Source organism: Mustelus asterias, chromosome 3, assembly GCF_964213995.1.
Source record: "Mustelus asterias chromosome 3, sMusAst1.hap1.1, whole genome shotgun sequence".
NCBI classification, from domain to species: Eukaryota; Metazoa; Chordata; class Chondrichthyes; order Carcharhiniformes; family Triakidae; genus Mustelus; species Mustelus asterias.
The window spans coordinates 62,045,682-62,189,860 of NC_135803.1; the positions used below are offsets into that span (position 1 = coordinate 62,045,682).

Genomic DNA, 144,179 nt, shown 5'->3' on the forward strand with positions numbered 1-144,179 from the left:
ATTCTGCTCCTGTGTCTTATGGTCTTAGTAACTAACACAACATTATTTAAGGAAATGAAATATGCAATTGTCTCTGAGCCCAAGTTACAGGGATAAGTTTGAGAATTGACTCCAATAGTTCGTGCATTGAGCAGGAGGGGGCACCAAACGATTTGGAATATACTGATGGGCGAGAATTGGTATTTCTGGTATTCTCTGAGTTTCGCTCAAATTTCCAGCGGCCAATTTCACTTTTCAAATAGTAACGCACACATACTAACATCTCAAAATGTCAGCGATGCAAGTAAGGTCCAAGCAAGTTCTGTGTCACATCTACAGAGAAATATCCAGTGACAAGTCTTTAATCATCATTGTGTGCACGTCTTCCTCTCTGCCCAGCCCCCATATCAATCCGATTAAAGATCTGTCAAATGATCGCTCTGAAACACCGGTTTTAGACTGCTTTCTGTGAGAGTGCACCGTAAATTGGAGTTATATCGCCGGCAGTCTCTGAACCGCATCCACTGCCTTCCCACTGGCTATTCTCTGTCTCTGTCTCTCTCTCTGTGTCGGCCAAGTCTAGTTTCAGATGGGATCTCAGTTCTGTTTCACACTGAGATCTGATAGTGCTGGAGCTTCAGGCTCGCCTGGTGCTGGGGACTGAGTGAGTTGCTGCGGTGCGAGGCTGTTACTCAGTGCTGCACTGAGCAGAACCAGACTCATTTTCTTCAGGCTCGCCTGGTGCTGGGGACTGAGTGAGTTGCTGCGGTGCGAGGCTGTTACTCAGTGCTGCCTCTGTGTTCGTTACCAACTTCGCTTATTTTTAGCGTTTCAGTGAGGCAAGAAGAGCGAACGTTCGCTCAGAAAAAGGGCTGAGTCAGTGGCTGGGAACATCATCACAGACTGTCCCCGTCCCCACCCACTTGGTTCTACTCATCTCTTCTCCCTCTTTCCCCCACCCACCTTTCTGTCTCCTCCACTCCTCCCATGCCTCTACCATTCCCGTTCCTTCATCCTGCCTCCTATCCCCCCTTTCCTCTCTCCCTCCCTTTTCCACACCCTCTTCCTTCCAGCCTCCTCTCCCCCTTTCCCCCTTGCTCCCCCCCTTTCCCACACCCTCCACACCCTCTTCCTTTCCTCTCTTCCCCCCTTTCCCTTGATCAAATTTCCCCCCTTTCCTTCTGAAACCTTGAATCTTTCTTCCCTTATGCTAACTGATCTAAGTGGCTATTCTTCATTCTTCTTGATTCGATGTGGCGAGAATCAATCCCTTGTTTCACCAGAAGAGGCATTATTGTTTAAACTGAATCTCATTCAATCTTATGCACAAATAAACATCTAGCAGCGATCATTGCAAAAAAGATTTGGAAATCACTTTGTCTTTTTTTTAACCGCAGTGACTAAATGTGCCTTCCTTACTATGTCATTGCCTGAGATCACCAATTTTAGTTTTAGGAATGAACAGTGGAGCCTTGTTGGTTTATTTGGTTCAATACTGGCTTATTCAGCTGAGCAATTCTAGGGATCAAGTGACTGAATTTGAGTAATTGTTCTTGCTTTCATTTTTCTAAGTGTACATAAAGTGTACATAATTACAAAGGATGTTCACAAAATATTGTTTCATTATATAATTTCAACCAACGTCTTTGGTATTTATCCTTTACATTAGGTCCATAGAATCAACAACCTACATTTCCTGCATAAAGTTGGAAAACGAACTCTGACACCCAGTGGTGTTTGATTACATTGACATATCCCTTCCTTTTGCATGTTTCATACTGTTCATTTTGAATAATCATTGCTACCATCTTTAAAGTTCTCTAACCACCATTGGTTAACTTTGGAAATTACAATGCAACTAAATAGACTTGTATAAATGCATATTACAGAAGGAGGCCATTAGACCAATCAGACCTCTTAAAGAGGTTTCCCCTTGGTGTCATTTTCTTGCACTTCCCTTTTTGCATATATACGTTTTTCTATTTTAGATATTCATCAGCTTTTCTTTTGAAAGCCTGTTTCTTGTAGGGCATTTCATATACTAACAATTCCCTGCATTAAAACAAAACCTCCCAGCCTGAAATGTTCAGTTGATTTTTCTCCCTTAATTAATATTAAATGTCCAAGGAAACATATTTTAGCTCCTCTCCATTTTTGTACAGTCATTGAATCCCTACAATGTAGAAGGTGACCATTTGGCCCATCAAGTCTGCACCAACAACAATCCTACCCAGGCCCTATCCCCAAAAACCCACATATTTACCCCGCTAATCTCTCTAACATACACATCCCAGGACACAAAGGGTCAATTTACCATGGCCAATCAATCTAATCTTTGGACTGTGGGAGGAAACAGGAGCACCCGGAGGAAACCCACGCAGACACGAGGAGAATGTGCAAACTCCACACAGACAGTGACCAAGCCAGGAATCAAACCCAGGCCCCTGGAGCTGTGAGGCAGCAGTGCTAACCACAGTGCCACCGTGCCGCACAGTCTGAAGTATGATGACACGTAACACTTGGGAGTAAAGGGATTAATTGCCCCCTTTTCTGTTTAATCAGTGACTTCGGTTATATATTCGTTTAATCAGTGACTTCGATGGAGAAATCCAGCACGAGGGGGCATGGCTTTAAATTGAGGGGGGGTAGTTATAGAACCGATGTCAGGGGTAGGTTCTTTACCCAGAGGGTGGTGAGGGATTGGAATGCCCTGCCAGCATCAGTAGTAAATGCGCCTAGTTTGGGGGCGTTTAAGAGATCCGTAGATAGGTTCATGGACGAAAAGAAATTGGTTTAGGTTGGAGGGTCACAGTTTTTTTTTTTAACTGGTCGGTGCAACATCGTGGGCCGAAGGGCCTGTTCTGCGCTGTAATGTTCTATGTTCTATGTTCTATGTTCTATAACTGAATTAAAAATGGAAGGCAATGGATATTTTGATACAATATTAGTTGTCAGTGTAGAAAGAACACCACCCCTTTGCATTTGGATAGATTCTATCTCACAAGAAAAAAGGCCAATGACATAAAATGTTTTTTTATTTTTAATTGTGTAAGAACTACTGGCTAAGTATTAATACATGATTTAGATGTTGTAAATACAAGGGTGATGAAGGACAGAGAAATAAGCCAGCACCTTTGATGCCTTAGTATGTTGCAGAATTATCTGTCAATTTATGATGATCACATTGAAGAATGCTGCATCAGGACCTCAGTAAAAACTGTTGGCACAGACACAAATGAATAGGAAATGTTTTCTTTTATTTACTTACTCGGTTCAATATTTTAGATTCACATCTCTTCAATTTTCTATTATTCAACGGCATACAATACGAATAAAGCCATCACAAATATCTTTCCCCACCAAAGGTTGAGGAGATCTAATTATCTTCTTCAGAGGCTTTTGAACTTATTTGAGAATCATTTTCAATTTCAGTTAGATGATGAGTCTCCTGATCTCTTTGATATTGTTCGTCATACCCTGCACTATAAGGGTTATATACATGATGATACTGATCATAGGATGTTGTCACATCATTAACATCATTTTCATAAGGACACGGAATTTCAAGGTCTGGATCACAGATGATTTCATAACGGCTAGTATCATGGAAGTCAACCTCCCCATCAGTGGCACCAAATCGCTGCATGCGGCATTCAAAATCACAGTCAACATCTGGTTCAAAGAAATCCTCTTTCTCATTGCGACAGTTAGGGTCATAGTATGGGTCGCAATCTTCTCTGTGCATTTGGTCATCATCATGTGATTGGGAAGTCTGGCAGTCTGGATCATGTTCAGAATTACAGTTGCGTTCTGGCTGATAAGAGTCTGTTGCCAATGCACTACAATAGGGGTCATATGGGTCACACACTTTTGTATGCGTTTGTTCACCAGCATGGGAGAGACTGCCATGGCAATCAGGGTCATAGTCAGGGTTACACTCATGCGCCATCTGTTTATGACAGTTTGGATCAGAATTTGGATCGCAATCTTCTGTGTGTCGTCTGTCTTGTGTTTGCTCGTTAATGTAAGATTGAGATCTATCACAATAAGGGTCAACATTTGGATCACAATTTTCTGTAGCTGCACGTTCTTGCTGTCGAGCACGATACTGAGAATAATAACACTCGGGATCAGTGTATGGGTCACAATTTTCTGTAACTGTTTGTTCTTGTTCCCTTGCTTGATGTCGGGAATAACACTCAGGATCTGTATGTTGATCACAATTCTCTGTCGCTGTGTGTTCCTGCTCCCTCGCTCTATATCGGGAATAACATTCAGGATCAGTGTATGGATCACAATTCTCTGTCCCTGTTTGTTCCTGCTCTCTCCCTCGATATCGGGAATAACATTCAGGATCTGTGTGTGGATCACAATTCTCTGTCCCTGTTCGTTCTTGTTCCCTTGCTTGGTATCGGGAATAGCATTCAGGATCTGTGTGTGGATCACAATTCTCTGTCCCTGTTCGTTCCTGCTCCCTCGCTCGATATCGGGAATAGCATTCGGGATCTGTGTATGGATCACAATTCTCTGTCCCTGCTCGTTCCTGCTCCCTCGCTCGATATCGGGAATAGCATTCGGGATCTGTGTATGGATCACAATTCTCTGTCCCTGCTCGTTCCTGCTCCCTCGCTCGATATCGGGAATTACATTCGGGATCAGTATACGGATCACAATTCTCTGTCCCTGTTCGTTCCTGCTCTCTAGCGCGATATTGGGAATAACATTCGGGATCTGTGTATGGATCACAATTCTCTGTCCCTGTTCGTTCTTGTTCCCTTGCTTGATATCGGGAATAGCATTCGGGATCTGTGTGTGGATCACAGTTCTCTGATCCTGTTCGTTCCTGCTCCCTCGCTCTATATCGGGAATTACATTCAGGATCTGTGTGTGGATCACAATTCTCTGTCCCTGTTCGTTCTTGTTCCCTTGCTCGATGTCGGGAATAACATTCGGGATCAGTGTACGGATCACAATTCTCTGTCCCTGTTCGTTCCTGCTCCCTCGCTCGGTGTCGGGAATAACATTCAGGATCAGTGTACGGATCACAATTCTCTGTCCCTGTTCGTTCCTGCTCTCTAGCGCGATATTGGGAATAACATTCGGGATCAGTGTACGGATCACAATTCTCTGCCCCTGTTCGTTCCTGCTCTTGACCTCGATATCGGGAATAACATTCAGGATCAGTGTATGGATCACAATTCTCTGTCCCTGTTCGTTCCTGCTCTCTAGCTCGATATCGGGAATTGCACTCAGGATCAGTGTATGGATCACAATTCTCTGTCGCAGTGTGTTCCTGTGCCCTTGCTTGATATCGGGAATAACATTCAGGATCTGTGTGTGGATCACAATTCTCTGTTCTTGTTCGTTCCTGCTCCCTCGCTCGATATCGGGAATAACATTCGGGATCAGTGTATGGATCACAATTCTCTGTCCCTGTTCGTTCCTGCTCCCTCGCTCGATATCGGGAATAACATTCGGGATCAGTGTATGGATCACAATTCTCTGTCCCTGTTCGTTCCTGCTCTCTAGCGCGATATCGGGAATAACACTCAGGATCAGTGTACGGATCACAATTCTCTCTCCCTGTTCGTTCCTGCTCTCTAGCGCGATATCTGGAATAACATTCAGGATCAGTGTACGGATCACAATTCTCTGTCCCTGTTCGTTCCTGCTCTCTAGCGCGATATCGGGAATAACATTCAGGATCAGTGTAAGGATCACAATTCTCTGATGTTGCTCTTCTATGACAATAAGGATCACGTTCAGGATCACAGTTTCCGTCGTGTTCAGGTACTCTATTATTTTCTTCATTTCTGTGACAGTTGGGGTCATTGGGGTCGCAGTTATCATTTGACTGAGGATCATGAACTGGATAACAGTCTGGGTGATAATAGAGATCGCAATCATAACCTTCCTTTGTTTTACCTTTGTACATGGATTGAGGCCTGCGGCAATTCCGATCATACTCAGGATCACAGTCAGGATCTTGAACACCTTGGTTAATAGATTTTACATTTTGTCGACAGTTGGGGTCACGATAGGGATCACATTCACTTTTACCACCATATACAGAGCTATCAGATCTACAATAAGGGTCATATCTGGGGTCACATTCAGAGTCTGGTGCTGGTTCATCCTTAGGATGATATGCCAATTGACAGTTGCGATCATAGTGTGGGTCACAATCATATGGACTTTTATACGCAGCCACAGCAGAGCGGCAATATGGATCTTTTGCAGTGTCACAGGCAGAGTATGTGGAATGTGCTTCTTTCTTTGCTCTTGGAAAGCAGTTAGGATCTGAGTATGGATCACATATTTGCTTTAAGTAGGCAACTAATGCCAGACAGTGTGGATTCTTTGGATCATATGGATTACAATACTGGTTTACTAACTGAGCGTATTGTGTATACGTGTAAGGTTGCTGGCGACAGTTTGCATCATAGCGTGGATCACATGCAGAATATGATGATGGGGTGTGCTTAGAAAATGAATCAAGGTTGCAGTAAGGATCTTTAGTCGGGTCACATGACACTACCTGGGCTCTGCAGTTGGGGTTTTTGTATGGGTCACATGCTTCTGCTCTGCCATATGGGTCTTTCTGTGGATCAACAGGGTACTTATCAGTTCTGCAGTAAGGATCCTTCTGTGGATCACAATGGTATGCTTCTGCTCTGCAGTATGGGTCTTTCTGTGGGTCACAGGAATATGCTTCTGCTCTGCAATATGGATCCTTCTGTGGATCACAGGGGTACGCTTCTGCTCTGCCATATGGATCTTTCTGTGGGTCAACAGGGTACCTTTCAGTTCTGCAGTATGGATCCTTCTGTGGGTCACAGGAATATGCTTCTGCTCTGCAATATGGATCCTTCTGTGGATCACAGGAATACGCTTCTGCTCTGCAGTATGGATCTTTCTGTGGATCACAAGGGTACGCTTCTCGTCTGCAGTATGGGTCCTTCTGTGGATCACAGGAATACGCTTCTGCTCTGCAGTACGGATCTTTCTGTGGATCACAGGAGTACGCTTCTGCTCTGCAGTATGGGTCCTTCTGTGGATCACAGGGGTACGCTTCTGCTCTGCCATATGGATCTTTCTGTGGATCAACAGGGTACTTATCACTTCTGCAGTATGGGTCCTTCTGTGGATCACAGGGGTACGCTTCTGCTCTGCCATATGGATCTTTCTGTGGATCAACAGGGTACTTATCACTTCTGCAGTATGGATCTTTCTGTGGATCACAGGGGTACGCTTCTGCTCTGCAGTATGGGTCTCTGTGAGGGTCACATTGCTTCTGAGTAGAAGCTACTTGCTTGTGAAGAACAGTTGGCTGACATTCAGGATCTTTTGTTGTGTCGCATTCCTCTTCACGCAGACGCTGCAGATATGCTTGATACGAGTCATGGAACTCATCTCTGTTCTTGGCCTTAAGATATTGCAGATAAACTGAGTCCATTTCATTTACCTGAAATAAAATGGAAGTAGTGGTGGATAATAGGGGGTGTTGCAAAAGTCTGGCACATTTTATAATTACTTTCCACTAACTTGTATCTACTGACAAAATAGTTGATGTTCTTGTTTGATAAACTGCAATTCATAATTTCCTTATTCTCCACTTTATTTTTATGTGATTCACTCAATCCAGAGGTTCACTAAGTCTTTCTAAGCCAGTGATTGTGAGGTAGGTGAGAAAATAACTGTGCAGTTGGTTAACTTGCTACGCATTCTCTCTCTACTGCAAAGTTATCAGTTCATCTTAATTCATCTCTCTGGCAATCCAGTTGAGATTAGAGAGCCACCATTTGATTTTGCAACATTCAACCTGAAGTTTGAACTCCTAATCACTCTAGGCAAGTCATTGAAGAGGGGGAGATTTTGAGGTGACCCAATTGCAATTTGAGAAAAGGAATTAATGGAGTGAATCCAATCAAATTGTTCAATGCGCTAAGTGAAATAATTAGGAAGACACAACCTAAAAATTGAGAACTCTCTGCAGATCAGAGGGGTGCTTATCAGTTCTGCAGTTTGTATCTTTCCCTGTATCACAGGAGTATGTTTCTGTTCTACAGAGCAAGAAGATGGTTGGGCAAGATTTCTCACACCAAAAAATTGTGGAATAAATGAACAGAAAGGACTACAGGAGTGGACAAGTTAATTCTATCCAATTAGATACTTCTATGGAGAGAGAAGGAAAAGAGATGTGTGATGAAAGATGGAAATAAGAGATTTACTCAGCGTCACAGAGTTCAGCAATATTTCTCCATAGCATCATCACTCAGGTTCCACTGAAAACCATTTCTATTACATTATGGGCAAATTCCATGCAAAGATAATTCTGCTTTCTATCTAATTAGTACCTATGAATCATTTCCATGGTTTGGCCTCAGAAAAGGATATCATATAAATGAAGTCCGTAGATTTTAATATGTGCCTTTAGATTAAACAGATACATGTGGTTGAGTGCTTCAGGTAATTTACTGGGCCAGAATTTGCTGTAACAGAGCATCTCATGGCATCTGCCATTAGTTTGACTTATCCTTGTCTCACTCAGCTCAAAAATGTGTTGCCCAAGAGCTTTTGAAAGTGCAAACTAATAATAATACAGAAAGAGATACAGAGAATCTGAGACCTGAGAGCGCAGGATATCCCTTTAATATCTATGAGTTTTAAGGATTGGATAATAAATGCAGGAAGGATGGAGTGGTGGCGACGGAGCATTGGATGTAAGTGGGTGAATTCAATGTTTAATCAGATAAAGCAAGAAATAAATAAAATAAATATTAGATTAAAAGAGAGAATAAAGATGCAGAAATGAGAAGTGCTTAAGAATGCCTGACATTTCTAAAATCCCGAAAAGTTCAAAATCTGAAGGAATGAGACTCCACACTTGTAAATGTTATTTTGTTGGCGCCAGAGAGATTGATTGATAATCATTAACACTTATCACATCATTAAAAAGGTATTTACACATGTAATTACAAGGCTTAACGTTTTGTTGTAAGTTTAATGGACAAATACAGCAAGTTCCTAAAAACGATGGGGAGACTAAGGGCAAGGCATCAGTTTCCGAGTTAATGACAGAATAGCACAACACAGGTAGCAACATTTAGATATTGACATTTAACCATGCGCCTGCTCCTCACCAGAGATTTACCCATAAGTAGGGGGGCACAGTGGTTAGCACAGCTGCTTCACAGTGTCAGGATTTAATTCCAGCCTTGGGTGACAGTCTGTGTGGAGCTTGCATGTTCTCCCTATGTCTGCGTGGGTTTTCCCCAGACACTCTGGTTTCCTCTCACACTCCAAAGATGTGCAGGTTAGGTGGATTGGCCATAGTAAATTGACCCTTAGGGGGTGATTTTACCATCACATTGTACACGTTTTCAGGTACGACGTGGTGGTAAAGTCGGGCATAAAGCACTTAGCACGATTGGCGCCGGTTTTCGCAACCAGCACCATTTTATGAGCGCCAGATTTCTAGCATGGTCAACCTCTTGCCGGAAATGGGTGGGAGGCAGGTTAATATATGGAAATTTATTATAATGCTATTTTACATATGCTTAGCGAGCACTCAATCCGGATCTGTCCCTCCTTTATGACCTCGACAGGAAAGGTTCTCGCCTGCGAGGAATAGACATGTGAATAGGGACCAGTCGACTTGGCCGTGCCGATGGAGCCGCAGGCCATTGAGGCGCCCGGGGAGGCCAAAGGCAAGGAGGCTGCCTCTTGGGCAGTGCCAGACTGGCAATGCCACCCTCGCATGTGGGCAATGCCAGTCTGGCACCTGGGCAATGCCCACATGGCAGTGTTGGGAGGCAGGACCAGTGGGGTGAGGCCAATGGGGGAAGGGCGAATGGGGGAGGGTGCCCGCTGCCAGTCTGTAGGGATTGGTGGTGGGGGAGGGAGGGAGGGGGGGCCCACTGCCAGTTTGCAGTGATCAGTGGGGGGAGGGCAGCGGGTCCATGATCAGTGGGGGGAAGGGTGGCAGGTTCATGGTCAGTGGAGGAGGGGGAGTCCACAATTGGTCTGGGCAGCGGGGGGTGTCGGGCGGGGCTATATCTCGGTTGCGGGGGAGGTAGCTGCTTCAGACTGCCTGCACTAGCAGGGGCCTGACAGCTCTCTCTTTTCTGTCAGATCCCTGCTACTGATAATGCACATGTGCAGCATCAGAGGCCTGTACATGCGCACTATCTCTCTCTGCAGGGTTTTGGGTGCATTAAACCCCACCCACAGGCTTCAGCAACGAGCAACAGGCTTGCTGATATTTTGGTAGGTAGAGTGCGTTTGGGGGGTGGGGGGTGGGGGGTGGGGGGAGGGCGGGGGGGTGGGGTGGGGGGGGGGGGGGGGAGGGCGGGGGGGGGGGCGGTGGGGGGGGGGGAGCGAGGGGGGGGCATTGGAGCCTGAAAACATGACCAAATGATGGATCTGAAACTTTCCAAGTTTCAAGTCTGCCCAGCATTTAGAAATCAAATGGTAAAATAGCGGCCTTAGTGTCCAAAATATGTGTAGGTTAGGGGAATTAGTGGGGTAAATATGTGGGGTTACGGGGATAGGGCCTGGGTATGATGCTGTCTCGAGAGTCGGTGTAGACTCGATGGGTTGAAGGCCATTCTAACTGCAAATGTCATTGGCCTTGCTATTATTCTGACATTGTCCATTGTCTCATAATTCAGGTAACTCTGTCTATTTTGCATACTCAAATCCCTCTTTCACAAGAACAATGGTACTTACTCCTTCATGAAATCCAATATCACTGAAATGATGGTACGCGGCCCAGAAATCTGAGTGCTGTTGATGTTGCTGCTGTTTCGTGTGTCGTTTGGAACGTGTCAGTTTCTGTAAGAAGTTTGTTGCTTCTTTGGGCTCCACAGTAACTTTCTGTTCATCAACTGGGAGAGACAGAAAACATGGAATTGGCTGAGATCAAGGCTATTAGTCTTGCCAAAGTCCACCAAGTCTGGAAAGTCAGATCTATGAAAAATAAATTGGAAACCTTTCCATTTTCATGAGTTTGGCTAAAACAAACTTCCTTGTATTGATAAAAATTAAATGTACAATTTAAAGAGGACTGTAAGCAGAATTTATTTAAAATAAATTTTAATAATTGTACCAGAACTCATTCTGAAGCAAAATATATCAAATATAATAATGGACCTGTTACACTACCATGTCATTCATTATTACATTACTTCATATGTCTCCAGGCAAGATACTTTTAAACACATCCAGAGACTGATTTCCATTTCCAGTGAAGACAATGGAACATAATTGCCATCCCATCTTGAAGACATAGAACATAGAACATAATTAGCCATAATTGCCTAAACGAAACTAGTCTATTCTGGTCTTCTTGAAATATACATAGGAGTTTAAAAGTCAGCTTGCTGCTGGCCTACTGGTGTCTGTCTGTCAATCTGCGTGAGTGTGCTGTGTGAAAAAGCAGCTGGAAGTTTTCCATACTGAAGGTGTGATACAATAACCGAGCAGGGCCCCTGCAAAAATAGCCAGATATTGCAGGAATATCTCAAAACTCTCTCTTTGACTGTGGCAGTGAATCAGTCAGCAGAAGGATCGCGGCATGAAAAAGAAATTAAATCTCCCAATCAAACCACAGATCAACTGAATTGAAGAGTCAACTACCCAGCTACAGAAGTCAACTTTACTAGAACCAATCGGTAATGGCCGCAACACTCATCATCTACTCCTCGCAACTCTAGGACTGTTCTGTATAACTTTTTATTTATATTTACTTACTATTGGACTCAATTCATAGTTCTAATCCATACAAATGTAGATGCATGTGCATTACTCCTTAGCCTTTTAATCGTTAATAAACTTACTCTATCTTAACTAAAGTAAGCCTAGTTGAGTTGGCTCCTTTTTACAGGTAACTGTTGGGTCTGGAACAGGTATCCAAGGGGATGGGCACCTTGTTAGATTAAACCTTTGTGGCTACCAACAGAGGGTGGGTTGAATAAAGGCATGGAATCAGTCAATGTCCCTCACCCGGATTTGTAAGTTTAGGGGTAAACGAGCTGGATGGTGACAGGTCAAGGGGTCTTACCCGGATCAACAATTTTTAGGGATACTTACCTAGGACTGGTCAATGCAAGGGAAAAAGCAATTTGAAGATGGAGAGAAAGAAGGTTTGCTCATCAGATGACTACAGCAATTTATATGTTTAAAGTGCACATAGCAAAACATCCCAAAAGCTCTGGCAAAATTAATAACAAAGAAACACCAAGCCACAGAAGGAGAAATCAGAATAAATGACCAATAATTAGGTCAAATAAGTAGATTTGCAGAAGTATCTTAAAGGAGATGGAGATATAGAGGCAAAAAGATGTAGGGAGATAATTCCGGATCTTAGGGCCGCAGAAGCTGAAAGCATGGCCACCAATGATGAAACAATTAAAACTGGGGATGCTCCAACAGACCAAAATGTGAAGAGCGCAGAATCTACTGATGACCATGAAAGCATTGTTGATTGTTGAAAAAACTCATCTGGTTCACTAATATCCTTTAGGGAAGGAAATCTGCCATCCTTCCCTGGCCTGGCCTACATGTGACTCCAGAGCCACAGCAATGTGGTTGACTCTCAACTATCCTCTGAAGAAGGGCAACTAGGGATGGGCAATAAATGTTGGTCAGCCAGCGATATCCATGTTCCACTTACGAATAAAACAAAAACTATGTAGGCCACAGGTAGGTCAGGGAGGATGAGGAGGAATAGTTTATCATGGGTCACAAAAAATGTAATTTGTGACTTCTACACAGTGGCCATTTGAGTACTATGGCCCGGCAGGAAACCTAATTGGAGGGAATCAAACATGGAATTAAAGGAAAGATGGGTACAAATTTAAAATGATAATGCATTTAGAGAAGAAATGCTTGGAAGTACTTGTGTGTTAACATAATAGAAATCAATGGAAAATCTGTTGTTCGAGTCTTCACACAATTCAATTTAGCAGGAAACTTTTAAAGTTATATTTAACTTTTCTAATGTTAACAAAGAGCTGACTGTCACCAAAAATACAATCAGCACTTGGATACCAGGTAACGGATCACTATTCATGCACAATGTTCCACTTCTCCAAGAACACAGAGGTGTAACTTAATACTGCCAACTCATGCCAGATGAGAAACAGGCACTGGTGTTGAATCATTCGACATAAATTTATACAGGATACTTCCAATATCATTTATAGACAATAAAAAAATTATAGTTATTGAATGCAAATTAAACTACTGAGTTTCCTATAATTTAAGAAATTATTTTAGAAAGATATACGATTTGAATAAATAAGGTGAGTTTCTTAAAGAGATCAGTCAAGAGAGTTGATCAAGCCAGTGACGGGACCATTGATCTAAAAACAAGACATTTTGGAAAAACTCAGCAAGTCTGGCAGCATCTGTGGAGAGAGAAACAGAGTTAATGTTTCAGGTCCATCTGACTCATCTTCAGAGCTGAAAAGAGGTAGAAGTATGATGGGGTTTTCTGCTGTTGAAAAGATGGATTGGAGCAGATGGAGCAAATTAGAAGGTCAGTGATAGAGGCTGAAGCTCAGGACAGATTAGATGACAAAGATGTCATGGACACAAGACAAAGAGCGTGATAATTATAGTGTTAAAGACTAAAGAACATGTCAAGAATTGCATGAAGGTCAGATGGCAGAATGTGTTCATAGCAGAACAAGGGCCAGCACTTTCTGAAAGCAAAACATGAGAACAAGTTACAGACTGGTGATCGGGGATTGCGGGGAGGGGGTTGGGATAGAGTGTGGAGGTTTGTGGAAAAAATACAAAACTGAGGACAGCTGTTGGATTCAATGTTAAGTCCAGACACTATAAAGGGCCGAATGGGAAGATGAGATTTTGTTCCCCTGGTTTGCGTTGAGCTTTACTGGAACATTGTAGCAGGCCAAAGACAGAAATGTGGTCATGAGAACAAGCTGGAGAATTGAAATGGCAACAGCAGGAAGGTCAGAATCAAGCTTATAGACTGAGTGAAGGTGTTCTGCAAAGTGGTTACCCAGTCTGCATTTAGTCTCCATAATGTAGAGGAAACTGCGTTATGATCAGCGAATGAAGTAGACCAAATTGAAAGAAGTGCAAACAAATTGCTGCTTCACCTAGCTGGGAGGAGTGTTTTGGGCATTGAAGTTAAGGTGTTACACTTCCTGCGACTGCATGGGAAGCTGCCATGGGAAGAGGATGAGATGTTCGGGGTGACAGAGGAGTGAACCAGGGTGTCACAGAGGGAACAGTCTGTACAGAATACTGACAGTGGAGGTGAGGGCAAGATGCGTTTAGTGGTGGCATCATACTAGAGTTGGCAGAAATGGCAAAGGATGATGCATTAAATATGGAAACTGGTGGGGTGAAAGGTGAGGACAAAGAGAAACTTATCACAGTTCTGGGAGAGAAAGGAAGAGTGAGGGGAGAAGTTTAAGAGATGGGTCAGACACGATTGAGGGCCCTGTCAGCCACAATGGGGGGCAAACCTCGGCTCAATGAAAAGGAAGACACGTCAGAAGTGCCATTGTGGAAAATAGCATCATTGAAACACATGCAACAGCGGTGGAGGAACTGGGAGAATGGGATGGAGTCCTGGTGTGAGAAGGTGTAGTCGAGGTAGCTATGGGAGTCAGTGGGCTTGAATATTGGCCACTCAGGTGATCTGCCAGATGGTGCCAGATAACAAGGGCCACGCCACAGCAAAGGATAAACCCGTTCAGAAGAGAAAACAAGCTGATTTGGAATATAGAATGCCCAGTTATGTTATGTTATATTATGGCCTATCATTTTACAGCACATGATTTTTAAAGTAAAACATTCAAGTACATTGTCCAATCCACCAGGATCCTCAGGTTTTAACTATGGCTCATTTAATATAGTACTTTACTGATTTACTAATAGTAACTATAACGGTAATTTAAACATAAATCCAAATATATGAATGGAAAAAACACTAGTTAAATACGCCATCGTAAAAGCTAAGTAGCAGACTTACTGATCTTTTTTTAGATTTCCCAATTCCCCTCCCCCCACCCTTCCTTGAAGGCAGTGACTCAAATTGAAGGGATGTTCCTTGGGCGCTGACATCTTTCAGCTACCTCACCCAAGAATGGCTCCTCTTCATATATGAGCTCAGAGATTGCCAGCAAGGTCTTTCACTTTCACCAGGAGGTGAGGTTGGGGGTGGAGGGGATTGGATTTGGTTGGGGGGAGGAACGCAAAGGGAAGAAATACACCAAAATTATCTCCAGCAGGGGTCATTAGATAGTGAACAACTGCTGGAATCCTCTTTGACTGCTCTCTGGCAGGGTGTATGGGGGGGTGTAATTACACCATTCTTCTGTCTGTTCCAGCAGTGGCCTGCTCACCGGTCACAGAGCAAAGATCAAACCTGAGACCCACCTGCTTGATATGGCTTAATAACACACCATGCAGCACAGCTACCAACTGCATCATCTGGGAGACCCCCAGACCTGCTGCTTTTTAACTAGTTTTCGCTAGCAGGAAAGCAAACGGATCGCCCCCTCAGTAATTTTTAGCTGCGCAGATGGTTCCTGCCATGTTTCATTAGCATGCAGCGGGTTACTTACCATTCCTCTTAAAGAGCTGGCGCAGCACGTTAGCCTCCAGCGTGTCTGAAAGAGAACAATAACAAAGCAAACCAGATGTGACAGACTGAAAGAACAAGAGTAAAGTCACTACCTGCTAACTAGGATGTTCTGTGCACACAGCAGGAACCTCATGTTTCAGGGCTACAGGTGGTATTTTAGTGAAGTAACCTTCAAATGCTTTAGGTCTTTAATCCCAGTACTAAATCAGCAGGAGTTAGTTGTTAATGTGACTAAATGGAAAACCAGGCCTAAAACTACAAAGCTAAACCAATCTGCCCAAGGCATTATAGAAATAAAACCTACTACCGCCTCCTGGCCAGGCATTTTGCATATTTATTCCAGATTTATATTTTTAAAAATGTTTGCTCAACAACAAAGAAAATAACAGATTATTTTTAATAATGATTGAAAGCTAATTGACAAGGCAATTCAGATGAACTGTCATCACCGTTTAAGCTTGATTCCTTCTCAACAAATTCAAGGGTAGAATGGTATCTTTAAATTGTATCTTAATTTTGGTTTAATTTAGCTTTAATAACATGCATATTTCCTGTCCCATAACACCTAAAATTTAACATGCTGGAAATTTTCAGTGTTGCAAAGTGGTTAAATGAATCCTGGAACCCCCTACCCAACAGTACTGTCAGAGTACCAGATGTATTGCAGCAATTCAAAAAGGCAAATCTGAAGGGCAACTAGGAATGGGCGATAAATGCTGGCATTGTTAATGATGCCCAAATTCTAAGAATGAATAATATATAAAGATAGTTGTGAGTTTCATTTAAAGCTGGAATTTAGTTACTGGCTTGCCAAGGTCATCCAAACATTGACATTGAATTTATTATTCATTATTCATTCATGGGACATGGGCGTCACTGGCTGGACCAGCATTTATTGCCTGTCCCTAGCTGCCTTTGGAGGGCAGTTGAGAGTCAACCACGTTGCTGTAGATCTGGAGACACATGTAGGCCAGACTGGGTAAGGACGGCAGATTTACTTCCCTGAAGGACATTAGTGACCCAGATGGGTTTTCCTGACAATCAGCAATGGTTTCATGGTCATCAGTGGATTCTTAATTCCAGATTTTTTTTTATTGAATTCAAATTCCACCATCTGCTGTGGCGGGATTCGAACCTGGGTCCCCAGAACATTAGCTGAGTTTCTGGATTGATAGTCCAGCGATAATACTACTAGGCCATCACCTCCCCCAATACAGTACAGTACATCCTTTAACAAATTCCAAGGGATTTGTTTACATTCATATATAATATAGACATATTTATTGTTCCCTCCATCTAAAAATGGCAGCTGCATAGATCAGGCATTGTGACAAGTGACTTGAAGATAGATAACATCACAAAGAGTTAGTTTTGCAATGCTTCATTGCAACAAATTGTCAATTATTAAACTACAAATTAGAATATTTTTATTTCCATTATTTAATGGATAACTTACAAAACTGTATTTTTCAGTCTGGATGTTATGATTATCAAAGGCTTACTTTTACTCACTGGTGAATCAAAATGGAACCAGAGCCAATGACCTTGAGTAATCAGGAATTCATTACTGTGCAACTTGTGTTACCATGTTTTTCCCATTAAAGAAAATAGACATTCAATGAATTTGGTGAACAATGGAACAAAGAACCTTTGTTATATTCCTCTCTAGTTTTTATTTTGTTCCTATCCTGTGATTCCACAGAAACATTGAAAATACTTAATTTCAGGATTCCAGGTGGTGTAAGTGCATTGATCTATCATTGAGTCTGATCGGAACATGGGTTCATTCCCCCAACATGACTTCCCACAGTGACTTCCTACGATGGCTGGGCTAACCTGGAAAAGTACTAAAGAACTGTCTTGGGTACTTTTTAAAGAAAAGAAAGGAGAAAAATATCAGGAGGTAAAGAAACTGATGCTTTTCTTGATAATCTCTTTGTAGCCAACCCATGTTTAAAGTTTATTCATTAGTGTCACAAGTAGGCTTACATTAAATTTGCAATGAAGTTACTGTGAAAATCCCCTAGTTGTCACACTCTGGCGCCTGTTCAGGTACACTGAGGGAGAATTTAGCATCGGCAATGCATCTAACCAGCACGTCTTTCAGACTGTGGGAGGAAACCGGAGCACCCTGAGGAAACACATGCAGACATGGGGAGAACATGCAGGTTCCACACAGACAGTGACCCAAGCCAGGAATCTAACCCTGGTCGCTGGGGCTGTGAGACAGCACTGCTAACCACTGTGCCACCGTGCCTGGGTTACCTTCTGTGGAACTCTAAGAACAAGTCATGTGTCTACACACAACCAAGGACTGGTGCATGACTTGGAGTGGGGGTGTACATAGAAGGGGCAAGTTAATTCATTCAATGAGGAGAGTTCATTTGCAAAAATAAAACTTAAATAAATTGGCTGATTCTGAAAAATGCAACATTTTAGGTTTTGATTTTGATGTGATAGTTCTAACAGTTTTAACAGATGCTGAAAAGAAAAATTGTTTCCTCTGGCTGGAGGGTGGGTTACCTGGAGGACACAGATTTAAGATAATTGTCAAAAAGAACTGGAGAGGAAATGAGTTTTGTTTTTACATCCACTGGGTTGTTATGATCAGGAACCCACTACTTGAAGGGGCAGTGGAAGCAGAGTCATTAGTAAGTTTCAAAATTCAATTTTGGATACATATACGTGAACAGGGAAAACTTGTGGAGAAAAGAAGTGGACAGTGGGACCAATTGGGACCTCATTCAAATAGCCAGTAAAAGACATATGGGCTGAGCTGTATCATTCTATGAAGCAGGAAACTTTATTGATAGCAAATATTAAAAGTGGCACTAGCTGATGATATCCAAGAGCTTTTAAGCTGTTGAACGATTTAGCTAAATGAGTACAATTTTAATAGCCACAATTCCAGTAAGTCTGGTTTAAGCATGAGGACAGGGAACAACCTAAACATAGCTGATATCCGTAAGAGCATTCTTGTGAGGTTAGGATCAAGACTTTAAGACAAAGCTGAGGGAAAGTCCAAAATTGCAGACTTTTCCAGGGCGAACTTATTGCATTAATGCACTTTCAACAAATAGCCAACATTGTACAAAAGTAAACTGACTTGTTGGGAAAATCTGTAATTCATCATAATTTTGCATTAAAGCTACTAATTTAATATATAATGATTTAATATATACTAACATTATGTATCATAATTGGCTTTGAAATTGAAACAATTTGGATATTCAGCCAGATGCAGTGCAGATGTGTAGCATTTAATCACCATAAATGCAGAAAGAAAATAGAAAATCTCTCATCAAATATTGAAAGCGGTTAAAATTAGCCCACTCACCGGGTAAGAACACGACGGTTAGAACCATGGTAGCCAGGATCAAAGAGAGCATGTTCCCCTTTGTGCAGTCCATGTTAACCTATATTTTAACACCTGTGTACACTGTGGAAAAACATAATAAAAGATGTGTTTAATTGCCTCTTGTGATGTAGAGTGCAAATTGATGGCTCATTTCCATGTACAGTCTGGGATTAATAACATCCTATTGACCAACATGGAGGAAAATTATAGATGCAGTATATGATGTGACGATTGTTAGAAACAGGAAAGACTGTAAGCACATTCCTTTTCCATAAACCAGCTCCACTTTCTCCATTCATCTTTCTTCTAAAATTACCTCTTCCCTTCAGTGACCATCCCAGATCACTTATTTTAAAATTCTATCGCATAGGTGTAAATATTCAGTCCAGCTTCCCTTCTTATTGATCAACTTGAACCTTTTCTCCTGTTGCTGTCTTCAACTTAGTGAACTATTTAATTGGTTCCTTTCATAATTTTGAAAACATAAAATAGGTTGAAGAAAACAAGCCTGATCTCTTTGACATTCCTGTGACTGGACATCTTTGTTGAGCCCTGCAGCCCATCAGCAATATTAAGGAAATCACACAGAATATATATATTTTTAAAGAGACATTAAAGAAGCAATAATCCAAACTTACATATATTGCAATATTGTAATACACAGATCTAAGTGGTCTATCACTAAAACATTTTAATATGTTTTTATATTGGATCGAAGAGGTGTAGCATTGTGCACTCGTGATGGGCCAGCCTAGAAAAGCCAGAAACAATACAAAATGAATTGCTACTTGGTTTATTTTCGCTGGGTCAAAATCCTGAAACTTCTCCAACAGCATTGTAAGAGGACCTTCACCACAGATACAGCAGCAGCTCCAATAGAAAGCCTGCTACCACCTTCTCGAGAGCAACCAGGGAGAGGCTATAAACATCAGCCTTGCCAGTGATGCCTAAATAGAGTGAATGATCACGTTGTACTTGATGTGCACTGGATAATTACAGATGTGTTTATTCTCCTCAATGTATTTTTACAAATGCTCTTTCCTTTTCAGTGATAGCATCTACTTCTTGCTGGATGGTATAGTAAACTTTACTTGCCCAAATAGCCATTATTCATGTGTGTTTAGACAGTGACTACCAGTAGCAATTCCACTGCAGGGGAGCACCAGAGTTAGGCTTGATCCTGTCTTCACTGCCATTGGACTTTAACCTGGTGTTGTTAGACTTCTTACTGTGTTTACCCCAGTCCAACGCCGGCATCTCCACATCTTCACTGCCATGGGACAGCATTAGGAATGTTTAGGGCTCTGATGAAGGGTCATTTAGACTTGAAACATTGGCTTTATTCTCTCCCCACAAATGCTGTCAGACCTGCTGAGATTTTCCTGCATTTTCTATTTTTGTATTAGGAATGTCAAACTTCACTGACTTTCTGTTTCAGGATCCCAGGATCAGAGGCTAATTGTGGCAAAGCTACTGCCTGTGTCACTCTGATTGGCTAACTCAGGGATCAAACATGAAAATCTTTCTGGTTTGTCTGCCTGTTCAGCAGATTGACTTGCTCATGAGATTTGGAATTTAATATTATTATTAAATTATATTAAATTAATGCAAGTCCACAATCACTGCATCACAGAGTCATAGAATCATTCAGTCCATCAGAACAAAGCCCTGCAATCCTATCACATCCAGTCTTGAATGGTGGCAATTTAACAACTATCATGAGGAGATGGTTCCAGGAACATTCCCATCCTCAACAGCAGCAGAGCCTAGTATGCAAGTTCAAAATACAAGCATGAAGTGACTGCAACCATCTTCAACTAGATGTGCCCAGTGGATGATCCAGCACAGTCTCCTCCTGAGATCTCCAGAATCAGCCAATCTTCAGCCAATGTGATTCCCTTTACGAGATGTCAAGGATCGGTTGAGCACTCTGGATACAATAAAGGCTCTGGGCTCCGACAACATTGCCCAGGTGTGACAAATAGCACGTAAAATCCACTCAGCTAATTACTGCCCCAGCAGGTTACTCTCAAACATCTGCCACATGATGGAAAATATGTTAACGATGCTAAGGAGCACCTGCTCGCCAAAGTCCAGTTTGCATTCCACCAGGATCACTCAGTTTCAGCTTTGGTCCAAGCATGGACAAAAGAACAGAATTCCAGAGCTGAGGTAAAATGGCTGCCCTTGACATCAGGGCTGCATTTGACTGAAGGTGGCATCAGGAGCCCGAGCAAAATTTGAAGTCAATGGGAATCAAGGAAAACCATGACTGGTTGGAGGCGGATATAGCACAAAGGAAGCTGGTTGTGGTTTCAAAGGCCAATCATCTCAGCCTTAGGACATCGCCGGAGAAGCTCCTCAGGGTAATGTCCTAGGCCTAACCATCTGCAGCAGCTTTGTCAATGATCTTTGTTCCAGCATTAAGTCAGGGGTGGCATGGTGGCACAGTAGTTAGCACTGCTGCCTCACAGCACCAGGGACTCGGGTTCGATTCCAGCCTTGGGTCACTGTCTGTGTGGAGTTTGTACATTCTCCCCGTGTCTGCATGGGTTTCCTCCAGGCACTCTGGTTTCCTCCCACAGTTCAAAAATGTGCAGGTTAGGTGGATTGACCATGCTATGGCATTACCATTGTCAATCCCCCACCATCAACACTCTAGGGGGCATCCTTGACCAGAATCGGAACTGGACCAGCCATATAAATACCGAGCCTACAAGAACAGGCTAGAGGCTGGGATTCTGCAGCCAGAGGGACTCATTTCCTGACCCCAAAAGCCTCTTGACCTTCCACAATGTGCAAGTAAGAAGTATAATGAAATACTCTCCAACAACATTCAGGACAAAGCAGTCCGCTTGATTGTCATCCTATCTGTCACTTTAACATTCACGCCTTCCAAATGACATATTATGACTGTCATGTGTGCTATCTACAACTTGCATTCCAAAACTTCTTTGACAACACCACTCACCTAGAATTGGAGTAGGCACTTGGGAATGCCACCATCTCCAGATTCTCCTCCAAGACACACATTATTCTGACGTGGAAATATATCGCCACTCCTCTATGGTTACTGGGACACAATTCCTTGCCTAACCGCATTTTGGAAGTATCTTCACTGCAGACTGCAGCAGTCCAAAGATCTCACCACCATCCTCTCAAGGGATGGGGGCAACAAATGATAGCCCTGCGAACAGCAGCCGTAAATAAATGATTTTCCGACTCAGTGTATTAAGAAATTTTACGAAAATTATGAAAATCGAAATTACTTCAGCTGAAATGGATGTGACTCGGTGTGAAGTGTAAAGTGAGCCGCAGGGGTTTCTCAAAACAGAACTGGAAATTCTAGAGGAGCTTTGATCATGCTTTTATTCAAGAATATATTGTTTTATAGCGCACTAAAACAGCAAGTTTTCTGGCAATGAACCTGGAGATCACTGGTCAAAATGTGTGCCAAATGAATCTGTAAAATTGCCAGACACAAACCTGCAACAAAGCAAACTGCTTTAATCTGCTTTACTATCTCCTTTTACCAGGAGTCATCTGAATAATTCTGCTGGTAATGAGTTTTCAATTATTGTCAGGGCAGCACAGTGTTCCCCTCTGTACCAACTGGGGCCCTTGAGTTTTCTTTAATCATAGGATGAAAGGAACATATAAACTAGCAGGGAAACTACTGGATGATGTGATAAAATACTAACACTTTAGACTGCTTACCAAAAGCAGCACAAACCATAATGCTATAAATGTTTCTCATTATATAATTGCAGACAGCCCAGTAACTCACTGATTTTCTGCTGAGGTAAACACTTTTTTACAACTGGATCCCATCTATCCTCAGAATTAAGCAGATGTTAATATGGCTGAGGTTTCAAAAATAAAAGTCAGTGAGAATTTTAAATGGTGTTTTATTATTTTAAATGAGGGTATTTTCCGTAGAGAGCAAAAATAATAAAATCTGAGGAAATCTGAGGAAAAATTGAAGCAAAGACATTGGAAATACTGGCAAGGAAAGAGAGGTTTGTTAGCATCTGAAAGAGACCTTGGCAGGGGTGTGGGTGGGGAGGTGAAGGGATGGATTGTCTGGCAGTTGGAGAGCCGGCAACAGACCCATGATGCCTCTTTTCAGGTCCACCAAACCATATACCAATCAGATAGTGGCAACGCCGCTGATGATACTTCCCCGGTACCAAGACTCTGGAGGCAGAAGTTCCACCTAGCGGGAAGCTCTTGCATGCAACAGCACCACTGAGGAGTCACTGCTGCTGGAGAGACCCCCCACCCGCCACCACCCCCCCCCCCCCCCCCACCCCCCGCAACCCCACTCTCTGGAGTCCCAGGATCCCAGAGAAGCTAGGCTACAGATCAGTAACATGGTGCAGGGGTTTCACAGGGTGGGGGGGTCAGCGGCAGAGGGAGTGAGGGGGAGGTGCAGAAACAAGAGCAGGGCTTAGTTCCCAGTGGCAACCCCCACCCCACACTTCTTTATGTCCAGTCCCTCGGTCAGGCATTGATTGCTTTTGTTTGAGGAACACCCCTCCCGGTGGCAAGCAGCCCATACAGGTTCACCTGTCATGGAGTCTTACCCATTTGGAGCTTAGTTAATCACACTGGTAGCAGGATGAAGCCCTTAAGTCGTCATTAATTGGACAATTAAGGGCCCCAATAGAGGTTGACCTTGGGCCTTCCAGCCTAGAACTTAATTCTGCTGGATCCGGAATGGCCCTGGGATTTCAGTATGCCAACATGACGTTCAAGTAAATGCCCTTCCTGCCTCCAAGCTCACCACCAGCGAGAGCAAAAGATTCTGCCCCCTGTTTTAAATACCCAAGACCCATCTCTCTCAAATAATTACCAACTCACGTCTATTCAGCAACCCATGCAGGGAAAGTCTACAAGGTGCCTCACGTTAACATCTCTTTGTCTTTCTGTTGTTGATTTACCCACACCAGCAATTTTACATTGTAGAAAAATGAAAGCTTACAAAGTGAGCAGTTGACCATATTCCATTTTAATCATGACAATGTGCCACGTGTCAAAGTGTTTGGAACTGATTTACACTGTGTCAGCTGTTCAGACACAAACGGGTATAATAGCAATTTAACATTTACTCATAAGGACATTGCTTTGTGAAGAAATCACAGACTCAAGTAATCCCTTTGTGTATTCCCAAACCATGTTAAGTGTCAGTTCTGCATAGGGCATCTGCATGGAAAAGTCTGAAAACTATCGGTCTTCTAACCTTATGCTGCCGTTATGTGTGTAGCTGAGCATCAGTAAAATGTCAGCTGGCAGTGCTGGTATAGTCTCAGGCTTTGCCTATCCCTTAGTATTTGCATTACATGAATATAAACAGATGACAGTGGTGATTCTGAGTCTTTATTACCTGAGCTCTCCAGTGCAAAACTTTTAGAATGGTATAAACCATCTTAGTGGTACTTGCCATGCCACATAATGAATTATTTTAAAATCCCCTCCTCGGCAGTGGTACCACCACATAAAGAAATGGCAGAAAAGATATTTCACTGAAAATCGAGGGACAAGTTTCTATTATTGTATGAAGAATTTTCCTAGTTCTTATGCCACATTTAAGAATTGAATTTGAGCAGAACTCAATAGCCTTCCGCCTTTGCTCCCACTAAACAACTGTTTCGGTGGAAAATTTTTGGATTGGATTGGTTGTGGGGACAAACACTGGCTGAATCTTAAGATGCCAATCTTGCATCATTCCTAGAGTGAGAGTTTACAAAAGCAAACAATCTTTATGTTATAGCAATCTATCTTCAGTAAAACCGTCCCTTTAAAAACAAATTTCCTAATTTTACGCTCCTGCCAAATGCACTGACTTCCTGACGGGTTATAATTGTAAGTTCTACACTCAATGCGTGAGTCGAGACTGCAGGGATTGGTGAGCTTTTCAACTATGGGGGCATCACAGTTAAGCCCAAACCATTTTTTAAAAGTAGAATGGGTGGGATTCTCCCAAAGAAATTCTAAATGCCGGATTTGCGTAAAAACTGGAGTAAATCCCGCTGGTTTTTTCAGCGGGATTTTCAAAATGAATCTCCAACACTCTGAGCACTGCAGAGTGCATAGGTATGAATATCATTTAAAAGCTGTGGGCAGGGCCTATTCCCACTGGAGAGGCCGGGGCATAGCGCTGAGCGGGCTACTGCGCATACACCGATCTGTCAGAGTGGAGATCGATGCATGCGCAGTAGCCCCGCTCTGCTGGTCTTCTGATCACTGGCCAGCTCGATCGCTGGCCAGCCCCACAACCCCCAACTGACCCCCGCACCAACTGACTGCTGGCCTCCCAGACACGTCCAGGCCAGCTTTGACCCCCACCCCAATCCCTTCCCAGCAAGCTGATCCGCCCCTCACCCCGCTGCCCAGCCCCGATCGCTAGCCTCCCTCCCTCTGTCACCAAGCCCGAGTGCAGAGTGGTAGCGGGACCACCCCACCCCCACCGATCGCCATCAGAGGTCCCGCCAGCCCTATTCGGCCCCTTTGGCCACGACCCCTTGGCACTGCCAGAAATTGGCGCAGTGCTGATTAGTACTTTGAAATTTGAATTTCCATATGACTAGCGGGCACAGGACAGTATTCTCCTGGCCTGCTTGTGTCTCCCCCCCACTCCCCAACTACACCCCCCGCCCTCTGCCAGGAGAGGTCCTCATGGTGTTTACAACTGTTCCCCACTAACAGGAAACAGGCGTCCTCACCTTGCTGGTGGGCGCAGAGGACATCGAGGCCCTGGGAGGTCAGGGGCAAGGAGGGGTGCCCCTTGAGCAATGCCAGCCTGGCAGTGCCAGCCTGGCACCCTGGCACTGCCCAAGGGGAAAACTGGCACTGCTCACTGGGCATCTTGGCACTGCCCACCGGGCGGGGAGTGACCCATGGTGGGGGGCACGTGCTGCCGCTCTCCAAGTGGGATTACGGAGGGGTGATCAGGTCTGGCCATGAGGGGGAGGGGGGAGTCGAAGTTGGCCCAGGAGGAGTTCCGGTCAGCCAGCAATTGGGGGAAAGGGGGGGGGTGTTCGGGAATCCAGCGATTGGGGGAGTTCCGGGAAGGCGAACAATCGGAGGGTTCATAGAAGGCCAGTGATCAGGGGGTTCCAGGGGAGGCCAGCAATTGCAATGGCGCGTTCAGCACTGTGCTGTCAGCCTCTCAGGTGGGAACCCGAGCCCACCACTTTCCGGTGGTCTAGGCAGTCAGCCTTGTGGGAGATTCATTCAGGTAAGTACACCCAAAAACGGATAGGAAATTTTCCCATAATCCCGCCCGTTGGTTACTTAGTTTTGTTTTGGGAGAATCCCGGCCAGGGTATACAGAAATCAGAATATTCCTTCACTGACAGGGTATTTTAGAATTCAATTTTTCTAAAATCAGTTTTAATATATTTTGTTAGTAAAGTTTGGATTGCTGCTCAAAACTCAAAATCATTAGCGCTGCTTAATTATATCATCATTTTCAAACTTGAAAAACAGCTGCAGTTCTTTTTGAACCATTAAAAATATTTCTGACTGCTCAGCTGGTTGGAGTTAGAATATGTTATTTTTCCCTGCTGAGAGTCTCCCGCTAAAGTAAATGTGCCCGTGTGTGTGTGTGTTTTTAATATAAATATTACATTTATAAAGGTAGCAGGGAAGCCAGGAGACTATATTGAATTGGTCTTCCTTTGTGCCTCTGAACTGATCTGCTCACGTCGAATGCTGCTCAGTCAACAATGCACTTATTTCACTTGTTAAACTCTCTGTCCTTGCAATTTCTCCAGCACCTTATTTGCTACAATGGAATTTCAGCCAAGCTGTAAATTTCCTTTCGATCAGATCATCAAAACTATCCCACCAGACAGAAGGAGAAAAACATTGTGGTGGGAGCAAAAACATATATTACTCCCATTCCATACCTTTGTGTTTCTCACCTGCCCACTCGGAATAATTTCATTAGAAATTACCATTGACTTTAAGTATTGTTCAAGTGAAAAAAGTACAATAATGAGGTGAAAGTGGCCGATCTAATAGTTAGTTAATAATGTGATGGCATGTGTGGATGTTCTGACTTTTTCGACAACTTCCTTGCTGGAACACTGACACAAAGTTTAAACAAAGAACAAAGAACAATACAGCACAGGAACAGGCCCTTCGGCCCTCCAAGCCCACGCTGCTCCCTGGTCCAAACTAGACCATCCTTTTGTATCCCTCCATTCCCACTCCGTTCATATGGCTATCTAGATAAGTCTTAAACGTTCCCAGTGTGTCCACCTCCACCACCTTGCCCGGCAGCGCATTCCAGCCCCCCACCACCCTCTGCGTAACATACGTCCTTCTGATATCCGTGTTAAACCTCCCCCCCTCACCTTGAACCTATGACCCCTCGTGAACGTCACCACCGACCTGGGAAAAAGCTTCCCAGCATTCACCCTATCTATGCCTTTCATAATTTTATACACCTCTATTAGGTCACCCCTCATCCTCCGTCTTTCCAGTGAGAACAACCCCAGTTTACCCAATCTCTCCTCATAACTAAGCCCCTCCATACCAGGCAACTTCCTGGTAAACCTCCTCTGCACTCTCTCTAACGCCTCCACGTCCTTCCGGTAGTGTGGCGACCAGAACTGGGCGCAGTATTCCAAATGCGGCCGAACCAACATTCTATACAACCGCAACATCAGACCCCAACTTTTATACTCTATGCCCCGTCCTATAAAGACAAGCATGCCATATGCCTTATTCACTACCTTCTCCACCTGTGACGTCACCTTCAAGGATCTGTGGACTTGCACACCCAAGTCCCTCTGCGTATCTACACCCTTTATGGTTCTGCCATTTATCGTATAGCTCCCCCGTACGTTAGTTCTACCAAAATGCATCACTTCACATTTATCTGGATTGAACTCCATCTGCCATTTCTTTGCCCAAATTTCCAGCCTATCTATATCCTTCTGTAGCCTCTGACAATGTTCCTCACTATCTGCAAGTCCAGCCATTTTCGTGTCGTCCGCAAACTTACTGATCACCCCAGTTACACCTTCTTCCAGATCGTTTATATAAATCACAAACAGCAGAGGTCCCAATACAGAGCCCTGCGGAACACCATTAGTCACAGGCATCCAGCCGGAAAAAGACCCTTCCATTACCACCCTCTGTCTTCTGTGACCAAGCCAGTTCTCCACCCATCTAGCCACCTCCCCCTTTATCCCATGAGATCCAACCTTTTGCACCAACCTACCATGAGGGACTTTATCAAACGCCTTACTAAAGTCCATATAGATGACATCCACGGCCCTTCCCTCGTCAACCATTCTAGTCACTTCTTCAAAAAAACTCCACCAGGTTAGTGAGGCATGACCTCCCTCTCACAAAACCATGTTGACTATCGTTAATGAGTTTATTCCTTTCTAAATGCGCATATATCCTATCTCTAAGAATCCTCTCCAACAACTTCCCTACCACGGACGTCAAGCTCACTGGCCTATAATTTCCTGGGTTATCCTTCCTACCCTTCTTAAATAACGGGACCACATTAGCTATCCTCCAACCTTCTGGGACCTCACCTGTGTCCAGTGACGAGACAAAGATTTGCGTCAGAGGCCCAGCGATTTCATCTCTCGTCTCCCTGGGCAGCCTTGGATAGATTCCATCAGGCCCTGGGGATTTGTCAGTCTTTATATTCCCTAAAAAACCTAACACTTCCTCCCTTGTAATGGAGATTTTCTCTAACAGGTCAACACTCCCCTCCGAGACACTCCCAGTCAACACATCCCTCTCCTTTGTGAATACCGACGCAAAGTATTCATTTAGGATCTCCCCTACTTCTCTGGGCTCTAAGGATAATTCCCCACTTTTGTCCCTGAGAGGTCCGATTTTTTCCCTGACAAAAAACTAAGGAGATGCTATTTACAAAAAGCAAGCTTTTGCTGTTGAATCTTAAAGTTGGATGCTCATCGTGGGGAGTAGTTATGGAGTACCTATTCCCTTAATTTAAATGAGGAGGGTATGATCTATATTCAATTGAACACTGTGATAGTAGCACATTGGATATCACTGCTGCCTCACAGTGCCATGGGTTCGATTGGCGGACTATCTGTGTGGAGTTTGTACAAATTCCTTATGCAGGATTTTATGACTTCACTCAGGCAAGGTTTGTAAAATCCCACCCGAGGTCAACGGAGAATTCCGTTCTGCAAGCCTCACTCGCCCTGATTCTGGGATGGGTGAGGCGGTAAAATTCCTGCCCTCGTATCTGCGTGGGTTTCCTCCTGGCACTCCAGTTTCCTCCCACAGTCCAAAGATATATAGGTTAGGTGGATTGGCCATGCTAAATTTCCCCGTGGTTTCCAAAGATGGTAGGTTAGGGGGATTAGCCATGGTAAGTGCATGGGATTACAGGGATAGGGTGGGGTGGGGGATGGGCCTGAGTAGGATGCTTTTTCAGAGAGTCAGTGCAGACACGATGGGCTAAATGGCCTCCTTCTGCACTGTAGGAATTCTATGTTTCTAGTATTGTTATTCCATGCACTTTTTGTGGGTTCCTTTGTATACGCTGTTGAAACCAATGTGGAATGTGACAGATAGACATAATTAGTCGTGGCCATGATAATCCACCTTTGCAATTATGGCCAGAATTCTCTGACCTCGCCCCCGGCTGGGATTCTCCGGTCCCACTGCAGTGAATGGAGATTTAGCTGAGCACCAAATTCTCCATTCTCGCTGGCAGCAGTAGCGGGGTTTGCGAGACTGGAGAATTCCGGCCCATAAGTGTGTAAAGCCTTCTGTAATTAATGACTTCATCATCTACAAAACAAATAAACATTACCAAAAAAGCGGATTTAAAATACTCATAATTCAACAGGACCATGATCAGAAAACAAGGGCACAATCACACGAATTCGCCCCCTTTTCCCACATTAAAAGCCATAATATATAACATATTGATGAGGCTTAGCTAACTGATGCCAATTAAACCTGCTTTGCAGGCAACCTTATGTTGTGAAATTGTGCCCACTGGGAATTCAGTTAGAACTCCTCAAACTGTTTTTATTTGGGTTCACGAGAAACTATCTGAGACAGGAAACCTGATGTCCATCCATATGAACTGTATTAAAAAGTTCCAGCTGCAAAAGGGGCTTTTCTAACAAAGCACAGCTCCTACCTCGAATTTGAGCTCTCTCCTGCTATATTGTTGCACGCTAACTAATTTAAATGTAACCGCATATTCACACAATCAAACAGCACAGTCCGAAAGTTTTTGCAAATTGAACATATCAATATTTTTCGGAAGCAAACTTTATAATATTTTAATGAATAAAACTTGTGAAGTTATTGTTTTCCTCTCTTCACACTCTCCAGGAGAATGGTGCAGAAAAACTTGCAGGCTGATGGGCAATCTGACAGGCTGAGGACATTCATTCCATGGTCATTACTATCTTCACACAGCCAACAGGTTGGTATGCCTTTTATTGCGAAAGGGTTTAATGAGCCCCAGTTTGTGAAATGGAGCATGTATAATGGGTGGCAGAGTGGCACAGTGGTTAGCACTGCTGCCTCACAGCTCCAAGGACCCGGGTTCAATTTCGGCTTTGGGTGGTTGTCTGTATGGAGCTTGCACGTTCTCCTCGTGTCTGCGTGGGTTTCCTCCGGATGCTCTGGTTTTCTCCCACAGTCCAAAGACGTGCAGATTAGATTGATTGGCCATGCTAAATTGCCCCTTAGTGTCAGGAGGATTAGCAGGGTAAATATGTGGGGTTACGGGGATAGGGCCTGGGTGGGATTGTTGTTGATGCAGGCTCAATGGGCTGAATGGCCTCTTTCTGCACTTTAGGGATTCTATGATACTGTGATTCTATAATCTTGGGGTAAGTGACCAATTCCAAAGCAATAAACTTCAAAAATGCTTTCCGAAGATGTATAGTTGCAGCGTAGTTTTATTTTCTTTGCAGTGCTAATGATTTATGGGCAGCATGGTGGCACTGTCGTTAGCACTGCTGCCTCACAATGCCAGAGACCCGGGTTTGTTTCCAGCCTTGGGTGACTGGAGTTTGCACATTCTCTCCATTACTGTGTGGGTTTCCTTTGGGTGCTCTAGTTTCCTCCCACACTTCAAGATGTGCAAGTTAGATAGATGGGCCTTGGTAAATTGCCCCTTGGTGTCCAAAGATGTGTAAATTAGAGGATTAGTGGGGTAAATGCATGGGGTACGGGGATAGGGTGGCAGGGGTGGTCCTGGGTAAGATGCTCTATCTCAGGGTTGCTGGAGACTCGATGGGCCAAATGGCCTCCTTCTGCAATGTATGGATTCTATGATTTATGCAGATACTTTAACAGAGGAGGCAAGTGGGAATTAATTTCTGATGTATTCATTTGCCTGTGCCCAACTTATGTTGCAATATCTTTACAGATAACAACGGTGGCTAATCTGCTTGTCCTAATAGAAGAAATCCCACCTATAACTTTTCAAGCCGGAAATAAGCATTTTCAACTGAACCAGTAGAAATCTGAGTCTTACATTTGAAAATATTTACGAATGGAGAACTCTAATTGGCTATCTAGTAGGCATTCACTCCCAATTTAGTGATTAATAATGGTTCAAACATTTGTACATCCTTATCTCTGAACCATCCACTGATGTCTAGCACTAAACTACACTGCTAAATAACAGCCTAAAGTTGATTCAAACATATGATGTGCGGGTTAGGTTGATTGGCTATGCTAAAAATTGCCCCTTAGAGTCCTGAGATGTGTAGGTTAGAGGGATTAGCGGGTAAATATGTAGGGATATGGGGGTAGGGTCTGGGTGGGATTGTGGTCGGTGCAGACTCGATGGGCCGAATGGCCTCCTTCTGCACTGTAGGGTTTCTATGATTCTATGATATGGCTAGATAGTCCAGCGCACTACCTTTAGGAGTGTATAGGGTGAACACTGACACATCTGCATGACAAACAACCACACCCAGATTAGTTTACCAGACATTGGTCCAGATGACTCTCTCAGCTCCCACTGGTGGCTCCGAGTGCCAGACTCTGGGAACTTGCTTCTGTTGGCATGCTGAACATAGTGAGTAGTCAAGGAGTAATGGTCGAACACTTGGCCAATTTCAGACCTCGTCAACTCCAACATTACTGCTTAGCTGACCAGTCGAAACCAAGATTGGAATCAAACCCGGGTCCCTGGCATTGTGAGGCAGCAGTGCTAATCACTGTGCCGTCGTGCCACCCATAAGTCATTAGCACTGCAGGGAAAATAAAACTACGCTGCAACTATACATCTTTGGAATGCATTTTTGACGTTAATTGCTTTGGAACTAGTCACTTACCCCAAGATTATAGAATCATGGAATCAAAGAATCTCTAAAGTGCAGAAAGTGGCCATTCAGCCCATTGAGAGACTGCACCAACGACAATCCCACCCAGGCCCTATCCCGTAACCCCACGTATTGATGCAAAATTCACCTGATATTCACTCAAAGTACATACAAATGCATGAGCAGAATTGGAAGCAGGATATTGTTTGTAGATTTCATTCTTCTAAAATTTGGTTCTTTTAAGTATTGGCACACCATTTAATTTGTTTGCTATCTGATCTTGCCCCGATCTATATTCAAGCTACTGAACAGAAAAATGAACTGTTTGGTCTGGTCAGGTAAAGCGCCATTACAGACAACAGCAACTGATCCCCTTTTTGGACTGGCAAGCACAAAAATTGTCACAATAAAGATTTGTCTGACAGAACTAGACACTTTGTAGTTTGTACTTCGAGTATTTAACTTATGCCAATATCTGTATTATTTTCCAAACTTGGACAAACAAAGGTTATTCATCATTTTCTCGATTATTCAAAAATATTATTTTTTTCCATTGATAATTTAAAAATTATAATTAACAAGAACAGTTATTTAGAATCATAGAATCCCTACAGTACACAAGGAGGCCATTCGGCCCATCGAGTCTGCACCACAGTCGCACCCAGGCCCATTATCACACACATTTACCCCCTGACACTCGGGTCAATTTAGCATGGCCAATCAGCCTAACCCGCACATCTTTGGACTGTGGGAGGAAACCGGAGCACTGGATAAAACCCACACAGACACAGGGAGAAAGTGCAAAATTCACACAGACAGTGACTCGAGGCCCAAATTGAACCAGGGTCCCTGGCGCTGTGAGGCAGCAGTGATAACCACTGTGCCACCATGCCGCCATGTTTTTAAAATATTCATTTAAAATGGGAGATTAAGCAGGGGTGGAACATATGCCAGACACAGAGGAGGATGTGGGACCACTATCTTGAAATGGAAAGGTACCAAAGTGACTTGGATCCGCATCCTGAAATCTCACTCAAGTAATTCTCCCTCACTAACCCCACAACACATCACTGCGGACAAAAAGTAGTCGATTGGTGCAAGATGCTACCACCTTATTGTGGCATGACAGGAATAATGATCCAATCCAATTAAGATCCTAGAAAAGGGAGCATCATACTTATACCCATTGACCAACTATTCCACCCACAATCTGATCCTGAAGCACATCTCTGTACGAGCATGTTGATAGACTCATTGTATAAAACACTTTTATAAAAATGTTTAACTTCACAAATATGCAAAGAAGTATAATTTAATTTAAAATTTCATAATACTGTATAAAATCAAAAGCAGCTCACCGGTTTTTCATGGGTATCATTACCTAGATTTCTTTCCCCCCCCTCCCAGTATCTCTAATTTGATTTAAGCAAATCTTCAGTAACTTCACAGGGTAATGTTGTCAGCTCTCCCAGGCGACACTGCTGTTGCTGCTGGTCTATTGGAAATCCTGGGGACCACCTTGCGCCTGTGATCCTGCAACCTTTCAGAGCTCTGCTGAGTCTAACAGGACTACAGCTCAAGTAGCACCTTTTTAAATCAGAAACAAATAAGCACCTCACAAGGAAGGAGAATGCAGGAAACTACAAAGTGATTGGTTCCTGATATCTGTCCAATAAACTCCTGTAACCGAACAGCCAATTAGGACACTAAGTACACACGTTCTGGTCTTCCAGGTTGTAACTCGTGTTACAATTTTGCAGACTGCTTTTGAAAAAGTATAAAATTCACTACAGAAAGAAAATGCACAGTATTAAGCAGCAGATATTTAATATATCATTTTAATACACACAGCTAAAATTATAGGAAATATAAAGGGCATTCATACAGAAGTCGTTTTGTTTAAAATACGCCAGATGTCATTTTTCCAATGAAATAGCTTTTAAACAATGAAAAACATGAGAAGGACATTGAAAATGATGGTAACAACTATTTCTGAACTAGTATCTGCCAGCAGGTAAATTCCAGAAGATATAAAGCCACCAAATTTCAGGAAATAACAATTAATAATCCAAATCATTTTGAACTATTTTGAAACATTTTGTAAAATTGAGATTCAAACCTTATAAGAAGTTTGATTTCATTGATTTCTCCCTAAATTTTCATTAATGCCATGTGTGTTTTAATAGGGAACACAATGCAGTCTAAATTCTACCGCCCCCAAGAATGGGTGTGGTGATCACAATGTAGATGAACCCATGCCTGTGACTTCCGATTCAGGCAGCTTGCCAGTCTGTTGCTGTCTGCTAACTTGAATGCAGCTTGAAGCCAGTGGTCACCATGATGTTGAATTGCTAGACATCTAAGCAGGGGAGCCAAAGTTATGAGAGGCTGGCACTACTTAAATCATTTGAACTGATGGCATTTACACTCATTCTGAACATTTTTTTTACTACAGTCATTACCACTCCCTTTGCCTTCTGTTCTATGACATTTTTATGATTTAATCTCTCGCATAGTCTATCCTAATTCCAGACCTTCCCTATTGTTCCTCCCCCAGCCCCTTTTGACATCATACCACCCACCATGTCTGCTCTCCTTCAGTTCTGAAAAGTAATTTTCAACTCGAAAAGCTAATTCAGTTTCTCTCACCACAGATGCTGCCAGACATGCTGCGTATTTCCAGCACGTTCTGTTGATGTTACTTAAAGTAAGAAGTCTCACAACACCAGGTTAAAGTCCAACAGGTTTATTTGGTAGGAAATACCATAAGCTTTCGGAGCAATGCTCCTTCGTCAGATGGAGTGGTCTCTGTTCTCAAACAGGGCACAGACACAGAAATCAAATTACAGAATACTGATTAGAATGCAAATCTCGATGTTACTTAAAGCCAGCCTGCACATCTTCGAGGTGAATTGCACTGTGTTTAGAGCAGCTAGTGGAAGTTGTTTTGGAACACATTTTGATGTGGAAAAGTCCTCATTAATGGAACTATATGTGGGAGAGACACTGTTCCAAGTTTCTCTGATGCTGCACTGGAAATTATGGCTCAGGAGGTGGAAAGAGAGAATAGCGAGGGGCCAAGGAGAGCTTGTGGAGAAACGCTCGAATGATGGTGGGAACAGATAGCCAGGAGTTGAACCCTGAAGTCCTGGATACAGTGCATCAGAAGCTCAGAGAAGTCGAGGACAAATGCCATATCCCACCAACTACCAACAATCTCTACCAATCACAACTCTTGCCCAACATTAAATAAAAACAGGAAATGTGAGGGCAGAGTGGGGAAATCAGGAATGGGCTGCATCTCTCCTCATGAAACCTGAGGGGCCCCACACTCGGAGCAGAATGACTGCAGTGTGATTGGAACCCACACTCAGGTAGCAGTATGAGGACAAAGAGTAGAAGCTGCCCGACAGTCCAAAACCAATTGAAGGTGCTTGCCTAAAGGTAAATCTCAGTGGGTCATGGAAGGCTGCTCAGCTCTGCACCTCTTGTGGCCTAGGTGAAATAGGGTGCCCTCTGGGAATGAGCTAGATATGCTAATTGCTGGCCTCACGATTCAGTGGTGCCTCCTCTGCTACAAGAGGAAGACACTTGGCTGTAAAGTCACCCCAGCCTCCCTTCACTAGTGATTATGCCATTAAATGCTGTACAGCCAATCAGCCGTTTAGTGGAGGCCAACTGTTAACCCTTTGCAAGGCTGCAACGTCACACAGATAACAGTGATGTGTCCCCCTATGCAAAGTGTGATGGTGATGTCTATCATCACGCACCCCAATCGAAGTCATGATGGGAGGGAGACCCCTGTACTCCCCAATCCCAGTCACTGCACTGATCCTAGCTGACGACACAGGGGAGTCCATGGGTCCAGCAGCACGGTGCTGTCGGTGAACACCAGCTGGGCATGGAGAAACTGGTCTCCCCAGCAGAGTGGTGAACAGCGCATCAAGAGCAGTGCAGCACTATGGCAAAAAAGCTTTGCTGCATTCACCTCAAAGTCTCTTGTGAACTGAGGACCACCTTGTGCCCGTCACTCTTTATCAATCGGATTTGATACTGACGTGATTTTCTGTTGATTGGAAGGCCTGATGGGACACCAGGGGTAACTGTTTTAATGAGCATTCATGAGATGCAGATGCATGCAAGTAGTGTCCATGCCACCTGCTAGCAGGAAGACGAACCCAACATTAACCTGCCTTTGAAAGAATTGCAACATCATTTTACATTGACAGGTTTTTGACTTTATGGATAGAACTTTTCTGTCCCGCCAGCCACGGGCATCGTAACGGGTGGGGGCAAACGATGCAAAGGTCCATGGACCTCGGGCAGGCATTTATGGCCTTGGGGTGAGCGCAGCTGGAAAATCCCACCCTATGGTTCCCAGCACAGTTTTCGCACCCGCCCACTACCAAACACATCGTGGGCAGATTGGGAAAAATCCACTCAGAAAATGTGAGGAGACTGACAAAGATTGGTGACTCCTTACTGCAGGACTGTGAAGCAGTAGCATTTGTTGGCACTACTGGGTATTTGAGAGAATGTGTGGAAAGTGAAGCTTGAATGCATAAGGCAATCCAGGGCAGAGGAACGTCAGAAGAAGAGGTTGCAACCCTGGAGGTGGATCCTTGGTGACAACATCCAAGAGAAAATCACCAAGGAGAAGGTTTCAAGGTGCATATTTAAAGCTGAGATTGGAAGACAGATTTCCAGGGAGACCAGTCCACTCATGGTGCGATGAGTGTCTGGGGTTAGCTGATCAGAAATCAATAGGAATTGCCTGGGTGGCACCTGCCACTTGAGTTCAGAGTGTGGTATATCTGGGCACAGTGAGTGTGTATTTACTGCGAACATTAGAGTATAAGATAGATTTGTAACTTGTGTTATAATTACAAATCTGTACAAATCTCCAAAGGTATAGTTGTGGGTGAAGGAATAGTGTATTATAGTTCATCTTTCCTTGTTTACTAAATGTCTTATTATTTTCTTAAAAGTTAATCAGGAGACTCCGATTCTCTTCCATAGATACTGTTGACATCTCTAAAAAAAAAATAAAAGTTGGGATCTATCAAGACTGATTCCACCCTGGGGTCAGACTTGTCCAGCAGTAACATTAGCTGGGTACATAACAATATCAAGAACTGTACTGAACTGTTCAGAAAACTGGCTTATAATTTGTGGTTATTAACTTAATGCCAATGCTGCATTATACGTGTTATTATACCAATTTTACACCTTCTCATTATCGCAAATTTCCTCCTAAATCATTTGGCAGGGGCAACATGTTTTTAGACTTTTCCTCCAAGTTATTGCATTTCCACTGACAAATCAAAGTTATGAGGGGCAGGGTTTGGGCAGCTGTGTGTATGCCTGATTAAACTATAGTCACCAACGTTAAATCATTACTTTTTATTTGAAGTTAGGTTATAAATTGCATTTCCACGCAGTGTGACTCTTGGTATGATGCACTTTAAAAAGGTATTAAACACTTTCATTCGTTATTGTAAATGTGATTCACTTTGGCTCAGGGATATCAATCATTTCTGGGGAACTTTGCCTATCCTTCATCAAAACTGTAAGTAGAGTGTTTCAGCAATGGAGAACTTAAGCTTCAGATATGCTGATAATGGGGAGAGAAATAACAGCTGTAGAGAAATCAATCGCCTGGAATACCATTATCATAGCAACATGACAGCAATTTCGCTCAAGGCTAACAAAGTTAGAGGGATATATTGTAAGCTTTCCAATCCATCTCTGTGCTTCTAATTCTGATATTCAAAATTTGCACCAAATCTCCCTTGTGTTTTGATCTGAAAGGCATCTCAAAAGTAACCAGTTTTCTTTTTCGGGAAAAACATTTTCAAATCTGTTCCAGCTGTCATACAAGTTCCCTATCCCTGTAACCCCAAGTATTTACTGTTCTAATCTCCCTGACACTCAGGGACAATTTAGGATGGCCAATCAACCTAACCCGCACATCTTTGGAAAGTTTTACTGAGAGATATAGTAATCTTTCTGGTGGGACTTTCATTCCTGTCACCATGCAGTGATGCTGCAACTGAATGCAGCATTGCCAGTAAGGAGCGAGAATGATCTCATCAGGGTATCCAACCAGCCTGTCAAAGCATTTTCACATTCCACTCAGTTCCCCAAAATAACACAGGAAAAAGAAAACACCAAAATAAAATCTATTTTTAAAAAGTTAAACAAAAAAGAAAATCAAAGAACAGGTGAAGATAGAAGATAAAATATTCTGAATTATTTTTACATTTCAAAAATTTGGTTTTAAAAAGCTACTCATTAATCAGTTATTAGCACTCTCTGTTTATAACATTGTTTTATTAGAATTAGTTGTTGAGCAAATTTTATTAGTCAAATCACCAGTTAAATCACAATTATACCTGATTGAATAAGGTATAACCTTATAAGAGGTTTCGAATGATGTGGGAGGGATAAAGTTGAAGTTCATATTGAATTTAGTGATTACTGGCTCTGAGTGGATCCACAGTGCAGCCGGCATTGGAGCCCAGAATGACAGAAGCACACGCTTGACATTCTGAAATTGCGGTCAATTTCAGAGGTGTAACTGTCAAAATACCCTCCCCTCCCATACTCCCTCACCTTGCCCACAAAATATCACCCTTTTTCTCTCTGGGCACTGATATACACTGCTGAGTAATTTCAGTATTATCATGGAAAAATCCATAGGCTTCCCAGGTTCCCGCGTAACTCAAAAAGAGTGTGAAACTTGAGCATATTCTGTTGGTTTGCAGAAAATGTGTCCATGCTTCTGAATGTAGGTTACTTTTAGCAAGTGCAAATCAACCACGTTACAAGCTTGATTATCTTAAATTGGTTGTTATTCGCACACTCAGGGTTTTTCAGCAAGTGCTGCCCAATTACAGAATCACATCTAACTGTAGATGTTTGGTTTTTCAAGCATGGACTGTTTGGGTATGGTCTGTACTCTGCTTGTAACAAACATCTGAAGGTATATGCTGTTGAATCAATCAACCATTCATTGTGACACACCTGGCATCGCACTGGCACTGAAATTCATACACAACGTTGCTCAACTGTGTAGCTCAATTTTTTTAAATTACCCAGATACTCGGGGAGTACACAGTTCCCCATCACTTTTTCCACAGCAACACCTTAATCAGGGTTAACTTGCCAACCAACCAGCAGCCTTTTCTCCTGTAGCATAAGTTGATGTGCATTTGGTATTCTTGCTTTTGTCCTGATGAGTGCAAGATGAAAAACTTTGGCAACATTTCTCCCTTTTCAGCAATATTCATACAAAGTTACAGTTTCAAAGTACTGTGTAAGACAGCAGAACAGGCCACTTCAGGATATTAGTTTCATATTCCAATAATGAACACAAATAATTTAAATATTGCATACATGTTTGATAATATAATTCAAGCTGTTTCCAATTATGGGACTGGAACTGAGGAAGAAGTAAAGCTTCAAGTTGCTACTGTTTACCATTAAAACAAATTCGGAACAATTGTTCTTATGTATGTGAGTTGGCTTGTGATTCTGATGGGGAAAATAAATCAAAATAGTTGGACAGTTCTACTACCGTGACAGCTCTGTAGATATTCATGCTCATTTGTAATAAATCAAAGTCAAATAGCTAGTAACATCAATTGTGACCCATTAAAATCAACCACCATTTACTTAAACAACCAAATGTTAATGTCATTCTTAAAAACAAATATGGTTCTTATTTAAACAATTTAATATTTTCCACTGCTCCTGCTGGTTTTCTTTCCATTCTCAGACTGTGGGTGGAAGTGTAAAACATTTTTTACCCATGCTGAAAGATTTCCATAATTCAGAAGCATTTAAAACAAAATTCTTGAGATTGTATTGAATTGAATTCTACATGTAGTGGTTAGTACTGCTGTCTCACAGTGCCAGGGACCCGGGTTCGATTCCCGGCTTGCATCACTGTCTTTGTGGAGTTTGCATGTTCTCCCCGTGTCTGCGTGGGTTTCCTCTGGTTGCTCTGGTTTCCTCCCACATTCTGAAAGACATGCTGGTTAGGTGCATTGACCCGAACAGGCGCCAGACTGTGGCAACTAGGGGAATTTCCCAATAACTTCATTGCAGTGTTAATGTAAGCCTTACTTGTGAGTAATAAATAAACTTTACTTTAAAATGTTTGCATTCTGAAGTGATACTTTGTTAAAGAAACATTTTAGAAGTGTTTAGAAGAACCATGGCTATTATAAAGGCACCATTAAGGTTGCAAGGCTTAAAAGAGATGAGAACAATCACCAAACCTGTCCTTTAAGAGCCTAAACGTTATGCACTGAAAACTACATTTCCAGTCAAGGCAACAAGACTTTGTATCATACATCATCAGGGTTTCCATTTTGAATATATTAGAATCCACAGGCGGAAAGCAAAAGAGATGAAAAAAGCTGGCGATCACACCTTACATTTGACTGTCACTCTGTGTCAGGGTGGGAACATTTAAAATAAAAACATTGGAAATAAAAATATCAGGATGTGGAGAATTAATAATTTGAACTAAAATGACATTTCCTTGCAAACAACTGACCAGAACACACTAAGGGTACCTGTTGTGTGTAGCTCTGCTCCCTGCTTCAGTTATAAAGAAGCATTCTTTATACCAGGAGTTCCTAGAATGGGGTCCGTGGACCCCCAGAGATCAATGAAGGGATATGGCCTCATCAACTCCCATACAATTGCAGGCCACATACCATTTGCCTTCTTTACTGCCTGCTGTACCTGTGTGCTTACTTTCAGCGACTGATGCATGAAGACAACAAGTTTTCACTGAGTATCTACCTCTCTCATTTTACACCCATCTAAATAATAATGTCTTCCTATTATTGCGGATAACCTCACATTTATCCACAATTATACTGCATCTGCCATGCATATGCCCATACACTCAGCCTGTCCAAATCATGCTGAAGCATCTCTGCACAACTCACCCTCCCACCCAACTTTGTATCGTCTGCAAACTTGAAAATAATACATTTAATTCCCTCGCCCAATCATTAATATATAATGTGAGTAATTGGGAACCCAGCACAGATCCCTGTGGTACCCCATTAGTCATGCCCGCCAAGTGGAAAAAAACCCATTTATGCCAACTCTTTGCTTCCTAGCTGCTAACCAGCTTTCTATCCATCTCAAGACACTATCTTTACACTAACTTTATATAGTAGTCTGCTATGTGAGACCTTGTTGAAAGGCTTCTGAAAGTCTAAATAAACCACATCCACCGGTTCTCCTTCGTCAACTTTACTAATTATATCCTCAAAGAATTCCAATAGATTTGTCAAGCATGATTTCCCCTCTGTTGACTTCGTTTGATTATACCACTGCTTTCCAAATGCTGAGCTATGAAATCCTTGATAATGGACTCTAGCAACTTCCCCAGTACTGACATTAGTTGAGAGAGAGTGTGAGGGAGAGAGGTGTGTGTGTGTGAATGCAAGAGAGACATCATTGCTTGTGAATCTGAGAGAGACATGAGTATGTGAACGTGAGAGAAAGATGTGTTTGTGAATGAGAGAGATATGAGTGTTTGTTTGAATTTAAGAGAGAGACATGAGCGTGTGTGAATATGAGAGAGAGCTTGAGTGTTTGTGAGAGAGAGCTGCATGTGTCTGATATCAGAATCAGCCTTCCAGCATCATTCTTTCCATTACAAATGACAAAGGGTAAGACATATATTTTTAATCAGGTTACTTTGTAATTATTACCATATTAACATATGCATATAGCTGGAAAGGATTTGTTAACTTTTGATTTCTGTGTTCACAACTATTTCGTGGCAAAAAAAGGGGTGTCGGTATTATAAGAATGCTTGTCGTTCCCTGATGCACTTGGTAGGTCAAGAGGGATTCCGCAACTTGAAAAGTTTGGAAAGCCTTGATCTACATGACACTTTGGAAATGTTTCTTTAACAAATTGCCACCACTGAATGCAAATGTTTTATATATGTGAAAAATTTGCAGACTGGGGATATTATTCAAAATACATTCAAGTTAATGTAATCCGTACTCTCATGACTTTATACAGCAAAGGTAGTTTGAATATTTCAGTCAATCTGCTATGGCATTACACACTGTGAATAAATTTCCATAAACAAGTCAAAACAGGGTGTAACTGGACCAGTGGAGAATACCAAAAATCGTCCATATTTTGAAGTCATCCTAGCATCCATATTTTATATTACTCTTAGCATAGAACCCCTACAATGCAGAGGCGCATGAGGGAGGAACTGACAAAAATCGACTGGAAGCAGAGCCTAATGGGAAAGACAGTAGAACAGCAATGGCAGGAGTTTCTGGGAGTAATTGAGGACACAGTGCAGAGGTTCATCCCAAACAAAAGAAAGGTTATCAGAGGGGGGATTAGGCAGCCATGGCTGACAAAGGAAGTCAGGGAATGCATCAAGGCAAAAGAGAGAGCCTATAATGTGGCAAAGAGTAGTGGGAAGTCAGAAGATTGGGAAGGCTATAAAAACAAACAGAGGATAACAAAGAGAGAAATAAGGAAGGAGAGGATCAAATATGAAGGTAGGCTAGCCAGTAACATTAGGAATGATAGTAAAAGTTTCTTTAAATACATTAAAAACAAACGGGAGGCAAAAGTAGACATTGGGCCGCTCCAAAATGACGCTGGTAATCTAGTGATGGGAGACAAGGAAATAGCTGAGGAACTTAATAAGTACTTTGCGTCAGTCTTCACAGTAGAAGACATGAGTAATATCCCAACAATTCAGGAAAGTCAGGGGGCAGAGTTGAATATGGTTGCCATCACAAAGGAGAAAGTGCTAGAGAAACTAAAAGGTCTGAAAATTGATAAATCTCCGGGCCCAGATGGGCTACATCCTAGAGTTCTAAAGGAGATAGCTGAAGAAATAGTGGAGGCGTTAGTTATGATCTTTCAAAAGTCACTGGAGTCAGGGAAAGTCCCAGAGGATTGGAAAATCGCTGTTGTAACCCCACTGTTCAAGAAGGGAACAAGAAAAAAGATGGAAAATTATAGGCCAATTAGCCTAACCTCAGTTGTTGGCAAAATTCTAGAATCCATCGTTAAGGATGAGATTTCTAAATTCTTGGAAGTGCAGGGTCGGATTAAGACAAGTCAGCATGGATTTAGTAAGGGGAGGTCGTGCCTGACAAACCTGTTAGAGTTCTTTGAAGAGATAACAAATAGGTTAGACCAAGGAGAGCCAATGGATGTTATCTATCTTGACTTCCAAAAGGCCTTTGACAAGGTGCCTCACGGGAGACTGCTGAGTAAAATAAGGGCCCATGGTATTCGAGGCAAGGTACTAACATGGATTGACGATTGGCTGTCAGACAGAAGGCAGAGAGTTGGGATAAAAGGTTCTTTCTCAGAATGGCAACCGGTGACAAGTGGTGTCCCGCAGGGTTCAGTGTTGGGGCCACAGCTGTTCTCTTTATATATTAACGATCTAGATGACGGGACTGGGAGCATTCTGGCCAAGTTTGCCGATGATACAAAGATAGGTGGAGGGGCAGGTAGTATTGAGGAGGTGGGGAGGCTGCAGAAAGATTTAGACAGTTTAGGAGAGTGGTCCAAGAAGTGGCTGATGAAATTCAACGTGGGCAAGTGCGAGGTCGTACACTTTGGAAAAAAGAATAGAGGCATGGACTATTTTCTAAACGGTGACAAAATTCATAATGCTAAAGTGCAAAGGGACTTGGGAGTCCTAGTCCAGGATTCTCTAAAGGTAAACTTGCAGGTTGAGTCCGTAATTAAGAAAGCAAATGTAATGTTGTCATTTATCTCAAGAGGCTTGGAATACAAAAGCAGGGATGTACTTCTGAGGCTTTATAAAGCACTGGTTAGGCCCCATTTGGAGTACTGTGAGCAATTTTGGGCCCCACACCTCAGGAAGGACATACTGGCACTGGAGCGGGTCCAGCGGAGATTCACACGGATGATCCCAGGAATGGTAGGCCTGACATACGATGAACGTCTGAGGATCGTGGGATTATATTCATTGGAGTTTAGGAGGTTGAGGGGAGATCTGATAGAAACTTACAAGATAATGAACGGCTTAGATAGGATGGACGTAGGGAAGTTGTTTCCATTAACAGGGGAGACTAGGACGCGGGGGCACAGCCTTAGAATAAAAGGGAGTCACTTTAGAACAGAGATGAGGAGAAATTTCTTCAGCCAGAGAGTGGTGGGTCTGTGGAATTCATTGCCACAGAGGGCTGTGGAGGCCGAGACGTTGAGCGTCTTCAAGACAGAAATTGATAAATTCTTGATTTCTCGAGGAATTAAGGGCTATGGGGAGAGAGCGGGTAAATGGAGTTGAAATCAACCATGATTGAATGGTGGAGTGGACTCGATGGGCCGAATGGCCTTACTTCCGCTCCTATGTCTTATGGTCTAAGAAGGCCATTTGACCATGGATAATCCACCTAAACTACACATCTTGGGACACCAATGGGCAATTTAGCATGGCCAACCCACCTAATCTACACATCTTGGGACACCAAGGGGCAAGTTAGCATGGCCAATCCACCTAACCTCCACATCTTGGGACACCAAGGGGCAATTTAGCATGGCCAATCCACATAACTTGCATATCTTTGGACTTACCTTCCCCCCAATTTTATTTCCTCCAATAAACATTGAAATGATTGTAAATGAAGCAGCCAATTTGCAATTATGAGTTTACCACCCAGGCCCAAAGTGAAAACTACCCCAAAATTATTACTCCACCAGTCTGATCTTTGACAGAGAATGTATGCATGTTCGTGTTCAATGGAAACATCTGAAATCATAACAATATTCAAAAGGCAGCATTCTGATTCAGAAATCATTAACTATATTGCAACCATAACTTGGCTCCATCTCAACAGCTACCCTTTTAGCTCTGAGGTACTTCAGTTAGACCAGAAGGATCAAAGACATTAACAAATCTCATAAACACACCATTTGAGAGGAGGCAAAAAGAGATCTGGATTTAGTCTTTTTAGGCAGTCTCTTGTGGATCAAGAATGACTTGCTTCTGCTCTGGTTCAATAGATTCTGAGATGACTGATAAATCCAATGTGTAAACTACAGACCCTACCACAAGCAGGATAAGTGGTGCTTGAAGAGTTGGCTAGATGAGCTGTTGAAGTTTATGTGGTCTGTCCAATAAGACCAGAAGAAATAGGAACAGGAGTAGGCCGTTTGGCCCATTGGGCCTGCTCCACCAAAAGGATCATGGCTGATCCAACATTCCTTTGTGCCATTTCCCCATAATCCTTGATTCCCTTACTGATCAAAAATCTACTTCAGTCTTAAATATGCACAATGACCCTTTCCCCACAGCTTTGTATGCCAAAGACTCAAAACCCTCTGAGAGAAGAAATTCTTCCTCATTTTCGTCTTAAATTGGCACCCCTTTATCCTGATACTACATTGTGGTGATATAAACAGGGCCTAGTTTTAAGGCTGATAAAATTGGATATCCTAAATTAAAGAATTGGGCATATTAAAATCAAACACAGTCAAACCTCGGGCAGGCCAATTGTACAAATATGTCTGGGCCTGATCCATCAACCACCCATCAAAGGTTGTCGCACTCTACTGATACTTAACAGGAGATCATTGCACCTCATTGAAATGCACCGGCCTATTGTTAGAAGCCCAGATCGGGCCAGACTTTCTGTCACCGGAAGCTCCTGCAGTTACATGTAAGCAACAACATGGAGATGGACACCTGGGAGGCAGACCCTGGTGTCCTGTCAGGCAGACATCAAAAAATCCACTGGGTATTGGAACCCCCTCCTGGGACCTCATTGGCCGGAAGCCAGAGAATTTCTGGAAAGGCAAGCAGGCAGGGGGATAAAGGAACACATTTTCAGACACACCAGCAGTGAAGACTCGATGAGGGAGATGACCTTGACCATTCGGAAGACTGACCAGAGGAGGAAGGAAGGAAGAAGCTGCCATCAAGACTCACCTTCGTGACGATGGACCAGAGGGACTCAGAGAATCGAGCCTGCAGTTTAACCAAACCATCTTTGCGGGTAGTATACTTGAATCTGGGGTATCCTCTTGTTTTATGTGGGTAATTTAAGAGTTAATAGTGTTATTATTAATAAACTTGTTGAACCTTTACTTGTGTTTGTCCTTTGTCCATCTTGCAAATAAGGACATCGGGGTAAAACCTAAGCAAACTGGTCAAAAGTATCTGAGAATTAACAGATACAACAACATGCTCTGGTCCAGGGCTCTCCCATGAGGGGGAACATCCTCTCAGCATTTACCATGTCGAGCCCTTTAAGAATCCTATGTTTCAATGAGATTGCTTCTCATTCTTCTAAATTCCAAGGAGCAGAGTCCCAACCTGTTTAACCTTTCCTCATAAGACAATCCCTCCATAATGTGGATCATCCTAGTGAACCTTCTCTGAACTGCCTACAATGAAAAAATATCTTTCCTTAAATTCCACTAGCCTTCCTGATTACCTGCTGCACCTGTGTTGAAGCTTTCTGCAGTTTTTCTCCATTTAAATAATAGCATCCTTTTGTTCTTCCTTCCAAGATGAACTTCACATTTTTGCACATTATACTTAATTTGTCAACATTTGGCCCACTTCCTTAATTTATCAATATTTCTTTATAAACTTTGTATCCCTCTCACAACTTGCCTTTCCACCTATTTTTGTGTTGTCTTCAAATTTGGCTACAGTGCATTCACTTCCTTCCTCCAAGTCATTAATATATAATGTAAATAGTTGGGGTTCCAGCACTGATCTCTTTGAAACCATACTGGTTACAAGTCACCAACCTGAAAAAGAACCCCTTATCCCCACTTGCTATCTCCAGCCCTTTCGTCAATTCTCTATCCAAGCCAATGTACTACCTCCAACACTATGGGCTCTTATCTTGTAACTAAACCTTGTGAGGTACCTTTTCAAACACCTTCTGGAAATTCAAATACAACGCATCTACCCATTATGGGCAGCACGGTAGCACAGTGGTTAGCACTGCTGCTTCACAGCTCCAGGGACCTAGGTTCGGATCCCGGCTCGGGTCGCTGTCTGTGTGGAGTTTGCACATTCTCCCTGTGTCTGCGTGGGTTTCCTCCGGGTGCTCCGGTTTCCTCCCACAGTCCAAAGATGTGCGGGCTAGGCTGATTGGCCAATCTAAATTGCCCCTTAGTGCCCTGGGATGCATAGGTTAGTGGGTAAATACGTAGTGATATGTGGATAGGGCCTGGGTGGGATTGTGGTGTCGGTGCAGACTCGATGGGCCGAATGGCCTCTTTCTGCACTGTAGGATTCTATGATTCCCCTCTATTCACTGATTGAGACTTTCTCAAAAAACTCAAATAAATTAGTCATGGAGCTATGCTGACTCTGCTTGATTAGATTATGGTTTTCCAAATCTGCTGCTATTACTTCCTTAATAATTGATTCCAGCAATAGATGTTGGGCTAATCGGCCTGTAGTTACCTGCTTTTTTCCTCCCTCCTTTTTTAATAGGGATGCCACATTGGCAGTTTTCCAATCCTCCGGTACTTCTCCAGTATCCAAGGATTCTTGGAAAATTACAGCCAATGCATCCACTATCTTGGTAGCTACTTCTTTTAGGATCCTAGGACGCAAGCCACCAGAGCCAGGGGACTTATCTGGCCCTGATTATTTTGACTGTGCCGCTGCATGTTTCCGACAAAGTCTCTTGGCATGGTTGGTGTCCTTCTAATGAACCTTCTACGTTTTGGTTGGCCACAGACTCCCCTAAGTCAGCAGGGATGCTTGATCTCTTCAGAGATGAATTGGGGACATCCCAAAAGTGTTTCTGTTCTCCTGGAAGTCTCATGCCACAACCAAGTTCTGAATACAGCAGTTACTTCAAGATTCTGATGTCGGGCATATGAACAATATGAATGATTCATGCCTCAATGCTGTAGATGTTTGCTTGGAAGACACCAATGTTGGACCACCTTCCTTGCCAGTAGATGTGGAGGTCTGCTGGTAGTTCTTCAGTGCTTTAAAGTTTCAACTATAGGCTGTCCAAGTCACCGAGCTCTAGTACTAGATGCTGGACACGCAATTTGATAATTTAGAGGGTGGAGGTGGTGAGTGGTGTGGTAGTGAAGTAGAACTAAACTAATATTTTGAAACTACTGCACCAGTTTGAAGTTTCAAGCTGTATTGCTCTCTCAGTTCTGGTCACCACAGTACTTGGGAAACAGCCAATTCCTGAAGGGATGCATCAAAGAATTATCCTAGTTATCAAAGGAAAGGAATTAAAACTAAAGGGAACCTTGGACATATATAGAATACTAAAGGGCACAGAGAAAATTCATCATGAGCATCAGTTCAATTTAAAACCCACAGGTGGGTTTTTCCAACTGGTGGGATCTTCAGATCCTGCCGACAACATATCCCTGCTCTGGGTTTCCCGACAGCATGGGAGTGGATTCACTGGGAAATCTCATTGACAGTGGCGGAACCAGAAGATCCCACCACCAGCCAATGGCAGGCAAACTTGTGCTGCCAAGAAACATGCCACGGGTGGGGTAGAGAATCCCACCCCACATATGTGATATTCAAAAGTTATCAACACCAAATCCCCCACCAATGTCCTGGGGTCACCATTGGCTAGAAATTGAACTGGACCAGCCCTATGAATACTGTAGATACAAAAAACAGGTCAGAGGCTGGGAATTCTGCAGCAAGTAACTCCGTTCCTGACTCCCCAATGCCTATCCCCTCCCCCCCTTCAGCGGCACAGTGCTTAGCACTGCTGCCTCACAGCTCCAGGGACCTGGATTCCGGGCTTGGGTCACTGCCTGTGCATTCCTCCCGTGTCTGCGTAGGTTTCCTCCCACGATCCAAAAATGTGTGGGTTAGATTGATTGGCTATGCTAAATTGCCCCTTAGTGTCCCAGGATGCATAGGTTGGAGGGATTAGCAGAGTAAGCATGTAGGGTGACAGGGATAGGGCCTGGGTGGGATTGTTGTTGGTGCAGACTCGATGGGATGAATGGCCTTCTTTTGCACTGTAGAGATTCTATGATTTCTAAAAACTAGAAATTAGGATGGAATGACTTTCCTGGATGACTACAGATCCAACAACACTCAAGGAGCTCAACACCATTCAAGTCCAGGCAGTCTGTTTGATTAACTCCCTGTTCACCACCTTAAACATTCACATCTACAAGATACACTGCAGCAACAAGGCTCCTTCAAAACCTTCCAAATCCGCCGCCTCGGAGAATAAGAACAGCAGGCGCATGGGAACACCAGCATCTGCAAGTTCCATCTTAAGACCTGGGATATCTTGCTGTTCCTGCAGTGTTGCATGGTTTAAATCCTCCAACTTTCTCTCGAACAGCGTTATGGGTTGTACCTGCACCAGTTCAAGAATATGGCCCATCACCATCTTAGAACCACAGAACCCCGACAGTGCAGGCCATTAGGCCCAAAATCTGCAGCAACTCTGAATGAATATTTTACCCAGATCCACAGCCACCCCCCTCCACCCCACCCTATCACTCCATGCATTTACCATGGCCAATCCACTTAACCTACATACTTTAGGACACTAAGGGGCAGTTTAGCATGGCCAACCCACCTAACTTGCACATCTTTGGACTGTGGGAGGAAACCAGAGCACCCGAAGGAAACCCACACAGACATGGGGGAGAATGTGCAAATTGCACAGTCACCCAAGGCCAGAATCGAACTCAGGTCCCTAGCACTGTGATGCAGCACTGCTAATCACTGCTGTGCTTCTCAAAGGCAATCAGGGATGAGCAATAAATGCCAGCTATGCCAGTGATGCCCCATGAATGTATAAGCCAGAATTGTAAAAAGGAAGTTAAAGACTAATCTCAGGAGGCAATTATCCACATACTGATGAATGCTTGGAGTGGTCTTCCAGGTCGGGATAATGGAGGTAAACTGAAATAATTTGGAGGCAGCTAGATATTGAGAGAAGAGCATTGGCCCCTGTGGAAGGGCTGAACCGCTTTCTTCCATCTCATATTTATTTTTGTGGTAATTAGGTACTCAAAGATGTGCATTTAGCACCAGAGTCAAACAAAAGAAAATTGGAAACCTCCACAATGAGTTTAACAGACTTCTCAGCTTTGTAATATTCCCAGCTTGTATTTTTGAACAACACGTACCCTATTCAATCTGTATGCTCACATGCACAGAACATAACGATAATGAAATGATTTGCTGCCAGTACAACTAAGAGTAAGACTTTACTCAAATAATTATAAGCAACCTTTGTACTCAAGCAGGTGTTCTTGCAAAGCTCAGCCCTTCAATTACATTTAAACTGTGATTAGGATCTGAAAAACCTCAACACAAATGCTGTACCCACGACGGAACATCAGGTTTGTTGGGAGATAAGTTGCACCTTACATGTAATATCTATTTTTCAAAACAACACAACATTTTGCTACATTTTACTTTAATAAAATAAATTCATAATTTAAAAAAGACAAAAAATATCAACATGGTGACTGTACACAAGTCTATGCACGTTTGTAAAATGTAGACTCCTTCTCAAGGAAACATCCTGCTTTGTGTATTTGTCCATACAACATCAGCAGCAGTCTTTCCAAGGTGTTGATTATTCTTTTCCCTCCTCCTTGTTTGAAAACGTACGGTGGTTCAGATGGTGAAGTGTGAAGAACAAATCACTGAATATCATCATCATCAAATAGGTCTTCAAAATCTAAAGAGTTTAAACAGGAAGCACAATTAGTATCCTCAAATCAAGCTTTGCTATATCCTCTCTGCTCTCGTTCCCTTCTTTGTTTAATCCCCCCCTTCCCCCTCACCGCCCCCATCCTCAACAGTTACCTCCCCACAATAAAAATGACGAAAACTGTAAGCCTTTTTAATATCTCCATGAATTCAATTATCAATCCCAAGTCCAAGAAGAGAAAATCACACTTGATGATTCCGAAAGGACTTCTCAGCAACGCCCGATCAATTTCCTTCCCTTTGTTAGAAGCAAATGATAACTGACAGAACGCAAGTTTTTAAGAAATTATTAGCGCAGATACCAGTCAAGAGTAGGATTTTAGCGCAGTAGCTGAAGCCAGGTTGTAGGGTTGCCTTTTTTTCCCCCACTCTATTCATTACGACAGATTGAACTCCTCTCAATTCTGGCATCTGTCAAAACACTCTCAGATCAACTATAGCAGAGTTTGTTGCAAAGTGAAACTACTTCTCCTTCGAACCAACCATCAGCATACCACACACCATTGTGACTTCTACTTCCAGCATTAGCTTCGAAATGAAATTTCCAATTAGTGCTCCGTGTAACCACCCTCCAAGATCTGAAAGTTGCTTCAATTCCAGTCACTTGAACATCCCAAATTTTGATCACTTTACCACTGGCAGATGTGTCCTTTGTTACCTCAGTCCTCAGCTCTGCAACCTTCCCTAAACTTCTCAATCCCTGTAATCTTTCTCTCATCCTTTAACATACTTATTAAACCTAACTCTTTGACAATGTCCTTATATTCCGATATCTGGCTCCGTGTCAACATTTTTCAGTCCTGTCAAGCCACTGGGATGTTTTACTAGGTTAAAAGGTTGTGGTTGCTGAATTTGCGACAGTTTTGTGCCACAGGCCCAAATTGATCATTAACAATTTATGACCCTTCAAATTAATTTCATACAAGGCCTTAGGTGGCTGTTGAAAAATCTTCCAGTGTCTCACACACAAACCAATTACCATGAATCAAACTGCTAACCTACAGATTTTCTATCTCTTCACTGAAACCTTTCAATCAATGGATTTTTCAATTGACAAATTTTACATGGTTTTAAGCATTCTTCTTGTCTAGTAAACTGTTTGAAACTAAGCACCTTTAAGCTCAGGCCTCAAACTTAATTCAGAACGCCACTCCAGAAGGCGGTTCAATTCAAACTGCTTATTATGGTCTAAGATTATGAATAACAATAGTTATAAAGAAACACCATTGTATCTGCAATCTCATTCTTAATTGAATTGGAAATTGACAGAGGCCAGCCACATGACCTTTCTACAACACTTTTGATTATTCCCTTCAGAGAACAGAAAAGGATAATAAAAGTCAGGATACGCACTGTGCTGCAAAATATTGCTGCCATATTGAGATTTTATTTCGGAGGAACAGATGTACACTGGGATCTCACCCGAAAATAAATATTTTAAAAAGCTTTCCTGTTTTGCTCATCTGGCTGTTTGTCCAAGTTCATCCATATAATTCTGAATTCACAAGAGCTTTAAGGATGGTTTAGCTTACATCAGCCTACAATTTTGTCCTCAGCCCCATTCCAAACACTCTTGCTACCTTCCCAGTCTGGAAATCTATTGTTCAGAAAAACTAGCAGTCCTGAAATTTTTTCACCAGACCCAGCCTCATTTTAGTACAGTACTTGGGGAGCATAAACATGTAAGATAACAGTTTTTGGATAAGAAAAACAATTATAAAGCAATAATAAAATGATCACATTTTAACGATTCCGATAATTTTTACATCCATCAAGTCTTCCACGTTAGAACGTTACTCTATAATCCAGAAAGTTCCAAAATCCAGAAATGATTTGGACCCAAGTAACTGGAGCGGATCCAGTATATTTAAATGAGATCTCTTCTCCTGCAGCCACCATTCAATAGATTTTTTTAACTTAAAGTTTATTGACATTTAATACATTTTGTTGCTGGAAATCTTGGTGCTTTAATGCCACTCGAAATCTACACAATATAGTCTGATTCAGAGGAAATGCCTCTCTTCATTACACTAACTGCATCAGCATGCATTTCCCAAAATAGCAACTGAAGTCGCCAAGTCAGCTTTTCAAGTTAGTGCCAATCGTGGGCAGATTTGTACAGACGCCAATGTGGGGCTTCATGGGAGCAGTGTGGTAGCAATGCACTGTAAGACTGTGAAAGCAACAACTAATAAGAAACATCTAACCAAGCATATCACCTGCTGACTTCTAAGGAACAGAATGAAACCACCCCCACAATTCGACACCTCCACAACTGGACCCTTGCTTGTCAGGACAAGCCAAATAAGGGATCTTAGCACTGCCTACACATCCCGTTTAGTTCCTAAGCAAGCGAAAGATTTTTCATAGCTAAATATATTGGGTGTGCTTCTACTCTAAGTCAGTTTCCTGACATTGTAAGATACTTAACTTCATAATTTCCAATAATTTATTTGAAATGAATGTGTTAAAATGTTAGGCACATAGTTGGACTTGAGCTTGTGATCCACGTATGGTAAATTTAGCCCAGCTATCACTGGGACTTCACAAATTTCAACCTAATTAATTGTAAATACAATATAGATCAAGAGTTATCCAACTGAGATTTGCAATTATCCCTTGAACAGATCAAATGGTCTTTTGAGCCTTTCACATAACAATTTGGAAAATTGCATAAAAATACTTCACTTATTTTATCGTTGTTTTGCTATACACAGACACGGCAACTGTTACATTGCCATTACTGGGGAGAAAACATCTCCAGGAGCTGTAGGAAGATTAAAAGAAGTGTGGCCCTACATTTGTAAGATGTTGCTCCACAGTTGCAATATTTACAGCACTGCATACTGGAAACCCTTTTTATATACTTTTTTATGCAACTAAAACATAAGTGTAGACAATGTTTATGCCAGTATGATGGAATCCGACAATTTGTAACCATGGACAGTTCGATAAAAAAAGTGTTCCAAAAGGATCTTTAAGAAGAAGGTTGTTTATTGTCATGTTACAGTATTCTAATCTGTCAATAACTCTGTTCAATATTTGAAAACTGCTAACACAGAACAAAGGTTGCAACTTTGAACTTGAAAGAAATTCATATCCACAGGAATCATACTGCCCACCAGGTTTTTCATTGTAAAATTATTTTATAGTGATTCATCATTTTTAATTATGGCCATGTCATTTCCTCTGTAAATCTGACATGCAAACTATGAATAATTGGCAGCATTGATCGTAAGTACCCAAAGTAGATATATAACCACCATTTAAAAATGCTAGTTATGGATAAAGGAAACATGCAATTTGCAATCTTGTAATGTGCGAGTTTGTTTGAATGCATCAATATTTTTTCATATGGTTTCTAGCACTGTCAGGGTACTGAAGGAACATTTAAAAAATGAATTGGTACACAAAATAGATTTTAAAATCAACATAATTCCCCCATTAAATGCAAAATAGTATGTTTCTCAAGGTCACGATTGATCTATGATAAAGTTGCCCCTTTCTACTAACATAGCTGGCCTTCAACATCCAAAGCTTGCCAGAAAACTGGAAGCCATTACTGACCAACAACCAGCTTCTGACAGGTCTCTTGGTTACTTGAAAATCTGAGACTTTTCATGATATATAAATGTTATTAATTTTAGCGCCAGGGACCTGGGTTCAATTCCAGCTTCAGGTCATTGTTTGTGCGGAGTCTGCATGTTCTCCCCATGTCTGCGAGAGTTTCCTCCGGGTACTCCAGTTTCCTCCCACAGTCCAGAGATGTGTTGGTTAGGTGCATTGGCCTCGCTAAATTCTCCCTCAGTGTACCCGAACAATCGCCAGAGTGTGGCGACTAGGGGATTTTCACAGTAACTTTATTGCAGTATGGATGTAAGCCTACTTGTGACTAATAAATAAACTTTATTTTAAGTCACATTTCCATTGTATTTTGAATCACTTATTAATCTAAACTCATATTTCTAAGCCATTCTATGCTATTTGACAATTGGAGTTACTTCGGATGTTAGCATTACTGAAGAGAGAGAGAAATGCTGTCCAAGTTTTTCATCTTACCCTCATCGCTTAGTTCCTTTGAAATTAGCATTCTTGCATCTGTTCTGATACAAGCAAAAGATTTATTTTGACAAATGTCTCTCTTTTAAGCAATACCCCTTTTCTACCAAGCAACTATTATTTATTTATTCTTGAGCAATAACTGCCCATCGCCAACTGTCCTCCATAAGGCGGTGGTGAGCCACCTTTAATGGCTGAAGTCTGTGTGGTGCAAGTACACCTGAACTAGCTGGGCCAGAGGACAATACCACTTGGCTGGATTAGCATGTAGGCCGGACCAGAGAGCAGATTTCCTTCCCTAAAAGAAATAAGAGACAATCGGCAATAGTTTTGTGATCATTAGATTTTTTAATTGATTATTGAATTCAAGTTTCACCATCTGATGTGGTGGGATTCGAACTTGGGTCAAACCCGAGTCTCTGGAATACTAGTCAAGTAACAACACCACTATACCACCACCTCCCTGTGTATCTTTCCAATAGGTCAGGTGTCTGGATTACTAGCCCAGTGATATTATCACTTACTACCATCTCCTGTATTGAGGTTTACTGAAGTCTAGACATTTTAGTCCGCTTTAATATTTCTCTGGAGTAAGCCTTGGGTTCAGTGGTAGAATTCCCTCCTGTGCGTCAGACTTCCCACCAAATAGAGATGGGTGGCACGGTAGCACAGTGGTTAGCACTGCTGCTTCACAGCTCCAAGGACCTGGTTCGATTCCCGGCTTGGGTCACTGTCTGCGTGGAGTTTGCACATTCTCCTCGTGTCTGCACGGGTTTCCTCCAGGTGCTCCGGTTTCCTCCCACAGTCCAAAGATGTGCGGGTTAGGTTGATTGGCCATACTAAAAAGAAAATTGCCCCTTAGTGTCCTGAGATGCATAAGTTAGAGGGATTAGTGGGTAAATATGCAGGGATATGGGGGTAGGGCCTGGGTGGGATTGTGGTCGGTGCAGACTCGATGGGCCAAATGGCCTCTTTCTGCACTGTAGGGTTTCTATGATTCTATGATAAGAACTAGCCCGTGAATAACAATCTTAGACCCAAAGGACAACTCTCCTTCCATGGGAGTTGTGGACCCACTCATTGTAGCCCTTGCAAGCGAGATGTCACAAAGAGATGGCATGAGAGTCTCAAAACGGGCTGACATCAGTAGCACACTAGTGTCTCTTGAAAGTGGAGCAATGACACCTCCCTCACCCTCCTTTCCCCTCCACTGCATCTAGCCAATCTTCCCAGTAGAGGCACAATTTAATATTTTATTCAATTCATGATATTCATATTGGCGAAGAGTTAAAACATAACACTGGTCTTTTACCTTCAATTAGTGCTTAAATCCAGTGTTGATAAAAGTCCCTGAACTGTGTGTTGATTGATATTTTTGAACAAATATTTTGTCGCAACCTAATCTTTGGTTGCTGTTGGTCATTGGCCCATCATGACTGCCCCACCATTCTATAAGATCATGGTTAAACTCACTGTGGCCTTCACTCCACTTTCCTGCATGTCCCACATAACCTTTAACTCTCTTGTCAATCAAAAATAAGTCTAACTCAAACTTTGATTATATTCAATGACCTAGCCACCCCTTTTTGGGGCAGAGAATTCCAAAGAATAACAGCCCTCCCTGAGAGAAGAAATTCCTCCTTATTTTGGTCTTAAATGAGGGACAACTTATTTTTGATCATGTGCATTCCTGATGAATGAAAATTCAATCAGATATTATCTGTTTAATAATAGAAATAAAGGAACCAAAATGACTAAGTATATTTAGTTAAGCCATGGTAATAAATATATTTTTATCGCCCCAGTAGAAAGCCCAACCTTGCTGAGGTGGAATGGATGAGTTAGGTTTGAAATTATGCTGACCTAAAGTCCATACAGGGAAAGTTTCTGCGCAAGGTTTCAGAAGTCAAGACAGGAGCAGCAGTGATAAGAGACTGAAGTAAAAAGATTTCTTCAAATTGGAATTTTGGTTATACTCAACTCAGTTTCAGGACGTCATCAAGATATCTGGTACATAATAACTGTGCGCACAACATTAGTTTGAAGCTAAAAGATGACAACTACTAAAGAAGTAAGAAGAATCAAACCGTACAGCATAGAAAGAGGCTGTTCAGCCTATTGTATCTTTGCTGGAATTTTTGAAAGATCTATTGAATTAGTCCCTCTCCTATGCTCTTTTCTTCATGGCCCTGCAAATTTCTTCATTTCCTAAAAAAATCCAATTCCCTTTTGAAAGTTACATTGAATGTCCTATCACACTTTCAGCAGTGCATTCTACATGATTACAGACAACTTAATGAAGATGTACCCTTCAACTTAGAATTACTGCTCGTCAAAAGAAAGATTGTTCTGTTGTAACAGTTAAGAGTTTTTTTGATATTATATGATTGTCCAGGGTACAGAAACAGCATAATTGCTACTTGTCATGCAGAGAATTCCTAACATTGTCAAACACATATTCTGATCCTCAAAATTACCGATGTTATGATTAATTAAGGCTGTGATAATTGGATTCTGAACAGTTATGTTAAATCAGATGTAGTTCATGTCTAAGCTGCAATTCTGAAATTACGTCCATGTTTTGTGTGTGAAGTTGCATTGCAATGTCAAGAATTCTAGACTACAGATGCAGTGCAACATTGTAGTTATAGTACATTAAACTGTGCCCTGTTCAATCCTCAATATTTTGGGCTAAGTGGAGTTAAACGTGTCCTCTTAATTGGTTTATGTGGCAAGAATGAATTTTAGCACTTGACAGATAAAGTCTTGATATAAAACCAAATCCTAACCTACTATTCTTACAACTATTTAAAGGCCCTACTTTGAATGGGTTTAGTAGGGAAGGTGGGGGAAATAACTGAGCCCAGTTTCCCAACAATCATGAGCATTGGCACAAAACTGGTCCTCAAAGTAAAACATCAGAATCATGTATGAATACATTGTAAACTCAATAATTTTGATCTGCAAGTTTGTCTCAGTTTTAGAAGTTTTGTTAAGAGAGTTCACAGCACGGCTGGTGTACCAAGTGAAAAATGTTTTGGGGGGGGGGGGAATTTGTTAAAGGACTGAGCAGATTAAATTCTACCCACCATGCACCTACCCTAGGGATTTAGAAAATGGGTGCTTGAAATCTGGCAGACCAATTCACTTAATCAACAATTTTACAAATGTACATTTGAAAGAAAACTCTGTCAGAGCTTAAATCGCTTTTGACTCATCTTGCAGTGCATAACTACTTGACTACAGCCAACAACATCTGCCCTCTAGCTGTAAGCAACATTAACAGCAGCTAAACATTCCAACTCATAGTTGCACTGAGAAACTATCCATTGTGCACATCAATTATCCCAAAAATGTAATTTGATGGAAAATAATACAAAAACCAAATTCCATTGAATCCACTGAAACCAGGAAATCAAAATATAAAATATCAAAATAAATATAAAAGCCACTCCACTTGTAGACATTAATCAGTCTTATTTTTCTTTCAGCTGGTCACTAATTTTTTTACTGCAAACCTTTCATAATATTTTGTATTCTATAAATTAAGGTAACTGTCTGCTGACTAGGGTCTTAAAAAGAGCTGAATTGTAAGCAATGTAGAACTATTCAGATAACGTCACTTGCAGTTTTGTTCTTGTATTTTCTGCAATTTTGCATTTCCCGTCAAAACAGGTGACAAGGTGGAAAAAGTAATAATTCAGCTTAAAAATTATCAATTTGAACCCAACTTTCACAATAATCCTGGGCAGCAGTTTACAAAATCACGTCAGCACAAACTGGATTTTGAAGTAATGAAAAGTGGAAAACAGGAAGGGCACCGGACAGTGAAGAGGATTTAGTGTATTTTACACAGAGGGTGGTGGGGGCCTGTAATGCACTGCCAAGCAAGGTGATTGAGACGGACATGCTGGGATTGTTTAAGACTTATCTAGATAGCCACATGAACAGACTGGGAATAGAGGGATATAAACGAAGTGATGCATTTCGGTAGATCTAATGTAAGGGGGAGCTATACAATAAATGGCAGAACCATCAGGAGTATAGACACACAGAGGGACCTGGGTGTACAAGTCCACAGATCCTTAAAGGTGGCTGCACAGGTGGAGAGGGTGGTCAAGAAGGCATATGGCACGCTTGCCTTTATTGGACGGGGCATAGAATATAAAAGTTGGCATATGCTGTTGCGGCTGTATAGAACGTTGGTTAGGCCACATTTGGAATGCTACGTCCAGTTCTGGTCGCCACACTACCAGAAGAACGTGGAGGCTTTGGAGAGAGTACAGAAAAGGTTTACCAGGATGTTGCCTGGTATGGAGGGTCTTAGTTATGAGGAGAGATTGGGTAAATTGGGGATGTTCTCCCTGGAAAGACGGAGGATGAGGGGCGACCTAATAGAAGTGTATAAAATTATGAAGGGCATAGATAGGGTGAACAGTGGGAAGCTTTTTCCCAGGTTGGAGGTGACGAACACAGGTTCAAGGTGAGGGGGGGCAAGGTTCAACAGATGTCAGGGGGACGTATTTTACACAGAAGGTGGTGGGGGCCTGGAATGCACTGCCAAGCAAGGTGATCGTTTAAGACTTATCTAGATAGCCACATGAACAGACTGGGAATAGAGGGATACAAACGAATGGTCTAGTTGGGCACATGAGCGGCGCAAGCTTGGAGGGCCGAAGGGCCTGTTCCTGTGCTGTATTGTTCTTTGTTCTTTGTAAGAATTATGATGACAGAGGATTTGAGAAAAGATGAAACAGATGAGAAAATGCTGAGCACGAATAAAAAGATTTATGCAACTGACCAAAAATTTCTTCAGCAGATTAAAGTTAGATTGGAGTTAGATCTCAAGAACCAAATGCAATGTGTGACAGAAGTATTAGAGACATAAGAAGTCTTTCAGCTCCTCAGGCCTGTCCCACCATTCAATAAGATCATGACTAATCTGTGACCAGATTGTATATATGTACATTTACCTCGCATCCTTTAAATCTGACACAAAAGCAAGATAAAATGCTGATGAAGGGCCATTGCAACCTGAACATTAACTGTTTTTCAGATGCTGTCCAACCTGCTAAGTTTCTGACAACAGCTTATGTCTATATTCCTTTAAATCAGAGATTGATAGATTTTTCTATGAAAGTTAACAACTGATCAACATCAATTGCCTTTTGCGGAAAGGAGTTCCAAACTTCAACATCTTCTGCAATGTGAAGATGTTGCACAATTTTTTTTGTTCTTTCATGGCATTATGGGTGTTGCTGGCTGGACCAATATTAATTGCCCATCCCTAATTGCCCTTGAGAGGACAGTTAAGTGTCAACCACATTGCTGTGGATCTGGAGTCACATGAGGGCCAGACCAGGTAAGGATGGCAGATTTCCTTCCTTAAAAGGACATTAGTGAACCAGTTGGGTTTTTTTTACAACAATCGACAATGGTTTCATGCTCATTATTAGACTTTTAATTCCAGATTTTCTTTTTATTGAAATCAAATTTCACCATCTGCCATTGTGGGATTCGAACCCAGGCCCCCAGAGCAGAATTTCTAGATTACTAATTCAGTGACAATACAACTAGGCCACTGCCTTAAAACAGAGACTAGTCAGACAGCCATTATAAGTTTGTAATAAAAAGGCTGAGTGCTTGAAAGGGTCTAAGATGTTAGTGAAGAACTTCTCACCATTAAAGAAATCTGCATGGACTGCTTTTTCATTAGCTGCAAGATCCATTAGAAGGCCTGAACTTCCTCCTGCCTGAAAAATGAACAAAAAGACTACAGTTAAAAATATTTTATGGAGTTCAAAGAGTGTTAACCATTTGTTCTTCGAAAAAATAGCAAAGCCTAGCTTCTCTCAATGAGTTACAAATAAGGGGTAAATACATAGCATGTTAAAGAATCCAATAACTCTAAACTTAATCATCAGCTTTCACTAAGTTATTTGACCTCAACTGTGCAGCAATAGAAAAACTATAAATGAACAAAGGGAAGGGAAATATCAGTCATGGTTTCTCCTAAATTCCCTTGGAAAACACACCAGTGGGCATTGTGTAAGGACTGGGATTAACCAAGTTGTGTTGAGCCCATGATCAATCTGTAATCAGTCCCATTTGAGCAATGTATTGGGGTATTACCAGTAGAATCAGATTCCAGTGTAATTCATTACCTTATTGCAAGAGAGAACATTAAAAGATGAAATTATAATCAAATCATAGAAATTCTACAGTGCAGGAGGAGGCTTTTCGGCTCATCAGGCCTGCACAGACAACAATCCCACATCGGCCCTAGCCCCATAACCCCACATATTTAGCCCGCTAATCTCTCTAACCTATGCATCTTGGGACACGAAGGGACAATTTAGCATAGCCAATGCACCTAACCCATACATCTTTGGATTATAGATAGGAAACAATGCTGAAAAATTGTAGAATCCAGTCTTCACTTTGCAGAACAGTGAATTCCTGACTTTGCAACACAAGCATTGAGGTCATTTCAGAGGGCAGTTAAGAGTCAACCACATTGCTGTGGGTCTGGAATCACATGTAGGCCAGACCAGGTAAGAACCGCAGATTTCCTTCCTTAAAGGACACTAGTGAACCAGATGGGATTTTACAGCAATCATAGAACCATTGAATCCCTACAGCACAGAAAGAGGCCAGCCATTCTGCTTACTGAGTCTGCACCAACTTTCCAGAAGAGCATCCCAACCAGACTCGCCCCTCCGCCTATCCCAGTAACCCTGCACATTTACCATAGCTTACACAACAGGGGCAATTTACCATGGTCAATCCACCAAACCTCATCTTTGGACTGTGGGAGAAACCAGAGCACCAGGAGGAAACCCACAAATATGAGAGAACGTGCAAATTCCACACACACACACCCAAGGTCAGAATTGAACCCAGGTCCCTGGCACTGTGACACAGCAGTGCTAACCACTGTGCTGCCGCCAATCAATGATAGTTGTCTTGGTCATCATTACTGAGACCAGCTTTTAATTCCAGATTTATTAACTGAATTTTAAAAATTCCGCCAGCTGCCAATCTGGGATTTGAACTCATGCCTCCCACAGCATTAGCTGTGGCCTCTGGGTTGCCAGTCCAGTAACATTACCTTGGTGGCATTATCTCCCCTTAATCTCCCATTTATTTGTGTCGTGTTTTAAATGTAATATAATGTTCCAAGGTGCTTTGCTATACAGTAATCTCTGACACCAAATCACCAATGGAATTCAGGACAGACGACCATCAAGAGCTCCCCAAAATTTTAGCCTTGCATATAGAGTACAGAAATATTGTGGGGATAACAGTGAAGTGTAGTATCAATAACAAATAAATATTTATGTTGATTTAACACCCAAGGAAAGAAGAAAGTTCATGAATACCAAAAGATAATTGTGCCAGGAGCTAATTTGCAAAACCTTTGACAGAAATAAAAGTGCAAATGACAGAAGCTCCACTGCAAAAGGAACAAGAATAGGCCATTCGTCCCCTTGAGTCTGTTCTGTCATTCAATTTGATCGCGGCTGACCTGTAATTCAATGCCATTTATCCATTTTTTGGTCCATATCCCTCAATTCCCTGGCAAAAGTCTATTAATCTCAGATTTGAAAATTCCCACTGACCCAGCATCCATCGCCTTTCGATTGATCCTTTTCATAGAAACCCTACAGTACAGAAAGAGGCCATTTGGCCCATCGAGTCTGCACCGGCCACAATCCCACCCAGGCCCTACCCCCATATCCCTACATATTTACCCACTAATCCCTCTAACCTACGCATCTCAGGACACTAAGGGCAATTTTGAGCATGGCCAATCAACCTAACCCGCACATCTTTGGACTGTGGGAGGAAACCGGAGAACCCGGAGGAAACCCACGCAGACACGAGGAGAATGTGCAAACTCCACACAGACAGTGACCCAAGCCGGGAATCGAACTTAGGTCCATGGAGCTGTGAAGCAGCAGTGCTAACCACTGTGCTACCGTGCCGCCCCGTTCACTTTTTTCACTTTCCTAAATGGCCTGCCCCTAATTTTAAAGTTACACGCTCTTGTTCTTCATTCTCCAACAGAGGAAATAGCTCCTCTGTACGTATTCTATGGAGTGCTATTATCATTTTAAGCAGGTTTACACAATCTGGCCTCAAAATTTGAGCCTTTGAGTTCTAAGCATTCTGCAGTATATCTTCACCAAGGCAGATACCACTGTCCTGAGGCGTGGTGCCCAGTTGAATCTCTGTATAACTGAAACATAACTTCATCCCTTTGACTTCACCTCACCAGTCTCTTTTGGCTCTTCCACTGCTTCCGATTTGTTCCACTGCTTATTCAACATTAGTTTTGGATGATCAGATATTTTCTCAAAATTAAAACACTGGGGAGACCAAAGTCATTAACCTTCCAGCTGTTTATGCTGGCAGGAACTTCTGGTTCCGCCAATGGTGCAACCCTGCTGCAGGATTTCCAGCAGCTTGGGGGAAGTTGATGTGAAGATCCTGCCACTGGCCAACAATGTGCCGCCTCCCACCTTGAGAAAGATGGTGAGACGGGGCTAGAGAATCCTGTCCATTGTCTTCGGTCTCTGCCACAAAGTATTTGCCATTAATGTCTCTCAAGAGCAACTAGTTGAGGCTAAATCAAACTGTTTGCAACCTTAGCTTCCTATCTGAAGCCAACATAAACTGATCCTGCACCTGCTCCATCACCAGGAACACCTACGTCTGCCTCTGTAAGACTGCCTATTCCTCCAGTTTCAGGCTCATCTGACTTGCTGATTCCAATGTTCCACTGGCTGGTCATTTATGTCCCACCCTCCTTGAACTTGACCAAAATTCTGTTGCCCATTCCTAACTTGTACCAAGTCCCATTCGTCCCGTCACTCGCTGACCTACATTCCCCGATTGAGCAACATCCCAAATTTTAACATTTTCTTCTTTGTTTTCAAATCCCTCTACAGCCTCATCTCTCCCAACCTTTGTAAATTCTTCCAGCTGCACAACATCAGGGTGACCAACTCTTGTGTAGAAAGGGACAGGGATGTTGGCAGTGAATGATGCCACAGATAAGAGAGCAGGTGGGAGGGTTACCAAGGCTGTAGGAGCAAACCCGAGGCGATCTGTTGCAGTGTATGCACTGAAGTCAAGTTCATAAGATATAGGAGCAAAATTAGGCCATTCGGCCGAGCAGGTCCGTTCCGCCATTTGATGATGGCCGATATGCTCCTCATCCCCATTTTGCTGCCTTCTCCCCATAACCTTTCAACCCATCACCAATTAAAAATCTGTCTATCTCCTCCTTAAATTTACTCACTGTCCCAGCATCCACTGCACTTTGGGGTAGCGAATTCCACAGATTCACAATCCTTTGGGAGAAGTAGTTTCTCCTCAGCTCTGTTTTAAATTTGCTACCCTTATCCTAAGACTATGACCTCTTGTCCGAGAATACCCCACCAGTGGAAGCATCTGCTCCACATCTACTTTATCATCTTGAATACCTCAATTTGATCTCCTCTCATTCTATTAAATTCCAGAGAGTATAGGCCCAAACTGTTCAATCTCTCTTCATACAACAAACCCATCATCTCTGGAATCAATCTATTGAACATCCTCTGAATTGCCTCCAATGCCACTACATCTTTCCTCAAATACAGGGACCAAAACCGTGCACAATACTCCAGGTCCGGCCTCACCAATGCCTTGTATAGTTGCAACAATACTTCCTTACCTTTATATTCTATTCCTTTAGCTATAAATGCCAACATTCCATTCATTTTCTTTATTATCTGCTGTACCTGCATGCTAATTTTCTGTGACTCATGAACGAGGACACCCAGATCCCTCTGCACCGAAGCACCCCGAAATCTCCCCCCATTCAGATAAGTCGCCTTCCCATTTTTGCAAACAAAATGCATGACCTCACATTCATCCATGTTAAACTCCATCTGCCACATTTTGGCCCACTCTCCTAACCTATCTATATCCATTTGTAAGGTTCTTATTTCCTCATTGCAACTTACTGTCCCACCTATTTTTGTGTTAATGCAAATTTGGCTATAGAGCCTTCTATGCTTGTACCCAAGTCATTAACATAGATTGTAAATAGCTGGGGCCCAAGAACCGAACCCTGTGGCACTCCTATAGTTACATCTTGCCATCCAGAAATAAACATTTATCCCGACTCTCTGTCTTCTGTCCATCAGCCAGTCACCTATCTAAGCTAATAAATTACCCCTAATCCCATGTGATCTAACCTTGTGAATTAACCTCTTGTGCGGCACCTCATAGAAACCCTACAGTGCCGAAGGAGGCCATTCGGCCCATCGAGTCTGCACCGACCACAATCCCACCCAGGCCCTACCCCCACATATCTACCCGCTAATCCCACTAACCTACGCATCTCAGGACTCTAAGGGGCAATTTTTTTTTTTAACCTGGCCAATCAACCTAACCCGCACATCTTTGGACCTTTGGACCTTATCAAATGCCTTCCGGAAGTCCAGATATACTACATCTACAGGATTCCCATTATCCACTTTGCTTGTTACATCCTCAAAGAACTCTAGCAAATTAGTCAAACATTATTTTCCTTTTAGACATCTGAATTATGGCACAAATAGCACCCTGGCACCACACAACCCTGGACAGTGTCCAATGGAATCAGATACAGGACAATCGCGCAAAACAAGGGACAGTTGGTCAACCTGCCCCCAACCCAACGAGATCTCTGCGCTCCTCTAATTCTGGCCTCTTGTGCATGCAGGAAGGAGTCTAACAACACCAGGTTAAAGTCCAACAGGTTTTGGTAGCAAACGCCACTAGCTTTCGGAGCGCTGCTCCCTCATCAGGTGAGTGGGAGATCTGCTCAAACAGCAAACAGGGCACATAAAGACACAAACTCTATTTACAGAATAATAAATCAGCTTCCACTGGTGGGGTATTCTCGGACAAGAGATCATAGTCTTAGGATAAGGGTAGCAAATTTAATCAAGTCTTAAAGGTACAGACAATGTGAGCGGGGAGAGCATTAAGCACAGGTTAAAGAGGTGCGTATTGTCTCTTGTGCATGCCCAATTTTAATCGCTCCACCATTGGAAGCTGTGCCTTCAGATGCCAGTGTCTTAAGTTCTGGAATTCCTTCATTCTCTCCCCTTCTGCAAACTGCTCCTTAAGACCCACTCGCTCACCTCTCCTTCCACCCCCCTGACTTGACCCTTTGCTGACATCTCTGTGAGGCGCCCTGGGAGGGTTTTACTAGGTTACAGGCGCTACATGAAAGTAGCGTGTTTGCCTCAGCCCCTCTGACGAACCTCGTCCAGATCCACGTAGGGCCCCGCGCCCTCCGGGAACATCTCGTCCACCGCCGGCTTCATGGTGACGGGAATTTTTTGTCCCAGACCGTCTCCCGTCTCCGAGTCCCGGACTCAAAAACAGACGGATCTTCCGGTGTCCCGCCCTCGCTCTGGTCCGCTGGAAACTGAGTCCGCGGCTAAAGTGGCCGCCCGGCACCACTCAGGGGAAACACCAGCATGAGCTGCTGCATTAGTTACAAATCCACCAAAGTCACATCTCTATATAAATATTATATATCATAGATATTGACGGGCGCTTTCGTAACATTTTTCTGTAGATCTCATCTATTGACAGTAGCACTTGAAACGTTTTTTTTTGCTGATAATCCAATGCAAACCTAAACACAATGCAATTGGGGAGTTTTGGTCAGCAAAGAAAATTCTACAGAACAAACAAACTTGTAAAAATAGAAAATGTTTGCAAATCCTGTCACTCCTGTACATTAAAAATGTGGCTTTATGTTCCCCCTTCAGATTTTGTTCATGACTTAGCAACAATGTCAGGCAAAGGCCAAGTAGACTCAATTTAATATTAATACAGAAGCTTATTAAGGATGAAATCTGGGCTCAAAACGTCAGCTATTTTCTCTCCTTACAGATTGATGCACCTCAATGAGCACCCGGAAACAAGGCTTTAGTACTGAAGGCTTTAATACATTAACAATGAAACTACTAACACAAATTCACCCGTTCAGACTGAAGGGGTCCTGCCGGAGCAGGGGGTCTTATACCCTGCCACCGGAGGCGGGACCCCACTGGAGTGTGCCATGATAACACTTAGGACAGGTAAACACCCTATCCCAACAACATAGTACAACCCCCATAACAACAACACCCTAGCCCAACAGTAACACAATAACAACCCCAGTGGTGAACCAACGATGGTTCACCACATTCACCCCTCCTTTAGGAACCAAAGGTGGCGGGGTGGATGAAAACAGACAATGACAAAAAAAATAACAGGATTCACAAGTCCAGACGGTCTGGAGGACCACACCGACGCTGCGATCTTCTCAACACCGGTTGCGAAACCGGAGCAGGTGCTTGCGGTGGCTCTCTCAAAGCAACATCTGGCTGTCCCCTCAAAGACTCCCGGGCCGGCCGGCCCTGATGAGGCGATGGTGCAGGGGATCCTGGAACGTTTGGTGGTGGTGGTGGTGGTGATGATGGTGGCGCCGATCTCCGAGTCTCAGGCAAGCTGTACATGGGAGTAAAAGTGTTATGCACTGGTCCCGGTGCTGACCGCGCCACGTCTGGGGAAGTAATGAGGAGTAGTGGATCTGTGACTGGGGGAATAGGAGCGACAGGAGTTGCTACGTCCCCTGCGGGCGCCAGGTCTCTAATGGAGACAGTGTCCTCTCGCCCGTCAGGATATGCCACATAGGCATACTGAGGGTTGGCGTGGAGGAGTTGGACCGGTTCGACCAAGGGGTCGGACTTGCGAGCCCTCACATGGCGCCGCAGAAGGACGGGTCCTGGGTACGTCAACCAGGCTGGCAATGAGGTCCCCGAGGACGACTTCCGAGGGAATGAGAACATCCTCTCGTGGGGAGTAGCATTGGTTGCCGTACACAGGAGGGAGCGGATAGAATGGAGCGCATTTGGAAGGACCTCCTGCCACCGGGAGACTGGAAGGCCCTTGGATTTCAGTGCCAGTAGGACAGCCTTCCAGACTGTAGCATTCTCCCTTTCCACCTGTCCGTTACCCCTAGGGTTGTAGCTCGTGGTTCTACTAGAGGCAATCCCGAATGAGAGCAGGAATTGCCTCAAGTCGTTGCTCATGAACGACGAGCCCCTGTCGCTATGAATATAGCAGGGGTACCCGAACAGGGTAAAAAGCTCACTGAATGCCTTGATGACGGTGGCAGTCGACGTATCCGCACAGGGGAAAACAAACGGAAACCGGGAAAATTCGTCTATTTTTAGTAGCGATGGGCTTGCAGCCAGGTACCAGATTTTTAAAAAGGGATGGTGTCGTGATCTTCAGGGTGGATAGATTGCACGCGGGGCGTTTTGGGCAATTTGGAGGCTGCGGCTGGTTCCCTACGGCCAGTGAAGGGAGTGGCCCACCGTACTGTAGGATCACACTCTTCATGTGGACCATAAAATTTAGTCCGAGGAGAATTGGCGCGCAAAGGTGAGGTAACACAAGGAGCCTGTATTGCTCGTAGACTGTGCCCTGTACCTCAAGAGTTACCATACATCGTCCTTGGATCGGTACAGACCGGGACTGTGATGCCATGGAAATGGTCTGCTTGGCAGGGAGAACCCGGAGTCCACACCTTTTAGCAGTTTCAGGGTGTATGAAACTTTCGGTGCTCCCACTGTCAAACAGACAATTTACAGTTCTGCCACTAACCTTTACCTCCATCATAGAATGTTCCAGTCTGAAATGCCTGGTCTGATCCAGAGAGATCGACGCCACCGTTGGCCCCTGGGCGTCACTGCATGCTGCCGATGTGGATGCTGAGGACCCCTGCTGGTCGCTCCTAGTCGTCGTGGACCATGATGGCCGCCCCCATGAATCGCACATGGGCGAGGGCGCCAAGCGCAGCGACTCCTGGTGGTCTTCCTCCTCCTCTGTTTGCCACGATGGCGCCGTCCTGAGGTCGCACGTGGTCGGACCTCGTGGGTACTGCAGCGCCGAAGGAGATGGTCTCCGTTCTGGAGGGTTACAAGCTGCACTGCCGTTTTTAGGTTTGGACCTGCAGACTTTGCTGTAGTGGCCTTTTTTACCGCACTGGCTGCAGATTGCCGTTCTTGCCGGACACTGCTGCCGTGGATGCTTAGCCCCACCGCAAAAATAGCATCGCTGGCCCCCTGGAGCTGCCGCCGTCGTCGAATCGATCTGGGAGCGCGGGTTCGCGGGGCGAGGAGGGAGCAGAGCTTGCTCCAACCACGTTGACTGCACGTGGTCCTCGGGGTACAGCGCCAAGCTCTTCGACGCCGCCTCCAACCTCACGGCCATCCCCATTGCCTGGGTCAAGTTGAGTTTCCCCTTTTCTAGTAATTTAAGTCTGATATACGAGGACCCTACCCCTGCTACGAACGCGTCTCGGGCGAGGTCGTGCATGTACTGCTCGGCGGAGACGTCCTTACAGTCACAAGCCCTGGCAAGCTGCAGGAGTTCATTGGCGTAGTCTTCTATGGTCTCGCCCGACTGCCGACGTCGTGTAGCGAGGAGATAACGAGCGTGAATCTCGTTGGGTGGCGTAATGTACCTATTCTTTAGGAGCTCGACGGCACCCTGGTAAGTGGAAGCTGCACGAATGGCTAGGTAAATCGTGTCGCTTACCCTTGCGTGGAGGACCTGGAGTCTATCACTGTCCGTAGTGATAGCTACCGAGGCTGCCAGGTAGTCCTCGAAGCACTTCCACCAATGTTCGAACGTGTTAGCTGCACCGACCGCACGTGGGTCCAGTGTCAGACGATCCGGTTTTAGGATCTGCTCCATATTCTCAGTTAATGTATTAAATTGATGCACCTCAATGAGCACCCGGAAACAAGGCTTTAGTACTGAAGGCTTTAATACATTAACAATGAAACTACTAACACAAATTCACCCGTTCAGACTGAAGGGGTCCTGCCGGAGCAGGGGGTCTTATACCCTGCCACCGGAGGCGGGACCCCACTGGAGTGTGCCATGATAACACTTAGGACAGGTAAACACCCTATCCCAACAACATAGTACAACCCCCATAACAACAACACCCTAGCCCAACAGTAACACAATAACAACCCCAGTGGTGAACCAACGATGGTTCACCACACAGATGCTACCAGACCTGCAAAGATTCTCCAACATTTTCTCTTTTGGCTTCAGATTCCAGCATCCGCAGTAATTTGCTTTTATTTTAGCCTTTCCCCTTGTTTTTGTGATTATGATTCATCTTTCATTCCCTCACGCTACAGTATAAATATCTCCCACGTTCTGTGCCTTTTAGCTTTGACAATGGGTCATCTGGACTCGAAGCGTCAGTTCTTCTCCTTACAGATGCTGCCAGACCTGCTGAGATTTTCCAGCATTTTCTCTTTTAGTTTGTAAAGTATATAATTCCATGACAAATCACCAGATGTAGCTGCCTCAAATCAGACACAGGTGATAAGCCAGAAACTTTGAGTCATTGTATATTTAAATTTGTGTTTAATTTGTTAAATTTCACTTAAACTTTATTTTAAAAAACCTTTCACGCAAAAACCAGCAATGGTGAAAGGCCGGTGCAGGGGTTCAAATGAATGTTAGAAGATTTGCAAAGTTGTTCCATTTATATAAACACTAATGAGGAAAACTGTCTTCATTAAAATAAACCAGTAGAAACAGTCATTTGGTAATAAAAATACTTAAATATTGCTGAAAAGGACATGCCACCGAAGCTTTTCAACTTGCACTCATCAGAACAAATGCAAGAATACCAAATTCCAAATGATCACAACAATTTTTACTCGAGAAAAGGGTGTTGATTGGCTGAAGAGCTGCAATGGAGATAGAAATGGAAAACTATGGACGGAATTCTCTGTTTTTAAGACTAAATGCTGTGGCAAGTGATTCTGGCAGCGCTTTCCCACTGGCCAGAACAGCAGGATCTCGCACCAGATCCTGTGCTGAGGATCTCACTAATTATGCACTGGTGAGTTTCTCTGAATCACCTGGAGGGCTGACAGCTGATTCATCCACCCACCCTCAGCTGGCAAGTACAAATGTCCCAAAGCCATATTTAAATACCAGTCAGCACACTCATATCGCTCTCTCTAACCTACCAGTTTTCACCAGAACGTGCAGGATGTCAGCAACCAGAGAAAATGAGCAATTGCCTCAGGAAGGAGTCTATTCCTCGATTCCTCTCCCTCTGAGCCCATCACCTGTGAGGTGCCCATGGCCACTTGGGACTTTGCCTACCACATCTGGAGTCTTCATGCTTCCCTTTCCATTCAGAGATATGATATCTGTTTGACCTCCTTGTTTGTGAGCTTTTCATGTAGGCTTGTTAAGATCCAGCTTCTCTCCTCTCAGTCTTCCCTCTGCCTTCCATTGTTTATCTTCTTAATTCACCCCCTTAGCCCTCTGCCTGCCATTGTGAGCTGTTGCTCTTCCTCCTCTCCTTGCACAGCCTTCCTTCCACATTGCCCTCCCCCTTATCTTTGTCAGGCCATTCACCCTCCCCCAATCTCACCTTGCATTCCATCCTGGGTTGAACTTTGGACCTTAGTTGCAAAGGCTGCATGAGTCTTGCGGCACAATACTGTCCAGATAGACACTGCTGGGTGGCACCAGGGAGAAAAAGACCTTTGTACTCCCCAATCTCAGGTACTGTACTGATCCAACTCAGTGACACAGCAGGGACTATAGCTCCAACAGCACTGTGCGGAAGACCAGCCTGACATATAGATGGAGGGCAGCAACCAGTCTGCCTGGGCAAAGTGGTGATCAGCGCATCAGGAGAAGCACAGCACTATGGCAGAAAGGCTTTTTTGCACTCACCTCAAAGTCTCTTGTGAACTTAGGACCGTCTTGTGCATGCCACTCTTTAGCAATTTAGACCAACACAATTTCACACTGGTGTGACGCATGGTAGGAAGGCCTGATGGGACACCAGGGGCAGTTGTTTTAATGAGGGTTCATGAGATGTAAATGGCATTCATGCAACCTGCCAGTGGGATGACTGCCCCACTATTAACCTACCATTGGGAGTATTGCAATGTGATTTTACACCAGGAGTAATTGTGAGGAGCACAAACATTTAAAAAATAGCCACAGTGAAATTTTACTGAGAACAGTTTGTGCAGGATTATTTTACATCTTTTAAAGATGATTCAAGCTGATGTCTATGGATTATGTTTTCTAATAGGACCTTCAATTTTGACTTTTGACAGGCAAGAAATTATTAACCTTACTTGCAGCATTAGATTGATATGTGTAACAGTGCTCTCCCATTTAGATTCCTTTGTTCAGTCACCCACATTACTAGAGGTGTCTCATGAGCCTCCACATGCCAGGAAATAAAGTATCACTGTCTTGTCTCAGCAAGGGTGGAAAGATATCTCCTCCTCCTGGACAGAAGGTATAAGTGTCCACAATGAACTCTTCTCTAAGGGGACTGCATATTAAAAATCATACTTTTTCTTCAAGCTGGTTTGAGTGGGTACCTTTGGGGAGGCTGGTACATTGCTTCACACAGGGAAAACTAATCAAAATTCTTCCCTTCATCTGCTCCCAACTCAGAGAACATGGAAAATCCTGAATCTCCAGATCTGATCCTGACTCTTCCTATGCCACTGACCTTACATGGATGGATGGAACGTCTCCCAGTTGCAAGTCCCAGTGTCAGATAGGGACATAGAAAAGCTCAGCAAATCTGTGCTTTGGTCCATTTATGGCAAATCAGTCACACCTCTACTGGAATTTCAGTAGAGTGGTATGATGGAAGAACAAATATTTTGAAGCCCTTTCATCTTGATATTCCTCAGATGCCTGTTTGAAATATCACCAAGTATTGTCTCCTCGAAATGTTTAGGTAGTCCTTTAGGTTGAATCACGTATAAAACTCCTTTTTTTCTCCTAACTTTCTGTGAAAGTAAATAAAATATTTATGTGCATGCACCACACTTCTGTGAATCATTGTTTGATGGTTTAGGAAATTTAGAAACCTAGCTATTTAAAATAAATAAATTACACCTAACGGCAATCTTTCTTCTCATTTATGAGAAGAAACATTGTAACTGTGCCTGTGATTACCAAGATATAAAGTGAGCGAGGAGCTTACTGGAAGAGAGGAAAAATGTCCATGTACACAGCTGTACTCTGACAGGACTATGGCAGTTTGAGATGAGCTAATTTTACAATAGTGCAATTATGTGGTTTTGCTTTGGATTCATAGTTCAGTAGAATACTCTTAAAATAAGAACTTTCTTTAGGCTGTTCGGTACTAGACAATAGATATATATGAATAAAAAATACTTTTCTGTGGCATCTAATTATGGGGAAGTTATCCAATTAAATTATACAGATATAAAAATGTGGGCATTTAGGTTCCATTCTGTTATTTCTTTTCACTGTTACATAATATGATCTATTTATTTTATGATTGTGAGGGACACATAAAACCATGCTTTGCTGAAAATAAATTGTGGTCCTTCCGCAAATTAAGTCCAGTACTACGTCATTAAAGGAACAGTATCTCTCTATTTAAAGCAGTGAAATATAGAATTGCTGGTTACATATGTAATGTTACACCTATTCATTAGACACTTGTGTTTAAATACAACTAGTTATTTGGAAACAAATTGGTCTATGCACATTGGCTAGTAGATTCTGAATTTATGACATTGTGAGTTTGACAAGAAATAACGCCTTTATGAATAATTCAGATAAATTATTAAGTGTTACACCAACACTTCCATAAATTAAAAAATACAAGTTTGAGTCACAAAGGTTAAAACAAACTATTTCTTTCCAAAATAAACTGAGGGAGCATAGTATGAGAGAAATTTTTAATACAATGCAAGCAAATTCTGTAACAGGATTATAGAGGAGTTATACAATTAGTGTGCTACATAGATGCAACAGAGAGATGAGGCAGATTATAATGTTACAATAATTCTAATGTCATTCACTAATTCGATTTGTTTACATGTTAAATCAAAGGGTGTGCTTTCTTTGTATCTTCTCTTCCCTACTCGTGTGCCTCCTTTGCAACCTCAACTTGTACTTCGTGTTGTATTTCTTGTTGTTCTGGAGTATCATAGCCCATTGTGTTTCCCAAGGGGAAATGAGCATAGAAAGTGTGTGCCAGTTGCTGGATCCTTTCGTAGTCTCCAATGCTTCGGAAATACTCCACATATCTCCAGAAGTCGGTAGTGGAGTAAGGCCAGTATGGCGGGCTTCGTTTTTCCACATGATGGGCTAAATAAGGAGGGAAAATCCACAAATGGGTGTTTCTCACACAAGAATACAGTGTGTATGCTTGTCAGTAAAATTATTTAATAAAATAGGTACACGGTCTACTATTTACTGCATAATAACCAAACAAAAACATATCCACATAAACTGATACTTCCACAGAACGTGCAAAATGATATGACTATAATATGGGCATCCTGGCATATTAATATGGTATCATCATAACACTATTACTAATTTCAAAAAGACTTTGGATGCACCGCTGGTATTTGTACCTGCAATACATAATAACACAAATATAACATAGGTACATTGATACCTTAATTATACTTGGGTATCAATGATCTATAACTGTAGTGTATCCTTATACCAGTAAATTAAAAAATGCATTTCAATATCAATATAAAATCACTGCAACTTAATTAATATATATATTCCCTAGCTATTACTACTTCTGAAATGAACAAAACCCATTGCATCCAAGACTTAGTGAAAAGCCCACACTATAATTAAGTTCTAACGGTACGATTTTGTTCACATAGAGTGTAAATATATTATAAAAATGTTGCCAAAGAAAAATGATTTGAAATGTTATTTCAACTGACCTTTTATTACTGGCCAGGTTTCCCATGCCCATGCAATGATCCAAGTATTTCCTACACAGATACCCATTTGTATTCGCTAAAGACTGTGCTTCAAGCTTCCTTCTGGTATTTAAATAATTTATTTGTCCTCCAAATCTAAAGGAGCTCTAATTTACCTCTTTTGGTTTTGCTTTTTAATCATTATTTTATACCAAATGATACTTGAATAATTCAATGGATCAATTCCAAATTCCATTCCTACACTTGGATAATTACAGAATATGTAAACTTAAATTAAACAATAAAACAAAACCCTGTTGGAATAAAGTAAAGTACTTTTATACATTTCAGAGCTGATAAGTTTTTATTGCAAGAATGTCAAATAACATTTTATACCGTCTGACTGTCGGATCACGCTGGCATCTGCAAATAAATAAATGAAGAAACGATCAGGGTTCAGCGCCACACAACTCACAAAAGGGCTTTTCATAGCCCTGAAATAAAATACTTCACTTGAGTAATGCCAACATGGCATTTTAAGATTCATCTAGATTACTAAGTAACATTAATATAACCAGCTTTAAATTACCCTGAAGAAGTTTAAAATATCAATGTTTATCAAGATTATAGCAATTTTAAATTATTATTCAATTATTAGTCATATTAATAAATTATTTTCAAGTTTATAGCAATTTTGAATTTAAGAGTAGTTTCTGAAATAGATTTTATTAAACTTACCAGTTAGGACATTCAAAATGAGAAATACAAACAGCCCAAAACAGACAAACCACTTCATTTTGGCTATTAAAAAAAACATAATAATTAGACATCCAGTGAGTCCCAGCTTCTCCAAATATTTAGCAGTGGTTACAAATTAAACTTTTCATAGGGTTTGCAGACAAATTTGCAAATATTAAATGAAATCATATTTTGATTACTGATCTAAGTCTCAACTTACACTTAAAGACTTCCAAACAGATGTTTGATACTTACATATTTTGTGAGGGATTGCAATAATTGAAAGAACTGTTTAGAACTTAAAATTTAGCTTCAGACCTTGAATGTGCTGCTGGCTAGCTGTGGGATCAAATGTTTAAATTGGCTCAGGCTAAATTACAAGAAAAAAAACGTCACTTCTCTTGCTGGAAGATTTTTATAATGTGTCCTTTCTATAAGCCCAGATCTGCTGCCATTTGTGAACTTGACCAGTTTGCTCTTTAATCCGATAGTGCCCTCCTAAGTTAAGGCAGAAGACGTGCATTTGTAAGGAAAAACAGAATTTGTAAGAATTTAATTTTTAAAAGATTTATTTACTGGATGTGGGCATCGCTTGCTAAGCCAGTATTAATTGCTCACCCCTAGTTGCCCTTCAGAAGGTAGTGCTGAGCTGCCTCATTGAAAGGCTGCAGTCCCTGTGGTGTAGGTACACCCACTATGCTGTTAGGGAGTGAGTTCCAGGGTTTTGCACGAGTAACAATTTAATGGCCCACATTTGCTGGAAGGGGACATCTCACAGTGTACTTCGTTAGTTAGAATTGTTTATGAACATTTATCTTTTAAAATATTTTGCCCACAAAGTTGCTGGAAGTGTGAGCCTATAATGACAGATTGGATTACTGGAAAGCAGAGATGGAGAGTGAAGGATAGTTATTCAGAATGGGAGAAACTAGATGGTGGTGTTCCAGCATTGAGACCATTGATATTCACAAATTACATTAATGATTTGCATTTTGGAATCAAATGCAATTTTTAAATTTCTGGATGAAACCAAATTGGGGTGGAGGGGTGGGCTTGATAGTCAATAGTGAGGAGAACCGCAATAAATTACCAGAGGACATTAATAATCTTGCAGCATGGACAATAATTGGCAATTGAAGTTTAATGCAGATACATGTGAGGTAGTGCATTCTGGTAGGAAGAATAGGGAAGTCACATTACTTTGAAGATGTGAGTCTGGGTGGGGTCGAAGAATGATAGGATCTCAGATTACTACAAACACACCAATCACTAACATATGCCATAGATTTGCAAGGCCATAAGCATGAGGCTTTATTTCTAGCGGGATTGAATTGCAAAGTAGGAAAGTAATGCTAAACCTGTACTGAACATTAGTTAGACTGCACTGGGAATACGACTTACAGTTGTAGTCACCATATATAGAAAGGATATAGAGGCACTGGAGGGGGTACAGAGCAGGCTTACAAGGATAATAGCAGGAATGTGTGGGTATACATATCAGGAAAGCATTAATGGGCTAGATCTCTGTTCTCTTAAAAGGCAGAAGTGTGGCCTAATGGAGAATGTTAAAATAGTGAAATGTTTGATAAGAGTGGATTCAGAGACAGAGGGCAGTATCTTACCATCCTGCCCACCACGAGAATTGTAACGGGCGAGGCACAGACCATGCAAAGGTCTGTTGACCTCGGGTGGGATTATCTGGCCTTGGGTTTCCACTTGTGAGGAAGAGCATAACCAGAGTCCAGGAATTCAAAAGAGATTCAGGAGACAGAGTGCTGAAAATGTGGAGCTTGCCACCACCGGGAATGGCTGAAGTGAAGAGTGTTGGGTTCCTATGACATAAGAAGAAATCCAACACTGTATGTTCAAAACTTTATCCTGATTACTATTTTTTAAATTGATTTCTTGCTGAACCAAAAATTGGCTGCTACAAGTCACATGACAACAGGGTTGGCCCATTGTTTGGGAGCTATCCCCAGGAGTGATAAGAACAAAATAATTCTTTTTGCAACTGTGAAATCTCACACCTCATTGCAGAGAACCCTTGTAATCATGAAACCAGGAGGCTCGCACATTGAAACTCGTTATGCCTGCAAAGCTGCTAACTATTCATATCGTACCTGGGGCTGTGCAGGCTCATTTCAAAAAGGAACCAAAGGGAATCATTTGCATCTGATAAGCTGCCTTGCTGGTGGGACTGCCTAGACAATGGGCCCAATTTTGCCATCGTGTTGCATCCGTTTGTGGGTGCGGAAACTTGGTAAAGATGGGCGTGAGGCGAGTAGCGCGATCCCCTCCGGCCTCCGCGCTGGTTCCCCCTTTACCAAGGTTCGAAAATGGCCGTGAGCAGGACTGCGCCCGAAACGGGTATGACGGCCATTTAAATGCAATTGCATGCATTTAAATTGACTTAATGGGCTGCACGCCCAACTTTACTGGCCTTTCCCCCTTTACCACCGCATTCACCCATCCGGAATCGGCGCGAAACAGACATGTTCCATATAAGTCTGATTTGGGTACTCCAGTTAGTGAGGGTTAGTGAGGAGATAAGTGCCGAGCGTCCAATGGCTTGAGATCAGTGGCAGGGGGGCGGGAGGGGGGTGCGGGGGGGGGAGGTGGATCTGCTGCCACTCTGCTTGAGATCGATGGGGGGGAAGGGGGGTCTGCTGCCACTCTGCCTGAGATCAGTGGTGGGAAGGGGGGAGGGGCCCACGATCGGTCTGGATGGTGGGGGTGTGGGGGGGATAAGGGGGTCAGTAATGTTGGGGGGGGTGGGGCAATGTCTGTGGGGGCCTGGAAGGCATTATCCAGCCCCGGAGGGATGTGGCAGGGGAGCCACATTCTATCATTTCTTTTTCTGTGCCTGTGCAGTTGGAGGCGCTGATCAGAGCTGCAGGATTTCGGGCACATTAAGCCCCGCCCACAGGATTATGCAGCGCAGTTTGGAATTGCTGATATTTTTTCAGGCAGAGTGCGTATGGCGGCACCTGAGAACGGGTCTAAAAGTCAGATCTGAAACACTCCCAGTTTCAAGTCCGCCCAGCACTTAGAACCAAAATAGTAAAATAGGGCCCAATATCTTCCCGACACCAGACTCTCAATATGGATTGTTACTCTTTCAACCTTTGGGGCATTATTAGTCCTGAAATCAAAGCCAGTTCCTAAATTGGATATACATCCTTTGTGAAGTAAGTGTGGGGAAACAAAATCACATGTCTCAAAATGTCTCGAAATATATTGAAATCTCTACATGTACTTGAAAATTGAGAAATAGTCAGTGCTTGAGGAGTCCTATACACCGCTCCACGATTGACCGATTGGCAGAGTGGGTCTCATTGTAATGGGCCTCCACCTTGGTCAGTGGCCTCCGCACTGGCATCATTAGCCAAGTCCTGAGCGCATAACCCATGCCCCTCACGAGTCATCCCTGCAGCCTGAGCTACTCCTCGAATACTTCGGTGTTGTCTGAGCTCCTCAGTATAAACCAGTCATTCATGCTGCCAGGCTGTCAGGCGCACACGTGTATAATGTGCATCCAGTGGTCGCACACCAACTTCATATTCAGCAAGTGGAACCCCTTCCTGTTCACAAACCATTGTGAGTTCTGGTCAGGGGACCTCAGGGCAATGTGCGTGCAGTCAATAGCCCCCTGCACATTAGGCATTCCTGCAATGGTACAAATCCTGCAGCCCGGATTTCCTGCTGGGCCTGGCTCTGGCCAAAAGTGATGTACTGCCTAGCCCATGCATACAGGTCCTCCATCACCTCTCGTACACACTTGTGGATGCAGGACTGGGAGATCCCACAGAGGTCCCTGCTGGCGGCCTGGAAGACCCGGTGGCGTAAACGTTGAGGGCCGCCATGACCTTCAACAGCATCGGGAGTGGGTGTCCCCTTGTGCGCTGAGGTGCCAAGTCTTGCAGGCCATGGCACACGTTCTGCACTGTTTCCTAGCTTGATTGGCACCCCATCCACTTCCTCGACTACTGCTGCACAATGGCAATGTTGCGATGCACTGCAGAAACTCACCAAGACTCCTTAGACAGCAACTTCCAAACACATGACAACCTCCATCTAGAAGAACAAGGGCAGCAGATACGTGGGAACACCACCACCTGGAAGTTGCCCTCCAAGCCACCCACCATACTGACTGAGAAGTATATTGTCCCTTCACTTTCAATGGGTCAAAATCCTGAAACTTCCTCCCTCATGGCACTAAGGCTATACTTACACCACATGGAATGTGGTTCATGAAGGCAGCTCACCACTACCTTCCCAAAAGCAATTAAAGATGGATAATCTTGAATGATTTTTTTTTAAATGCCCCGATTAGATCTTCATCTTGAATTTCTATCAGGTATCTCCATACCTCAATAATTTGATCTTTGTGCAGTCTCCACCTCCACATCTCCCAATTTGATAACAATGATCAGTTCTGCCAGGTGGGTTGTTGAGTTAATGCACTCTAAATGAGATGGAAACTAGCTCACTAGATGTATACAATATCTCTTTGAATTTAAATATCCACAGCATATTTTGGTTCAAAATTTAGGTTCTGGTTAATGAAACTAGGATGTATCTCCATGTGCCTGTTGCTAACACAATGACTTATTATGTGCATATTTCTGTTAATTGTTTAACTATTTTTTGAACTGCTGTTATATATTCACTTGTTGATCAACAAACCACAACTCCTCATTTAAAGTGGACCACACAACAACATAATGGAATCACTTCTGGAAGTGGAAACGCCATTGATTAGTGTGTGACTGTGTTTGTGGAGCTGAACAGCTCATCTATTACAGGAGGCCAACGGGAACCTTTATAGTTTATAGTCATAAAATTCAAACTGGACCTGGAACATGGCTTGGGATTTATATTTTGCAGAGTAAGGTTGACTTCAATATACTCAAAGATCAGGCTGAGATTAGTAGATGTAGACTGTGAGGTGCAGCATTTTATTTTAATTCTTTCATGGAATATGAGCATTGTTGATAAGCCTAGCATTTATTGCCATCCCTAATTTTTCTTGAGAAAGTGATTATGAGCTGACAGCTTTAATTGCTGCAGTCCATGAGGTGTAGGAGCGGTTAGGGAGGAAGTTCCAGGATTTTGACCCAGTGACAGTGAAGGAACTGTCACTGGTTGTACTTTCCTGCAACATGTACAGTGTGTGTGTGTGCAAGAGAGAGAAAGAGAGAGTTCTTTTCGGTGATTTTGTTGTGGCTGGTGGTCCGTGACTCGTGGTGTTCTGCAGGGATTTGTACTGGGACCTCTGCTGTTTGTGATCTCTATATAGATGACTTGGGTGAAAACGTAGATGGGTGTGTTAGTAAGTTTGTAGACAACACAAAGATAGGTGGAGTTATGGATAGTGGAGAAGGTTGTCAAATGATACAGCGGGATAAAGATTAGTTGTAGATATGGGCAGAGAAATGGTAGATGGAGTTTAATCCAGGCAAGTGTGAGGTGCTGCATTTTGGGAGATCATTTACAGTTAATGGCAGGACCCTGAACAGCATTGATGTAGAGAGGGATCTTGGGGTTCTTGGGGTGACTTTTAATACCATTTTTTAATACCAGGATGGTGGCCTGCTGCCTGACTTTAATGTCTGATATCTAAACTAATGAAACTCATTGAAGATTGAGGACCAGCACTTCATCTTTCGACTTGGCACTTGACAGTCTTCTGGACCCAACACTGAGCCCAACAATTTTTAATCATTACATTTGCCCCCATTTTATTTCATTGGCTTTTGCTGATTCAGTTGCATTCTTGTTTCTTTTTTAATCTCTTTATTTTGCATTTGGACAGCTGCTATCTTGCCATCCACACCTCATTTAGACAAATCTTTTATTTATTTACATGACTCCACTTCCATTCCCTCTGATTTTGTACCATGAAACATTGAACATAAAACATAGAACAGTGTAGCACAGGAACAGGCCCTTCAGCCCATGATGTTGTGCCAAGCATGACACCAAATTAAACTAATCCCTTCTGCCTACCCTTGGTCCATATCCCTCTATTCCTAGCATATTCATGTGCTTATCTAAAAACCTCTTAAACACTGCTATCGTAACTGCCTCCAACACCAACCCTGGCAGTGCGTTGCAGACACCTACCACTCTCTGTGTAAAAAACTTGCCCCTCACATCTCCGTTGAACCTTACCCCTCTCACCTTAAGTGCATGCTTCCTAGTATTAGACATTTCAACTTCGGGAATCCTATCTATGCCTCTCATAATTTTATAGACTTCTATCAGGTCTTTCTTCAGCCTCTGACACTCCAGAGAAAACAATCCTAGTTTGTCCAGCCTCTCCTTATAGTTCATACCCTCTAATCCAGGCAGCATTCTGGTAAAGCTCGTCCAAAGCCCCCAAATCCTTCCTGTAGTGTGGCGACCAAAATTGAATGCAATACTCGAAGTGTGGCCTAACCAAAGTTTTATAAAGCTGTAACATGACATCCTGACTCTTGTACTCAGTGCCCCAACCAATGAAGGCAAGCATGCTATATGTTTTCTTTACTACGCTATCTACTTGTGTGGCCACTTTCAGGGAACTATAGACTTGAACCCCAAGATCCCTCTCTACATCAATGCTGTTCAGGGTCCTGCCACTAACTGTATGTTAATGATCTCCCAAAATGCAGCACCTCACACTTGCCTGGATTAAACTCCATCTACCATTTCTCTGCCCATATCTACAACTAATGTTTATCCCGCTGTATCATTTGACAACCTTCTCCACTATCCATAACTCCACCTATCTTTGTGTTGTCTACAAACTTACTAACCCACCCATCTACGTGTTCACCCAAGTCATTTCTATATATATATCACAAACAGCAGAGGTCCCAGTATGGATCCCTGCAGAACACCACTAGTCACGGACCACCAGCCAGAAAATTACCCTTCCACATTACTCTCTGACTTCTATGGGCAAGCCAATTCTGAATCCAAATGGCCAAGTCACCGTGAATCCCATGCATCATAATCTTCTGAATGAGCCTACCATGGGGGACCTTGTCGAAAGCCTTATTAAAATCCACACAGACAACACCCACTTCTCTACCCTCATCGATCAGCTTTGTCACCCCCTCAAAAAAATCAGTCAAGTTGCTAAGACATGACCTGCCCTGCACAAAGCTACACTGACTTTCCCTAATTAGGCCATGCTTTAAAAACAAGTTAAAAGTTTATTTATTAGTACAAGTAAGCCTTACGTTAACACTGCAATGAAGTTACTGTGAAATTTCCCTAGTCGCCATACTCTAGTGCCTGTTCAGGTCAATGCGCCTAACCAGCACACCTTTCAGACTATAGGAGGAAACCGGTGCACCCGGAGGAAACCCACACAAACACTGGGAGAACCTGCAAACTCCACATAATGACCCAAGCCAGGAATTGAACCAAGGTCCCTAGTGCTGTGAGGCAGCAGTGCTAACCACCGTGCCATCCCACTTTTCTAAATGCGTGTAAATCCTATCCCTGAAAATTGTCTCCAATACCTTACCAACCACCAATGTGAGACTCACTGGTCTATAATTTCCTGCATTATCCCTTTTTCCTTTCTTGAACAGAGGATCAACTTTTTATCATTTAATTTGTCCTGCCAGAGAACTTCCCCTGCTCTCTTATACTTTCTCAAAACCTATCACTTTTCTAGGTTTTCTCACTCCTGATGAAAGGTGACAGATTTGAAACTTTAACTCTGTTGCTCTCTGCACAGATGTTACCTGACCCGTGGAGTATTTCCAGTACTAACTGTTTTTATTTCAGTTTTCCAGCATCCGTAGTATTTTGCTGTTCCATTAGCATGGGGAATGGTTTCTGTTTTCCCATAATGTAAGCAAAAAATAACAGCACTCAATGGTGCGATGCCCAAAATATGCAAAGGACAGGCTGAACGCTTTATAAGCTTGACTGAACATCAGAATTTTGGATGCTTTAATGGAAGAGGTCTCAGGTCTTTAATGTACGTTAATGCATCTGAAGTCCAAGTTATATTGTCACACTTGCAACAATACTTACATTACTTTAAATCATATTACTTGCAACAATACTTACATTACTCGAAATCTCTCCATGAGGTACAATCATATCCAAGTTACTGGATTTGAAATCCAGGAAGCAGAATATTGCAATGCATTCCTTCTGATTGTATTTTTGTCATATTCTGCAAATAATATATATTTTCAGGACAGATTTATTTCAAAACACAAAAATCAGTTGTGCAGAAAATAATGTGAGCCTCAGATGCTATTTATTCTCCATTCAGGATAAGGATGACGCAGTGGTGCAATGGTTAGCACTGCTGCCTCACAGCACCAGGGACCCAGGTTTAATTCCTGTCTGTGTGGAGTTTGCACATTCTCCCTGTATCTGCGTGGGTTTCCTCCGGGTGCTCCAGTTTCCTCCCACAGTCCAAAGATGTGTGGGTTAGGTGGATTGGCCATGTCAAATTGCCCCTTACTATCAGAGGGATTAACAGGCTAAATATGGGTGGTCATGGGGATGGGTGGGATTGTTGTTGGACTCGATGGGCCAAATGGCCTCCTTTAGCACTGTAGGGATTCAACATTTTGCAATCTAAGTTGATTTGGGGTCTATTTAGGAAATGGTTTGGTTGAAAGGAAGAGTATGATTGAGAGTTATTAGTTCCTAGAGTCCTTTGTGAATGTTTATGGAGATGGGAATGTGGGGTCTGTTTTTCTATGTCACACTATAGATGTAGATGTTGTATTATTGTGTTTAAATGCATCCTTCTAATGCCTAATTTAATGTGAATCACACCGATGTCTACTTTGTCAAAATGTGATGTTAACTCATGTAATTATTGTTACTGCATCTTGTTTCTCCTCTGCAGTTACCATTGCTCAGTTGCATAGCAACTGAAGTCTTGCTTCCACATGCAACCTGTAGGCCTCTGAAACTTGCCACCACCTGATCAATTCTTCTTATTTCTTTCTCTGGTTATAGATTTTAGGAAATATTCCTCATCACATTAATGGAATGTGGCCTTGCATTTGTAAGCAGTTTGCTCTGTCTCAGTTCAAAATGCAAAAAATCCCTGTCAGTTGAAAAATCATATTTTTTAAAAGTGCATGTCCTCGTGACTGAAGGCACATTCTGCAGGGCAGTTTTTATCTGGTGCACATTGCTGCCACCGCGTGTCAATGGTGGAGAGAGTGAATATTAAGGTGCACAAGGTGCCAGACAAGTAGACTGCTTTGTCCTGGAAGGTGTTGAGCTTCTTGAGTGTTGTTAAAGCAACACTCATTCAGGGAAGTGGAAAATATTCTATCACACACCTGACTCTTATCTTGTAGATGGTGGACAGGCTTTTGAGAATCAGAAGATGAATATTTGCTGCAGACTTCCTGCCTCTGACCTGCCCTTGCAACCACAATATTTATATTGCCTGTCCAGTTAAGTTTCCACCAATGATATCTTACAGGATGTTGTTAGAGGGTGATTCAGAGCATTAAACGTTAAGGAGAGATAGTTAAGATTCCCTATTACTGGTGATGGTCATTGCCCAGCACTTGTATGGCATGAATGTTACTTGCCCCCTTGTTAATCCAAGCTTGAATGCTGTTCAGATCTTCCTGACTTCCAAGTTACTAATGTAAAGAAACTATGCAAAAGAGGGCAGGGCCTGAAAGGGGCAGCCCCTCAAGGGGACCTATTGGGAGAGCCCTGATATCCTGATGCTGATGAACATACGGGGGGGAGGCAGGGGCATTTGCCAGCAAACATTAAATGAAGGGATGTTATGCTGACAAACATAGTGTGTGTTATAAGAACATAAGAAATAGGAGCAGGAGTAGGCCATCTAGCCCCTCGAACCTGCCCCGCCATTCAATAAGATCATGGCTGATCTGAAGTGGATCAGTTCCACTTACCCGCCTGATCCCCATAACCCCTAATTCCCCTACTGATCAGGAATCCATCTATCCGTGATTTAAACATATTCAACGAGGTAGCCTCCACCACTTCAGTGGGCAGAGAATTCCAGAGATTCACCACCCTCTGAGAGAAGTTCCTCCTCAACTCTGTCCTAAACTGACCCCCCTTTATTTTGAGGCTGTGCCCTCTAGTTCTAGTTTCCTTTCTAAGCGGAAAGAATCTCTCCACCTCTACCCTATCCAGCCCCTTCATTATCTTATAGGTCTCTATAAGATCCCCCTTCAGCCTTCTAAATTCCAACGAGTACAAACCCAATCTGCTCAGTCTCTCCTCATAATCAACACCCCTCATCTCTGGGATCAACCTGGTGAACCTTCTCTGCACTCCCTCCAAGGCCAATATATCCTTCCGCAAATAAGGGGACCAATACTGCACACAGTATTCCAGCTGCGGCCTCACCAATGCCCTGTACAGATGCAGCAAGACATCTCTGCTTTTATATTCTATCCCCCTTGCGATATAGGCCAACATCCCGTTTGCCTTCTTGATCACCTGTTGCACCTGCAGACTGGGTTTTTGCGTCTCATGCACAAGGACCCCCAGGTCCCTCTGCACAGCAGCATGTTGTAATTTCTTTCCATTTAGATAATAATCCAATTTGCTATTATTTCTTCCAAAGTGAATAACCTCGCATTTGTTAACGTTATACTCCATCTGCCAGATCCTCACCCACTCACTCAGCCTGTCCAAATCTCTCTGCAGACCTTCTACGCCCTCCACACGATTCACTTTTCCACTTATCTTTGTGTCGTCTGCAAACTTTGTTACCCTGATGAACATAGTGGGGATTATGCCGGTGAACATTGTGGGGGAGGTTCTCGATGTGTGTTGGGGGAGTGGGTCCTTTAAATTTAATTTGAGTTTGGGGCTCCTTCCAATCTCTGTGAAGCCGGTCATGGTGGCATGTTTAGGCCCCAACCCTCACAATGCCAATGCAAAACATGTCCCCCTTCAAAAAACTGGTGAAGTGTGGGAAGATCGCAATGGAAAACCTGTGTGTTTCTCTGGAGAAGTTGCCGGTTTTCTGACTTAACCTGACACTTGGTAATTTTTGGAAAAATTCCACCCTGGGTATATTAGGAGAATAGTTTTATGTTGATTTGAAGGATCACTATGTGCTGTTACTGCACCCCAGGAATATAACTCACCAGTTCTCATTTTTAAAAGTAATGTAAAAAATATCATTTTGCACATGGTTTAGTTAAACACTGTGGGTTGTATCTCGCACTTTGTACTTTAAAGGTGATGACAAGGATGCTATAAGAAGTGATCAGTCAGCAATTCTCAGTCACCAATAAAGCTACAATAAAAAATAACTATTTTACATTTTTGAGCCTAATTTTAAGGTAATTTTATTTTTCTATTTTAACTTTAACCATATTATACATGATTTTCTGAATCAAACACTTGGGCAGGTAACCTGCTTACAGACATCTGTTCATGTCCCTCTGTAATTGGAGATGAGATTATAAGTCAAGCTGATATGTTCCTTAACCATCCTTGTCCCCTTCTATGGAATAAATGGGGATTTGACAAAGATGGTTTAAGGGGCTCAAGAGTGTTTGTCCCCCTCCAAGAAATGAGGGCTATTGTGCCTACTTGGCCTTTTGGTTAAGATCAAGAATCAGATCAAGCTCAAGACCAGGTGTAATGCCATTTCTTGTCAGCTGGATCTTGTATGTCTCTTTTGTGGGGACCATGAATTGGATTCAATGTGAATTGTTTTTGAAGCAAGCAAGGAGATGGATAAAGGGCTTCCCTTGTCCACTCTGCACATTGGCTTTGTAAATCTGAGAAAGGATTTTTTTTAATAGACCGTCACTCCAAGGAGTGGTCGGCCTACCGTTCCTATTCTACATGATACCGATAATTTGCCTGCATTATGTGAGTGATGAATCCATTATTTTCTAATTTAACCAAGTACCCAAAGAATAATGATTGCATATCAAGCCTGAATGTGACTGAAATTACAATTCATTAACAGCAGTTCGGCATATACTCAAAGGAACACGTTTAGACTGACTGAAATTTGTCTAAATCTGGACATTGTGTACAAAATAAACATGTCTAATAGCCTTGTATAAGTGCGATGGAAAGCAAAAGATCCTCCCACGCACCCTCTCCGCAGGCAGCATTGGTGGTCCTATTTGTTTAATGTATTTTCAAGAGCTGAATGGAAAATGTCAGTAAGGTCAGTCAGGTTACTTATACAATCAGATAGTGAGGTTATTCTCCAGGAAGTGGCTGGAAACATACACATTTTAAAATGAGAGCAGCTTTTATTTTTTTTTTATTAAAAAATGCTGGGTGCTTATTCTTTTTGATGCCCAGTGCAATGGGAACTGGTGATCGCGTACATCAGTGAAATGTCGCAAATAAATATATAAAAGTTAGAAATTCGCCCACACCAGTGAAGAACACAACACAACAGTGGGTGAGACGGCATGGTTCCCATGAACATTTTCACAATGCATTCCGTTCACACGCCGATCAAAAGACTTGTTTTTTTTAATGACATATTTCTAATGATTTGCTAGTTTTGGCGAGTTGACGCAATAGCCAAAGGAAACAAATGATGATCATTATTCTGAACTATTTACCGGTTACTATGTGTGGTTATTTTTAACAATCAGTAAGTAATTTCTAGGACCCTGTGATAGATCAAAGATTAAAAACCTACCTGCCCTAGTTCTGACTGCACCCAGAGGTGATTCAGACCTTGTTTGATTCAGGTATTCCCCAGATTCAAATGAGAATCATTTGATACACGCCCAGGCTGAAAAGTAACTGGTAAACCGTAAGAAAGAATCCCAAATGAAAACAATTTCAGCCCTGCCAAGAGATTTAAAATGTGAAATATCTGCATATATTCATAATTGAACGCAGCTCCACAAACACATGCATGAATTCACAACATGTCCCTTTCTGTTATATCCGAGTTCCCCAATGTCCACAGCTCGGAATCACTTGAAAGACAGAGAATGTGGGACAGAATTGGTCACATGTCACTCAGCCCAGAGCTGCTGGTGTTTGTGTCCTGGGTCCAGGACATTGCAAAGAGACTGAGCTTGGGAGAAAGAAGCTGCGAGTCGGGGAGGAGTGAGTGACTGAGTGGGTGAGTCTCAGAGAGAGACTGTGAGACTCGGGCTGGACAAATGGTCAAGTGAGAACGAGAGAGCAGAGCGGGCTCATCATCAACTCCCTGAACAGAAACTGCGCTCTTTGCTTTCAGAGTGGAGACAGTAATAAAAAAGAGCTGGTGACAATATTTGACCCAGAATTTACCACAAAGTCAAGGGGTTTCCGAAGAGCGGGAACACCATTAAAACATTTTGGAAACATCCGGTTCTCCTTCGGATTGAAGTGAAATGCATTCGCCGATTTCCCGGTAAAGATTTTCTGAAATTATTTTACTGTTTGGAATGTGAACATTTTCAAACAACGTTTTTGACCTGGGATAATAATATTTTATAGTTCTTTCAAACCAGTCTATCTGGTGTTTTAAAGATATTTTCGTCTCGATATATTTCACTGAGGTGAATTACTCTTGAATATTATTATCAGCATTGTAAAGTTAGCTGGGTGTGGAGTGTGGGTGGTGAAGTGGGAATATCTTCAAATCGAGATGAATAGTTAAATGTCCAGACTCGAAACGTTGGCTCTATTCTCTCTCTACAGATGGTGTCAGACCTGCTGAGATTTTCCAGCAAATTCTATTTTTTTGTTTCAGATTCCAACATCCACAGTATTTTGCTTTTATTTACATTAAATAATTGAACTGTGAGAAAAAAATACAATGAATGCTGGAGATCTGAAATAAAAACCGTGACTTTAACTCTGTTTCTCTCTCCACCAGTGTTGCCTGACCTACTGAGTCAGCATGCTCTGTCTTTTATTTATTTTTTCTAATCCATTCTTAAAGTTACAAAGCCAATGCTCAGAGTGGAATCCCAAATCCAGTCCTTGCTCCAAAACGTGATGTGGAGATGCCGGTGTTGGACTGGGGTAAACACAGTAAGAAGTCTCACAACACCAGGTTAAAAGTCCCAACAGGTTTATTTGGTAGCACAAGCCACTAGCTTTCGGAGCGCTGCTCCTTCATCAGGTAAGTGGGAGTGAATCACACTCCCACTTACCTGATGAAGGAGCAGCGCTCCGAAAGCTAGTGGCTTGTGCAACCAAATAAACCTGTTGGACTTTTAACCTGGTGTTGTGAGACTTCTTACTGTGTTCCAAAAACCACATTCAAATTCCAATTGAATCCAATGGCCCCATCAAGAGACCAAACAAGTACTGTGTCCAGCAAGAGAAGATCCAAACTGACAAGATAAGACATTGAACCCCATCTTGTTTAAGGAATTGATATATTCTGAAGTGTCGGGGAGAATCTGTAGTTTCTCTGGGATGAATATAGGCGGCCGGGATTCACACTGTGATTGCAGCTGCTCTTCAGTCCGGGCTTTATTTGCTGCCCCGGGGTTTATTATGAGAAGGGGAATTTAGACAGTGTATCTCCGGGTAAGTGGTCCCTGGAGCCCAAGGACAGAACAGAGTTAGCGGGAAAGCTTCTGCTATGGAGACAATTAGACTGCCCCTGGATGAAAGGTGAAGTGGCGGTAATGATTAGGAATGCAGTTAGGGGATTGCTGCCGGCACCGTTCTGTGGATTGTTGCTGAAAAGTAAATGGGATGGTTATACGTATCAATCTCACATAAATTTTATGCGAAGCTCCACATTAAAGGCGCTAGTTAAATGCAAGCTGTTTTAAAATGTGAACTGAAAATTAAACTGTCCTGTAATATTAATTAAAATTAAAAAGAACCATGGAATTATTACTATGTGAAAGTAAGCCTTCAGCTCTGGACCTGTTTAGCTCCTTGGTGCATGCTTCTCGCTTTGAACTCTTCCAGCACAGGTTGTGCGAGATGCGCCCCGGTTCAAATCCCAGCCCTTTGATATTCCCAGTGTAAAGCGGATGCGCCGAATGGTCTCCTTCTGCTTCAAGCCTCTCCCAACTGGATTGCATTCTCTCCGTTTATTTTCAAAAGGGAAATCGGCAAAACATGGTGTATGACATCCCGCCCGCCTCCTTAACAAGTAGAATAACATTTGAAATGTATTTTTGTGAATTGTAAATCGCGATGAAGGACAATTTCTCACACCACCTCATTAAAACGGACCCTTTTATCGGGAATTAAGTCAATATTCACCGTTGGGGTTCCATTTGTAATTTGCATTCTTTAATGGGACGATTTGCTGCAGCGAGCGAAGATTTCGACGGTGCAATATCCCATTTCGTCCACAAATCTTTGCCTGATATATTCTAATTGGAAATATTTCAGAATCTCCCATTGTCCTTGTTAATGTTCACTTATGTGTGACGTTGTTAAACTTCGCTAAATAACAACTTGTTCAATGTCAAAAAGAGCAATGGTTGTTTTCTCTCTGACTCCACTTTATTGTCCGGCTATTTATCAAAACCGATCATTTCATTTAAAAGCCGTGATCCTAAAGAACATGAGTATGTTTTTAAATCGGGTGAAAGGAAGAGGCAGTTTGCTTCGCTTCGCCTTCTCCCCCACGCATAATATTTGGAATATTGTAGGTTAAACAGTAAGTTAAAGATCGGCTAAAGATGTTAACGCCTTTCTTAAATAACCAATCTATTGCGGGTTTCTCCTCAAATCCTCCCAGATGGTTTGTATACTGTGAGCCAACTTATCTCACTGGAGTTCCTTCTGTAGAAGGATCACCTCGATCAGAAATGTTAACTGTGTTTCTCTCTAAAGATGCTCCAACTCCTGATAAGTTTATCCTGCATTTTCTGTTATTTCAGATTTCTGGCATCAGCAGAATTTTGCTTTTATCTCATTGGACTCTGACTCCACATGAGTGTTTCCACATTCCACTCCCCAAAAGACACACTTTAAAACCTCCTTTTAAACAATGCTTTCCCTCATCTGTTTTCATTAGGATTCACCTCCAGGGTTTTCCAACTATCCTTTCAAAAGGACTTCCTCTCCATGGTTTTAGCAAGAGTCCACCTCCAGTTTTTCCAACTCTCCTTTCAGTGTTTCTTTGTCTTGAATTGCCACAGCATCCAAACCTCTACATAAGATTTCAGCAGAATACCATTGTTTCCACAGGCTGGAAAGAAGGACACCAAACTTATAATTGCTTCTGATCTCTGGCTTTTCTCTAACCAATTTCATCCAGGTCTGCACTTGCAGCTCTGTTTTTCGATTCAGTGACCAATACCTTGTTCCAATGGCAGTTCCTCTTTTAAGTAACCTTAACCCTTTAACTTCAAACTTCCTGGAAATTTCTAGTTTCTAGAACTAACTGTCCTTTAGCTTTTCTGGAGCTTGCTTTGATGCCCATTACTCCATTGTATAGGTTTCCCGCTTCTAGCAGAGTTGAGAGTTGTTCTCTCTCTAGCTTCCTAGCTCCGAATGCCTGGATCCAGTTAAACACTCATACTCAAAAGGTCTTCTCCCTAAAAGGTCCCTGGTTGCCAAGCAACGTCACATTCTTTCCCCAAGCTCATGTTTACTTTTCCAATCGTAAACTCTCTCAGCACAATGGAAACATAGTTTGAATTGAAATCAAACCCCCATAAGTGCAAGCACCTTTGTTTAACATTAATCTAACTAGGATTTTACCCCTTCCAACACAAGACATGAAATTAAATCCACTTAAAACTATAACTTAGTTTTAATATTGAACAATGCAACCATGAATCACTTAAACCTACCTCTGCTTTTCTGATACACTGAGCAGTTGTAACAAGACTTCCTTACTTTTATACTCCATCTCTTTTGCAATAAAATCCAATACACATATCTTCACAGTCATTATGCATCACATTTACCAGGAGGTAAAACTTAATTAGAAATGCAAATTAACTTTTCTGGTATTTACTGCTGCACACCCAAAATTAAAGGTTGAATGAGAAAAGTTTATTATTCGTATTATGTACTTTAAATACATTGATTTGAAAATATTTGTACTTGTATTATGTGGAAAGCTAGGCTGAGAAAATATATAATGCCATGCTTCACATTTGAAATGATCTGTGAATTATTTTGAATGTAGCCCATGACAAGGTGAGCAAAAATCGGAACCTACCACAAAATTAACAGAAATGTTGTCACTGCATGCAATCATTTGTCTAATAGCTGCAGATTCGCTGCGGTCCCAACCACAGGCTTCTCACTAAGCAAATGCATCTCCTGATATGTCAGTAGGGGATCTCATATTAATGGCATGAAACAGATGAAGAAAGTTTATTTTCTCATGTGGCTAAATGCTTTGCTGTTGCAAATGCCTTTGCAAAATTGACATTGGAAATTGTAGTTTTGCACCCCTATTTTTAAAAAAGTAAGTAGTCATATCAATCCTTAAGCATTACGGTATATTTCTTCTTGGGGTTAGTCACCATTAGAAAGAGAGAAAGAGAGTCTCATAGCCCCTTTTTCACACCAAATGTACTGTACAAGATAAAATATGATAGACAATACTGTTTTACCTCAAACCTTTTTCTTTGTCATTTTATCTGCTCTTTATACTCTGTATAATATTACATATTATTCCTCAAAATTGTAGAGCTCATACATTGTCTTCCCAATTTCTGGTTCTGTTCTATACATTATATTTTTAACCCAAGATTGGAAGAAAATGACCGCTATTTCTCAAATGATCAGGTCTGCTACTCCTCTCGGTCTTGGTGGTCTCGCGTACTATGACCTGTGACCTGTGTTCATTTTTAGAAACAAAATACCTCAATATAATCCAACTGGGAGAAAGATATATTTGCATGAATGGACACCCAACAAATCTATTTTATTCTTCTCCAGATGATGTTCTTTTAAGGTCAACCCCTGCAACAAAAAGTAAAAACAAACAGTACACAGCAAAAATATAAAGAACTTGGGCCTCCTCATTGTAAAAATGCTGACTCTGCTTTCAGGTAAAATACTTTATGAATTATTAATCCAATTATCATTTAGAAATATGAATGCTTTCCAATTTAATGTGGACATGTTTATTTTTCAGTATGGGTCAACTAAGTTACGTGAAGGATCCATTAAAATCAATGCTGGGATCACTACTCTTCACCAGATTGGGCGAGTTTTCACTCCCAATCTTATGCACGCAATCATTGAAAATATGGGCTGGACCATTTCTTGCCACTAGAGGCAGTGGGCATGGCTTAACTCACCAGACAGCCAGCAGCTCAGATCGGAGTCACAAACTGCGCATGTGCAGAAAAAGCACAGAAAAAGTGGCTCTCCTGACAGCACCCCCGGGCCAGATACAGCCTCATCCTCCCCCCAACAGATATCGGTGACTTCCCACCAACATTACTGACCCCCTTACCCCCCCAAATCCCCTTGCACATGGCCCCCTCATCACTCCCCCCTGCCCCGATTGCTGAATGACATGACCCTCTCTCTCCCCTGCCCCCAGTCATCATAGAGGCACAAAGCCCCCACCATTTCATCAGCATACCTGCAACTGCTGACTTGGCTTCCCCTCCATGGTTACAAGGCAAAATGCATTAAACTCACTGGAATGCTCGAACAGGCGTGTGACCCACCCAAAGTGCCTGCAGCTGATCTGCCCTAACAAGGGACAACTCCATAAAACCCCAAGGATGGACAGACAGGCAGGCGGTGCAGGACAAAATGGTCTCCAGGAACACAGCCCCCATATTTTCGCATGGAGATCTCGCCAGGTTGCCGGGGGCTGTGGAGGCAAGGCGGGATACCCTCTTCTCCCAGCGGAACGCCGTACCAGGGGAAGGGATGGACACCTGGGAGGCGGTGGCAGCATGCGTTAGTGCCAGGGCACTGGCCAGGAGGACCTGAAAGCAGTGCCGCAAGAAACTGAATGCCCTAATCCGGGCAGCAAAGGTGAGTGTTTAACCTCATCTTGTATCTTCCCCCTAAATGACCCGCAGCTCCCTCCACCCACAGCACCCTACATGCTTCCAGCCCCTGACCACCAAGCACCTCCCTCCTCACCCCACAAAAATATCCCAACACTTGCCCTCGGAGGACCATCTCTGATACCCTCCAGGACTCGTGCCATCAGATTTTACATGGCTCCTTCTGCCCCCACAGGCAAAGAATGCCCATAATCACTGGGAGAGGGCGAAGACAGGAGTGGTGTGCCTGAGATCTGGTCCTCACTCACTTTGAGGAGCGGGCACTGGAACTTGCGGGAGAAAAGGGGATCCACACCATAAGCAACAGCATGGTCGGGCTGGAGGATAGAAATGAGCATCTGCCAATCTTCCACTCGTTGGAGATATCTGAAGTAAGTTGCATGCAGCCCAGATTCCTCTCCCTCCCTTGCACTAAACCTTGTGTCCTGTGTTGCAGGAAGGGACCCGACACACCTGGGCCAGCTGGCATTGCCGCCCGCACTGCTGCTCCCACCTATTCTGCCCTTGACTGCTTGGAAGACTCCTCGGAGGAAGCGGATGAAGGGACCTCCGAGGCCGGCACCAGTTTTGCATCAGCTTCCATTTCGCAGTTCACCATCCCAGAGACTCTCACATCGGTTGGTCAAGTTAATGTCGAGGCATCTGGGTCAATCTCCAGTGCGCACGACACATCTGCTGATGTACATATGGTGGAGGAGGGAATGTCTGATGCCTCTGGGACTCAGTTGGCCCCAGGCTACATGCTAGACCTCTGTGGTCACTTCTCCCTCAGCTGCTGGAGATGCAGCAACAGAGCCAGGCTATGCAGGAGGGGCTGACAGCAACAATGGACTGACTGGAAGGCTGTTGGGAGGAGTCCCAAAGCTTTCAAGTGGGCCAGCTATTGCCTGTCTTGCGTGGTTCCCAGGCCAACACTGCAAGGGTGGCATCTGCAGTGGAAAGCCTGGGGCAGGAAATCCTCACCATGAGCTGCAGGCTCCAAGCGGTGGCCGAGTCACAACAGGCCACGGCCAAATAACAGCAGGCCACAGCTGAGGACCCCAACAGGCTACTCTAGATTCTGCGGCTCATGTCTGAGAGGCTCGAGAGCCTGCAAGAGACCCAGTGGGACAGCACTGAGACAGAGCAGGCTATGGGTGCAGCCCTTGAGAACATGGCCCACTCACAGAGGGTCATGGCTGAGGGGCTGCAGAGCATGGCCCAGTCTCAGAAGGCACTTGCTGCAGCCATTGACAAGTGGGCCTCGACTCAGAGGGCCATCGCTGAGGACTCGGCCAGCATGGCAAGAATGCAATTGGTCCTGCAGGACTGGCAGGGCTAGGTGACGCCAGAGCTTCTGGAGCTCACTGCAGAAGCACCGGCATCCCATGGAGTGACCCGGGGGGCAGAGGGTTGGGGGGGAGGTCGGAGAAGGGGTGGTTGGACCCAGGTGCGGCAACACAGGCCCCTTGTGACTAAAGGGCATGGTGATCAGGGCCTCCCTCACTGCCCTGGCATGCCTGACCTTTGTTGCCGCCAGCCCTCCAGCCATGGGTGGTGTTGGTTGTCATCGTCTTCCTCCTCCTCCTCCTTTTGCTCTTCTCCTTCTCCTCCTCTTCCTCCTCCTGCTGGCCGGCCTCCTCCCCAGCGATGCCCAGCTGCTCATCCTCCACATCCTCGCTGCTGTGCCGGGTTGTATAGGCTCATTATATCGGTTTCTCCACCTCAGTCTCAGGCCTCCGCACAGACATCATCAGCCAAGTCCGAAGCAGGTATCCCATGTTCCCCATGAGCCACCCTTGCACCCTGGGCACCTGCTTAAAGATCTCCAGGACATTTGAACTCCTCAATATAAAACTGTCATGCACGCTGCCGGCGTGTCTGGTGCAGATGTGCATGATGTACAGCAGATGATCACACATCAACTGCACATTGCTTGAATGGAAGCTCTTTTTGTTCTTGAGTCTTCCTGGATTTTTCATCAGGGCCTTGAGGGCAACATGGGTGCAGTCTATAGCTCCCTGCACATTTGGTATCCCCATGATGGCCGTGAATCTTGCAGGCCAGTCTTCCTGCTGGGCCTTGTCCGAGCCAAATTTAATGTACTGGCCAGCCCGGGCATACAGAACATCCGTGACCACCGTCAGACACTTGTGGACGAATAATTGGGAAATGCTGCAAAGGTCTCCACTGGTGGTCTGGAAGGAGCCAGTGGTGTAAAGGTTTAAGGTGGCCATCACTTTCACAGCTCTGTAACAAATGGCACAGGTATCGCACTGTCTCCTTTCGGAGCTGGAGCTGTCAGCAGCACACGATGTCTGACAGTTGCTCAAAGGACACTCACGTATGGAACTGCCGGGGACTCTGCTCCCTCCTCCTACACCCACCCCCACCCCCGGGGCGAATGGCGGTCACCTCCTGCCTCTGGTGGTCATCTCCCTCTACTCCTCCAAATGGTAAGGCCTGGGCCTCCTCTTCCCGCAATTCTTCCTCCAAATCCTCCTCCTCAGCCCCAGCAGCAACCAAAAGAACAGTAAGATCGATGGATTGCATCGCAAAAACCATTTTGTCAATTTGAAGAGGTGGGGGGTGATTGGGGAAGGGGAGAAACAGATGGAGAGGTTGAAGAAACCTGCTCGTCCCCAGCCCAGCAACATACACTCCCCATACCTCCCCCACAGACTCCCAGCAACACATACTCCCCATACCTCCCCCACAGACTCCCAGCAACACACACTCCCCATACCTCCCCCACAGACTCCCAGCAACACACACTCCCCATACCTCCCCCACAACCCCCCAGCAACACACTCTCCACATTCACTCCACAGCCCCCCCAGAAACACACACTCTCCACATTCACCCCCCAAAGCCCCCCAGAATGGCAACACAGCCCCCGCTTATTCCCCCGCCCTCACTCACAAACACACACCCAGAGCCCATGCAGTAGTGACCACAGACAGTGCTGCTTGACAAGTCCTGAGGCTGCAGCACTGCCACTTCAGAGAGTTTCCAGCCCATCCCCCACCAGCAACATTGATTGCTGCTGCCAACACTAGGACCCAGAGTCAGCGCTAAGACCCGAGGTCAGCGCTGTGAGCCGGGTCCGTGCTGAGAGTCTGAAGTTGGAACCTGTGAACAAACAGCCCCCAATCCCCCCACACACTCGCAGGCCCCCCGACCAAAAATGCAACATGGCCGCCATGAAACAACCCCCCTGCCCCGCCAAGCATCACGGAGCAGTTTAAAAGCAGATACTTACCTCTTCACTCACCCTCACTGCTTCAGCACCTGAAATTAACTTTTATACTTGAGGTGTTTTCCTGACCGATTCCAGTTGCAGCGACCGAGATCTTTCAGGCAGGTGAGCTGGGACAATTGGGAGTGAAGCTCACTAATTACATTGTGATGAACGCAAAAAAATCCAAATTGACGTTTTGCCCCTTTTGGGCGGGTTCCTGATCGTTCCCATTTTTTTTGGTGGTAAAATGGGAATGGGTGTGAAAATGGGCGCCATTCCTGATAGATGCATCACGCCTGATTTTACACCATTTTACAGATTTTCTCACCGCAAAATGGGCGTGATGAGGTGGTAAAATTCCGCCCACTCACTCACTCACCCACTTTCTCACCAATCCACTTATTGACGCACTGACACACTGCAGTCACCTGTTTTCTCACCCATCCACTCACTCACCTACTCACTGACTCATTCAGTTCCTCACTCACTCACTCACTCACTTAGTCACTCATTCACTCAATCATTTACTCACTCACCCTCACATGCACTCACCCATTTACTTACTCACCCACCCACTCACTTAGTGACTCACTCATGCACCCATTCACTTATCCACTCACTCACTCATCCACCCACTCACTTACTCTCTCAACCATATACTCATCCACTCACTCACCTACCCACCTATTCACTCACCCACCCACCTACTCACTCACCATCCACTTATTCACTCACCCACTCACCCACACCTATTCACTCACCCACTCACCCACACCTATTCACTCACCCACTCACCCACACCTATTCACTCACCCACTCACTTATTCACTCACCCACCCACCTACTCACTCACCATCCACTTATTCACTCACCCACTCACCCACACCTATTCACTCACCCACTCACCTATTCACTCACCCACCCACTCACTCACCCACCTACCTATTCACTCATCCACCCACTTATTCACTCACCCACCCACTCAAACACCCATCAACCTACTTAGTCACGTACTCGCCCACTCAATTACTCATTCACTCACTCATTCACCACCAATTCATTCATTCTATAACTCAGTCACTCATTCACTCTCACACTTGGTCACTCCCTTACTCACTCACTCATCTACTTACTCTATAACTCACTCACCCACCCACTCACCCATTCACTTGAACTACTTCCTCGTTCACTCACTCACCCATACAATCTCCCAATCACTTAAACACTCACTTACACACTCACCTACTCACTCACTATATAACTCACTCACCTATCCACCCACCTACCCACTCATTCACTGAAAAACTTCTGACCTGAATACAGCAGCCAATGTTATAGAAAGTAGTTGTGTCCTCTCTTCATCCATCTCGTTTGCGTATCTTCTGCGGGAGTTGTTGCACTCACCCATTGCTGCTGCAGCCAGGAATGGAAGCCCTGGCTGATAATGAACAGTACCGTTGGATAAGAGTGAGTGTTGCAGACAATGACAATTTCCCACCAACTGGAGAATCTGGGCCAATGTTTCACCTGCAGGTGAGACCAGGGGTCATAAATACATTAGTTACTCATAAATCAAAAGGGAGATTCAGATAAAACTTTATTAACCATAGAGTACTGAGAATGTGAAATTCACTACCAAAAGAAGTATTTGAGGTGAATAGTATAGTTGAATTAAAGGGGAGGTTGATAAATGCATGAGGGAGAAAGATATAACAAGTTATATTGATAGAATTTGATGAAGAAGGGTGAGAGGAGCATAAACACTAACATAGACTTGTTGAACCAAATGTCCTGTTTCTGTTCTGCAAACACTGTGTAATACTGTATTATACCTCATTTCCATTCCAGTATTCCATTTGCTGACGCTGTGTGAGACGGAGATCACAGCTGTACCCGATACCACCACTAATGCCATTGTGGGAGAACAGGTTCTGTTTCCTGTACATAACCAATGTACAGCTCTGTATGAAGCAGCATTTTTCATCAAATCACCAATTCATACTAAACTTGCTTCATGGGGATTCAACACATTTGACAAACGGCCACTGTATGAAAACAGACTGCAGAGGAGCGTGAATGATTCTGTGAAGCTGCTCAACGTACAGATTACTGACACTAATTTATACCAGATAGAAATTAATTGCTTTGACAAATCAATGACAGCAGCAAGGGAACAATTATTTGATTTGCAAGTGTTTGGTAAGTCAATTTAATTTATAAATTTAAAATAAAACTATGGTTTTCAATCCCAATGTGAGTCTGAGACAATTACTAAGACAAAATAATAGTGTTCACTCGATGAGGAGGCTGCAGACCTCCACTCAGGATTCCAGCTGAGATGAGGAATGCAGTGGAGAGAGAGGAAGGCAGAAATCTCACTTTGTGGCTGCCCTTCTCATTATCACAGACCTGTTATTGACACAGAAAGTTCATCAGCTTCTGAAAACAGAATGTCTGGGTTAATCTGGATATTCTCCTAGGTTAGGGCCTGTTGTGTATTTCCGACTTTTTTGTTAACCCATTTAAACTGAAGGAACTTTATAGAATGAACTGGATGATTAGTTTGGATAAAGATTGTACTGATAATACATTAATGCCAGGACTTGTGTTGTTTGGGTGATCCAGTTATATACATTTCAGATTTGTGCACTTTTCTGAAATGCAACCACTTATTAATTTCTTACTAAATGTAAAATAGTGACATTCAAGAAATACTATCAAGGCTCATTATTCATCTCCTGATATTTCAGAGCCTGTTTCCAAACCTCTGACGACAGTAACTTGTTCAGCTGCTAATGCCAGCCTGAGCTGTGAAGTCTCCAATGGAATAAATGTCACGATTCACTGGGAAAAATTATCTTTATCTGGAGCCATCAATGGAACATATGATGGGCCAGAATTAGTGATAGACCATGCAAATGAAGAAGAACAATACTGGTACAAGTGTATAGCAGAGAATCCAGTCAGCAATGCAACCAGCGATCCATGGACCATAAAGGAGTGTAAAAGTGAGTAATTGTAAAATGTGCATACTGCGGTATTTGACTATTCCAGTGCTTTCGTGTCCTGCCTCCACAAAGGGATTCCATTGTGCAAGTATTAAAGTGTTGCATCTTGTATATGTTTAACATTTGTGAAATATGCCATGTTGCTTTGACTGTGCTCAATATTGTGACCTCTTGAGCTAAAGGTTTACAAGAAGCAAATATTCGCAGAAACATCTATTAACAATTGGTCTCTGACTGAGCTAAGAATGTATATACTTAGGTCACTTGCACAGCGATGACCTTATAAAGTGACTAATCAGGTTAAGAGCAGCCCAGCCTTGAAATCAGAATATCACCATAATGCTCCAAATCTCAGATGACCCATGGGCAATGAAGTGGAAAATTAGCTGTTGTCCGTGTTTTAAAATGCACAGGACTGAAGTTGCAGGTTAAATCTCCCACTCCTGATTTATCTTGCTCTTCCTGGAAACTGCCTTTAAAATGTTTTCTCCGCTGATATTTTTTGCCTATATCTATTTATATATGCACACATGGTCATGTAAATTAATAACCTGCCTCATCACAGGTTTCTGTAATAGCCATTACAACATTTCACTGCATGACAAACTTCAATTCCGCTGCCCTGTTTCAGATCAGAAACTGTCCTGGCTGATTCACAATGTTGCTGCATCAGGATTGCTGTTAACCTTAATTATGATCATATATAGCTGCAGCAAAATACAATCAACTGCTGGTGATAAAGGAAGCTGTAAGTATGACTGTTATTTTCAGACAAAACTATAAAGGTTCAGCAGAAATGATAAAATAATTATTATTCATTCCATATATTGAAAGATTTACAGGCAAAAAAGCAGCAGTTAAATCTAAGATCATAGTAGACCATTCAACCCCTCCAGCCTGTTTCCCATTAGGATCAAGGTGGATTTGTACCATAACTCTATATTCCTTGCTACCCTTACCTAGTAAAAAAATATTGATCTTTGTTATGAAAGCTTCAACTGTTCGAGTATCCACAGCCTTTGGGAGAGAGAATTCTATATTTCTACAACTCTGTGTGAAAATAATTGTTTCTTGATTTCCCTCCTAAATGTCGTCGCTGTCAATGTATCCACCGAACCAATTTTCTGACTCTCAAGTTTGGAGCAATCTCTTTCATATTAGGATTCAATTCATGAATGTTTTGACAAACTTTGAAAACTATCTTCTCTAAGCTTTCTGTTCTCCAGAGTAAACAATCACAGATACTCCAACCACTCATCATAGTTCAGGTGCCTTAAGTTAGCTATCACTGAGGGTGACACGGTGGCACAGTGGTTAGCACTGCTGCCTCACAACACCAGGGAACCGGGTTCAATTCTGGCCTCAGGTGACTGTGTGGAGTTTGCGCATTCTCGCTATGTCTGTGTGGGTTTCCTCTGGGTGCTCCGGTTTCCTCCCACAGTCCAAAGATGTGCAAAATTAGGTGGATTGACCATGCTAAATTGCCCCTTAGTGTCAGGGGACTAGCAGGGTAAATATGGGTGGTTACAGGGATAGTGGCTGGCTTGATGGGCTGAATGGCCTCCTCCTGTACTACAGGGATTCTATGATTATTGTTTCCCTTTCCCACCATGCATCCAATATTTGCTTATTTCTTGCCGTGCTGGCTTACGTACACAGTTCCAAAGATGTGGCCATATTTGTACTTTGTACAAATTCATTATCATCCTATGGGAATTGTCACAGATGCTTCTGCCCATAACAGTAATAGTAGAAGTGAACCCCTTGTGGAGACACAGTCCTGTCGTCACACTGAGGATATCCTCCATCGTAATGTGTGGCGCTATCACCGTGCTAAATGGGATAGATTTTCAACACATCTAGCAACACAAAACTGAGCATCCATGTGATCCATCAGCAGCAGCATTATAAACAACCACCATCTGCTGATCCCCCAATGTACCATCACCATCAAGCCAGGTGATCACTGCTGGTTCAATGAAGAGTGCAGGGGGACATGTCTGGGGCTGCACCAGGCACCTGGCAACATGGTGAAGTTACAATATAGGGCTCCTTAGGTGCCAGTCAACCTAAGTGGCAAGTAATACTCATAGAACATAGAACAGTACAGCACAGTACAGGCCCTTCGGCCCTCGATGTTGTGCCGAGCTTTGTCCGAAACCAAGATCAAGCTATCCCACTCACTATCATTCTGGTGTGCTCCATGTGCCTATCCAATAATCGCTTGAAAGTTCCTAAAGTGTCCGACTGCACTATCACAGCAGGCAGTCCATTCCACACCCCAACCACTCTCTGAGTAAAGAACCTACCTCGGACATCCCTCCTATATCTCCCAGCATGAACCTTATAGTTATGCCCCCTAGTAACAGCTACATCCACCCGAAGAAATAGTCTCTGAACGTTCACTCTATCTATCCCCCTCATCATCTTATAAACGTCTATTAAGTCACCCCTTATCCTCCTCCGCTCCAAAGAAAAAAGCCCTAGCTCCCTCAACCTTTCCTCATAAGACCTACCCTCCAAACCAGGCAGCATCCTGGAAAATCTCCTCTGCACTCTCTCCAATGCTTCCACATCCTTCTTATAGTGAGGTGACCAGAACTGCACACAATATTCCAAATGTGGTCTCACCAAGGTCCTGTACAGTTGCAGCATAAACCCACGGCTCTTAAACACCAACCCCCTGTTAATAAACGCTAACATACTATTGGCCTTCTTCATGGCTCTATCCACTTGAGTGGCAACCTTCAGAGATCTGTGGATATGAACCCCAAGATCTCTCTGTTCCTCCACATTCCTCAGAACCCTGCCATTAACCCTGTAATCCGCATTCAAATTTGTCATAGAATCATAGAATCATAGAATCCCTACAGTGCAGAAAGAGGCCATTTGGCCCATCGAGTCTGCACCGACCATAATCCCACCCAGGCCCTAACCCCATATCCACCCACTAATCCCTCTAACCTACGCATCTCAGGACACTAAGGGGCAATTTTAGCACGGCCAATCAACCTAACCCGCACATCTTTGGACTATGGGAGGAAACCGGAGCACCCGGAGGAAACCCACGCAGACACGAGGAGAATGTGCAAACTCCGCACAGACAGTGACCCAAGCCAGGAATCGAACCCAGGTCCCTGGAGCTGTGAAGCAGCAGTGCTAACCACTGTGCTACCGTGCCGTCTTACCAAAATGAATCACCTCGCACTTATCAGTGTTAAACTCCATCTGCCATTTTTCGGCCCAGCTCTGCATCCTATCAATGTCTCCTTGCAGCCTACAACAGCCCTCCACCTCATCCACGACTCCACCAATCTTGGTGTCATCAGCAAATTTACTGACCCACCCTTCAGCCCCCTCCTCCAAGTCATTGATAAAAATCGCAAATAGCAGAGGACCCAGCACTGATCCCTGTGGTACACCGCTGGTAACTGGTCTCCAGTCTGAACATTTTCCATCCACCACCACCCTCTGTCTTCTATGAGATAGCCAGTTATTTATTCAATCGGCCAAATTTCCCTCTATCCCACACCTCTTTACTTTCTTCATGAGCCTACCATGGGGAACCTTATCAAACGCCTTACTAAAATCCATGTATACGACATCCACTGCTCTACCTTCATCGACACACTTAGTTACCTCCTCAAAGAATTCAATCAAATTTGTGAGGCAAGACTTACCCTTCATGAATCCGTGTTGGCTATCCCGGATTAAGCTGCATTTTTCCAAATAGTCATAAATCCTATCCCTCAGGACCTTTTCCACTAACTTAACGACCACCGAATTAAGACTAACCAGCCTATAATTACCAGGGTCATTCCTATTTCCTTTCTTGAACAGAGGAACAACATTCACCACTCTCCAGTCCTCTGGCATCATCCCCGTGGACAGTGAGGACCCAAAGATCAAAGCCAAAGGCTCTGCAATCTCATCCCTTGCCTCCCAAAGAATCCTAGGATATATCCCATCTGGCCCAGGGGACTTATCGACCCTCAGTTATTTCAAAATTGCTAATACACCTTCCCTCAGAACATCTATCTCCTCCAACCTATCAGCCTGTGTCCCACTCTCATCCTCAAAAACACGGTCCCTCTCCTTGGTGAACACTGAAGAAAAGTATTCATTCATCGCCTCTCCTATCTCTTCTGACTCCATGCACAAGTTCCCACTACTATCCTTGACCGGCCCTAACCTCACCCTGGTCATTCTTTTATTTCTCACATAAGAGTAGAAAGCCTTGGGGTTTTCCTTGGTCCGACCCGCCAAGGACTTCTCATGCCCCCTCCTAGCTCTCCTAAGCCCTTTTTGTAGTTCATTCCTTGCTACCTTGTAACCCTCAAGCAACCTAACTGAACCTTGTTTTCTCATCCTTACATACGCTTCCTTTTTCCTCTTGACAAGACATTCAACCTCTTTTGTGAACCATGGTTCCCTCACTCGACCATTTCCTCCCTGCCTGATAGGGACATTCCTATCAAGGACACGCAGTATTTGTTCCTTGAACAAGCTCCACTTTTCATTTGTGCCTTTCCCTGACAGTTTCTGTTCCCATCTTATGCTCCCTAATTCTTGCCTAATCGCATCATAATTACCCCTCCCCCAATTATAAACCTTGCCTTGCCATAAGGCCCTATCCGTCTCCATTGCAATAATGAAAGACACCGAATTGTGGTCACTATCTCCAAAGTGCTCTCCCACACACAAATCTAACACTTGGCCCGGTTCATTACCCAGTACCAAGTCCAACGTGGCCCCCATCTCTTGTCGGCCTATCCACATACTGTGTCAGGAAACCCTCCTGCACACACTGTACAAAAACTGCCCCATCCGAACTATTCGACCTATAAAGGTTCCAATCAATATTTGGAAAGTTAAAGTCACCCATGACAAGTATCCTGTGACCTCCACACCTATCCATAATCTGCTTTGCAATTTCTTCCTCCACATCTCTATTTGGGGGCCTATAGAAAACCTCCAACAACATGACCGCTCCTTTCCTATTTCTAACTTCAGCCCATATTACCTCAGTAGGCAGATCCCCTCGAACTGCCTTTCAGCAGCCGTTAAACTATCCTTGATTAACAATGCTACTCCTCCACCTCTTTTACCACCTTCCCTACTCTTACTGAAACATCTATACCCCAGAACTGCCAACAACCATTCCTGTCCCTGTTCTAACCATGTCTCCGTAATGGCCACGACATCGTAGTCCCAAGTACCTATCCACGCTCCAAGTTCACCTACCTTATTCCAGATGCTCCTTGCATTGAAGTAGACACAATTCAACCCACCTTCCTGTCTGACGGTACACTCCTGTGACCTTGATACCCTCCTCAGTACCTCACTACACTCAACACTGGCTTCTGGACTACAGCTCATTTTCCCATCCCCCTGACAAATTAGTTTAAATCCCCCCGAAGAGCCGTAGCAAATTTCCCTCCCAGGATATTGGTGCCCCTCTGGTTCAGGTGCAAACCGTCCTGTTTGTACAGGTCCCACCTCCCCCAGAATGTGCTCCAATTATCCATGAAACTGACACCCTCCCTCCTACACCATCCCTGCAGCCACGTGTTTATCTGCACTCTCTCCCTGTTCCTCAACTCGCTAGCACGTGGCTCCGGCAACAAACCAGAAATGACAACATGGTTTGTCTTGGCTCTCAGCTTCAACCCTAGCTCCCTAAATTCCTGTTTTAAATCCCCGTCCCTTCTCTTACTTATGTCGTTGGTACTGATGTGTACCATGACTTGTGACTGTTCCCCTTCCCCTTTAAGGATCCTGAAAACACGGTCCGAGATGTCACGGACCCTGGCACCCGGGAGGCAACATACCATCCGTGAGTCTCTTTCGTTGTCACAGAATCTCCTATCTGTCCCTCTAACTATCGAGTCCCCAATAACTATTGCTCTCCTGCTCTCCCCCCTTCCCTTCTGAGCCACAGGGACGGACTCAGTGCTGGAGATCCGGTCACCGCGGCTTACCACTGATAGGTCGTCCACCTCAACAGTATCCAAAGCGGTATACTTGTTGCCGAGGGGAACGACCATAGGGGATCCCTGTACTGTCTGCTTCCCCCCAGCCCCTCTCACCGTCACCCATCTATCTTCATTCTTCGGAGTAACTGCATCCCTGAAGCTTCTATCTGTGACCACCTCTGCCTCCCGAAGTTCCTCCAGCTCCAGCTCCAGATCCCTAACACGGTCTTCAAGGAACTGGAATTGGATGCACTTCCTGCAGGTGTGCTCAGCTGGGACAATACTGGTGTCCCTCACCTCAAACATCCCACAGGAGGAACATTGCCCTGCCTGTACTGACATCCCTGCTAACTTCCCTTAATAAGAAACGAAAGAGAGAAAAAAAAAGCTTACCTGCTCTCACTCCGAGTCCTTTTTTTTAGGTAAGAGGAGGGGGGAGGGTGGGAGACTCTAAACTGAGATTAAATCCAAACAAACTGAGATTAAACCCAAACAAACTGAGATTAAACCCAAACAAACTGAGATTAAACCCAAACAAACTGATATTAAATCCAAACAACTGAGATTAAATCCAAACAACTGAGATTAAACCCAAACAAACTGAGATGAAACCCAAACAACTGAGATTAAATCCAAACTGAGATTAAACCCAAACAACTGAGATTAAACCCAAACAACTGAGATTAAACCCAAACAACTGATATTAAATCCAAACAACTGATATTAAATCCAAACTGAGATTAAACCCAAACAACTGAGATTAAATCCAAACAACTGAGATTAAACCCAAACAAACTGAGATGAACTCCAAACCAACTGAGATTAAACCCAAACAACTGAGATTAAACCCAAACAAACTGAGATTAAATCCAAACAAACTGAGATTAAACCCAAACAAACTGAGATTAAATCCAAACAAACTCAAAGCAAAGCAATCTCACAATCAACAGATCAGACCTGTTCACCATCTGCAAGGCACTAGTCAGGAGCATGGTGGAATACTCTCCACTTGCCTGGATGAGTGCAGCTCCAACACCACTCAAGAAGCTTGGCACTATCCAGGACAAAGCAGCTGGCTTGATTGGCAGCCCATCTACCACCTTAAACATTCACTCTTGCCACCATTGATGCACAGTGGCAGCAATGCATACCATCTACAAGATGCACTGCAGGAACTCACCAAGATTCTTTTGACAACACCTTCTAAACCAACGACTTCACCACCTCAAAGGATAAATCGTAGCAGATACAAATTCCCCTCCAAGACATACACCACTTTGAATTGGAAATATATCATCACCATTCCTGCATTGTCACTGAGTCAAAAATCCTGGAACTCTCTTCCTAACAGCACTGTGGGTGTACATACACCACATGGACTGTAGCAGTTCAAAACGGAAGCTCACCACCATCTTCTCAAGGGTAACTAGGGAAGGCAAATAATTATTTATTCATTCATGGGATGTGGATGTTACTGTCTGGACCTGAATTTATTGCCCATCCCTAATTGCCTTTGAACTGAGTGCTTGTTAGGAAATTTTAAGAGTCAACGACATTGCCTTGGATTTGGAGTCACATGTCGCCCAGATCAGGACGGCAGATTTCCTGCTCTAAAGGACAGACGTGAATCACATGTATTTTTAGGACAATTTACAATGGTTTCCTGGTCATCATTAGATTTTTGATTCCAGATTTGAGTTCAAATTTCAACATCTGCCATAGTGGGATTTGAACCCAGGTCCCTGGAACGTTACCATGGGTTTCTGGATTCCTAGCCCAGTGGCGATACCACTATGCCATTGCCTTCCCCTGTTGGCCTAGCTAGTGGCACCAACATCCTGTGAAATTATTATTTTTTAATTGGGATTTTATTTGTGGGTACCTATTGTTGAAAAAGAACAGCTTCACAAAGTTCCAGGGTACAAGTGTTTTAGGCGAGACAGAGGAGGGGCCAAAAGAGGTGGGGGAGTAGCGGTATTGGTTGGAGAGAATATTACAGCGGTGCAGAGGGAGGACAATTCGGAGGAGTCGTGTAGCGAGTCACTCTGGGTGGAGCTTAGAAACAGGAAAGGCGCAGTCACTATGTTGGGGGTGTACTACAGGCCCCCCAACAGCCCAAGGGAAGTGGAAGAATGGATATGTCAGGAGATACTGGATAGGTGCAGGAAATATAGGGTTGTTGTAGTGGGAGACTTCAATTTCCCTGGTATAGACTGGAAATCGCTGAGGGCAGGGACTCTGGATGGTGAGGCATTTGTAAAATGTGTACAGGAGGGTTCGTTGGAACAATATGTGGACAGCCCAACTAGAGAGGGGGCTATACTGGACCTGGTGCTGGGGAATGAACCCGGTCAGGTCTTCAAAGTTTTGGTCGGGGAACATGTGGCAAATAGTGACCACAATTCTGTTAGCTTTAGGATAGTGATGGAAAAGGATGAGTGGTGTCCCAAGGGTAAGGTGTTGGATTGGGGGAAGGCTAACTTTATTGGGATCAGGCAGAAATTGGCAGCTCTTGATTGGGAGAGGCTGTTTGAGGGTAAATCCACATCTGGTATGTGGCAGTCTTTTAAGGAATGGTTGTTAGGGCTACAGGACAAGCATGTGCCTGTAAAAAAGGATAGGAAGGGTAGGATTAGAGAACCGTGGATAACCAGGGAAATTGAGGGACTGGTCAAAAGGAAAAGAGAGGCGTATGTTAGGTCCAAGCAGCTAAAAACGGAGGGAGCTCTGGAAGAGTATAATGAAAGTAGGAAAATACTCAAACGGGGAATTAGAAGAGCAAAAAGGGGTCACGAAATGTTCTTGGCAGACAGGATTAAGGAGAATCCCAAGGCATTTTATTCATACGTTAGGAACAAAAGGGTTGTAAGGGAAAAAATCGGACCTCTCAGGGACAAAAGTGGGGACTTATGCTTGGAGCCCAAAGAGGTAGGGGAGATCCTAAATGAATACTTTGCGTCGGTATTCACTAAGGAGAGGGATGTGTTGACTGGGAGTGTCTCGGAGGGGAGTGTTGAACCGTTGGAGAAAATCTCCATTACAAAGGAGGAAGTGTTAGGTTTGTTAGAGAATATAAAGACTGACAAATCCCCAGGGCCTGATGGAATCTATCCAAGGCTGCTCAGGGAGACGAGAGGTGAAATAGTTGGGCCTCTGACGCAAATCTTTGTCTCGTCACTGGACACAGGTGAGGTCCCAGAGGATTGGAGGATAGCCAATGTGGTCCCGTTATTTAAGAAGGGTAGGAAGGATAACCCGGGTAATTATAGGCCGGTGAGCTTGACGTCCGTGGTGGGGAAGTTGTTGGAGAAGATTCTTAAAGATAGGATGTATGCGCATTTAGAAAGGAATAAACTCATTAACGATAGTCAACATGGTTTTGTGAGAGGGAGGTCATGCCTCACGAACCTGGTGGTGTTTTTTGAAGAAGTGACCAAAATGGTTGACGAAGGAAGGGCCGTGGATGTTGTCTATATGGACTTTAGTAAAGCGTTTGACAAAGTCCCTCATGGTAGGCTAGTGAAAAAGGTTGGATCCCATGGGATAAAGGGGGAGGTGGCTAGATGGGTGGAGAACTGGCTTGGTCATAGAAGACAGAGGGTGGTAGTGGAAGGGTCTTTTTCCGGCTGGAGGCCTGTGACTAGTGGTGTACCGCAGGGCTCTGTATTGGGACCTCTGCTGTTTGTGATTTATATAAATGATCTGGAAGAAGGAGTAACTGGGGTGATCAGTAAGTTTGCGGACGACACAAAACTGGCAGGACTTGCAGATAGTGAGGAACATTGTCAGAGGCTACAGAAGGATATAGATAGGCTGGAAATTTGGGCAAGGAAATGGCAGATGGAGTTCAATCCTGATAAATGCGAAGTGATGCATTTTGGTGGGAATAATGTAGGGAGGAGCTACACGATAAATGGAAGAACCATAAAGGGTGTAGAGACGCAGAGGGACCTGGGTGTGCAAGTCCACAGATCTTTGAAGGTGACGTCACAGGTGGAGAAGGTGGTGAAGAAGGCATATGGCATGCTTGCCTTTATAGGACGGGGCATAGAGTATAAAAGTTGGGGTCTGATGTTGCAGATGTATAGAACGTTGGTTCGGCCGCATTTGGAATACTGCGTCCAGTTCTGGTCGCCACACTACCAGAAGGACGTGGAGGCTTTGGAGAGAGTACAGAGGAGGTTTACCAGGATGTTGCCTGGTATGGAGGGGCTTGGTTATGAGGAGAGATTGGGGAAACTGGGGTTGTTCTCCTTGGAAAGACGGAGGATGAGGGGAGACTTAATAGAGGTGTATAAAATTATGAAAGGCATAGATAGGGTGAACGGTGGGAAGCTTTTCCCCGGGTCGGTGGTGACGTTCACGAGGTGTCATAGGTTCAAGGTGAAGGGGGGGAGGTTTAACACAGATATCAGAAGGACATATTTCACACAGAGGGTCGTGGGGGCCTGGAATGTGTTGCCGGGCAAGGTGGTGGAGGCGGACACACTGGGAACGTTTAAGACTTATCTAGACAGCTATATGAACGGAGTGGGAATGGAGGGATACAAAAGAGTGATCTAGTTTGGACCAGGGAGCGGCGCGGGCTAATTGTTCCTGGTTTCTCGTTTCAAGGCTTCATTCTACGATCATCTTGCTGGTGCCAGTACAGAGTGAGACTGCGGATAGTTGGGAACCTGTCTCGGGGGCAGGGGATTCATATGGTGTTCGTGGAAGTGGAAATGACTAGGGTTGGGAAGCATTTTCCGATCGGGGCCATTGTGATCTCCTGGACTCGTTTCGATCGCCTCAGGGGGTCGGAGAGGAATTTCCCAGATTTTTTTTTCCCCATATTGGCCCTGGGGTTTTTCACTCTGGGTTTTCGCCTCTCCCTGGAGATCACATGGTCTGGAATGGGGGGGTGGGGGTAAGTTAATAGGTTGTAATGAACAAAGCATCGTAGCTGTGAGGGACAGCTCGGTGGATAGGATATTGGTATGTAGATAGGCTGGAAAATTGGGTGGGGATCCTGGATTCAGGATTCAATGCTGGACCGGGGAGCGGCGCGGGCTTGGAGGGCCGAAGGGCCTGTTCCTGTGCTGTATTGTTCTTTGTTCTTTGTTCTTTGTTCTTTGTGTTTGTTCTGTTAATAAGGACTTTTAAAATTGACAGATTTGAGAATGGAAAAAGACACAGCTCCACCGCCACTGTTGTGACCTCAATTTTCAGAGTCAGCTCACCTGGTAACTTCCTGAATGCTCTCCAGTTTACAGCTTCACGCCTCAATGCAGGCTAACAGATTGCCTGTGAAGTAGATAATGGCTGCAAAGGAAAGCAACACTGCAAGGTGCCATGGACAGAATATATGTGTTCTCTTGCTTCCCGTAATTAGTATGTTTGGTATGGAAATAGGTGTGTCTTTTCTTACCCTTGGAATGTGTATTCCAATTAAATAATTCAACACAAGCTTTTGTAAGGTTAGAAGTAAAGAAGGTTATTTATTCCCACACACTTAGCCCGGATTAATGTAACGTCACCCAGTCAGTTTCAACATGCATACACATACATAGCTTAGATACATATAAAGATAATGGGAGCGATCTTACCCTCTAGCCCTGCCGGCCGATGGGAGGGACAGGCCAGTAAGATCACGAGAGAGCCGAGATGTCCGTCACACCCGCTTTCTCCCATTTTCACGCTCGTTTGGCACTTAGAATATTTCTTGGTAAAATCACCCCAGTGTGTTTTACAGATTACAATTAATTCAATCTTATGATTTCCAGTCTCCCACTTGGCAGGCCTGTGGTTTCTTGAATGGATTCAATGGTTTAAAGTTGAGTTGAGGGTCTTGTAAAGAATTAGGTTCACAGGAGATTGTGAGGTCTCTTGTAGTTGAATATCTGGGAGGTTGGTTCTCAGATCAACTTTGAGCCTGGAACAGGTTAAGCACTTTTACTGCTTGATGATTCACAGCTTGTTTCAGACTCTGATTCTCAGACTGGGTGATGATTGATGGTTCTGATTGTTTTAGGGTCACAAAAGTGCAGTCCCTGACACTAGTTTTGATCACATGATTACTGGGTTAACACTTCTGAGGCCCACCAATCTAGTTTGGATGGGGGAAGTCATTATGATACATTATGATAGTGACCAATGAGTCAATTGGCTCTCAGTAGAAAGACAGTCTGGAAACTGCATGGTCTTTAAGTGTTGGCCCTACACAAAGAGATATGTTAATTTCACAGATTGGCAGTGAGATACCCTCACCTGTGTCCATATTGAATTAGGTGTTCGCCGGAGACTTAATACTATCTGTAGTTCAAATGCTAAAAAACACAGGATTTGCGGCAGCCATTTTAACAGCTTGTTTGTGTCCAATTTTTAAAAGTTTTGACTAAAAGTTCAGAACATGACATGCTTGTACTGGGCGTTACAAAGGATTTCTGCGCAACTGCTTGCAATCTTTCCAAAGAGCTTGAGCCAAACAAGTGGCTAACTGTTGTTATAGGGAGAGTTTAGGAGGACATTTAATTTCCTTAAAGGTAATTTAGAAGGCGTTCTTGTATTGTTGTTATGACAATTCTAATTCATGCACAAACCCTAAATGTTGTTTAAATTCTGATGCTTTTTTCTAGTGTATTCATAATAAACGATTGCTTTCTTCATAAAAACTTTGGCTTTGCCTGAAATTTCTTTAGCTAAAAGAGTCTAAGTGAAATACAAAGTGAAATCATGTGGAGAATAAAAAGAGCATTCTTCACAGTAAAGTGTACCTTTGTAACTTTTAAACTCCAACAGATACCATGCGCTGTATTGATAGATTACAATAAACAGAACAGAAATGCTAGAGTGAGTAGAAGGGCACATTTATGCAATATCAATGTGTTAATTTTCTAGATTCTTTACTCATTATTACATTGATTATTTTATATATATATGATCATTATTATATATGGTGGCACAGTGGTTGGCACTGCTGTCTCACAGCGCCAGGGACCTGGGTTCAATTCCTAGCTTGGGTCACTGTCTGTGTGGAGTTTGCACATTCTCCTCATGTCTGCATGGGTTTCCTCCGAGTGCTCCGGTTTCCTCCCACAGTCCAAAAATGTGCGAGTTAGATTGATTGTCCATGGTGAATTGCCCCTTAGTGTCAAGGGACTAGCAAGGTAAAAACGTGAGTCTACAGGAATAGGGATGGGTGGGATTGTGGTCGGTGCAGGCACGATGGGCTGAATAGCCTCCTTCTGCACTGTAGGGATTCTATGATTCTATGATATTGAGAAAAGCTAAACAAATTTTTTTTTTTGGCAGCCCAGATAACACAGGGACTTGACTTGTTAATCAACCTTGTAGTCCAGAAAGCGTACAGCGTGCTTTCCTCCATCGGTTGGGGCATTGAGTATAAAAATTTGCATGTCATGCTGCAGCTGTACAGAATCTTAGTTCGGCTTCATTTAGAATATTGTGTACAATTCTAGTCGCCACACTACTAGAAGGATGTGGATACTTTGGAGAGGGTACAAAAGAGGTTTGCCAAGATGTTGCCTGGTCTGGAGGGTAGTAGCTGTGAGGAGAGGTTGGATAAACTCGGTTTGTTCTCACTGGAACGACAGAGGTTGAGGGGTGACCTGTTAGAGGTTTACAAGATTATGAGTGGCATGGACAGAGTGGACAGTCAGATGGTCTTTCCTAGGGCAGAAAAGTCAAGTACTAGGGGACATAGGCAAGGGGAAAAGTTTAGAGGAACTGTGAGAGGCAAGGTTTTTACACAAAGGGTTATGAATGTCTGGAACGCGCTGCCTGGGGAGGTGGTGGGAGCAAGTATGATTGTGGCATTTAAGGGGCAACTAGATGAATTGATGAATAGGATGGGAATGGAAGGATACGGACTCTGTAAGTGCATACGGTTTTAGTTTAGGCAGGCATTATGATCGGTGGGGGCTTGGAGGGCCAAAGGGCTTGTTCCTGTGCTGTGCTTTGCTTTGGTTTTTGTTCTTTGTTTGCAACCATCTCGGTAGTGTGGATCAGCGTGCTTTTCTGATCTGCATAAAATCTGTGATTCCATTTCTACTTCCACAGTATTGCATTAGTTGTAAAGCACTTGGACATGTCCTGCGGCTGTTCAGGGGCATTATATTTTATACAAGACCCAACTTCCTTGTGGGGATTTGACTTCTCAGAGACAACATTCCCTTCTGTCACAAAACAAAAGATGTACGATTCCTGTGTGAGAAATTGGGCCCATTAACTCCCCTTTTTCTGGGTACTCCTGAGCGTCCATGAAGCTCCAAAATAACATCCGTGGCATGGGAGCACAGATGCAGCACTACACGCTATATTGGTGTGTGCAGTTAATGTACCCAAAGGTATGAAGAGCAGGGAGATCATGGCATGAATCAGTGTGCCATTCTGATCTGATGTCAATGGTGCAATGCTGGAACTCAATGCTCCAGTTGACCCACTTTCTTAAACCTGCTAAACATGCATTCAGTAGCAGGAACAATACCCAGATAACACTATTTAAAGGTAAAATGATGTTCAAATCATGAGGGGATTTCGACAAAGTAGCTGGAGAGGAACCGCTCTTATTGGCGAAGCATCGTGAACCAAAGGGCATCAATTCAAAGTCATTGACAAAAGAAGCAATGGGGACATGAGGAATCTTTTTTTACAGTCAGTGGTTCAGATTGGGAATGTCCTGCCTCAGAGTATGGTGGAGGCTGATTCAATTGTGGCTTACACAAGAGAATTAGATCATTATCTGAAGAGGTAAAAAAAACACAGGACAACAGGCAAAAGGCAGGGGAATGACACAAGGTGAGTTGGTCTTGCAGACAGCAGGCACAGAAACAATGGGCTGAATGGTCTCATTCTCTGCTGTAACCATTATCTGATTCTATTGACTACTTACAGGTTACTTGCTGGTTTATTGTTTTCTAGTTGTTGCAATGATTCTATGGGAGTTTGGTGGTTGTTATAGTGGTTCCAATTTGCTAAGGTTTAAGGGAATGATGTGTCAGGTACAGAAAGATCTTTGCTGACTTCAAGGTTCCTGCACAAACTAAGTTGCTTCCAATACAGGGACAGGAGTAGGCATTCCCCTTGGAATACAGCATCTCTTGGAGAATGAACAGAGGCCACACAGAGCAGGACCAGCAGTTGGAAAAGGGAGAAGAGGGTTCTCAGTAGCAAGCCAGATCTGTCCAGGGGGCTCAGGGAGCAATTCTCCTGTGTGCACCTCAATAACACAATGTGTGAGAAGCCTGTGCTTCTGTAAAGATATCTCCACTGAAATCTGCCACTTCCTGCAGTCACCACTGCAAGTTTGGAGCAGGTTAAGAACTGTATTGATGATTGAGAGGATAGCTATTGTGATGAATATTTATGCATCTGGCTTCTTCCAGGCTGGAGATCTTTGTACCATCTCACAATTTGCTGTCTGCTGTTGCATAAGGGAGATCGCTGAGGCCTCGTCAATGATAGATAATGAACTTTCATCTTCCCTTGCCAGTGACAACCAGGCAGAGTGAGCATGAGGCTTCGCTAGTTTTGCAGACTTTTCCATGGTACAAGGTTGCCATCATTTTATAGGTGTTATATGTCAACTCTACATTATAATGCAACTGAAAATGATTCCACTCCCTCAACATCTAGCTGCTGTGTGCCCATACACACACACACACAGAATCATGTATGTCAATGCCCAATATTCCAGCAACAATCTTGGTGCTTTCATTCAGGATAAATTTGAGCTGCCAGGCCTTCAGAGGCACGAGAATCAGTTCCTCACCACATGTTTGATGATGCCAGGACACAACCCAATGCAACGTATAATGAAAGCCATACTGCCACGTAAACAGTGGCGGAGCAAATCACTGACGTGCTGAACCAATGCTTCCACTGCCTGGAACATTCTGGACAATCTCTACAGTACTCGGCAGAATGGATGCCAAGCTTCAATGTGGTTTGCTGCATTCTGCACAGTCCTGTCACAATGAGGTCCCAGCTCTTGCCACCCGCCGTACAGAGAGTATCTGAGGAGCAGGAGGCAGAAGAGGTGGGCAGGGAGGAGGTATCATAGGTTGCCACTTTCTTTCTGAGTTGTTTGTAAAGAACTCATCCAAGGAAATCTCAGTTCACCAATAGCCAACCTTGCCTTCCCCTTTACTGACCATCAAATGTCCACTTATCTACAATGCAAAAACAAAACCACCACAAAATAAACATTGCAAACCGAATTCAGAAGGAACGCCTGCCACATTTCATATAAAAGTTAACAAAGCACCTTTGTCTACTGCCTGTCCTGGTGCTCCTACACACTGCTACCCCAGTGGCTGCAGCATGGCTGCTGGAAGGTTGCTGAATTTCACTGGGGAAGTCTGCAGATGCCCTTGAAGTACGGCATCAAGCAGCTCTGGCAGCAGGAGGCCCAGCTTCAGACTGCACCATCACAGATATTAACAGCAGTTATCTGGGGTAGCTCAAGGGAAACAGAAAGGACGCAGACAGAGTCGCAAGAATGGGAGGATGAAAGCTGTTAGCCTCAGAGCAGATTCATGCTCCATGGTAGCTCTCCCTCTACTCCCATTGGCTCAGCTTGTTATAGGTACCTTTCAGTACTTTAATTCTAATTTTAAAAAGCACATGGATCTCACATGAGGGACAAACAAGATCCAAGCTGACAAGACAAGGCATTGCATCCCATCTTGGGCTCGATCAAACAAGAGCCAAGCTAACAGGATGAGGCATTGCACTCCCTCCCGGGCTTGATCTAACGCTTCATTTTAGCCAAAAGGCCAAGATGGCTTTGAAAACTTGTATCAGGTAATGCCTTGGTTTAACCTCATTCCTGATCGTTTACTTTACCCTAGCTTAGGCAAACCACAATCGCAGGCGTCAGCGCGCCCCAAATACAATGGGCTAGCCTTGTCCCCTACCAGGTAATAATATCTCAGCAATTGTAGTGATCTGTTAGAGGACAGATTTCTGGACTGTTGTGTCACTCTGTAAGCTGCTTTGCGCTCCATAATACACAACCACAATAGCAGCAGCCTAGCCTGGTGTCTGCACTGCTAGAAGAGGCATGCTTCATAGGCAAGGACCATTCACCAAAAACAAAAGGAGTATCTTTAGCCATGTGCTTTTTCTAAATTTTCAAGAAGCTTTCAGAATCTGTAGTTCACCATTGCTTCCTTCATAGCAATGTCTTGGCCAATCAAAGCCAACTGGTCAACCAATCAGCACCCTATTCTGTGGTATAAAGTGTTGTGATTGTTTGAAATTAGGCATTCTTGGGTTTGCCCTGATGAGTATAAAATGAAAAAATTCACTAGTATGTCTCTCTTTTCATCAATATCATGTGAAGTATTGTATGAAACTATGTGTAACCTTGTCTAGTTGCCTAGCTGCATATGTATTTGTTTCTCACTTTGTTTGAAGAGTGCTGCACTGTCAGAGGTGCCACTTTTCATATGTTACATTAACCCCAGGCCCCTTCTGCCCTTGGGTGGATGAAATAGATTGAGGGTGGCTCAATGTGGCAACAAAGGCTTTATGGCCAAATAAAGAACAATAATATACACAAGGTGAAACTAAAGTACTCGATTCCCTGGCTCCAACTGCGACTCCCTCCTTGATCCATTGTACGCGGCCTCCTGCCAATTGGCTCAGCTTCTCGCCCGGGCAATATATGGGGTCTTTGCCAATCAGTGGCCCTTGGGAAAAGGCCATCCCCCTTAAAGGGCCGCACTACTACAGATCTTATGGTGCTTTCTAAAAGAAAAGCAGAGGTGTTATTGTGAGTGTCCTAGTCAATATCAATCAATATCACAAATATACAGATTTTCTGATCATTATTACAATTGCTGTTTGACTGAGTTTGCCAAGTATAACTTGGCTGCTGTCTTTCCTGCATTAAAAGAGTGACCACTCTTCCAAAAGTACTTTGTTGTGCTCTCAGATATTTGAAGAGCACTATATAAATCCAAGTCATTCTTTCTTTTTGAAAATATAGGGATATTAGCATATTAGATATTAGGGTGACACAGGTGGCACAGTGGTTAGCACTGCTGCCTCACAGCGCCAGGGACCCGGGTTTGATTCCGGCCTCGGGTCACTGCCTGTGTGGAGTTTGCATGTTCTCCCCATGTCTGTGTGGGTTTCCTCCCGGGTGCTCTGGGTTTCCTCCCACACTCCAAAGATGTGCAGATTAGGTGGATTGGCCATGCTAAATTGCCACTAAGTGTCAGGGGGACTAGGAGTGTAAATATGTGGGACTACGGGGATAGAACCTGGGAGGGGTTGTTGTCAGTGCAGGCTCGATGGCCAAATGGCCTCTTTCTGCACTGTGGGATTCTATGATTAGCAATAAGAAGAGCAGCATTTTCCATTGCACACATAAAGAACTTCGAGTTGAGGTCTGTTTTCAAGTTTTGGGCAACCACATTTTCAGGAAGTGACATCAGCTGGAGAAAGTGTGAGCTCTGGGTTTTCTGAGTGTGAGCAGCAACTGGAGTCACTGCGGTGCATTCACGAGGCTAACAGCTACATGGACAGAGGCAGAGATGGAATTGATGATCGCCAAGCAGTCAACTGAGACCAGGCAAGTGGTGCAGGAGTCCCTTGAGTGCGTCTCACTCTTGAACCGGTATTCAGTTCTGAAAACTCTGGGGAGTGCAGCCGGAGCCAAGTCTACGGTATCATGGATGGCTTAGCTGTAAGGAGGGAGGGAGAGAAGGAAGTTTGGGAAGACAACGCTGATAGGGAGTCTACAGTTACAGGTATGGAAAGGTGCCCCTCTCCCACAGACAAGAATCCAGGATGGAATGTTGCTTCGCTGGTGTCAGGGCTTAGATGTCACTGAGCGGTTGCAGAACATTCTGAGGATGGAAAGTAAACAGCCAGAGGTCAGGGCCCATATCGGTGCAACAACAGAGGTAGAAAGAGGGCTGAAGTTCTTCAGGCAGGTTCGACAGAGATAGAAAAGAGGTTTAAAACTGAACATTGAGGATTGGAATTCCTAGATTACTCCTAGATTTCAAAGCCATAGTCAGTATAAAAATAGGAGAATTAACACAGGTAAATGTGTGGCTGGAGAGATGAGACAGGAGAAAGTGCTTTAGAGTCCAGAAACATTGATACTGGTGTGGTAAACCACTGTTAGCCTATTACCTGTATATGTGACATGCCTGGACACATCCCTGCCGGCCCTACCCGAGACTCCTCCCCCCCCTGGTCCAGGTATAAAGGTGACTGCTCCCCACCCCCCTGCCTCAGTCTGGACCAGTTCATCACCATGGGTGTGTTCCAAGTCTTTTGCTAATAAAAGCCTATTTGTTCTTGCATACAAACTAGTCTTTGCTCGATTGATGGTGCATCAATTTTATTAGCAAAAGTTTTGGGATGGAGCAGATACTAAAATCCGACCAACCCGAACTGGACCCTCAAGCTGTCGGAGCCTCTAACAGCTTCAATCACTGGCTGCGCTGTTTCAAAACTTTCCTCACCTCCTCCTCCGTCGTCCGGACCGAAACTGACAAGCTTTACATGCTCCACGTCCGGGTAAGCGATCAAGTATTCTCGATGATTAGAGACGCTGAAACTTACAAGGATGTGATCGAACTTTTAAAAGGCCAGTACAACAAATAGTCTAATGTAATCTATGCCAGACATCTTCTGGCTACTCGCAGACAACAGCCAGGAGAATCGGGTGATCAATTCCTGCGTGCGTTGCGAGCACTTGGCAGGGCCTGCAACTGCAAGGCCATAACAGCCGCCCAAAACACTGAGGACTTAATCAGAGATGCCTATGTCACGGGTATCAGGTCAAACTATATCCGACAACGACTGCTGGAACAGGGTGGGCTGGACCTACAAAAGACTGTGGAGCTTGCCGACTCGTTAGAGGTGGCCTTCTGTAATCTCGAGGCCTACACCCCCGACCACGGGGGCGCATCGTGGACACCGTGGCCGCCACCACCTCTGTACTCAGGAGGGCCGCAGGCCTATGCCATGCCACGTCCCACCAATGACCCGACCGCGGCGGCAGGATCCGGAGGCCCGAAGTGTTACTTCTGCGGCCTGGGGAAGCACCCCCGACAACACTGCCAGACGAAGGATGCGATCTGCTCCGGGTCTGGAAAGAAGGGCCATTACGTGAAGGTATGCAGAGCAAAATCGACCTCCAAGCCCAGTAGCGCCGTGTGCGACCCACGGGGACCACCAGCTTGGGCGCCGGTAGCCGCGTGTGGGTCATGCGGGCCGCCATCTTGGACGCCATCAGCCGCGTGTGGGCCGTGCGGGCCACCATCTTGGACGCCGTCAGCCGCATGCGACTACTCGCAAAATCCAAAGGTGGCTTCGATTACACTGGACCAATCCAGGCCTCACCAACTCGCCAGGTCCATGATGGACATCGAGGTAAACGGTCGCATTGCAAACTGTTTGTTTGACTGTGGGAGTACGGAGAGCTTTATTCACCCTAACACAGTGAGTCACTACGCCCTTTCAGTACTGCCAGTGAAGCAAACGATCTCCGTGGCTTCAAAGTCTCACTCGGTGGATGTCCTCGGGTACTGCGTGGCGACCCTGACTGTACGGGGCACAGTGTACAAAAACTTCAGGCTCCTCGTGCTGCCACAATTCTGCGCTGCCGTACTCTGGGGCTAGATTTCCTGAGTCACCTTAAGAGCGTCACCATAGAGTATAATGGGCCTTTTCCTCCGCTCTCCGTTTGCAATCACCAGTTCTTAGATCGCCTACCGCGCACCTCCTGCAGCCTCTCGACCCTTAAAGTCACCCCTCCCTCACTGTTTGAAAATCCCACCCCCGATTGCAAGCCCATCGCCACCAAGAGCAGACGGTACAGTGCTGGAGACAGAGCTTTTATCAGGTCCGAAGTGCAACGGCTCCTAGGAGAGGGGATCATCGAGGCCAGTACCAGCCCCTGGACAGCCCAAGTAGTAGTTGTTAAAACTGGGGAGAAACATCGCATGGTCATTGACTACAGTCAGACCATTAACCGATATATGCAGCTGGACGTGTACCCCCTTCCCCACATATCTGACATGGTTAATCAGATTGCGCAATATCGGGTGTTCTCCACCATCGACTTAAAATCTGCATACCACCAGCTCCCTATCCGCCCGGAGGACCGCCAATATACTGCCTTCGAGGCGGATGGCCGCCTCTATCACTTCCTTAGGGTCCCCTTCGGCGTCACCAACGGGGTCTCGGTTTTCCAGCATGAGATGGACCGAATGGTAGACCAGAACGGGCTGCGGGCCACCTTCCCGTACCTGGATAACGTCACCATCTGCGGCCATGATCAGCAGGACCACGATGCCAACCTCCACAAATTCCTCCACACCGCCGCACTCCTAAATCTGACCTATAATAAGGAGAAGTGCGTATTCCGCACACGCCGCCTCGCCATCCTTGGTTGTGTTGTGGAAAACAGGGTTATCGGTCCCGATCCCGACCGCATGCGTCCCCTCCTGGAACTCTCCCTCCCCACCAGCCTCAAAGCACTGAGGAGATGCCTGGACTTCTTCTCGTATTACGCCTAGTGGGTCCCCAATTATGTGGATAAAGCCCGTCCGCTCATCAAATCCACCTCTTTTCCCCTGCAGCAGAGGCCCACCTGGCCTTCGACTGCATCAAAGCAGACATCGCAAAAGCCACGATGCACGCTGTAGACGAATCCATCCCGTTCCAGGTGGAGAGCGATGCGTCTGACTTCGCCCTAGCCGCCATCCTTAAGCAGGCTGACCCGTGGCCTTCTTCTCACGAATCCTCCAAGGCCCTGAAATTCGACACTCCTCTGTCGAGAAGGAGGCCTAAGCCATAGTGGAAGCTGTACGGCACTGGCGCCACTACTTAGCTGGTAAACAATTCACCCTACTCACGGACCAACGGTCAGTTGCATTCATGTTTAATAACACGCAGCGGGGCAAGATCAAAAACGATAAAATATTGAGGTGGAGAATCGAGCTCTCCACCTACAATTACGACATCTTATACCGGCCCGGGAAGCTCAATGAGCCCCCAGACGCCCTGTCCCGGGGAATATGTGCCAGCGCACAAATAGACAAATTGCAGACTCTCCAAAACGACCTCTGCCACCCGGGGGTCACCAGGTTTTTTCACTTCATTAAAGCCCGTAACCTGCCCTACTCCATTGAGGAAATCAGGTCTATAACCAGACACTGCCAGGTCTGCGCCGAGTGCAAGCCGCACTTCTATCGGCCAGACAGAGCACACCTCATAAAGGCCACCCGCCCTTTTTGAATGCCTAAGCGTCAACTTCAAAGGCCCACTCCCCTCTTCTGACCGCAACATATGCTTCCTCAACGTCATTGACGAATATTCCCGTTTCCCCTTCGCTATTCCCTGCCCGGATATGACCTCGGCCACGGTCGTCAGGACCCTGCACAGCCTCTTCACCCTGTTCGGTTTCCCTAGCTATATCCATAGCGACCTGGGGATCCTCCTTGATGAGTGATGAACTGCGACAGTACCTGCTCTCCAAAGGCATAGCCTTGAGTAGGACCACCAGCCACAACCCCAGGGGGAACAGACAGGTAGAGAGGGAGAACGCGACAGTCTGGAAGGCCGTTTTACTAGCTCTGAGATCTAAAGGTCTTCCAGTCACCCGCTGGCAAGAGGTCTTCCCTGATGCACTACACTCGATTAGATTACTCCTTTGCACAGCTACCAATGCTACCCCTCACGAAAGAGCCGCCACCACGCACCCAACAATCTGAAGGGACTACAGACGGCTCGAGCGACTACGACCTGGCGCCTGAACCAACACCGCGGCCACCTGAACCAACACCACAACCGGCATAACGGCGGTCGCAGCCGCAGATCAAGCCCCCAGAGAGACTAAATTTGTAATTCTGTAAATATCGTTCCACCCACCTCACCCCCGCCGGACTCTTTTTTAAACAAGGGGTGAATGCGGTAAACCACTGTTTGCCTATTACCTGTATATGTGACATGCCTGGACACATCCCTGCCGGCCCTACCCGAGACTCCTCCCCCCCTGGTCCAGGTACAAAGGCGAATGCTCCCCACCCCCCTGCCTCAGTCTGAACCAGTTCATCGGCATGGGTGTGCTCCAGGTCTTTTGCTAATAAAAGCCTATTTGTCCTTGCATACAAACTAGTCTTTGCTCGATTGATGGTGCATCAACTGGTTCTAGAGAAGTTAAACCTGTACAGACTGGATGAGTTGCACCACAACAGGGCTGGAACCACTGCTCTGGTGAGTCAGTTTGCTGCGAGGGAATTAATTTGGCAAGTGATTAGAAAGCACCATTAGAAAGGGGAAAATAAGTGCCCAAAGAATTTTGAGAGACAGAAAGCACTAAAGTAAGAAACAATAAGCTTTTACATGAGGTCAAACAAAGAGGGACTACAGCAAGATCAAATTCAGGTTTGCAAGGAGCGTGGTAAGTAAGATTGGTGATCTGCAGGTGCAAAGAGGCATTTGGGAATATGATGTTGTGGCAATAATGGAGACCTGCCTTAATAAAAGGAAGTACCGAGTATCAAATAATCCTGGTGTTCAGATAACATAGAACATAGGGTAAGGAAAACAAGCAGTAGTATCGGTGTTGATTAAAGAGATGGTCTCAGTGCTGGAGAGAAAGGATTTCCTACAGCTGTCAAGGGCTTTTAGAAATGACAGTCTGAGGCAAAATTAACAGTCACTTGATCATGTGTAGATTTGTTAAAGACAAGTCATTTTTAACCAAATTCACAGAGACGTTAATCAGGATAATACAGTTGATTTGGTCTATATGGATTTTTAAAACATGCTTCAATGAGGCTTATCAGCAAAGTTGAACATAGAACCTTACAGCGCAGTACAGGCCCTTCGGCCCTCGATGTTGCGCCGACCAGTGAAACCAATCTAAAGCCCATCTAACCTACACTATTCCAATATCATCCTTATGTTTATCCAATGACCATTTAAATGCCCTTAATGTTGGCGAGTCCACTACTGCTGCAGGCAGGGCATTCCATGCCCTTACTACTCTCTGGGTCAAGAACCTACCTCTGACATCTGTCCTATATCTATCACCCCTCAATTTAAAGCTATGTCCCCTCGTGCTAGCTATCACCATCCAAGGAAAAAGGCTCTCACTATCCACCCTATCAAATCCTCTGATCATCTTGTATGCCTCTATTAAGTCACCTCTTAACCTTCTTCTCTCTAATGAAAACAACCTCAAGTCCCTCAGCCTTTCCTCATAAGACCTTCCCACCATACCAGGCAACATCCTGGTAAATCTCCTCTGCACCCTTTCCAATGCTTCCACATCCTCCCTATAATGCGGTGACCAGAACTGTACACAATACTCCAAGTGCGGCCGCACCAGAGTTTTGTACAGCTGCAACATGACCTCCTGGCTCCGAAACTCAATCCCTCTACCAATAAAAGCTAACACTCCGTACGCCTTCTTAACAACCCTATCAATCTGGGTGCCAACTTTCAGGGATCTATGCACATGGACACCAAGATCACTCTGTTCTTCCACACTACCAAGTATCTTACCCAGTACTCTGTAATCCTGTTGCTCCTTCCAAAGTGAATCAGCTCACACTTTTCCGCATTGAACTCCATTTGCCACCTCTCAGCCCAGCACTGCAGCTTATCTATGTCCCTCTGTAACCTGCAACAACCTTCCGCACTGTCCACAACTCCACCGACTTTAGTGTCATCCGCAAATTTACTAACCCATCCTTGTACGCCCTCATCCAGGTCATTTATAAAAATGACAAACAGCAGTGGCCCCAAAACAGATCTTTGCAGTACACCACTAGTAACTGAACTCCAGGATGAACATTTCCCATCAACCACCACCCTCTGTCTTCTTACAGCTAGCCAATTCCTGATCCAAACCGCTAAATCACCCTCAATCCCATGCCTCCGTATCTTCTGCAATAGCTTACCGTGGGGAACCTTATCAAACGCTTTACTGAAATCCATATACACCACATCAACTGCTTTACCCTCATCCACCTCTTTGGTCACCTTCTCAAAGAACTCAATAAGGTTTGTGAGGCACGACCTACCCTTCACAAAACCGTGTTGACTATCCCTAATCAAATTATTCCTTTCTAGATGATTATAAATCCTATCTTTTATAATCCTTTCCAAAGCTTTGCCCACAACAGAAGTAAGGCTCACTGGTCTATAATTACCAGGGTTGTCTCTACTCCCCTTCTTGAACAAGGGGACAACATTTGCTATCCTCCAGTCTTCTGGCACTATTCCTGTAGACAATGACGACATAAAGATCAAAGCCAAAGGCTCTGCAATCTCCTCCCTAGCCTCCCAGAGAATCCTGGGATAAATCCCATCCAGCCCAGGGCACTTATCTATTTTCACATTTTCCAGAATTGCTAACACCTCCTCCTTATGAACCTCAATCCCGTCTAGTCCAATAGCCTGTATCTCTGTATTCTCCTCGACAACATTGTCTTTTTCCTGACAAATACTGGCAAAATACTGACAAAAAATATTCATTTAGCGCCTCTCCTATCTCTTCAGACTCCACGCACAAATTCCCACTACTGTCCTTGACTGGCCCTAATCTTACTCTAGTCATTCTTTTATTCCTGACATACCTATAGAAAGCTTTAGGGTTTTCCTTGATCCTACCTGCCAAAGACTTCTCATGTCCCCTCCTGGCTCTTCTTAACTCTCTCTTTAGGTCCTTCCTGGTTAACTTGTAACTCTCAAGCGCCCTAACTGAGCCTTCATGTCTCATCTTTACATATGTCTCCTTCTTCCTCTTCACAAGAGATTCAACTTCTTTAGTAAACCACGGTTCCCTCACTCGACCACTTCCTCCCTGCCTGACAGGTACATACTTATCAAGGACATCCAGTAGCTGTTCCTTGAACAAGCTCCACATTTCAATTGTGCCCATCCCCTGCAGTTTCCTTGCCCAACCTATGCATCCTAAATCTCGCCTAATCGCAACATAATTTCCTTTCCCCCAGCTATAATTCTTGCCCTTCGGTATATACCTATTCCTTTCCATCGCTAAAGTAAACGTAACCGAATTGTGGTCACTATCACCAAAGTGCTCCCCTACCTCCAAATCTAACACCTGGTCTGGTTCATTACCCAGTACCAAATCCAATGTGGCCTCGCCTCTTGTTGGCCCATCTACATACTGTGTCAGGAAACCCTCCTGCACACATTGGACTATAGCTTTTCCAGTCAATATTTGCAAAGTTAAAGTCCCCCATAATAACTACCCTGTTACTTTCGCTCCTATCCAGAATCATCTTTGCAATCCTTTCCTCTACATCTCTGGAACTTTTCGGAGGCCTATAGAAAACTCCCAACAGGGTGACCTCTCCTTTCCTGTTTCAAACCTCAGCCCATACTACCTCAGTACACGAGTCCTCATCAAACGTCCTTTCTGCCACCGTAATACTGTCCTTGACTAACAATGCCACACCTCCACCTCTTTTACCACCTTCCCTGCTCTTACTGAAACATCTAAACCCCGGAACCTGCAACAACCATTCCTGTCCCTGCTCTATCCATGTCTCCGAGATGGCCACAACCTCGAAGTCCCAGGTACCAACCCATGCTGCAAGTTCACCCACCTTATTCTGGAAGCTCGTGAAATAAAATGGACAGTACAACATGGATACAAAGCTGACAGAGTTACAGGAAATAGAGACTGCATTTAGAAGCACCACAGATGAAGCAACCCGCAGTCCAGTCCTGTCAAATCTCGCCCCGCATACGGTCAACAATCAGCCCATAAGTTGATACATAGAAACATGCATAGAGAATAGAAGCAGAGTAGGCCATTTGGCCCTTTGAGCCTGCTCCACCATTCATTAGTATCATGGCTGATCATCAAATTCAATACCCTGATCCCACCTTCCCCATATTCCTTGATCCCTTTAGCCCCAAGACCTATATCTAATTCCGTCTTGAAATCACACAATGTTCTGGCCTCAGCTTCTTTCTGTGGCGGTGAATTCCACACATTCACCACCCTCTGGGTGAAGAAATTTCTCCTAACCTCAGTCCTAAAGCGTTTACCCCTTATCCTCAAATTATGACCCCTAGTTCTGGACTGCCCCACCCATTGGGACTATTCTTTCTGAATCTACCCTGTCTAATCCTGTTAGAATTTTATGTTTCTATGAGAACACTTCTCATTCTTGTAAACTCCAATGAAAACAATTCTAACCGACTTAGTCTCTCCTCATATGACAGTCCTGCCAGCCCACGAATCAGCCTGGTAAACCTTCACTGCACTCTCTCTATAGCAAGGACATCCTTCCTCAGATAAAAACACCAAGACTGTACACAATATTCTGGGTGTGGCCTCACCAATGCCCCATTCAATTGCAGTAAAACATCTCCTGTTCCCCGATGAAAAAGAAGCTGAAAAACTAGTGACCAGTTTATAGGAACATAGATGCTTAACATGCATTAGCCATTTCTCAGCCATGCTTTCAGCCACCTCCCTCATCCTCTTTATCTTGAGATTCCTGCGTGAGGTCACCAGTTAGTCCAACTCAATTTAGAGAAACAAATGACCGAAACCATTGTACAGTCAGCAATGTCCTGCCATACCTGATGTGGGTGTTGTGTGACTGTTCGCTCAGGGAATCCATGGGTAGCGATGGTAGAAGTCCCAAATGTCTTCCCATCACAGGGCTAACCAGGAATCTCTCCTGCTGTTATTGACATGTGTCGGGGCGATTTGCAGGTTGTCTGGCTGCAGTATGAACACTCTTTCCTTGGTCACTAAGTCCTGGGGTGGGGCTCCAACCCAGGGCTACTGACTCAGAGCCAGGGCCCTATCCACTGCACTACAAGTCCTCTACAGTGAAACGAAAAAAGTTTTAAAAGACTTAAATGTGAAACAAGAACCAAAAAGGCTGAAAATACATGTTCCATGTTTAAAATAAAAAAGGCGTTAATGCTTTTAATCTATTCCGCTGTGCAGGCTGTGTATAATACTACTGCACACAAGCTTAAATTTGGTCAAGAGACCAGAATTATAGCGTGAGTTTGAACTGACTAGAAATGTTAATCCTGTTGCAGAAACAACCACAATTTACGTTTAAAATCTAGCCAACTAGTTACAATCATCAAACCGGTGACCTCAGTCCGCTTTATTGGTTAGATGTGTCCTTAAAATAAGAAGCAGATAGTTTCCAATGAGTGTCTTTGGTTGGGGGAGGGGGGTGTAATTTTTGATTTCAATTTGCTCCACACACTACAATTTCATTGCCTTTGTATCACGGGACAATTACTGGAAGCAGCAATCTACTTTATATTTCATTTTGCCAGTGTCCTGTGAATCCAGTCACAAGTTACATTGCAAACAGAAGGCTGGGAGAAACATGGGGCTGGAGTTTACACTACCCCTCCAATGGGTTTCAAAATTGGGGGCTTGTTGAATTCAGCAGGTGGTCTGCCGCATCACAGTTCTACCTGCAGTGTGGATGGCATTGGGCAGCCCACCTTTCAGTGGGCAATTAATGCCCACTTAAGGGCATCTTCCCACAGCTGCTGGGATTTAACCGCCAGTGGGAGAGGCCAAGGCTGGGGTTGGATAGGGAGGTGGGGTTCTTCTTTAAAGGGACCCCTGGGCCCATTGGAGAGCACCTCCCAAGATTATACCAACTCCCAGGTTACCCTACACCCATGCCCTCTCAAACCCTGATCCCCCACCCACCCATCACTCTCAACTCTCTTGTCAGGTCCTCTCTCTTTGTCACCCAGAGGGAGCCCAAAACAGTGATCAAATCCCAATCCAACCCCACACCCCTCAACTCCAAAGTGCTGAAGAGCGGTAGGCTTGTGATTGGCTGACAGCTTGATGAGGTGGGACTTCCTGTCGCTGATGACTTTCAGTCTATTAATAGCCAATGGCTGCAGGTCAGCAGTGTTTTACCTAGATAGGTTCCTCACTCCTCGACTTTAGCCAGGCGTGGGCAAGGAATCAGGTGCCTTGTAAATTTAGCCTGAGATCTCAGAAAATCAGATTTTATGGTAGAAAGTACTCTGCAAGCAAGCACTAACTCTGGGATGAAAATTGTCTGGATATGTCTTATCCACAAAAAGCAAGACAATCTGATCTGGCTAATTACCGCCTCACATTCTATCCTTAATCAATGACAAAGTGATGAAAGGTGTTGTCAACAGTGCTATCAAGCAACACTTACTCAGCAAAAACATGCTAACTGATGATCAGTTTGGCTTCCTCCAGTGCCACTTGGCCCCTGGTCTCCTTACAACCTCAGTCCAAACATGAACTAAAGGGTTAAAATTCAAAGGTGAGAGTGGTTGCCCTTGACATCGAGGCAATATTTCACCATCAGGGAGATCTAGTAAAACTGAAGTCAATGGGAATCAAGAGAACATTCTTCACTGACTGAAGTCAAAACTAGAAACAAGGAAGGTAGCTGTGGTTTTGGAAGCTATTTATATCATTCCCAGAACATAACTGAAGGAGTTCCTCAGAACTCTGATATACGTCAAATCAACTTTGAGCTGCTTCATCAATGGCCTCCATCCATCTAAAGGTCGGAAGCGGTGATCTTTAGTGCCGCAACTAATATACTGCCACAAGGATCAGTGTTGGAGCCTCAGCTATTTACAATCTATATCAATGATTAGATGAAGAAACATAGAATAATGGCTGGAATTCTGCTAAAAATATTCTAACAGTTGAATTCATGCTGTTTTTTTTCAGTGGGAGTTCAGACTAGAATCTCCCACACTCTGAGCAATGTAGAAGTCGCCAGTGTGAATATCATTAGATTTCAGAGGGTGGGGCCTATTCACGCTGGAGAGGCTGAAACTAGCGGGCCTCTGCGCATGCTCTCGTTTGCAGGCCAACTCAATCACTGGCCAGCCCGAGACCCCCATAGCGCTGCCACCCCCCAACCCTCCACTGCCCGATCGTGGACCCCCACCCATTCGCGGGCCAGCTTCGAACACCCCCTCCTCCGCCCCCCTGTCCTGGTCCACCCCGATCTCCAGCACATCCCGCCCCCAACCCCCCCCCCCCCCCCCCCCCCACCCCCGGCAGTGACAATCCCCCCCACTCCCCCCGGGCAGACCCCCTCCATCGCTGGAAGACCCCCCGACTGACCAACCCCCCCCCAGCCTGCCCTGATCACTGGCCTCCCTCCTGTCCCCACTGATCCCTAGGCAAAGAGGCAGTGAGATCCCCCCATACCCACTGATCACCCCCTAGGCCCTGGCCCCATCCGGCTCTGCCCCTTAGCCCCCAATAGGCCCCGCCACCTTGGCATTGCCCATGGCCATTGGGCTGTGCCAAGGTGCCCCCTGGGCATGGGCACTTTGCCCCTTGGATAGTGCCAGGAGGGCCAGGCTGAAACTGCCAGGGTTCCGATGCCCACACCCCTCCACTGCCCAACCCTCAGGGGGGCCCCAATTTCCCCCCCTTCACTCCAGCGGGGTCAGGCCACTAGTTCCCCATTAGTGGGGAGCTGGTGTAATCCCCACTCGAGTGAAATACACTGGCGGGGTGGGGGATGCCAGCGGGCCTGGAGAATTCAGTCCCGTGCCCGCTAATAGCTTTTATATAGTATGTAAAATGCTATTTAAATACTAGCCCCGTCTCCCAGCTAATTTCCGCTATCGCGCAGCCACCACCTGAAATCTGGGCCTGGGAGACACAAGTGCGGCACGAACACTCGCGGGAACTCCGTGAATCGGCCGACATGCGATTCTCCCGGCCCGCTTTTTTAGCACAGCGGGATGGGAGAATCGCAGCCAATGTATCTGAGTTTGCTGATGATACCAAACTAGGTAGAAAGATAAGCTATGGGGAGGACACAGACACTGTAAAGAAATATAAACAAGTTCAGTGACTGGGCAACAAGATGGCAGACGGTGTATCATGTGGTGGAATGTGCTTTTATTTACTTTTGTAGCTAAAATAGAAAAGCAAAATATTTTCAAAAGGCATGAAATTGAAAATGTTAATCTCCAGAAAAAACTGGGTGTGTTTGTACAAGAAACACATAGGGTGGAATTTTCCCATCCCCTGCCCCAGGAATTGTAACAGAGGGTGAGGGGGAGGCTGGACCACGTAAAGGTCCATTGTCCTCGGGTGGGAATTTCTGGCCTTGGGTGAGGGCGGCCTGAATATCCCACCCATAAAGTTAGCATGCAGAAAGAGCTAACAATTTGGAAGACACAAGGCATGTTGGTGTTAATTGCAAGGGGATTGGCATACAGTCTTGCTACAATTTCATGGGCTTTGGTGAGACCATACGTAGGACACTGGGCCTGATTCTCCCATCGCGAACTGCAACTGTTCCGGCGGGTCCAGTCAGGAGAATTGCGTTGTCAGCCTTTTTCCGGGATTTGCGCACGTGCCGGGAACACATGCGCGTCTCCCAGAGCCGGAGAACAGTCGCAGTCCAGACCACGCTGGAAACCAGCGGGAAGACAAGTAAGTCATTTGAATCTTTTTTTAATGTAGTTTAAATATGTTTTGCATGTGATTATCGGGAACCTGCCGGGCCCGATAGAATCTCCCACCCTGCCAGGAATACCTCATTCCGGCGGGGTTGACAGTAACTCCCTGCGGGAGACTCCGCCGGAATGATGAGAGGGACAATTGGGACCCCCCAAGGGGTCAGGCAGTGGGGGCTGATGCCCCCTGGACATAGGCACCCTGGCAATGCCAGCCTGTGCCCCGTGGCACTGCCTATGGGGCAAAGTGCCCATACCCAGGGGGAACCTTGGCACTGCCCACAAGGCATTGGGCAGCGCCAAGGGGGGCGGGGCCTATTGTGGGCGGGGCCTGGGGCGATCGGTGGAAGTGGGGCGTCCCACTGCCACTCTGCATGGCGATCGGTTTGGGCTGGAGGGAGGCCAGCGATCGGGGCGGGCTGGGGTGGGGGGGGGGGGGGGCAGGGGAGTGGTCTGCGGAGGGGGGGGGGGGGGGTTGTCTGCCTCCCGGGAGAGGGTCTGCCAGGATGGGGGGTGGGGGGATCGCCACTGCTGGGGGGGGTGGGCTGGACATCGGGGCGCTCAGGGGTGGGGGGGTCAGGTCTGGCCTGGGAATGGTCATGGGGGCTGCGATCCGGCTGTGGGGAGGGCTGGAGGGGCAGCACTGCAGGGGTCCCGGGCTGGCCAGTGATTGAGCTGGCCAGCAAACGGGGAGACTGACAGATCGGGACCACTGTACATGTGCAGAGTTCCAGAGCTGTCTGACTCCGGCGCAAATAGCCCCCCCCGCCGCCCCCCCCCCCCCCCCCAGCCCCCCCCCCCCCCCCCCCCCCCCCCGCCCCGGTTTTTAATGAGATTCACGACTGGCACCTCTGCAGTGCACAGAGTGCGGAGATTCAGATCTGAAGCTGCACTGAAAAAACAGTCATGATCGAGAACAGTTTTCCCACTAATTCAGCACTTTTGGGGGAATTGCCCCCACTGTGTGCAGTTTTAGTCTCCATTTTTAAGGAAGGATATACTTGCATTGGAGGCTATATAACAAAGGTTTACTGGATTCATAAGTTCATAAGATATAGGAGCAGAATTAGGCCATTCAGCCAATCAAGTCTGCTCCTCTGTTCAATCAAGGCTGATATGCTCCTCATCCCCATTTTCCTGCCATCTCCCCACAACCCTTCAACCCATTACCAATTAAAAATCTGTCTAACTCCTCCTTAAAAATCTGATTGATCCTTAGGATGAAAGTATTGTCAAATGATGTAAGACTGAGTAAATTGGGCATATATTTTCTGGAGTTCAGAAGAGAGGTGATCTCATTAAAACATACAAGATTCTGAAGGGGCTTGACAGGGTGGATACTAGGGATTGTTTCAGTTGGCTGGGGAATCTAAAACATGGCGACACAGTCTCAGGATTATGAGACAATCATTTAAAACTGAGTTGAGAAGACATTTCTTCATTCAAAAGGTTGCAAATCTTTGAAATTCTCTAATCCACAACCCCAAAAGAGGGTCAGAGGTACAAAGGGAGAACTAGACACTTAATGAGTGTGCCCTTGATGCTCCAAAGGTGGCAATGGAATTGGGCACTTAGCGCCCTTATTTTGAATGGGATCAACACAGAAGAACGGGGCATAGCGATCTGCTCAGAAGAAAGACTTCAGCTGGCAACAGGGGCATGGCTGTCTGATTCTGGAACCCACGGCAACGTGGGACAACTTCTGCACTGAAGGGGCAGAACTATGAGCATCAGGGGAGGAAAATGGGGGAGGAGGGAAATAGAGATCAAATTCTCAAAAGACGATCAACTGCCAAAGACGGAGTTAACAGGAGATGATTGAGAACCGGTGCCACAGGAAACTGTGATTCTCTGGTGGATGATGACAGACATCTGTGCCCTCGTCATCAAAGCCCTTGTGCCTCACAGCACTGGGCATCCTGCCCTGCCAGTGGCTGTCAAAGTCACTGTGGCCTTGAATTTCTCTGCTTCTGGCTCCCTCCAAAGATCAGCTGTGGACCTTATAACCATAGAATCCCTCCAGTGCAGAAGGAGGCCATTCAGCCCATCAAGTCTACACCAATTCCCCGAAAGAGCACCTTACCCGGTTCCATTCCCCATCATATCCCCGTAACCCCATGCATTTCCCATGGCTAATCCACCTAACCCACACATCGTTGGACACTAAGGGACAATTTAGCATGTTCAATCCATCTAACCTGCACAGCATATCGCTAATAACTTCACACCATTGCATCTCGCTGGTCACTGTGTCCCCTTTGCTAGAATTGGACAGCAAATTTATTTAATGACAGGCACTGCCTCTTGGGTACAGATTGGATTCTGCCTCAGTCACTACATTCCCCCCTATGCAGGACATCATCAATTGCACCCATCTGGCCATCAAGACACCCAATATCCAGCCAGTGAGATTCATCAACAGGAAAGGCATCCTTTAACTGTTCTGCAACCACAACAAGTGCTTCCTCCAAGTGTGCACTTGCTTTTCAGGCAACTGTCATGGCTCCTTCATCTTCCTGCTCTATCTCAGATTGTTAGTCCAATCCCCAAAATGCCTGGATGGATCCAAGGGGACAAGGGGAGTCTCTTGAAGACATGACTATCGAGCTCTCTACAGGACTCCCAGACAGAGGCTTAGAGGCAATCCAACCAATGCTATCTGCTTAGCATGGCAACCATTAAGTAGGCCATTGGGTTTCCGTCGATGCGATTTTGGTGTCTGGATTGGTCGGGTCGTGGCTCCAATACCCTACTTGAAGGGTCTCAGTTATTGTTGTTATCTCCTGGACGCTTCATAACATGGACATTCAGAGAGATGTGGACCTTGAGGACAGTCAGGCCCTAGAAGGTGACGGCAAATCAAGGAAAGCATGACATAAGAGAGGAGGATGTGATGTATTAATATTGACTCTTGGTAGCTGCACTAAGCAGTGTGTAGTAATATATTCATCTATTCACCAGAATTGACATCACAGATCACTAACACAAGAAAACTGCCAGAGTGAAGAAGCATTCATGTAGTGAACACCACCCTGTGAACAAAGCTCCATTATTTTTAACCCTCTGTGCTTCCTAATGTCAACTCTCCAATATACAATAGAGGAGGAATTGGAGGCAGAGGGCAATCATGCTGAATAGAGAAGTGTCTCTACTGCATGACAAGATGTCCTCCTTCTTCCACCCTATGGAAACAGGATGCCTCTTCTTCCTCATGGCCTCCAGCATTAGATCCAGGTCAGCATCGATGAAGCAAGTGGATGCCCTGACCTATGCATCAGGCCTCCAGTCCCCTTGTGACATCTTGCATTCTACTTGTGAAGTGGAAGTCTTTAGCACAATCGGCAAATTTCTCCCTCAGGTCAGCCAGCCGTCTCAGTGATGACCCACCCACATCTGCTCCCACCCACATATGTCCCATCCACACCTGTTCCACCCACATCTGACCCATCCACATCTGTTCCACCCACACTGACTCGGACTGAAAACCCATCTCTAAATCAATTAAAGGCTCGCCCCCATTAAAATCTGAACCTTAATCATGTCTGACCCAAAAAAGACATAATTCCTATTTCCTGCCCCGTGGCGAAATGCAGCCTGAATCTCTGCCCACTGCCACCTATAAATACCTGCACAAATTTTAACCTTTCAAGTGAAAATTTCCAGGCAGGTAAGCAGCATTGCTGAAAGGGACACTGTTTTTGTCAAAAAAAACCTTCAATGTACTTATTTTGTGAGTGCATGAGTTATTCTAAATCCTCTTGAATTAAATGTGTCTGCCACAGTTACATTCCATCATTCTCTTGACGAGTATTCATGTCTTTTCTTGTAATCAATGAAGAACTGTTTCAGTTTACGTTTATTTATTAGTGTCACAAGTAGGCTTACATTAGCACTGCAATAAAGTTACTGTGAAAATCCCCTAATCGCCACACTCCAGCGCCTGTTCAGATACACCGAGGGAAAATTTAGCATGGTCAATGCACCTAACCAGCACATCTTTTGGACTGTGGGGGAAACTGGAACACCTGGAGGAAACCCACGCAGACAAGGGGAGAACCTGCAGACTCCGCACAGACAGTGACCCAAGTCGGGAATCGAACTGTGCCACCGTGTCGCCCACATTATATGCAGATATTGCAAATTATTCCTTCCGAGAATTGTTTACTAATTAATACACATTTTTACAATGTACTCACAATGGTTTTCAGAAGAATTATATTTGCACAATGTCATTTTGATCTCTAGTTATCCTAATAATGCTGGACACATTATCACAGTCCACAAACTTTTCTGTCCCTGACCAAATTGTGCTATTTCAGCCAAGTAGCAGTGATGGGTCAATCCCTGGAAGGCTGGTAAGTGTAGGAGAAAAGGGGTGGAGAGAGAACATGTCTCCTTTTACAACATTAGCTGCCATAATCCAGTAAGTTAAAGCTCTCAAGTCTTTCAGTTAATGAGTGACTGAGTGCGTGTGTGGTTGGGTGAATAGGTGAGTGAGCATGTGAGTAACTGAGTGAATAGATGAGTGGTTCGGTGAGTGAGTATATGAGTGGGTGAGTGGTAGGTGAGTGGGTAGTCAGATTAGGGAGGTAGTTGGGTCGGATGGAAGGATTGTTGGATCGGGTTGGGTAATCAGGTCTGGTTGGGGGTGTAGTCAAGTTGGGTTGGAGGGTAGTCGTGTCAGGAAAGGTAGTAATGTCAGAGGGTATTGGATTGGATTGGAGGCATAGTCAGGTAGGGGGTGTAGTCAGGTTGGGTCAGGGAGCTAGTTGGGGCAGGCCAGGGATGGAGTAGGAGAGAGAGTTTGGTTGAGTTGCAGGCTTTATTGAGAGGGTTGGTTGCGGTTCTCAGAATTAGTTACACTGGTTAATCACTGAGTTACACCAGAGATTAACCAATATCACAACCTGCAAGCTAAGTATCCAAGCAACCCCTGCATATCTAGCCTAAGTCCCTGACACTAAAATCAGTGTAAGAGACATTTATGGAGAATCCCAGGCAGCACAAATCAGCTGATTGGTAGTTTAAACTTCCCAGGCGCATGCCTGTGTCAGCATTTCCACAAGGTCCTAACACACACCTCAGATTTCAATCCAGATTTTGCCATTCAGAACCTCCAAAGATTTAGACTAACATTTTGATGAAAGCAACAAGAAATCTGTTTGATTGTGCATATGAGTTGGGATTTTGAACCTTATCAAATGAAGCATTTCAAGTACCTCGATAACATCTTATTGGGTTACCTTCCCCACCCCTCTGAGATCGGTGCTTTGATTTCTATGATTAGATTAGATTAACTACTTGATTTCAACTCTCTGTGTGTCATTTAAGATTGCAATGCATGGATCCAAATGGCAATAGTTGGGTATTGGCTCACATTCCTCATGCTTCATTGAAAGGAGCAATAAAATCAGACTGGCGAAAGGCAAACTGGGGTATGCTTACCGTCACTAAAAAAGCGATCAACATCCGGAATAAATCACTCGGTAGGATCATGAAGGCCAAAGTCTGAATCAATGAAAATAATGCTCATTCACACATTACACAACAATTAGATCAGAAGAGTAGTTATAGATTTCACTGGGAATTCAGACATGTATTGTTTATGACTGTCTCTCCATTAAAATGGATGGAGGATATGGTGACTGCTTTTGAAATTCTAATACATGCTCCCCGATAATGAACTCCCCACTGGAATGACAACGTTGTGAAATGAACAGCTTGTTTCTCTTGCTTAAAATCGAGCTAAATATTTTAGTGCTGCACTTTGACCGCAATTTTAATGAGGCTGCAAAATAGTTTACATATTTCAGTGCTACCAGAACTTCAGTATCAATCCACATTGAGATTCATACTGAAACTCTTGTGTTGTTGTAAAGTATTTGATGCATGGTGTTGCCCCCATGAGATCTTAACCTTAAACCTCCTCTGCTCTGCAGCTACCTCAACACCTCAAAAACCTGACCTTTGTGGCATTCAACTCCACGTTGGTTTAACTTCCTCTCAACTCTATAATTGTGAGCAGTTCTGCTGCATGGGAAGTTGCTGAACTAGGGCACTCCAGACAAGGTGATAACTGGCTCTGTATGTTATGTCTAGCAGATTTGCAGTGTTTGATTTTCAATCTTTGAATTAAAGTAATTCCTGTATATATTATTGTCCAAAAACTATAACTGCACTGCAGTGTGCCTCCCTATTCAGGTTGTTAAAAAGTAATCTAAGTTCCCAGTCATTTTATTCATTGTTTAACTAGTTTTAACTGCTTGTTTTACGCTTACTTGGTGATATCTTACATCAACAACCTCCAACCGGGATTTGCCATCCTTTGCCTCCTCAGTTCAGGTGGATCACACCTCTTCTGGAATTGGGACCAGTTAGTGTGTGAAGGTCCTCCTAGAACTGTACTGCTGGTCTGTTACTGGGGAATGACAGGTACGTTTGTAGTCTTCAGGCATGGGATTCAAATCAAACAAGGAAAATGACTTGGGATTTAGATTCCACACAAGTGAAAAATGGTACAATTGTCTTCAATATACTATTAGATGTTAGATGTGAATTTTCAGTGCTTCATGGATTGTGCTTCCATGCAACATGCAGTTTTCAGGTAAGGGAGAATTCGACCAGCAGTTTTCCAGTAGTTATTTTTTGATGCCACGTCAGAGTTGGTGATAGCATCTGTTTTCCCATAGCATTTACAAATCTTACCTCTTCTGTTGTTCTCCAGTCGCAGTCACCCAGTATTTTGGTAGCACATGCATCTCCTCTTCTTCATCGGTTAACTTTGAAAACTTGGCACCACTTCTCTCTGAGGAGGATCACCTCTTAAAGGGTTTATGATACTACATATACTTACCTCCATTTCTCAGTGTCAATGGTTTTGGAATTCAGTCATGAGGTTTGAGCCTCATTTTTGAAAATATTTATTCAGTGCTGGGCTTTTAAACTCAAGAAAATGGATAAAAGTATTGGAAAGGGCATGGGGATGGTAGAATAATGGGAATGTTATTGGACCAGTAATCCAGAGGCCTGGACTAATGCCGCCAAGACATGAATTCCAATTCCACCATGGCAACTGGGAGGAATTTAAATTCAATTCATTAATATCATAGAATCCCTACAATGCAGAAAGAGGCCATTCAGCCCACTGAGCCTGCACTGACCCTCTGTAAGAGCCCAGGCCCTCACCTCCACCTTTTCCCCATAACACCGGACATTTATCATAGCTAACCCATCTAACCTTTGGACACTAAGGGACAATTTAGCATGGCCAATCCACCTAACCTGCACATCTTTGGACTGTGGGTGGAAATTGGAGCACCCAGAGGGAACCCACCCAGACACAGGGAGAACATTCAAACTCCACACAGTCACCCATGGCTGGAATCGAACTCGAGTTCCTGGCATTGTGAAGCAGCAGTGCTAACTAATGTGCTACCATGCTGCCCTAAGTCTCATTAATATTGATCAGGAAACTATCAGATTGCCATAAAACCCCATCTAGTTCACTAATGTCTTTCAAGGAAGGGTATCCTTAACCAAACTGATTTACATGTGACTCCAGACTTGCAGCAATGTGGTTAACTGATAAGTGCCACCTGAAGTAGCTTTGCAAACTGCTCAGCTGTATTAAATAAGAATAGAACTGGGCGGATCACCCAGCATTGAATTAGACAACAGGAATGACAAAGGCACACCTTGTCCAGCCGACACTTAAAGTCCTCTTCACTAATACCTGTGGACCAGTGGCAAAATTTGCAGAGCTGTCAACAACTTGAACTATTGGCATTACTCAAAACAGAAAGGTTACCTGGTCCAGAGGGCATGCGACCTGGGTGAAGTGAAAGGTTGTGGAGGTTGTGGAGGCTCTGGCAACAATATTCCTTAGATATGGGTGCAATGCCAGAGGAATGAAGAATTCCTGGTCAAAAGATGGGAGAGGGATATCTTGACAACTATAGGCCAATCAGCCTAATATCAATGGTGAGGAAACTTTTAAAGACACAATCAGAAAAAACTATTATTTGTCATTTAGGAACATGTGGACAGCCAGGATATATTAAAGAAAAATGATGTTTGATGACCTGGATTGAGTTTGATAATCAAGTAATAGATTTGTTTAAGATAATGCAGTTGATGATGTGCTTATAGCCTTTCAAAGCACATTTGATAAAATGCTATATAATAAACTTGTTAGCAAAATTAAAGAACATGGGATTAAAGAGGCAGTAGCAGCATTGATACAAGATTGACTAAGTGATAAAATCAAAGCGTAATGATGAATTTGATTTGATTTGATTTGATTTATTATTGTCACATGTATTAACGTACAGTGAAAAGTATACAGACAAAACATACCATTCATAGAGAAGGAGACGAGAGAGTGCAGGATGTATTGTTACAGTCATAGCTAGGGTGTAGAGAAAGATCAACTTAATGCGAGATAATTTCACTTTTTGATATAAATTAATGATCTGGATATGGAAATATAGAGAATAATTTCAAAATTCTCAGGTGATCAAAATCTCTGAAATCTTGTGAATAATGAAGAGAGTGCAGGAAGACCTAGACAGACTGGTGAAATGGGCAGACAAATGAAACATAATACAGTGAAGTGCTGCATTTTGGTAATAAGAATTAGGAGAAGAAATAGAAACTAAGTGGTACAACTGTAAAGCAGAGAGAGGCCTGGGGGGTGTAGTTAAACAAATCTTTGAAGATGACTGAAGAATCTGAGCAGGTTGTTAATATAGCACACAGGATCTTAGGCTTTAGAAACCAGAGGCCTATAGTACAGTTGAAATTTATGATAAAGTTTTATAATTCATTGGTTAGGCCTCAACAGGAATATTGGGGCCTATTCTGGGCAGTGCACTTTAGGAAGGATGTTAAGGAAGGAAGGAAGCCTTACAGGATACAAAGGAGATGGACTAGAATAGTTTTGTGATGAGAAAAGTGTTTCTGCATTGTTGTCACAGATGTAGTTTTGACATTGGCAAGAGAAGGCCACCAACTCAAGAGACCTGGAGAGTGCTAATTCCAACAGAATACACTAATTGTTAAACCAAAAACATCTGTAATGATTGGGCCACATTCATCGGATGGATGACAGCCATATACCAAAAGGGCTTATGCACAGTGAACTGGCCACTGGATCACAACCTGCTGGATGTCCATACTTCTGCTACAAGGGTACCTGCAAGCAAGGTATGAAGGTGGCAGACTTTGGCAACAAACACTTGGAGGCAGTTGAGAAGAACTGTGACCTCTGAAAGCTGTCTGCTTGGAGGGGCATCGGATGAAGAGAGACAAAACAGAAAGCTAGCTGGCTGACAAGAAAGTCCTGAGGAAACAGGAGGTAAGCAAATCCTGCACCTTCTCAGTCCACTATCTTCCTCTGCAGCAAGTGTGGCACAGACTGCCACGCCAGAGTTGGGGTCCTGAGTCACAGCAGGCAATATATGAACAGAGCTAACCACCAAGTGGCACAAGACAGAAAGCTGCCAAAGAGTCAGCGATGAAGGATCCTGTTATGTGACAAGATTGCAGAAGCGATTGCTGTTTTCTTTGGAGCAAAATAAATTATTGGGAGATTTAATGGTGATGTTTTAAAAATGTTGATAGAGTAAATATCTTGAAACTCCTTCCAGTAGCAAAATGATTGGTAAGCAGAGGACACAGGTTTGCTTAAGAACCAGTGCAAAATGAGGAGGTATTTCTCTTTACACATAAGCTAATTTGATCAGGAATGCACTGCCTGGCAGGGTGGTGGAAGTAGATTCAATAGTAACTTCCAAAAGGCAATTGAATAAATACATGAAGGGAAAAATGTTGCACGGCTATGGGGATAGAACAGGGGAATGGAACTAATTGTCCAGCTCTTTCAAAGAACTGACACAGGCACAATGGGCTAGATGTTCCCTTTCTGTGCTTCTGTGATAAAACACTGGTTAGTTATCTTGGAAAAAATTATCTTCTGTTGATTTTGGACCTGCCTGTTTATGAGATTGCTGGTGTCCATTATTTTCCATTTTAACCAAAAATCAGCAAAAAATTAAATATATAACGGCACTAAAGAGTGGCAAATCCCAAGGGCAAGATGATTCCCATTCAAGAATTTTAAAGGAAGAAGTTGAGGACATTGCAGGTACCCTAACTATAATCTTCTAAAATTCATTGGATTTGGTCATTATTCCTTTAGATTGCAAAATTGCACATGTCACTTCGCTATTTAAGAAAGGTGAGAGAGGAAATCCAGGGAATGATAATTCAGTTACGTGTATTATTAGGAAATTACAGAAGTCTATAATTCAGGATAGGGTCACTGAACACTTGCACAATTTTCAGCTGATCAGAGAGAACCAGCATAGATTTGTAAAGGGTAGGTCGTTCCTGATGAACCTATTGAATTTTTTGAAGAGGTGACTGCATACAACTGTTATCTATATGCACATGCAGAAGGCTTCGACAATGCAACTCAAAAGAGACTGCTAGCTAAAGCTAAAACTAATTGATCTGAAGACAAAGGGCAGGATTTCCCCATCCTGCCCACAACAATGCCCGCCAAAGGTGGGACCGGAGAATCCAGCCAATCCAACTAACTCAGTTGGTTGAGTCGCAGGAGATAGAGAGCAGGGATAATGGACAGGTACTTGAATTGGTGGAGGTCTTGTGGCACAGTGGGTAGTGTCCCTGCCTCTGATCATGAAGTTACAGGTTTGAGTCCCACCACAGGATTTGATGGCCAAGGAAGGTGTAACCATCAGGTTGAGTATCAACTTATAAAATTCTTCCAGCACACCAATGGCAGGTGGAAAATCCATCCAGCACACCAATGGCAGGTGGTAGGAGTAGAAGAGACTCTGGTCAGCCATGCTTGATGAGAAATGGTACCCCTTAAGCTATGAGCCTCTGGCGACTGACTAGCAACCTGCTCCAGGAAATCTTTGCAAAGAGAACAAGAACAGTAAGAGTCTATCTTACACATCACTGGGTCTGGGAAGTGAAATAACAACTTTAGGCAGGATGTGATTTGTGGTGTCCTGTAAGGATCTCAACAAAAACAAAGAATAAAGAACAATACAGCACAGGAACAGGCCCTTCGGCCCTCCAAGCCTGCACCGATCATGTGTTCCTAACTAGACCATCCGTTTGTATCCCTCTATTCCCAATCTGTTCATGTGGCTATCTAGATAAGTCTTAAATGATCCTAGCGTGTCTGCCTCAACCACCTTGCTTGGTAGTGCATTCCAGGCCCCCACCACCCTCTGTGTAAAATACGTCCCCCGCATATCTGTAATGAACCTTGCCACCCTTACCTTGAACTTGTGACCCCTTGTGTTTGTCATTTCTGACCTGGGAAAAAGTTTCCAACTGTTCACCCTATCTATGCCCTTCATAATTTTATACACTTCTATTAGGTCGCCCCTCAACCTCCGTCTTTCCAGGGAGAACAACCCTAGTTTACTCAATCTCTCCTCATAGCTATTACCCTCCATACCAGGCAACATCCTGGTAAACCTTTTCTGCACTCTCTCCAAAGCCTCCACGTCCTTCTGGTAGTGTGGCGACCAGAACTGGACGCAGTATTCCAAATGTGGCCTAACCAACGTTCTATATAACTGCAACATCATGTGCCAACGTTTAGACTCTATGCCCCGTCCAATAAAGGCGATCATGCCATATGCCTTCTTCACCACCTTTTCCACCTGTGCCGCCACCTTTAAGGATCTGTGGACTTGCACACCCAGATCCCTCTGTGTGTCTATACTCCTGATGATTCTGCCAGTTATTGTATAGCTCCCCCCTGCATTAGATCTACCAAAATGCATCACTTCACATTTATCTGGATTAAATTCCATTTGCCCTTTCTCCGCCCAATTTTCCAGCCTATCTATATCCTGCTGTATTCTCTGA

General features: G+C 44.0%; 4 protein-coding genes across 7 annotated transcripts; 1 reads left to right on the forward strand and 3 right to left on the reverse strand.

Moving 5' to 3' along the window:
• Positions 1-2,997: 2,997 nt before the first annotated feature.
• On the reverse strand, positions 2,998-33,870 carry LOC144491350 (uncharacterized). The gene is made up of 5 exons (XM_078209036.1): positions 33,631-33,870; positions 18,945-19,046; positions 15,588-15,632; positions 10,711-10,868; positions 2,998-7,444 (listed from the first exon to the last, which is right to left on the reverse strand). The coding sequence occupies exons 2-5, from the start codon at positions 19,015-19,017 to the stop codon at positions 3,356-3,358; spliced, it is 4,365 nt and encodes a 1,454-aa protein (XP_078065162.1). The 5' UTR covers positions 19,018-19,046; positions 33,631-33,870; the 3' UTR covers positions 2,998-3,355.
• Positions 33,871-50,236: 16,366 nt separating this feature from the next.
• cops9 (COP9 signalosome subunit 9) lies at positions 50,237-66,542 on the reverse strand. Its single transcript, XM_078202664.1, has 3 exons — positions 66,389-66,542; positions 60,766-60,838; positions 50,237-50,994 (listed from the first exon to the last, which is right to left on the reverse strand). The coding sequence occupies exons 1-3, from the start codon at positions 66,449-66,451 to the stop codon at positions 50,957-50,959; spliced, it is 174 nt and encodes a 57-aa protein (XP_078058790.1). The 5' UTR covers positions 66,452-66,542; the 3' UTR covers positions 50,237-50,956.
• A 7,558-nt stretch (positions 66,543-74,100) lies between these two features.
• On the reverse strand, positions 74,101-75,707 carry otos (otospiralin). Its single transcript, XM_078202676.1, has 3 exons — positions 75,650-75,707; positions 75,308-75,334; positions 74,101-74,330 (listed from the first exon to the last, which is right to left on the reverse strand). Exons 1-3 carry the CDS (start codon positions 75,705-75,707, stop codon positions 74,101-74,103), a joined length of 315 nt encoding a protein of 104 aa, XP_078058802.1.
• A 12,977-nt stretch (positions 75,708-88,684) lies between these two features.
• On the forward strand, positions 88,685-113,423 carry LOC144484135 (hepatic and glial cell adhesion molecule-like). Of its 4 annotated transcripts, none has more exons than XM_078202680.1 (6): positions 88,685-89,012; positions 93,482-93,594; positions 99,644-99,994; positions 100,546-100,803; positions 101,435-101,551; positions 111,930-113,423. In XM_078202680.1, exons 2-6 carry the CDS (start codon positions 93,576-93,578, stop codon positions 111,971-111,973), a joined length of 789 nt encoding a protein of 262 aa, XP_078058806.1. In that variant the 5' UTR covers positions 88,685-89,012; positions 93,482-93,575; the 3' UTR covers positions 111,974-113,423. The 4 variants fall into 4 exon arrangements, with proteins under 4 accessions (XP_078058806.1, XP_078058821.1, XP_078058813.1 ...); XM_078202687.1 differs by lacking the exon at positions 88,685-89,012 and adding an exon at positions 90,589-90,722 and having other exon boundaries at positions 111,930-113,421; XM_078202695.1 differs by lacking the exon at positions 101,435-101,551.
• The last annotated feature ends 30,756 nt before the right edge of the window (positions 113,424-144,179 follow it).

What these genes read in the sequence shown, in the direction of transcription:
- LOC144491350 (XM_078209036.1), bottom strand. Translation starts at nt 19,017, where the DNA reads ATGGACTGCACAAAGGGGAACATGCTCTCTTTGATCCTGGCTACCATG. An exon ending in AACCGTCGTGTTCTTACCCG is followed by an intron (nt 15,633 to 18,944) that starts GTGAGTGGGCTA and finishes GTTCTCTTTCAG; the next exon opens with ACACGCTGGAGGCTAACGTG. An exon ending in ATATTGGATTTCATGAAGGA is followed by an intron (nt 7,445 to 10,710) that starts GTAAGTACCATT and finishes ATTTTATTTCAG; the next exon opens with GTAAATGAAATGGACTCAGT.
- otos (XM_078202676.1), bottom strand. Translation starts at nt 75,707, where the DNA reads ATGAAGTGGTTTGTCTGTTTTGGGCTGTTTGTATTTCTCATTTTGAAT. An exon ending in CATTTTGAATGTCCTAACTG is followed by an intron (nt 75,335 to 75,649) that starts GTAAGTTTAATA and finishes ATTTATTTGCAG; the next exon opens with ATGCCAGCGTGATCCGACAG. An exon ending in CGTGATCCGACAGTCAGACG is followed by an intron (nt 74,331 to 75,307) that starts GTATAAAATGTT and finishes CTCCTTATTTAG; the next exon opens with CCCATCATGTGGAAAAACGA.
- cops9 (XM_078202664.1), bottom strand. Translation starts at nt 66,451, where the DNA reads ATGAAGCCGGCGGTGGACGAGATGTTCCCGGAGGGCGCGGGGCCCTAC. An exon ending in CCTACGTGGATCTGGACGAG is followed by an intron (nt 60,839 to 66,388) that starts GTTCGTCAGAGG and finishes TTCATTTTTCAG; the next exon opens with GCAGGAGGAAGTTCAGGCCT. An exon ending in CCATGCAGATTTCTTTAATG is followed by an intron (nt 50,995 to 60,765) that starts GTGAGAAGTTCT and finishes TAAACTCTTTAG; the next exon opens with ATTTTGAAGACCTATTTGAT.
- LOC144484135 (XM_078202680.1), top strand. An exon ending in ATTTGATTTGCAAGTGTTTG is followed by an intron (nt 99,995 to 100,545) that starts GTAAGTCAATTT and finishes CTGATATTTCAG; the next exon opens with AGCCTGTTTCCAAACCTCTG. An exon ending in TGCTGGTGATAAAGGAAGCT is followed by an intron (nt 101,552 to 111,929) that starts GTAAGTATGACT and finishes TAAAATTGACAG; the next exon opens with ATTTGAGAATGGAAAAAGAC.